This window comes from Lissotriton vulgaris, chromosome 7, assembly GCF_964263255.1.
Source record: "Lissotriton vulgaris chromosome 7, aLisVul1.2, whole genome shotgun sequence".
NCBI classification, from domain to species: Eukaryota; Metazoa; Chordata; class Amphibia; order Caudata; family Salamandridae; genus Lissotriton; species Lissotriton vulgaris.
The window spans coordinates 847,770,563-847,914,741 of record NC_141695.1 but is presented as its reverse complement, the minus strand read 5'-3'; the positions used below and the strand labels follow the sequence as shown (position 1 = coordinate 847,914,741).

At 45.6% G+C, this 144,179-nt stretch overlaps 1 protein-coding gene across 2 annotated transcripts; it reads right to left on the bottom strand.

The window, feature by feature from the left end:
• Positions 1 to 47,786: 47,786 nt before the first annotated feature.
• On the bottom strand, positions 47,787 to 120,315 carry IL12B (interleukin 12B). Of its 2 annotated transcripts, XM_086931211.1 has the most exons (9): positions 120,181 to 120,315; positions 101,104 to 101,185; positions 90,848 to 91,123; positions 87,038 to 87,146; positions 74,464 to 74,639; positions 71,010 to 71,179; positions 69,555 to 69,668; positions 48,515 to 50,532; positions 47,787 to 48,399 (listed from the first exon to the last, which is right to left on the bottom strand). In XM_086931211.1, the coding sequence occupies exons 2-7, from the start codon at positions 101,183 to 101,185 to the stop codon at positions 69,555 to 69,557; spliced, it is 927 nt and encodes a 308-aa protein (XP_086787337.1). In that variant the 5' UTR covers positions 120,181 to 120,315; the 3' UTR covers positions 47,787 to 48,399; positions 48,515 to 50,532. The 2 variants fall into 2 exon arrangements, with proteins under 2 accessions (XP_086787337.1, XP_086787336.1); XM_086931210.1 differs by having other exon boundaries at positions 47,787 to 50,532; positions 69,559 to 69,668; positions 120,181 to 120,313.
• Positions 120,316 to 144,179: the final 23,864 nt, after the last annotated feature.

Below are 144,179 nucleotides of genomic sequence, written 5' to 3'. Positions count from 1 at the left end.
TGACTAGATGCAGTAGGTGTTGGAAAAGAGAGTAAACAACGAGCATATGTTTGTGAGTTGTCCGGCCTTAAAGATATTTTTGTGCGAAGTAAGTAATATAACTTCTGACATGCTGTCAACAAAGGTGCAGGTAAGCCCTTCTCTGATTCTTTTTGGTATAGCTATGCAGCTGGGAAACTGCATCTCAGTGCTGGAACTGCAAAAATTGCAATAACGTGATTTTGGGGAATGTGCTATCACATCCCAGAACTGGACAAAGTATACCGTTACAACACACAGCTAACTGCAATTCAGAACATTTAGTGTATATGACTAAATGTCCCTGTGGACTACTTTATATAGGCAAAACAGAACGAAAGATCAAGATACGTCTTTCAGGGCATAAGAGTCGGATTCGGAATAAAAACATCACTTCACCTCTGGCATCACATTGGATTGAACAGCAACATACAGTGGCTCAAATTAAGTTCCAAATGATTGAATTGGTTCCCAAAAGAGACGGTATGGACAACGCAAAGATCCTCCTCCAGAGGGAAGTCTTCTGGATTAAAAAACTTCAAACACTGACGCCTTTCGGGCTCAATGATAAATTAGAAATGAGCTGTTTTTTTATAAATTTACGTAAACTTAATGGCTGGCCAGCGACACACGTGGCAATCTAGTACACCGATATTGCCAAAACCACCACACATCATTATTTTTAACACTCAAAACATTTTAAAAACACACAGTGTAGATGGGTTATATTAGTAATCTCCTTGAATTTATGAAATATGACCTTAAGAATGTACCATCTGTGTGATGCTCACATATGTAAATTGTCACTTTCAAAAAGTTTGCTTCGTAAAGTTTTTTGTATTGTATGTATTATGCTATTGCCTGATTTTGCTACGTTTATGTGTTTATTCTCAAATAATTTAGTGCAGAGAATTATCATTCGAGTTATTAAAGTGATTGAGCTTTGAGGTTCTTTTTGGTTGCGCCGAAAAACTGGATAAAGGTATTGTTGAGGTTAGAGTTTCGGTGGCGGAGTAAACAGTCCTTTTCAGTGTTTAGCGCTTGGGTCCCGGATACACGTATTTAACAGGTCGGGCGATGACACGGAAGGGCATCTGTTCCCGACTGGCGGCAAAGGCAAAGAGAGTGTACGATCAGGCGGTGATATCGGTAAGCTTTTTAAAATAAGCATGGTTATTCAACCGATGCGCTCTACCGGGGCGATTTCTTAAATCGTTTTTTGGCGTTTTTTCATTTTTCCTTCTTAGAAGACGTTCGTAAGATCCCGACCTTGGTATTTGACAGAATTTACATCACCTTGACAGGTGAGAGGTTTCATTTGACTAATTCAAGTGAGTTCTATTCAGTAATTCCGGACGTCATGCTAAATCTTTTATTCATCTCTTTGTTTTTAGAGTACACGGCTTATACACAAAAAAGAGGTGAGATTCATAGTTCACCAAGGGATATCTATATGGTACTCTAGATGGTGAATATAGATAGATTGACCAAAGCTTTGTGTATTTTTTGGCAGGACGCCATAGAGTGTGAATACCACAGTTAGATTTTGGTAAGCGTTTTTTAGTCGTCATTTTTTGATCAGTTTGTTTGTTTATGTTTGTTTTATCATTGGACATTGAATTTAACCCCTTCGCTGCGGCGGCTATTCCGCTGCAGTGCTAAAGGGGCGGGGCGGCCGCGCGGCGGCCGCATGCTGGTGACGGAGCCGCTCCGTCACCAGCCGCGGTTGAGCTATGCTGGTGATGGAGCGGTTCCGTCATGACCCGCCCCGCTCATTAGAACGCCCGCGCAGGCGCGAAATCAGCGCGGCGCAGGCGCGGCGGCTGGGCCATGACGGAACCGCTCCGTCATCAGCACAGCTCAACTGTAGCTGATGACGGAGCGGTTCCGTCATCAGCAGGGGAGGAGTTAAGATTGTTTATGTTTTAGAATCGTCAGTGAGGGCTTGCAAGGCTCCACGATATAGTGTTATTACGATTTACTACGGTGAGAATCACTCGATATATTTGAACAACTGGGTGTTGAGAATATTGGGTAATGTAATATCGTGTTGGTGTACATTGAAGCTATCAAGCTTTGTAGTTTGTAGTTTGATCTCTTAAGATTTTAGAATGATGACTAATGGAATCAGGGTCATGTGATGCATAAATTAAAAAAGAAAAAAGTGTGCTTGGCATCGTATACAATTGTTTCCTTTGTTCTTCTTTATTTTTTCTTTTCGCACAGGAACCCCTGACGAAGGGACAAGAGTGTCCCGAAATGCATTGGGTGCTCAAGAAATGTGGTTACTGTGTAAAATTAATGTATAACAGTGATTGATATGTATATTCATCACCAATGAACAATGAAAATGAAAATATACAGTTAAAAATATGTTCATGGCTAAAACATATTAAATGAGATAATGAAAATAATTCAAAAATTGTGTATGATTGTTTAAAAATATTATTTGAGTAGTTGCATGCTGTAGTCCTAGCTGCCAGTTGATGGGGTCAGGCCACTTCCATTGTTTACATAATGCTCAGCAGGCATTAATACAGCATAGCACACATAGCGTTCCAAACAAATTAAGCTGATTAACTGAGTGCTACCTCCACCCACATACATTGTATCCAGCCTTTGTCTTGACAAAGCTCACCAAGCCTTCCGGGTACATTAACCAATCTCTCACAAAAAACAAAAAGACCTGGAATGTGATTAACCCAAACAACTTGCAAGTGCTGCTGTGCACGCAGAAAAGCTGAAGCCAAGCAGAGTCAGAAGAAAGGATGACATGAGGCCATGTCAAAGCCAATAGTAAGAACTTCATAATTCTCATCAATGTACAACACAATGCACAATTGTGCACAACTGCTTATAGATGTCCTATAGCATCACATACTTCATCTCTCAATGTACAACACTGAGCACATGTGTGCATCACTGCCCACAACACTGCACTTCGAGACCAAAAAGTACATTCCACAACGCTCTCGCCTTCTCATGCTTTTAAATGCACATCCCACACCTTCTGTTCTTGGCAAGGCTGTCCTACTCTGTGACCGCTCCCACTGAAGGACTGCAAGATTACAAGAAAGAAACTTTTAAGAGAAACAGGCATATGCATGACATTGTACATTCAGGCTAGGATAAAATTTCACACCAAAGTCAGTTAAAATAATGGTAGTCAAAGGTCATCACAGGGTGTCAGACCACAAGAGTGCCTCTAGCACTACAATGAGCCCTTTAGACCAATGACATTTTTGTAACCTTAGAATCGATATGGAAAATAGATCTTGGGTTTTACCATGCCTACCATATGTGCCAGAGAGAAGATACAATTGTTTCCTTTATAATGCCTAATAAATTAATAATCGTAAAGGGCTGTATATCACTTAAAAAATAGGGAATACATAGTTCTTGACAAGTAGTCCGTGAACCCAAGGGAGTCCATGACCTATTCTCAGGGGGTCTGCAGATCCGTCTCCCACAATTGAAGGTATTTGAATCCGCTGGCCACAGAAACGCCCCTCCTCACTCACATCAGAAAAAGAACTATGAATGGCAACACAGTCACGTCTCCCCATATACAGAAGAGCTGTGCCTCTTGCATGTTGTTTTGAGGCTAAAGGGCACATGCATGAGCGGCTGAGAACCTGTGCTGACAGGAAGGCACTTTTCAAATTCACCTGGTGTGCTGCAGTGGCCCTTATTCCACTCTGGCAGCCTCTCATTATGAACAAGTTAGTATTTGTGATATCTGGATAAGCAGTAAAATATAACAAGTATTTGTGATATCTTTATAGTAGTAAAATATAACAAGCATTGGCAAAGCCAATAGGTCTCAGCGATGCAAGAGCTATTGAATTTGTCAATGTTAATGTTTTTTAGACATGTATCTGTATTTACCACTACTTTTTACCTGGAGAAAAGAATAAGCCAATGTTTTTTAATCATGCAAACTGAAGCAAATGGGGAGGATAAGACAATGATATTCTTTATGCTGGAGTATCACACATTCTCGTATTTGGTCATGAGATGGCACTATGGGTTCTACTGCATCCAGAATAAGCATAAAGAAAATATCTTCTGATTAAGTTAAACACAGAAGTTGAATTTCACATGTAATCGTTGGAAAGGAGCACTACAAGTAAATGCAATACATTATTTACTATAACAATAAAAACAACTGACTCTATAATAATAATAAATGCAGTGTTTTAAAAAAAGTGAGAAGAAAATGTATCTTATGTCTCCTACTGTTTTCCTGCGCAGTTCAATCTGCGTTCAGATGTGACGACGATCTGGCTGGGGTTGAGATGGGGCAGATAGGAAGGGAAAAGAGGCCTCAGGATACGGAGGACGGAGAGAGTGAAAACACAAGCACTCGTGTGGAGTGCTCCAATACAAAAATAAAGTAGTTCCTAAAACGGGAGCAGTCGATAGACACAATGCTCTGGGGGAAGGCTAAACACCAAGAGAGGCATGATGAATGCATGCCATGGACAAATGGGGATAATTGATAAACGATATGAGAGTGCTGATGCAGTGAGCAAATGGTAAACCTATGGGCGGGCCGAAGCCCACAGATTGAAAACGGCATGGCTGTTTGAGACAGCGCATGATCTTTCTAGCAGAGACCTAAAAATGATGAAAACATTCTCTATAAATTAAATCAGTATTGTACTGCTATGTACAGTAGCTGCTAAAGTATATAGCACCAAAGAACTGTTTGTGCTTCAGAACGCAAACACTTAACTATTAGGTGTTTATGTACTATAACCACATTTCCAGCCTTTCCCCCTAAATGGAAATTTCTCCTAGCAGCACAAAGCCTTTGGCAGGACGGCAGTGCCCCTGCTTAATAATGTGCCTTTTTCGTAAACACCAGACAGAGATCATGAACTCGAGAAATACCTTCAGCCAGTTAGCAGGCCCTCCTTGTTCTCCTCAGCATGATTTTGAGAAAGCATTCGGTCTAAGCCAGGAATGTTTGCATTATGCTCATGATTGTGCATGTGCAGAGTGTCTGCAGGTTCCACGTTAGTGATGGTGACCAGTTCACAGGTATGAGCGCGGATGTCTTTCTCCTTCATTTATGTTTCTACTGAATTAGGCATTACTTATATTCACTCTACAAATGCTGCAATACAGTCTGTTAATAAATGGGTTAAGTGTTAGCACTGAATTGCTTTTAGATTTACATGGTAACATAAGCAGCAGCACAATGTTGTGAAGTTGTGCGCTTCACAGTAAGCCTCTTGAATGAAAGCGAGGCATGCTATCAGGTGCAAGGAGTAGTAGGCATTAAGGGGCAGGGGCAATGGTATTGCCAATTAACCAAGATGGTATATTTTTTCATTTGAGAAGTTATAAAATATTTCATAATTTGAGTATGTTTGGTGTGTACTTGTTTGCAACATTTGTATGTGTATTTCTGTTTTAAGTTTCAAGTTGTACAAATGGCTTGGTGCTCCCCATCTTCCAGTAGGAAGAAGAAAATGTCTTTATTTGGTTAAATTAATAACCATAAAATATATGAAACATAATAAAAACACAGTAAAACCAATACAATTTATACATGACCCACAATACAAAAATATGTATAAAAAGCAAGGCAACCGATTCGCAGCTACCAGATAATTTTAAATAGTGCAAATTCCAATAAACACAAAATACATTCTTTAAAAACACCAGAAGCATTATGGCAAAGCACCTCAAATTTTTGCCACACTGCTTAAATAGTACCCCATAGATACACATGTACGAACATTCCCCAGAATGGAAAAGAAAAGCATGGCTGGTCCCGCTTGAGTAAATGTAGCCTCCTTCAGTACTGGAATCCGATATTTTTTCCATGGCAAAGTGTAAGTACTGCAAAACATGACAACATGCAGCAAAAACTGCCCTGAGGAACCCTCCCACCCACAGGGGCCTAAATGGCCATCTGCCACCCGTCCTTTAGGTAAACTAACCAGTGGAAGGAACACATTCAACCTAAACCTGGATTAAAGATGTTGATGATAAATAGTTTTCACCGAGGTTCACAAGGCTCCAGAGAGCTGGCTGTCTGGATCAGAAAATAAGTCTGAACTGCGGTTTATGAAACTCAGTATCCTCGCGGTTAGCTGAAAATTTTGTTTGACCCACTGGTAGTCTTCTTTAGTAATCCCTTCTAGCTGTGTAAAAAGATTGGGACGACCCCGGGCTAGGAAGGCAGATTTTATATAATTCAACCAAATAGCCTTATGGTTTTCCAAGGATAGGCAGTCCTGAATGATCATTCTATTCAATATGGGTTATACCAGATAGACATCCAACTTAATAAAGGCCGGAGTTTGAGAAGGTCTGAGATATAACTAATACCAAGGGCTCATTAGGATGGTGGCAGGGGCGTAACACAGGCCCCCACATCCCCCGCAGTGCGGGGGTGCCCGAGCTGCAGGGGGTCCCCTCAGGACTGTACTCACGCCAGAGAGCCAGTCTCTTATCCCCACCCTTGGCCAATCGCAAACACCAGCCAATGTACCAGAGTGTGAGAAAACTTTGCTCATACCAAATTGGGATGCAGGAAATGTTTATTAACAAAAAAAAATGGTCTTCAAATCACAGAGCTGGGCGGCAAGGAATCTGTTAGCACCCTGTGAGGTAAAGCAAACAAGCGCAGAAGGCAGATTTATATGTTTCCATTTGCAGGGATTCAAAGGAGATCATGCAACAATAATAAAAACAAAAGAACTGTGTAGGTGCAGAAAATGACATTGAAAAAGTAACCTTCAACCCGGTAGAAAAATGTAAACCTTCAGACCTGAGCAAATTATTCTCAACATTTTGCGTCTACAATGGCAGGAGTGAGTGTGAGACTTTACATGTCAGAGAAGGGCAGTATTGGCTAGCACTGAACAAAATGAGGGCTGCGCCTTTTACAGTTCCGCTAAGACATGGGTGCTTCTTAGGTCTCGCCTGGCGAATGCAGCGCATGCGCTACATCGCCTTGGCAAGACTCTGTTGTCGTCGGTTTGGTGCGGAAGGGAGACAACCCATGTGGGCGCACGGACAGGCGATGTGCACGCGCATGGCGTCTCCTCACTGCCTCACACGCTCCCACCACGCGCTCCCACGCTCCCACCGCGCGCTTGTTAATAATCTGATTGCAAATCAGTGTCTGTCTGTTTGTTTCTCTTTGTCTCCACGCAGAGGTGAGTCTTGAAAGTCAAGCCTGGCGCGGGGTTTAAGGGTTAGGACTGCTTTTATGTATTTATAATAAAGAAGACAGAAGATAAGATCCCGGATCCTCAGCTGTTTATCATTTACGAGCCATTGGCGACGAAGGGGGGCATGGTTCAGGGATGCAGGCAGGAGCGCCTTCGCATGGGGGCTATGGTGGCTGGTGCCAGAGACGGAGCTGTCAAAGCAGCTATCATCTATAGGGCTCAGGACTCATTGCAATGTATTTATGACTTCATAAAATGCCATATAAATCGGCGAAAGGCCTCGTCTGCGCGCTGGGACCTCTTTCTTCATACAGTGGATGCAGCTGGGGGCGGCTCCTGGCTGGGCAAGGGGGCAGGAGTCAGGCACAAGGGTGCCCGGTGCTCAGTGGTGGACGTTCCCACACTGGAGGGTGGCACTGCTGGTTTATTATGAAAGCATCGTCTCTTGAATTTCTCAATTATTGTCCTACCCCTTATTTTGCCATTTTCTGCTTTTCCTACACACACGAGAAGTTTTTTTTTTAGGAGTATAAATTGGCACCAGTAACTTGTGTGCATTTTGTACATAAGTATAGATCTTTTCTTGCACGTACTCAGCATACAAGTTGTGCTTGTAACTCGGAATGTGCATACATTTCTTGGGGTTTTCTCATGAATACTCCGAAACCGGGTAGCATCTTTAACCTGGGAGGATTTTCTGCATAAGGACATACTTTGCTTAACTTTTCCTGCGAACATTTTTCCTGATGAAAGAGGAATCTAGAAACACATGTCTGGGGATACACTTGAAAAGAATACTGGTACTGGCACTGGCCAACAAACTGTGAGAACTGTGTGTGAAGCGAGCAACATTGAACCACATCGACCATGATGCATGAGGTAATTCAGCTGTGACATGTCAGCAGGGTGCTCCAAATCCCTTTGACTGTTTAAGATGGCTCCCGTGGGCCGTGAGCTGACGAGCTCTGTGAGCACCTGCGTGCTGAGAGTGGCACTAACCCTGAGGAAACTGCGGCAGCACGTCCAGCGACCTACGAACATTTTTCCCCACTGATGAAAGAGGAATCTAGAAACACGTGTCTGGGGATACACTTGAAAAGAATACTGGTACTGGCACTGGCCAACAAACTGTGAGAACTGTGTGTGAAGCGAGCAACATTGAACCACTTCGACAATGATGCATGAGGTAATTCAGCTGTGACGTGTCAGCAGGGTGCTCCAAATCCCTTTGATTGCTTAACTTTTCTTCACTTGTGACTTATACTACACTCCCATAAAAAAATGTTTGCAAAAGTTCGAATTTTCACTCAAAAACCCGACTTCTCTACCGTCAAGTATTTTGATGATTTTTTTTGTGAAAAATATTTGAAGTTAGGAAGACATAAATCTGTTTACACTTATAGTGAGCACTTAAACAATCTCAGTTGGCATACCAACGTGCCCTAGTGCACATCCACCAACACTGTGGTGAAAAGGCTGGCTAATTACTAGTAACATTTACAGAGTATTGGGTTTATGAACGAAGGCCATGACATTTACTACCGTAGTGCAATCATGAAACTAAAATCAGCCCACCTTGTTCTAATCAGGTCTCTGGTGGACTGAGTATTATATTCAGAAAGGAGCCAGCCCTTCCCTCAATTCATTCTCGTTTTGTATTCATCCAGGTGCCTACCTTTTTCGTTTTTTCTTTCAAGTATTAGCCCTATCGTCTTGCTCAAACCTGTTTTTCAGTTCCTTGATAAAATGTTTTCTAAAGAAAGCCATGTCCCTGAAGGCGAAGTATGACACTTTATATCACAAAGGTTGTAAAATACAGGAAAAACTGCAGGGAAGCAAGATGAAGCATGTAAATAACAAGCATTTACAATGCAATGGTTTTGCCTTTATTAAAGTTAGAGCTATTGGCATTGCTCTTGACATTATTTTTATTTATGTTTTTTTAACATAAATAAATGGCATTGTCATTTACAATGCCACTAGCTTTATCTCTCGCAAATGACACACACAAACACACACAGAGCCCCCCCCCACACACACCCACACAGAGCCCCCCCCACACACAGCCACACAGAGCCCCCCACACACACAGCCACACAGAGCCCCCCACACACACAGCCACACAAAGCCCCCCACACACACAGCCACACAAAGCTTCCCACACACACAGCCACACAAAGCTTCCCACACACACAGCCACACAGAGACCTCCACACACACCCACACAGAGCCTTCCAAACACACCCACACAGCACAAGCAGGCAAAAAGGGCCACAAGCAGGCAACAGGGGCACACGGAAGCACAAGCAGACAACAGGGGCACACGAGGCACAAGCAGGCACAAGCAGGCAACAGGGGCACACGGAGGCACAAGCAGGCAACAGGGGCACACGGAGGCACAAACAGGCAACAGGGGCACAAGCAGGCAACAGGGGCACACGGAGGCACAAGCAGGCAACAGGGGCACACGGAGGCACAAGCAGGCAACAGGGGCACTTACGGAGGCACAAGCAGGCAACAGGGTCACGAAAACGGAGGCACAATCAGGCAAAAGGGGCACGAAAACTGAGGCACAAGCAGGCGACAGGGGCACGAAAACGGAGGCACAAGCAGGCAACAGGGGCACACGGAGGCACAAGCAGGCAACAGGGGCACACGGAGGCACAAGCAGGCAACAGGGGCACACAGAGGCACAAGCAGGCAACAGGGTCATAAAAACAAGCACAATCAGGCAAAAGGGTCACAAGCAGGAATTGTAATTTAGACGGGGCTGAAGTGGAGAACGGTCAGTAGGGAAGTAGTGCGGCTGGTGCAGTGGTACCAGGCCAAAAGGTGAGAGGGGCTGTCTGCACCCCAGTTTGGACAGTTTCCACTACCTAACAGGGATTGGTGGGAGGGGGGCGTACTTCTTGCTTGCTTTAGGGCTGTTACTTCGGGGACGCAGTGCACACTCCTGCCTGCTGCCTGCTGCCGCCGGGACACGACAACAGGCAGGGAGAGGACAGGCTGGGAGAGGGCAGGGAGGGGACAGGCTGGGAGAGGGTAGGCTGGGAGAGGGCAGGGAGGGGACAGGCTGGGAGAGGGCAGGTTGGGAGAGGGCAAGCTGGAAGTGGACAGGCTGGGAGAGGAAAGGCTGGGAAAGGGCATGGAGGGGACAGGCTGGGAAAGGGCAGGCTGGAAGTGGACAGGCTGGGAGAGGACAGGCTGAGAAAGGGCAGGGAGGGGACAGGCTGGGAAAGGGCAGGCTGGGATAGAACAGGCTGGGAGTGGGCAGGCCGGGAGAGGACAGGCCGGGAGAGGACAGGCCGCAAGAGGGCAAGCCGGGAGAGGACAGACCGGGAGAGGGCAGGCTGGGAGAGGGCAGGCTGGGAAAGGGCAGGCTGGGAGAGGGCAGGCTGGGAGTGGGCAGGCTGGGAGTGGGCAGGCTGGGAGTGGGCAGGCTGGGAGTGGGCAGGCTGGGAGAGGGCAGGCTGCGAGAGGACAGGCTGCGAGAGGACAGGCTGGGAAAGGGCAGGGAGAGGGCAGGCCGGGAGTGGGCAGGCCGAGAGAGGGCAGGCTGCGAGAGGGCAGGCTGCGAGAGGGCAGGCTGCGGGAGGGCAGGCTGCGAGAGGGCAGGCTGCGAGAGGACAGGCTGCGAGAGGGCGGCTGCGAGAGGGCAGGCTGCGAGAGGGCAGGCTGGGAGAGGACAGGCTGGGAGAGGGCAGGCTGGGAGAGGGCAGGCTGGGAGAGGGCAGGCTGGGAGAGGGCAGGCTGGGAGAGGGCAGGCTGCGAGAGGACAGGAAAAGGACAGGCTGGGAGAGGGCAGGCTGGGAGAGGGCAGGCTGGGAGAGGGCAGGCTGGGAGAGGGCAGGCTGCGAGAGGACAGGAAAAGGACAGGCTGGGAGAGGGAAGGCTGGGAGAGGACAGGAAAAGGACGTCTGGCTAATTCTGGCCTAATGTCCTTGGTGATGAAGTAGCCTCCGCCTTCCTGGCCCCCCAGGGACAAAGGGGGGGGGCAGAATAACAGCAGGGATACTGAAGTACCTCGACAGCCGTTAGAAGGAGCGGGGAGGAAAAAAGATAACAAGCATTGACATAGGCAAAGTCTTGCAGCCAATGCCAGACCGATTGGTTTAGCCAGTGCTGGTTTGGTCCACCGGTGGAGGTTCTGTCTTTCATAAGTCGTGCTAAGGCCTGGTCTGCTGTATTGGTATTTAGTCAGTAAGGGAAGGTTGTAAACAGTATCCCGAGCAGTCATCTGAGGACTATCTGAGCGTGCTACCGCCAAAATATCAGTCACGCATGCAAAGTTACAACCTGTCGCATAGTTATACTCGCAAAGACTCAAATCACATACATCGCCATACAGGTCTAGGCAAGCCCCCCCCGGATTTCTCCTGTGCCCTTGCCTCACTTGCTGCGCCCAGGGCTCGGTACCGCCTGTGGCCTCTGGGTGGGGACATGCGTAGGACAGAGAAGGGGAGCGGACCTGCTCCACGTCGTGCCTAGCATTCGCCCGGCTTTGTTCCTCTCTCTGCCTCTGCGTGGTGGGCAGGATGCCTCACGCTGTCAAGTGTGGGAGTGGACAGAGTGGGTGGTCCCCAGGCTGGCTCTCAGCGCACCACAAGGTGATTCATGGCGCCGGCATGTCATCCTTGGCAATAGAGAAGCGACGGGATGTGAGTGCTTCGGCTTCTGCACGCACTCTCCCAGGTGGGGGCGAATGCTCTCATCTCCTGAGCCTGAGTCAGCCTTCCCTATGTGCAGAGACCACCACGTGCAGAGCGATGGGGGTGTGCACCGCTTGTGTGGTCAACATTTTTACACCCAGGGTCCGCTAAGCCGCAGGCCCCTCCTCTCACCTAGAAAGTGTCTATCGCAGAGAAGCACGACAACCGAAGAGGCAAGTGAGGCTCGAAAACGGAACTTTGACAACTCCAAGCAAGGCAAACTCCCTGCCCCTCCCCTCCTCCCGCACCTCTTCCTCGTGGGTACCAGTGTGTGGTCCTTGGATATTTCACTTCTCTCCTCCAGCTTCCAGGATTGCAAGAACCCCCCCATGTCTGTGGGCCCTCCTACCTTGGGTCTCATGATCTCCCATTGTCTACCCTTAATAGGCCTTCTGTGCCTTCCCATCCTGACAGTCCCATGGATATTGGGCTTTCTGGGGCAGTGGGGCCCCTCACGGGGACCCGCGAACACGTGGGCGCCTTTGTTTGGAGTCCCCCCCTCTGGGGGACTCGAGATGCCTGTAGTGCCCCCTTGAAGCCCTCGTGGCTTCACAATGGCAATGAGCGCGAGCTCGCGCTACGGGGGGGTGGGGGGGGCGAACACCGACAATGTGTCCTGGCGCCCCTCCCTCTCCTTCTGCCCCCTCACCGGGTGTCTCGCGGCGGCTCTGCTCCTTCTCCCGGGGCTCTCCCTTCGCTCGGGAGCCTCAGCAGGGCACGGGAGTCTGCTTCCTGCTTCTTCGGTCCTCCCAGCAGCCAATCACCGCGCTGGTCGCACGGCGAGCCTCCCGCTGCCTAAACCAATGGCTTATGAAAAACAGGGTTAGACCCAATAAAGTCAAAGGAACCTGGGTAATTATCGTTACAAAAGAAAGGGCTCCCAGACAAAAAATAGAGTAATGCAAACTTATAACATTGGATAGATTCAAAGTACAAAGCTAGTAACTGCAAAAAGCTTTATTCAGATTTGCATGATTACCTTCTACTGGTTAGAATTCATATCATATTCAATTATACATATGACAAATTCGTGATAGATGTAGGTGCCCACATTCACAACGGGGAGGGGGGAAGTGAAGGAAGTGTCAAGGACAGGGTGGGGGTTAAAGGATAATACAATTCATTCAGTGACAAGTTTTAATCACTATTCAGATAATTAGTACATGTGGTCCCTTTAGCCAAAAGGCCACAATATAAGGCTCTAAAAGAGTCCAACAAATAATTGATGCACAGAACCAAACTCCGCTTCAGCCGATAGGGTCTTGCTTGGGGTGGGAGATGGACCTTGACACTTCCTTCACTTCCCCCCTCCCCATTGTGAATGTGGGCACGTACATCTATCACGAATTTGTCATATGTATAATTGAATATGATATGAATTCTAACCAGTAGAAGGTAATCATGCAAATCTGAATAAAGCTTTTTGCAGTTACTAGCTTTGTACTTTGAATCTATCCAATGTTATAAGTTTGCATTACTCTATTTTTTGTCTGGGACCCCTTTCTTTTGTAACGATAATTACCCAGGTCCCTTTGACTTTATTGGGTCTAACCCTGTTTTTCATAATCTATTCTGTACAGGCGCATGCCTGTGAGGTTATGCTACCTTCTTTTTGGAGGTTTTCACGTGCTATCAGATCTCTTGTGAAATTTCCTTTTTCAAACTTGTTTATGATTTATAACCATGGTAGATAAAGAAATACTCACCTATACAGAAGACTACATAGACAAACTACTACATGATCCCACCAACAATTTCCTATCTGTGGGCACACCCATTATTGATATTACCCTTAATGATAAGATCTCCCAACTAGAGAGATTAGAGAAGAAATTGATCCGTACAAAACTACACGGTCATTTCCTCGCACAGTGTCTCCAAAACAATATTATACCTACAGGCCTGCAAGTCAGAGTTGAACCTGCCATCTTTATAGACATCCCCAAATTCCGTGAGGGTTTCAGCTTTGTTGCGAATAATTGTTCCAGACACTGGATGGTGTTGGGTATAGAGACTGCAGCAGAACAAGTTGTGGCCCTGAAAAAACAAATATCAGAGTTGAAGGCTAGCATCTCAGGTGACAATACTCTCACCAATTCCAAAGAGGCACTGGCCAAGCTTGTCGCTACCCTTCAGGATTTCGAAACTACAACTATCAAGAAAAAACTTGACAAACTAGCGAGGGATCTCAAATTCTACGATAAAAAGAAAACGTATCCATACCTATCCGACGACTACTTCCGACAGGATTCACAGGGACGTTTCACAAATCGTGGATTCAGAGGTGGTAGATCGAGAGGGAGATACACCACATTTTCGGACTCCTCCTACAGTTCTGGAGAGGACTCTGAGCAGGCAGACACCAGAAACGCCTACGGCTATCAGGACTCATACCGCCCCCAATACCAGCCTAACTCTAATTCTTTTTTAGAACAGGGTACATGGAGACCGCCTCGTGGACGAGGCAACAACTGGAACCGAGGGACAGGACGGGGACAGCAAGGCCCTCCGATGCAGTGGGACAACGATGGTGGCAGAGGTCGCGGGATGAAACAGGTCCGCTTCCAACCAGAGGAACATGGGGAACGCTCAACCAGGCGCAAGAATTACAGGTGGTAAAGACATCCGATTCACCAGTCATTAACCTGTCATCTCAACAATTCAATGAAGATGAGCTAAAGGTTTTGAGCAAAGGCTTGTCATTTGTACCAACAACCCCTCCTAATTGCTTCAACACCATAATGGAACTTTCTAAATTTTTCCGGAAAATAAGACTGCAATTCTTTTTCAAGAACAGACCACCACCCAAGAATACATCAGTAACTGGATTCAGGGTACCATCTACTTTTGTACCTCCAACCAGTACAATGAGCCACCGTATACTGGCATATGAAAACATCATCACTGGAGAAGTCAAGAAGATCTTGAGTGACAAGACCTATGTGAAGTACAACATTCGCAAGACTGAAAGAAGAGCCCTGGAAACTTTGAAATCCAATCATAATGTCTTCGGTAAAACCAGCCGACAAGGGTGGGGCAATCATAATCCAGGATGTATCAAAGTATAAAGAGGAGATCTGGCGCCAACTAACGGATGGCGTTAGTTATAAAAGGCTGACATCTGATCCTACTAAAGACCTGGCAGCTGAAATCCAGAGGATAACGCAGGAAGGTGTACAACAAGGTTTCCTAACGGATCATGAATATCAATACCTGAACCAAAGCCATCCCCGTATACCAACCACCTATACCTTACCAAAGGTACATAAAGACCTGCACAATCCACCTGGACGACCCATCGTCTCTGGATGTGGATCGATTCTGGAGCCATTATGCCGTTATGTGGACTTCTTTCTCAAACCTTTAGCTGAAGCAACTCCCACTTACTTGAGAGACACTACACCTACTATTTTCTGATCTCCAATTCATCAGCAATGACACCCCAGTGTTTGTTTATTGCCTTTTTTATTGCTTGGCTCTTGGTTGAAAAGGTCGTCACACAAATCATGCGTTCTTCTGATTGGCATATACGTGAGGTAGGTTCCAAAAGGGTTTCCCGGTGGCAAAACCATGCCCTCTTCCTAGAGTGTTTAATCAGAGAGACACTACACATACTATAACGTTAGTGGATGAGAAACAATTCAATCCTGATGAAGAACTACTGGTAACCTGCGACATTGTTTCGCTACACACAAGTATCCCCCAGGAAGAGGCCCTAACGGTGGCCACTTTAGCTCTGGACAGTCGCGAAGCTCCTGTACAAGTACCTACCTCATTCATAATCCTATTACTTAAGATTGCTATGATGAGGAATTTCTTTGTGTTCCAAAATGTATTCTACCTACAGACGAAGGGCGTGGCAACGGGGGCAGCCTGGCGATTCTATTTATGTCCTTCTATGAAAATACTTTTGTCACGTGTGACCACAACCCTTTTCAGCACCAGATACTACTCTGGGTCCGCTACATTGATGATGTGCTGATGATTTGGAAGGGCAATAACATCGAACTTGAAAGCTTTCACTCTTGGCTGAACCTACAATCTCCAGATATCCAATTTACGATGCAAGCCAGCAACAATAAGATTGACTTTCTAGATATCACTATTGCGGTAGAGAATGGCACACTATTTACCACTCTATTTAGAAAGCCAGCAGAACGTAATTCACTATTGCAATATTCAAGCCATCACCCCCGCAGCCTTCCAGACAACTTACCCTATGGTCAGTTCCTTCGAGTCCGAAGGAACTGCAGTAGGAAAGAAGACTATATGCAACAGTCACTTATAATGATGGAACGCTTAATAGAGAGAGGCTACCCCAAACGTCTGATTAAACACTCTAGGAAGAGGGCATGGTTTTGCCACCGGGAAACCCTTTTGGAACCTACCTCACGTATATGCCAATCAGAAGAACGCATGATTTGTGTGATGACCTTTTCAATCAATTTATTATAATAATGATGGTGGAAAAGGAGGACATGCATTTTATTACTAATTGTATTTTGTGATATAATTGCGAATAACCACTTGGAACATGCCTAATACAGACAGCTTTACTCTTCCAGTCTGCAAACTTGCTTTCTTGTTGAAAAGATGAATCGTGTTTTATGCCTCCTCAATGTTGCAAAATTACTCAGGGGAAGAAATTTGTGAACTATTTTGATGAATGATCCCTTAATCCAGAGATCAACAACTTGGTATTGTTTGCCACTTCTTTCTGCACTATATATAACCGGTAGTCAGAAAGTGGTCGAAAGAGAAAGGAGATTATAAGTAAATATCAAATGAATAAACTCCACCCACTTACTTACCACTTGTGAGTGCTAGGAGAAAGAGAGCTGCAGATGCTGTTAGAAATTGGGTCGCTAGTTGGCAGAGGTAGGTACCCTCTCCAAGTAGGGACCACAATCCTAGTCAGGGAAAGCTAGATACACACTAAAAGATTGTGCTCATCCGCTGGTAGCTTGGCACAGAGCAGTCAGACACATCTAAAGAGGCAATGTGTAAACTGTTTGTGCAACACACACATAGTACCACGATAAAAAAACCACAAAAATAGTTCACACAGGTTTAGAACGAAGGATCTGGCCTTGCAGTTCATGTTGGATTGTTCCCATTTTGAGAAGCAAGGCTGGCAGTAAAAGAGACACAGTTACTGCCAGCCTTGCTTCTTGTAAGAAACAACTGTGAGTACAAAGTGCATGTTTACGCACCACTTGCTGGTTTTCAAAACAGATAAATAAAATGCATTGCAATTTAGAATGCCAATTGCTCAAACTCTCGCAAATGCTAGACCTATTGCATTGCAAATGCTTGTTACATCAGTTCCTGTGTTCCGTCCCTTTGTTAAGAATGAAAGAGTAAAACTGGAGTAGCATATTAAAATAAGTAGCGACAATTACGTTTCGGAATTATAAATTTATATATTTTGAATGTCTTCAGAACAATCCCTGGGCTTCTGAAGTTCGTGTTGCATGCGTCATGCCTCCTACGACTACACCTTTAAGTGCAAATAATATTTCGTTAGGGTGCGGCAGCTTTTACTTGTCAGAGTATATGATGAATAAACTGTTATGTGGGTTTCCAGAATGCATCTCCTTCGACCATGTGTAGGCTCAGCATGATGGAATTCCTAACTTAAACAGAAAGACCAAGACATATTTACAGAAAGAAACCTTCAAGAAGGCTGTGCATTGCTAGCTTTGAATCCAACAATAAATTGGTATACAAGCCAGTATTCATCGCCAGTTCACCTGAAGGCACATTTTCAGAAGTGGTTTTATAAGGTGATGCCAAGATGTAATGCACTCTGTGGCAAAGTGTTATTTAGGTCTCGCTTACAGATAGCTTTAGCTGTTTGTTGTCTAAGGGGTTTCTACAACGCAATTAACAAAATACATTGAGTGGACTTTCTTGTCTGTCTCACTTCCCTGACTCTTAATCTGTGGATTTTCACCCAGGTCTTTCATTTGTCCCTTCCCTGGATCATTTCATCTTTACTGTGTTTCTTACTGATTGAATGAGTTCTATCTTTCCACCGCTTACATTTTCATTTGTATTTCAGCACTCCATGGAGGTGTCTGTTTTTCTTTGCTCTCATTCTCCCATTCACTCCTTTTCCTCACATCCTTGAGCCCTCAATTTCTTTTGAGACTTCCCGTTCCCCCAACTCCTGTTACCCCACCTCGCCCCTTCCCGTGCACCTCATTTAAAAAAATAAAGAATATTGCTTTGGTGAGGGCTCGGCAGCTGCACTGTCACGGGGAGGCTTGCTTTTTTTTCTTTATGCAGCACTGTATGGATACCTTGTTTTTTATTCGCCATTTTAAATGGAAGTCAGCTGCCATGGAATAGAAAATTTAAGTTTTTAAAATGGCAAAATACCTGCCAGTGCATCACAACCACCATGGAATGCTCTTTGTTGCAAAAACCATTCCAAGATGGCCAGCCATGCATCTGCATGCTTCTAAGCAGAGTGTTGGATATATACTGTGACGCATGTGCTGCTGGGTGTTCTATAATGGGTAACCCAATGCATTGCAAGGCAAAGGTATGGAATATCCGCATTTAGCTGTAATTAGCGTGCTATTAGATCTAAGAACATTTGCAAACGTAATTAATTCTACCTGAGACATTACCCAAAACCAAGTGATCTGCAATTGTGTATGTTTTCTGCCTAACTTCTCCAGTAGTCATTCAACTGAGATGTCTTAATTTAAGACAATGAATACAACTGAAGTGAGGAAGAGGTGCTGGAAAAGCATCAGTGAGGTAACACAAGACAAAGGGTTCATGATTTACTTTTAGTTGACTTATATCAGAGAGGTGATAGAATTATAGGGTTTCACAATACACGCCACCTCACTTTCTCATCAATTCCATGAACCACTCTCTGCCTCGCTCGCTCACTCCACATCCCAGCTCCCTGTCTCGTTCACTCTCTCCACATCCAGGCTCCCTGCCTCGCTCACTCACTCCACATCCAAGCTCTCTGCTTCGCTCCCTGCCTCGCTCACTCACTCCACATCCAGGCTCTTTGCCTCGCTCACTCACTCACTCACTCACTCACTCACTCCACATCCAGACGCCCTACCTCACAGGGGCTTAACAAGAGTCCCGCAGTGCGGGGCCACCAAACTGCATGGGGCCCCCTCAGCACAGCACTCAGGCCTGAGAGCTCCGGATTAAATCCGGAGCGGGGGCTCCTCTGTGTACCTTGCAGGGGGGCCCGCTCAACTTTCATTACACCACTGGATGTTAGGCTTACCTGAGTCCGCCCGCCACCGTTGCGGTGTGTGAGACCTCCCGCCAGTCATGTGGCGGTCCCACCACTGCAATTACAATGCTCCCGCCACTATGGCAGGCGCATCCAGGGTACTTAACATTGCAGACGGTGCTGCTGGCTGCAGCACCGTACGCAATGTGAAACTGTCATGCTGTGCATCTCCCCGCACTACGTGGCAGGCACCATGCGGTGCCTGCCACGCAGTGCAGGGAAATGCAGAGGGGTACCATGGGTACCCCCAGTGCAGAAATACCTCCCCCCAACACAGAAGGGACCTGCAACGGGCCCCAAATCCAGCCTCCGCCAGCCTTTGCATGGCAGTTTCACCGCCATGGAAAGGCTGGCTGACGCCAGCATTGTAATCCGGCGGGCGGTGCCTGCTAGGCACGCCACCATTTCCCTGGCACTATCCACTCCCACAGGCAATCATAACGGTTGCCTTTGGCGGAAGCATGGCAGGTGGTCTTTGCACCCACTGCGCTTGTGGAACAATTTCCCCCGCCATCCTAATGTAGTGGGAGGAAATAGGCAATTAGATGGCGGAGGTACCGCCACCGCACGGCTGGCGGGCCTTCCGCAATCCTAATGAGTCCCTAAGTTCTTTATGGACCGCAAATGTGGAGGTACCCTGTGAAACACCCAGCAGCAGCCGGAGGAACTTGTTTTCTTCTTGTTGTATCAGTTCACAATCCTGAAACCCTCAGATATCACTACCATACCTGACTGCTGAAACGCACTTGGCCTTATACTCCTGGATCAGGGCATTCACAGGTTTCCTACCCACCCATAAGCTAAGATCCATTACTGCTTCACACAACCTGGCGAGAACAGACTTCTTGGAATATTGGAAGGTCCCCAGGAGAATTTGTCATCAAACAACCAGGTAATTAAAGAGCATACCTGGGCAATTCTGACTGTCTGACAAAAATGATTCCTATATTTGACAGGCTTAAACCCGAACCTCATTGTAAAAGATTATGCGGAATTTACGGACAAATCGAAGCCCCCCATAAAACATGCATAAGAATTTAAGAGGCGTAGGAAGCCTAATGCCATCTTTGAAATAGGGACAGCATCGTCCACATATAAGATGACTGGGATAGCTGGCACCCCCACCCTGGGAGGGTCAACCTGGGCTTCCATTAGTGCTGTTTCCAGTCCGTTAATGTAAATGGTAATCAAAATTGGGGCCAGGATACAACCTCACCATACTCCACGGGTGATAGCAAAGCTCTTCGCGCAAACACCCTCATTTGTAAATCTAACACCCCGACTTTTCCCTATGAAGGTCCACCATAAAATAAACTAATGCTGGTTCCACCCTGAATGCCAGTAAGAGGGGCCACAGCTTTGATTAGTTCACCTGTTCAAAAGCTGTCGAAAGGTCCATAAAGCCCCAAAAGACAGTCCCTTTCTTGACCACAATATATTTCTGAATCAGTATATCGAGATTCGGACATAGCCCAATGGTACGTAACCCAGGTCTAAACTTATACTGACAATTGGCCCAATCTATCAACCTTTTTAAAACAACCTGTCCCAAACCTTCACGGTGGTGTCTATAAGTGAAATTGGTCTGTAACATTTTGGATACCCCAAATCCCCTTTCTTGAATACCAGGACTATTTTCCAGTGGTGATTCAGCGGGGGTCCTCAGTTGTCAAAAGGTTCAGAACTGCTGATCTTTAAGAATTCTCTCACTGTTTAAGGCTGTCACTCTGATTACTTAACCATTTGAGTAATTATTCCTGCCATTATGGTTCTGGAATAATTGTTTCTTTAAAGCAAAATTGCATACATTGCACTTGCAGTGTTGCTACTGTGAATAAGGAAATCTAGTGGGTGCTCCACGTTCTGTGTGTACCAACCTATTCACATAACATGGGTCCCCAAAGTTTGATAGCTACGACACATGGGTGATAGCTGATTAACAACACCAGCCTTCCCATGTGATTAAACCTTTGAAGACAATTTTAAGAAATAACATTCCCAAATCACCGGCTAGCAGAGTCGATGGCTGCCTTAGCTGAGCACTAGAACGTTAACTTTGGGCTGATTCTTTGGTCATCTATCACCATCATTTTCAGCTAGTGAGAATGGCAGCTCATGTTTGGGTGGTGGTGCCTCTTATTTTTAAGTCAGATTTATTCTGTGTGACAGTTTTAGCTGAATCTAAACTGCCTGATATCAAACCCAGACATTTGTCCGCTCTTACACACATGACTACTCAGTGAATAGGGCACAGTTCAGGTGCTTCTTAGCATATTTGGTACATTCAAATATTTTATCAGGCATCTTCATTCCATTGCTTGTGGACTGTAAACAAAGACATTTCAAGATGATGGAGACTGCAGAGAACTAACCAACCTGCCCCATGTTATAACATTGTCCAAGGACACCCATCTTTTTTTAAGTGTAGTATTTTAAGACTCAAGCACTCTGCATTAGACTGTGCTAGAACCTTATCAGTTGTTCATCATTGTAGCTGATCTGCATTCCCTGGGTGTGACAAATATTTTAGGTCTAGCATTAGTCAAGGCCTTTTAATTTTAATAAAACTATATATGTATAGTTATTTGCAGAGTCTTTTAGAAAGCTCTCTTCATCCATTGGTCTGGTGTGTGACATTCACATTTTTGTGTGTGCGCACTACATCCTTCAACATGGGCGAATAGGTCATCCCTTTTCAGCCACTGGCTAACTCTGGTAATCTACTTGCTAATATAATGCATCCTCCCCACTGTTGTTCTCTGCCTTTCTGCTCAGCCAGTTGGGAGGTCTTTAGAATGTTGGAGTATTTGTGCTTGAAGAAGGTGAGTCAGTTGGAGTGTATGGGCTGAGCAGCAAGGAGGCTGCTCCTGGTGGGACATTACATGGAACTTACCATCTTCCACTAACCTGTAACTCAAGCTGTAACTTGAAGAATAAATCTATAACCTCTTTCTACATGGCCTGTCTACGTAGCATATTTATTTTTAATACTTACTTCGCTGTGAGTGATATCATGCTGCCCTTTTACAATGAACACATCCACACACAAGGTATTTTTTTCAGGGAAGTAGCTACTATTGTAATGCAATACATGACGCTTCAACGCAAACAATTAAGATGCATGCTTTTACATCTCAGTTTTTTCAACGCAACTACCATGACATCGCATGATTTTACAACGCATACCATTACAACACATTTTTTAAAACTACCATTGCAACGCATAATGCTTTCAGTCCAACGGTAGGGTAAGTGTTGGAAAGCGTAGGGGGGAAAATTACTATTCCCACTCCAGTGAGTGCAACAGTAGGGAAAATGTTGGATAGCGTAGGGGTAAAAATTATTATTCCTAGCTACCCCAAAACCTATACCCACCCCAAAACTTAAAATTCTCAATTACTAACCTTATAATGTGTTGTGATGATATGCGTTGTAATGGCATGCGTTGTATTGGCATGCGTTGTAATGACGTGTTGTAACGGCATGTGCTGTAATTGAATGTGATGTAAAGACACTTGCGTTGTAAAAGTTGCATTGTAAAGGCATTGCAAAATGTAATGCCTGCGTTGTAATGAACGTTTCCCATTGTAATATGTACTTTTTGAGAACATAAAAATATTTCTTCTTTGAGCCAAGGTGTTTCCTTCATTTTGTAAAGGTTCAGTCAGCTTCCTCAACAACAACACGTTTTGCAAAAACCATGACAAAACAAGCATTGACAAAGTCAGAAGGCTGGCAATTGCTGTAGCTCTGACAGGATATAGAAGTTTATTGTGTGTTGTTGCTCTGTAATTCTGTAATACTTTATTTGAGTTCCAAAACTTCAGCCACTTCCTGCAGTAAGCCTTAAATGTTCTACCTGGCTGCCTTTGGAGAGTCAAATGAGTTGATTATTCTCCAGTACCTGAGGCCAAGGCTATTAATGGATGAAATCCGGAGTCCGACGGGTCCTAGAGTGTGTATTCGGGGCAGTTTGATTTGTGAGTGTGTACAGTTTAAATGCTACATTGTGATTTAGGGGTAGCCTCGAGAAAGCCCCGTTTATCTCTCACTGGAATGTGTCTCATTAATCAAGTGGACACTGCGTCAGCAGAGGGCGTGTACTCTGTACTAATAATGCTGCAAGGAATGCTAAAATATAACCCAACACCTATAAAAGGTCTTGCAATCAGAAAACGGTGTTGCTAAAGTGTACATGAACTGAATTTACAGGAAGTAGAGTGAGATAAAGATCTAACATTGATGTCGTGGGAAAGGTGCAGAAGGGATGGTAAATGCTATTTTCAAAGATTTGTTACCAGCAAATATATCAACCGAGAACACTAAAGGAAAGTCCAGTTGTTGTCCGCCTGGGTGGATGTCAAGTTCTAGTGAGGCAGCCATTGGAAGCAACAGTGTGATTACTCTGAAGTACACACAGATGAGCAAAGAAACTAGCTAAGTCAACCCGAGGCAACAACATGACCACATTGGGGTTGTTCCCTTATTTTTTACACTGCTTCTGTTAGGATAGATTGTGAAATCCAGCAAATAAGTATGAAAATGTAGAAACAATGCAGCAAGATTGGCACAATGATTCAGAGTGTCGTTCCCCATTTTTTGTGCTCACCAGTTAATTAGGTGCAAAAACTGGCGTGTTTTAGCGGCTGCACTTACCATCAAACTCTAGGCAAGTTAAAATTGTTGGAAAGCAACCATAGTACGTCGTAAACTAGAGAGCCACAATTTAGTACAGCAAGATGACCAAAATACCACAGCTTTCTTCAATTGAACAGTTAATAAGGCAAAAACATGGTTGCTTTAACTGAGAACAGGAACCTTAAATTTAGCCTGGTTCATTGATCCTCTATCACTATCATTTTAGAAGATTCGCCTCTTCTTTCCCCATCCGGCCCCTGCCACAACACTTCCTTACATGAGATTTTTCAGTATCCCTAAACAGAACCTTATATATTCATCCTATTTTTTTTGCTTATTCCAACCCACCTGGAATATAAATATTAGGGGTATCTCTACCCTTTTGTTTTCAATGTATCTATATCCTCATTGAACAAACACGTCTGTTTCTAATCTCTTTATAGCGTCTGGTAGTCAAGCGCATCTGGTGGTTATGATAGGACAGTTGCACGTGGATTGTGCAAAGCCTGTTTACACTGTGCCCGCACATACAGACTAGGCGACCATGCCGGATGACTTAGCCCATGTTAGCTGGAGAAGTCAAACTGCAGTCAGCAGGAACCACGAGGCTAGCCAGCAGCTGCAGTATTTGCTGCCACAATGTAGGTCTGCAGATTCTTACTACAGTCGTGAAAGTGGATACAGAGTCTTCTTTCCAACTCCCTTTTACGAATGCCACCAGGTAAAGAAGTGGGAGACAAGCCAGACCCCCAAGCAGAAGAAGGTCTGTGTTGTATATTGATTCTTCTTGTAATATGGCTGACAGTAGTCATTAGCCCTTCCTTAGTGTTTTCACATTCTCAGCCTCCCAGAATACCTGTGAGTGTCAGCTGTGTCCTACAATAAATCTACCTGTAATCAACTAGAAGTATCTTGTCATCTATCACCATCTTATTTACTACAGTCTGCTTCACTGACCAGGCCATTAGCTGAACATATGACTCTGGAGAGTAAGAAAGAGGTTTATATTTCCTAGATCCATGGAGCATAGTGAGGTTCCTACTCTTGTCGAGAAAGACCCATTGAAGGAATACGATCCTAGAGGCAATTGTAAATTCGTTCAGAAGGAGCTCATGACAATTATTATTACTCATCTACGGGGCATTTTGGGAATAACAAAAAAAGGCTACAATGCCATTCTTAGAGGCAGACCACTATCAGTGATGGAAGCTTTCATCCAGGAAGTGAGGGAAGCTAACACACTGATAGTTCTGGTTTTTAAGGAAACCCTGCAGCGTGATATTTTCTGACTATCCTTGTAGAAAAAACAACTGTCACTACTGGGATAGGCAAAAGTTGATATAATTAAGGAAAACTAAAATAAATCATCTTAATGTTTCTTCGCAGAACTGAATGAATATAGAAACAAGTTAGGGTAAGTAAGAGGACATGGAGACAAGTACCCACAGAACTGAGCACCAACTTGAAAAAACGAGCCAGGTAAATGCAAAGAAAACATCCTATGAAACTATGAAATCTTCTTCAAATATTGTATTGTATTGTATTGTATTGTAATTGCATTTATATAACGCTTAATACCCCTGAAGAGGCGTCAAAGCACTTTTTCGGCGAGTACCACTCTACTCCGGGACCCCTAGAGGATTAGTGTTGAATTAGTATAGTGAAACATGCAAGTACATTTTAAGTAGTGGATAGGTTAGTCAGTTATTATTTGGATTTGGAATGATAGCAGAAGGATAGAAGAGGGAAAATGGTTTGTATTTATATAGCGCTTGTTACCCATGATGGGGTGTTGACGCACGCTATTCAGGAAGCCCATAAAGGATTAGTGGTGAATTAATATGGTGAAATATGAAGTAATTTCAGTGGTGGATATTAGTCAGTTATTTGGAGTGAGTGGGATAGTGGAGGCATAAAAGGGGAAGAAAGGTTTGTATTCATATAGCATGTGTTACCCCTGATGGCTGGAATTTGCCAACAATAGACAAAAGAAGGTATTAAATTCAATATGGTCCAATATATGTTAAAAGCCCCTCAAGTCCCACTGATCAACATGCAAAAAGAAGAATATAACAAATTGACAACATTCTTCTCTAACAAGACTAGAGTGGTCAGAAACAAAAATACATACCAAGCATACCAAACCAACTCTCCTACTAAAGATCACATCACATGGTTTCCTTAAGAGTTCAAGACTAATCCCATTAACCAACAATAATCACACAAAAAAAACACTAACCCTGGGTTGCGGAGAAGTGTGCTCCCTGTCATAAAATGCTACAACTCATCTTTAGACATAGTGCGATATAAATGCAATTAAAAGATGATACAATATATAACCCACGCTAATACTAGTAACATACCAGTTAGCAGTCAGGGAGTCGATTGTAGTCAGGGTCACTGTAATTGTGTGAATCTGCGTCCATGGCATTTTCCACATAATTATGGATTTGCTGCATTTTCCATTATCTGCTGCATAATTTACTCATTTAACATAAAAATGTTTTTATCTTAAACCGATCAAAAGTTACTAAAATCACACCGACACATGTTGCTGTGCAACAGAAGGCTCTCTGCATATGTTGACTGGCCACGTTTCAGTTGATTAATACTGTATATAGATGTTAAATTGGTACCAATGAAATGAAACCTTTGCTGAGACAGTGTTAATTATGAATTAATACTACCACAAAATGTGGCGCATTACATTGAATACTTTTCATAACAGACTAGCTTACCCATCGCGCATTGCTGCGATCTCAGAAGAAAGGACATTTAAGGAAACATGTTATGATAACATTCAATTTACATTGTGTCATTTTTATTGGAACTTATTCATTTTAATATGGAAAACATTTCAAAGTGTTGTTTTAATTCTGTTTATTTATTCGAGTGCTTGTGGACACACAATATTTTTTGTTTTTCCATCTGGCGCGTAGACGAATAAATCAGAAGGTTTTTCGACGCGTGAGCTGGCCACATACAGTTGTCCGTGTGAGAAGCACAGATTCTCCAAATCTAGTCCACACACTTGCAGCGATTGTCCTTGTGCTTTGTTGATGGTCATTGCAAAAGCGAGTCGCACCGGAAACTGTAAACGTTCATTATTGGAAAGATTATGAGGGCCCTGAAGGAGGGGGTGGGCGGGGACGGGGGGGAGGGAGATATTTAACAATTTTATTTTTGCCAGAAACCTTTGCGGGAGTGTACTCAACAACTTCCCAAAGTTTCATGCCGATCGGATGAATGGTGTAGTAATGCATAAAGGACAAACAGACATACTTTCGTTTATATATATATATATATATATATATATATAGAGATTATTTAGTCAACCCTGCTACATAATGTTGTCTCTGCCGCATAAACCCAGTGCCCCTGATTGTAGTTCATAAAGGCTGCATAATAATTCCCCTTTGTTGCTTGACACTCTTGCACTCACGTAAGGCAGAACTGCTAAGGGTCCTGTCCATCATCCAGCACTGTATCAGTCCACAGCAATAAGGCACCCATTACCAACTGAACATGTGTAGAATAACTGAAAAGATCGTTTCACATGCAGCTGGCCGGAGGACTTTTGTTTAGTCCACCACTGCAGTTCGCAACTGGCTACATGCTAAAAAATGCTTCTTGACATCTCACAATGACAATAAGATATGGGATGATAATAAAGTCTGCCCAGCAGATCTCTCTATTTTTCCCATTTACCTACACCTGCCCAGGACTATAAACTTTAAACAAAATATCTCAGAATAGACAACCCAGTGTAGTAACCAGTTAGGTGGACTAATGACATAAAGACATAAAGAGAGCTGCAGAGCTGCCCAAAGCTGCCAGCTTACTGAAAATCATAAACTGCACGCCTGTCTCCTACTCTTCTTCATCCATCACACTGCTAAGCGCTGCATCTCATAACACAATGGCCACACCTCAGTGGTCGTCACACACAAAATGGAAACACTTCCCAAACAGGATGAAAACAAAGATAAAATACTTCTAACTCCACACACAGTACAGTGTAGTATGCTACTCAGGTAGGCAAGTGTTTCAGCACCCCACATAGGGGTAGAAGGCAATATATAAATGTTGTAATGCAGGTCAATACAATACCAGCTCTCCAGTTCAGAACAATAATTATAAATACAACAAAAACTGAGAAAAGTCCACTTTCATATCCCCTTTATGCCTAGCCAGAACTCAAAAAGGGCTGTCCCAATCTTCCCATCCGTCCATCTTCACTAACTAAAACTATAGGACAGTACATTTCCTCACATTGGTTTCACATCATAAATAGATTCATTCCTAGTAACAGATATCTTCCCCGAGTGAGCCTGCAGCACACATTGATGATCTAAATGATTGCATAACTGTAACAGGACTACCCTTCCTGGGAATACCCATGAAAGCTTAAACTTCAATTGAGAGAACAAATAAACAAAAACTACTCACTGGACACAAATTAGTCTAGTTTCAGAGAATGTTGCCCCACACAAACAATAAACCTGACAGTGGTTGACAATGCATTTGGCCTACCAGACGAATAAGAGCATCCTAGTGTTGCTTGACCAGAGGGCAGCCTTTGATATTGTCAACCGCTTTACTCTCATCAACATCTTGCACAGTAGGATGTGACTCACCAGCATGTATTTAACTGATTTTTCTTGTCATCCTTAAAGACAGATTAAACTTGGTTAGAATAGGAGAGCACACATCTCCACTCACTCCATCGCTGCATGGTGTTCCTCAATGATTTAATATGCCCCAACTAAAAAAATATGACAGCGACCCAATATCATTAACAGGTGATTTTAATGTGAACTTATTCCACGTCCCTTATGAAGACAGCCTAGATTGTTCCACTGTTACAGGATAAGCAGTGGGACGTCCCACATCAAATCTAGCCAGTCGTCAAAAGACGGGACCCAAGTGGTGAAAGGGGGCTGAGCAAAAATAGCCAAGCAGGTGTGGGAATTACTAACGAAAGAACACAAGAGGACCAACCTTCATCTTGCACACACACTTCAACTAAATTAGGGACCATACTAGACTATACCCTGCTCAGCCTCCCTCTTTATAGATACATGAAAATATTCAAGATCGATCAACGTCCTGAAAGCGATCACCTCCCACAACACCTGCAGCTACTTAACAAAGGAGCTTTGTATGAATAGGGGGCAGACCCCGGCGATACAACCATAGTTGCCGACTGCTGATGGAAACCCTGGCCAAACACTTTGCTTGCTCAATAAGAGTATGGGAGCAGGTAGTAGAGAAGCTGGCAAATGAGTGTAATCATAAATCATACAGGCCTATGCGCTTACGTCTAAGAGAAGGTATCCTTGCTGGTTTACATGTGCAGTAAGGTCAACCAAGATGGAGTGAAATTGGCAGCTTAGAATTTTCAGACGGATCCAGAGTGATACCGGCCTCTTTCACAATATATCAAAAACAAATATTAAAAAAGTGATGTGGGGCGCAAGGCGAGATGAAGATGATACATTCCGGCCACAACTTCTCCATGCAAGTAAGTTCAGCAACCCAAAGGCATTATGGAGCAATGCAAGTAAGCACGAAAAGGGGAGCACCACAGCCAACAATGCAAATGCTGCAGAGTGAATCGGTTGTCTTTTTAACCAATCCTCTAAGAGGGCACAAAAATACCCCAAGGGATCTTATCTCAATGTAAAACAACTTGCCGGTGAATGTGGTTGGATCTCAGTGCATGGGCAGTATCGGTTACAAAACAATGGAAGCACTTGAGATCATCAAAAGGGGTCGCTGTGATGGAGCTCTAGACCAGGGAGCATGGTTGTTGGAAAAGCTGAAGCTCACATTCGCCTATTCTTACTGACCAAGGTATGTCGCTGTCCTCTCCCTCCAAATCTGTAACAGCATTCCCCAAATATCAGACTGTGCCCTCCCCTGCAGCCTTTCACAAACAGAGATAAAATGACTGCTTCTGAGCACCTCGCAATCTACCTTTGAAAATGGTACAAATCGACTTGCCCGATTGCAAACATTCCTTTTAGTCCAGGAGGATCATACGGGGCAGAAAACACACATAGACGTGAATGAACTCCCTACAAAAAATATACTGCCAATGGAAAGGATCACACCCATTATGGAAATGCCTGTCCCTGTGCATTCTCTATCAGATAACGAGGCAAGTCCAGCCAACGCCCCTGTAGATCTGTGTAATTTGTATGCACCAGGCAATAAGATGTAAGTACCGGTCTTTAATGTTTGGGGTCCATGTTACCTGAAATATACTTTATTTCAAGAATGAAAAAAATATTATTTACCCAACCACGAATAAATAAATAAGTGGGCAAATGTTTTGTTGAGTTTAGTATGGTGATCAGAGCCAATACGTGGGGTGCCTGTGTGGTGGCACCATCCATGCTGAGAGACATGGCTGCTCTGTCTTCTGCATTCGATGAGGAAGACTGCTGTTCGGAAGGTTTCACCATCACTGGACAACACGTCCATCTGGAATAGGACACTGCTCTTGATAAGTCATACTTTAATCAACAACCAAGCCTCATCACAAATCACACATAACGACCTTGTGAGAGCCAAAGATATTTTTTCTGCTTCCTCAATGAATCGAATGGAATCAAATATCTGGAGAAAAACCTCAGCATCAGCACCTGACAACCCCAGCTCGGGCCAGAACAGGACATTTTGAGGTGGAGGAGGTCTCAGGCGCTTCCTCCACATATGGCTAAACCCCTACTATAGAACCCTGGGTGCTGCTATCGTTCGCAGTTGTGCATAGTTCACATTAATTTAAGAGCCTTCGACCACTAGCTGAAGAAGCACACAAATGAACTGCATGTGTGACAACTGGGGAGAGCACGAGCAAGAGCATGGCTGCAGGTGGGAGAGGAAGCAGTGGCAGCTCTCTTTCTGGTTTCCTCCGCCTATGAAAGCAGTCACCCTCATATTCCTCATCCCTCTGGAAGCGCAGGAGTTTGAAGCACCAGTGCAGGTTGCAACAGCATTCAGAACACCGCCTTTGCTGAAATCTAGAAACCCCATATAGTGTCTATGGATGTCAGATTTAAAGATTGGGGTGTTACCCCGTGCCTTGGACAGAATACGATGATGGACGTCCTCTGAGAGACTAATTAGAGCAAACTACAGTCAGCACAAGGAATATTGAAGGCCTTCAGAGACCATTTGATAAGGGAAGCAGTGCTCCAGAGCAACAAACATGTACTGATGAAGGTGTGCGTCAATCGCTGGGAGGGCCCTATCAAGGATAGCAGAGAACACCCTGTTGTGGGTAGAAGATGCCCTACTCTTTAGCAGCAATAAAATTCACTGAAGGGGAGAACCTGGTGTAGCACACTCTCAGGGGGCCTTCCCACTCTCCAAGGACTCCTGGCCGTCATTGAGACACCTCATAGATGGCAGTCAGCAGGTTCGGAGCACCAGACTTGCATCCAGGGAAAATGCACAACTTAAAAAGGCAGCACTGAGGGACTACCAAAGCCTGTTCTTGCACCGCATGGACTGTGAAGTACATGCCTTACGGGAACAGGTGGTGCAGGTGCACAGGGGGGCACACCATGTGCCCCTCTACATATATCCCTAGGCATTGAGGCAACGGGGGGACTTTTGTTTCCTCACCACCACACGTTTCATGGCTGGCTCACTGCCATAAAAACTGTGACGGTGAGGAAAATCATAATATGCTTGTCTTTGCAGCAGCTGCACCACCAGCATATTATGGCCTTTGACCGCTGTGCCACCACCATGGGATTAAGGATCCCAACGGTATCAGCGGTCCTGTGGTGGTCTCACCGCTGTAGTCGTAATACAGAGGATGGACCACCAGTCTGCTAGTCCAGGGACTGCCACCACGGGTTCAGCGGTCCAATGGGCCGCTAAACTTGTAAACGGGCCCTTAGTCCGCAGTCTCATGGTCTCCTGGCTGTAGGTGTGCTGAGAACTACCAAGATGGTGAGCTTGTCTGCAAGATAAAGGGGGTGCTGACCGAGACAGCTTTGTAAATGATGTAGTGTGTTTTGAAGATGCTGTAACCCAGCATGGAGAGCCTAATGAGTTCCATCATGTTGGGGGTGATGTGATCGTATTTCTACAAGCCCTGGAGGAGAAGTGATGTGATGAATTCTGTCTTAGTTAAGTTGAACTTCCTAAAGGCACTGGTAACCCAGGCTTTGATGAAGTGCAAGCCGTGTGTTAAAACATATCAATCAATCTATCTATCTATCTATCTATCTATCTATCTATCTATCTATCTATCTATCTATCTATCTATCTATCTATCTATCTATCTATCTATCTATCTATCTATCTATCTATCTATCTATCTATCTATCTATCTATCTATCTATCTATCTATTTATATATGCATCCAAAGACAGCGCAGCACTCAGGGAATTGCAGTGTGAATTCTTTAATCATCATAATGTGAGAGCACCAACATGTTTAAACCTTGTGGTCTTGGTCACGGCTATTAATTCCTTTCTCAGTGCCACATTTTTATACTTGCCCAACCCTGCTTATTGTGATGCATGTTGGGAAATGTTTACATTTAAAAAAACAAAAAACAAACAATGAATTCACCATGTGGCACACTCATATGTAATTGAAAAAGGAAAACATAAACTGTGTATCTATTCAGTGCATTGCATAAGTATCGTTACTTCTTGTAGGAAAGTGTCTTTTTTTTGCATGGTTGCCCCCACTTTTTGCAAAACTGTTGATGTACTTTGACTGAGTGTGCCCTGGGTTCCTGCCGACCAGGTACCCAGGGCCTATGTTCTTTCCCTAAACTGCATTAATACAATACCCTATTGGCACTCTTTGGCCACATGTCATTCCCTTGTAAATGGCCCCATAGGTACCAGGGGCACTGTGACCAGGTAAGGCCTCGAAGGGCTGCAGCACTGATTGTGCCACCCTTAGAGGCCCTGTACTTTTACACACACAAACTGCCATTGCAGGTGGCATGTTTTGGTGCAGAACAAAGTGAAGAGTCGACATAGCACACATCCTTGTGTGCCATGCCTACAACCCGCTGCCCTGGCATAGGCCAGCCAACTCTCTAGCTGGGTGCACTATACCAGTGGTGAGGGTACAGGTACATGAGATACCCCTACAGTATCTAAACCGATTCTTAGTCATTGTAAGTGCAGTCATGCCTTTAAGAGTATGTGGTGTTTGGAGTTTGTCATTATGAACTCCACAGCACCATAATGGCTTTACTGAAAACTGGGAAGTTTACTAACATTAAACCCACACTGATGCCAGCTTGGGAGTTAATGAACAATGGACTCAGAGGGCATCTTAGAGATGCCCCCTGAAAAACGACCTAACTCTAGTGTCCTGGCTGAGTGTCTGCTCACCAGCTGCCACCACCAGACAGGTTTTTGCTGTTCTCGGGGGTCTAAAACAATACACATCCTGGGACGAGGTGCCAACCCTCCTCCCCAAGGATGGACAGGGTCAACGAAGGGGAAGCTTCAAATGCATGCCGCTTTTGTGACCTACCCCAGCTATTTGCTGCTTCCAGAAAATGGCTACCACTGGTTCTACCCCCCACTTTGGGCAAGAAAATCGGCAGGAAAACCAAGTGAGGAAGGGAGGTGTGCACACCTTTGCAAACCCCACCCTTCAGGTGGGGGAGGCGAGGTGATGCGCAAATCTCAGTATCCACCATCTTGCAGATGGGGGGACCCAGCCAACCAGAGAGAGACATTTACCCCCCTCCCAGTGGAGTTTGGCATAATAGGGGGTGCCCACCTCAAGGAAGGGACCTATTGGTCCTGACCTTTAAGAACCAACCAGAAGAAGAAGGACTGAAGAAGCTGTGCTGAACAAAGAAGAGGAGGACGCCCACTGACTTGGCCCAGGCCCTACCAGCCTGTCGGCACCTCAAATCTGCTCCAGCGAAATCCCAGTGTGTCCTGCAGCCCGCATTCCTCAAGAACCTGAAGGACCTGCCCTGCCTTCCAAAACCAAGATTTTGTCTCCGGTGAGCACTGGATTTGCTCACCCACAGACTCTGGCTCCATCCAAATCTGCGAGTCTGCACCACTCTTCACCCGAATCCCATGGCCAAAGTTCAAGGGCCCAACACCACAAGGAGGTCTCCCCGGTGATCCTGACCTGAGATCTGGTGATCTCTGACCTCCCTCAAATCTCCAATTGACGCCCGGAGCCCCTTTCTGGATGATCCCCTCGACCACGACCAGAGCTGGCAAGAAAAACTGATGTCTAAAGACACCACTGCACCCGATGTCCCTCTGCCTTGGGTGGCACAACCGTCGGTGTCCCAGCATCCCCAGGCATCCCAACTTACCTCTCCAACTGGTGGTCACCTCAAGAAGATCTTCGTCCCCTAGCCTGCAGTCTTTGTTGCAACTGGAGAATTCCATTGAAATCAATAGGGCACCCAATACCAAAACAGCAACTTGCACCCAGCCACCTCTATGCTGCCGCACTTGCACTTTGGCTGCGAACTCGGATCCCCCTTTGCCCTGAGCCTAACATCAAGAGCTTTGCTCCCACAACCTTGTGGCCTGCTCGTAAGCACCCATCAACTGGAGGCCCCCTATCCCCCCTTGGATAACATTGGGCCTTAGCACTCTGCACATGGCTGCGCTAGTGCCGCCAAGGGTGTTCGGAGAGTTCATCCTTGACCCTGGGGGAACCCTGGTTCTAACCCCAGAATACCAACTCCCACAAATAAGTACTTACCTGCAAACCGTTAACTTAATTTCCTTCCATAGGATTGCACTGACTGCTTTTCCTTGAAAATTCTTCCAAGTGTGGAGTTGGTTTGTATAAAACATTATAACACTAAATTATACCTGGGGGTCAAAAAAAGTTAGTCATTCAACATGGATCACAAAACCAATATCATGCAGATAACACCAGTGAGAGAACACCATGCAACACTAGTTTATGCTGGCCAAGTCAAGGCTCAAGAGCATATGGAGAAAAGTATTCCCATCAGAAGCCACACTATACCGCCCTCTTTTTCATCATTTGGGTTCTCCTTACCCAGGAGACAAAACGGCCGGTCTGATGTTATCGTGACCGATAGATGTGACAAGTGGGTGGTATTTGTTGTTACAAAGAATGGCTACTGAAAAAAAAAAAAAAAAAAAAGCAGTGTATAGTGATAGGAGTGAAATAGTGAAGGGTTGTACTAAAATTAGGTGAATCGGGTAGAAAAACAAATTTTATTAGTATCTCCCAATCCCTAAGGTTAAAAAACAAGTCTAAGTGCGGGTTTGAAATAATAACCGTACTTAATAATGGTCAACATGTTTCTGCAACTTTAGAAAAGAGTTTCAAGTGCATTCTTCAGGACCTTATGGTGTTAAAACTACTGCTTTATGTGAAAGAATAAAATGATATCACCTGAAAGCTCCAGGTAATGTGTTCAACCATATACTGTTACCACATCATAACACATGGCATTGGATCCAAACAGAAAGACAAACAAACAAGAAAGAAAAAGGAACATGAAAGTGTCATATTCACATGGTCTATGTCCATTAGTACCAGCGTGCCATGGTTGCGCATTCACACTTATCAGGACACTCACCCATAAGTAGTGGTTGAGAGGCTTCACCCCACCTGGCTGCGGCTCAGGTATGTTGAGCACCGCTCTAGAAAATGAGTCGTTTTTTGAAAAAAGTTAAAATTAAGAAAAGAAAACAAATGTGGCTCAAATACTCCATTAAGTATAAAGTGGATTGCTCAGAAAGTAACCTTGCTTACACCGATCCCCAACGATCGGTTGTGTGACTACGTTAACCAATCCCAAGTATATCGTGCCTCGCAAGCGTTCAAGTTAAGCCTGGAAGGATTCCCTGCAGGGATTCCCTGAGCCGCAGCCAGGTGGGGTGAAGCCTCTCAACCACTACTTATGGGTGAGTGCTTTTTTTTTTCTTTTCAGTAGCCATTCTTTGTAACAACAAATACCACCCACTTGTCACATCTATCGGTCACGGTAACATCAGACCGGCCGTTTTGTCTCCTGGGTAAGGAGAACCCAAATGATGAAAAAGAGGGCGGTATAGTGTGGCTTCTGATGGGAATACTTTTCTCCATATGCTCTTGAGCCTTGACTTGGCCAGCATAAACTAGTGTTGCATGGTGTTCTCTCATTGGTGTTATCTGCATGATATTGGTTTTGTGATCCATGTTGAATGACTAACTTTTTTTGACCCCCAGGTATAATTTAGTGTTATGATATTGTGTTTGGGGTACGTACCTGGTTGGTCGTTAAACCTGCCCTTAGACCCTCCTCTCATTGTTTGTTGTGTTTGTATAAAACATTGACAAACTGCAATTGTACTAAAGGTGAATTACTTACCTTTTGTCTAAGAAATGTCTTGGTGTGATATCTAGGCATTTCACATTGATTAGCAAAAGTAACTTAAAAAGTAGTCTAAAAAGTAACATGCACAGTAATTTGTAAAGTAACTGAAAACTAATTTCAAACGGTTAACTTACCTGTACTTCAATCCACTGCAGATGAAGCTGCATTTAACTGTAAATCACTGCATAAGATTTTGCAAAGTAATATTTCACTGACCTGAATCAGGCTTGCTTGGTTCTAGGAAATAAATATAACTAAATAATATTTTTATACAAATCAAATTGGTCTGAGTTCAGTCTTTGAGTGTGTGACATCATTTACTGATTGGTACAGGTGGCCTGTGCACACGTGATCCTAGTATGCAGCATAAATACTGCATGTCTAAAGTTCAAACATGCATATACGTAGTATTATGACAGTAATCCAATGTTGTGTTTTCTCTTTGTTTAATGCAGAACAGATGCCCAGTCAACACGTGTTTCGTCAGGTTAGGGACCGACGACTTCTACAGGGCTATTGGATAGATGGACTGTGTGATGACCAATCTGTAAATACAAGAGTGTGTAAAAACCCCAGCAAATCATTGGTCCTAATACAAACACGATAAAGAGTAGGGGTGTGTACATGGAAGTGCATAGAGGAAGACGGAGGCTCACCTCAATGCCGGTTGTACTTCCGTCCCGGCTGGGATGGGTGAGTTAGTCCGGACGATGGGCGTCAACTTGAACAATGGATAGTGCCACGAAGGGTGATCTTAGTTGGCGCAGCGAGTACGCTGACGATTTCCCGGACCCGTGGTGAGGTTTTTTTTAAGTGGTAATGTAATATTTCTCAATCATTTATCATCCTATTTTTCCCAATGAGTGATGGAGTAGTCTACTATCACTTCAACTTGTAGCCTAAGTGGCACATTGTTCAAGTCACACATTCCGCTTCTCGACAAAGAGTCCTTCAACACCTCATCAGTGGTAGCTAGCGCTATATAAATGCAAACCTATTTCTCTTCTGCCATTCACTATCCTTCTCAATCCAAAGAACAGATTAAATTATCCACTGCTCAAATTAATCTCATATTTCACAATACTAATTCACCAATAATCCTTTTTGGGTTTCGGAGTAGCGTGATACTCGCCGAAAAAGCGCTTCGCCGCCTCATCAGGGGTTGTAAGTGCTTTATAGATGCAATTACAATACAATTTGGTCCCAAATGATCTGTCATAATCAATAATTCATGGTACATAATGTATTAATAGCCGATTACGATCATCTCAACCTATCTTTCTTAGTTGTTGTACTTGGAAGCTTGGTCTAGTCCCACAGTCTGTGATCTTGTTAACGTCTTGTATTTCATTTTCAATACTATATTTTTCTTTTATAATTCCTTGTTGCCTCATTAGTGGATGCAGAGTTTCTCATCATTGCTGAGATAATATGGCTGTCTTCTCCTTAACCCTATGATATATTTTGATTCTAGTTGTTGAAGAAGTAATGTCTAATTTCCTCCTCTTTTGTTTTTAGTATCCATATCAATCCTATAGTGACTCAATGTTTGCCTAGTGTGTATTTTGTTGTAATGTTTGACAAGTGCATACGTTGGATCTTTATGTTGAACAAATCTTAGGTGTACCAATATACTCGCTTTATCAAGGAACACATGGCGTTCCCCACATATCTTAATCCACAGGGCATTCCAAAATGTGGATCACATACTGAGATCCACATTTAGTTCTTTTGTTGATCCTCAGTGTTTCACCATCTTTGTCCTTGGACCCCTTCATGTGTTTCTCAATGGTGCAAGCTTTGCTAGTCCTGCACCTTGTAAAACTTTTCTGTGAGTTTTCCAGACAGGTTTGTTCTATTTCAATGGTAAAGTGGCTTCTGATCGGTTTATCCTTTAGGGAGGGTACTCTTCTAAATGTGATATTAGTTTTGCACCTGCCAGTGGCCAATTTCAGTATATATTTTGATAATGTTCAAAAGCTTTTGAAATATTCATCGGATGTCTACAGCCTCCTTGTTGTATGTTAGTACACGTCTTATTGCTTCCTCTTTTGGTTCTATTATCTTCTTTTGATCCTATAGCCTGTGGGGTATAGCTTTGCATCTGTCAAAGGACCCTTGAGTCTAAATTTGAGCCTGGAAGTAACACATAATCAGCCAAAAATGGAAGGTACTTCTCTGGCGTCAAACAGTTTTAGGTGATTCTATTGACAACACAGTGTTTAATGGTGTTTCTACTGTAGGAAATGTCTGTGGTGGAATTTCACATTAGTACATCAGTCGCATCAAATAGATTTGGCTCATTTATATCAGACGATATTTATCCTGGCCAGAAGTTGACAATCTTTCAATAAGTTAATATTTCCAAGAAACTTCTGCCTAAAATGTAAGGAAAGCATGACTCGACATTCGAAATTCTTACATGATAGTGAGCCTGACAAGGGACACTTACAAAACATGTCATGTTTTTCCTTTCAATCTATACCATGGGCAACTCAAACATGCAATCTCCTATGTGTTCCATTTTGCAATGTCTGTGAGACATTAAACCTCAAACATTTCTGTACCTGACAAGCATGTGAAACACTGACAGTCAATTTAACATATGAAAAAGACAGCATACTGATTGTGTCAATATGTGACATCTTAGGGCAAAGCAAGGATTGCATGGCTTGCATATGGGTCCGTATTATGAAAAAAAGTGCATTTTCATTGTTTGTGCGGGCGCAACAGTGAAAATGTGCCCTATTACCATGAATGCGCCGCCCTCAGGGCAGCCGCGAACTTGCGCTGCCCTGGGGGCAGCGTATTCATGTGAAAAACGGAGCGGCTGCTTTACGGTCCCTTCTGTAATACCAAAGAGCCCCATGGGGCACGCAAAGGGGTCGCAAATACCCTTTGCACAACCAGGGCACTTTATGTAATACGACCCATGGAATCGGAAGTATTCCACTTCTGTTGTGTCGCATATACACACACACATATATGTATATGTAAGGGCCACTGGGATTGCATAAACACATTTGTTGTGTGTGACCTGTTCGTAAGCTTGTATTGAAGTTGTATCACTTGTTGCCGATAGAATACCCCAATGTAAATATATGGTTGGCTTGACAAAGACAGTGAAGGGAATTTTTTTGTTGCCACTAACACTAATGCAATTTGTGTGTATCATCACGTCTATGTCATTGTCACCCTAGTCCATTGTAAATGTTACTGCGCTTAACAAAGAGATAACACAAGCGCAAAAAAATTGTGTCTTCTATTAAGACCGGATCAATACTGGATCCGTGCCCTTTTTCAGTTCTTCCACCTGTGATGGACACACTTATACCGGCTATCACCTTAGTCTGTAACTCTATATTAGGCTCTGGAATCTTTCCTGATTCCTTAAAGAATACGATCGTGAAGCCTCTGCTGAAGAAAGCTAGCTTGGACAAGACAGATCCAAAGAACTACAGATCGATTGCGAGCCTACCATTCCTAGCCAAAGTGATTGAAAAGGCCATGAACCAACAGTTGGTTGAGTTCCTGGAGACACACCACCTACTGGACGAATCACAATTTGGCTTTCGAAGACACCATGGCACTGAAACCGCCTTAATCAAGGCTGCGGACGATATCAGGACAATTCGAGATCAAGGTGGGACAGCAGTCCTAGTTCTGCTAGACCTATCGGCGGCCTTCGACATGGTCGACCATAAGACTCTTGTTGACCGTGTCGAAAAGATGGGCATTCATCTTTCAGCGAGTAACCTGATTGCATCCTTCCTAGCCGACAGATCACAGGCAGTCACTCTTGGCCCTTATCAATCCACCAAACTGTCACTACCATGTGGGGTTCCTCAAGGCTCATCCCTAAGTCCGACACTATTCAATATCTATGTGTCGGACCTTGCTAATGTCATCAAAGCATATGGGATGAGCGTAACCTCCTACGCTGATGACACCCAACTGGTTTTCGCTATTAAAGACAATGGACCAGAGGTGGCAGACCGATTTCAACATGGAATGCTCGCAATCAGTGAGTGGATGGCATCTAACTGCCTTAAGCTAAACTCTGATAAGACGGAGGTGCTTATTTTCGGACCCCTTCGACCTGATTGGTCGTCAACCTGGTGGCCATCAGCCATGGGAGAGCCGCCTAGGCCAGCACTTAAGGTTAGGAACCTGAGAGTAACATTCGATGTGAACCTAAATTTTATGGCACACGCGAATAAGGTAGCGGCAACAGCCCATCATAAATTAAAATTGATTAGGAAAATTCTTCCATTTCTTCCTGATACTGCCGCAAAAACCCTGATCTGCTCCCTGGGTTTAACATCTCTTGATTACTGCAATGGGCTATTTCTAAATGCCCAAGCCAGGATAATAAACAAGCTTCAGTCATTGCAGAATGCAGCAGCACGGCTTCTTTCGGGAACACCCAAATTCTCTCCAATTTCTGACACCATCAAGAAATATCACTGGCTAATGATCCACAACCGAATAAAATTTAAATCTTTATGCATAGTGTACAAAGCACTGCATGATCAGGCTCCCCACTTTTTTAAGGAACAGTTGACACCTTATAAACCAACCAGACTGCTCCGATCGACCACGTTGAACCAACTAGTGGTCCCTCGATCCAAGACAGTTTCATGGTGAGATCGTCGCTTTCTGGTTGCGGCATCTAAGTTATGGAATACCTTGCCACACTGCATCAAGACGTCTCCTTCACTTCTGCAGTTCCGTAAACTACTAAAAACCTGGTTGTTTGATCCGTAATCTAAGACAGTTTCTATGAGCCACAAGGGAAATAAAGGAATCACTTAGCGCCGAGACGCCCACGGGTATTCGCCGCACTTAATAAATTATAAAAATAAATAAAAATAAATAAATAAGGCAGGGGCGGCTTTAGGCTTGGCAGGGAGCGTAGGTAGGGGGCCCCGTAAGAGAGGGTCTGGGCGGGGCGGAGCGCGGAGGCCAGTGAAGGGGGGGCGGGGAGGTCAGGGTGTTTGGAAGTGGAACAGAGCCCGAGGCCACCAAATCCCTGCCAGGGGCCGCCACGCAAATATGTATCCTTCCTCAGAGGATTATTATATCTATACTACTATTATAAAGAGAGAACTTGCACCTTTGAGCCAGGTAAACTCGAAAACTACACCACCAATCTGAACACCCAAGACATCTTAGAAAACCTCAGGGCAAGCAGAAGGACATAGGCTACATAAAAATAAAAATAAAAACGTTGTTTAAAATATTTAGAAATAAAAATAAAGTAGTCCCTTGCAAGTAGCGCCGGCCGCGACATATGCGTGAGGAGAGTAGCGTCGTTCACGAGCAACAGGAAGAGCAAGGACATGAGCGCCGGGAGGTGCGTCTGCATGAGGAGAGGAGCGGAGTTCACCAGCAATAGGAAGAGGGGAGCACATGAGCGCCGGGAGGAGATGCGGAGGGCGAGAAGCGGAGGAGCAGTGGCAGCGCGGGGAGGAGCAGCAGATGAGGTAGCTGACAAGCGGTCAAGCAGTGGAGAGGTAAACACTCCAGCGTAGGGAGGAGCGGCGGATGAGGTAAGTCGGGACCTGGGGGGGGTTACAAAGCCGGGCGGGGGGCGGGAGGCGGGAGGCGGGAGGCGGTAGGCGCTATGCCCAATGTCGGGGCGGCGGGCGGGAGGCTCAAGGCACAAGGCTCAAGGTGGGAGGCGGTAGGAGGTATAGCCAATGTCGGGGCGGGAGGCGGGAGGGATGCAGACTGGGCAATGTCGGGGGGGGTGCACAGAGGCTTAAAATGCTGCCCTCAGCCCCCTTCTGCCCCGGGCAAAGCCGGGGCGGGCTGCTAGTTAAGGATATATATTGGCATGGGGGCCTGTAGTGACCGTGTTTTTGGCTCTATTTCTGAGTGATGGTGACTTTAAGCTTGCTACAATCCTGAATCCCTATTCTTGCCTTGTGTTGGTCCTTTTCAGGCCTTTTTCGAGACCTAGAAGCATAAACTAGAGGATAGCTGCTTTATATGATGATAGATCCCTTATTCTTGACTCTAATCCATCTATTGCCTATTGGCTTTGACATAATTATGTGTCCTTTCATCATCCTTCCTATAGTAGAGGGTGGATCCTGTAGTCCTGACTTTATATTACATATTGGTATGGTTTGTGTATGTACTCTGACAGAGCTAAGTGTTATTTCCTCCTTTTCGGGCCTACAAGGCCCAGAACTAGAGAGACTCCATTTTGCTTTCTGTCCCTGCAGACTGAGATGCTTGCAGGGTAAAGGTGATGTTTTAGTTATGAGGTGTTGTTCGCTAGGGGAAAACCAGCCGAGACTGGATCTTATCGAAGAAATGTGTTTGTCTCTTGGGCCTAGACGTAACATGCAGATGGTCACTGCAGGCTGCGCAGGAGGCCTCGGAGCTGGCACAGGAATTCGGTCGGAGACAGCCCTCTGCTGGAACTTTCCATGAGGAGAGAGCATTCCATATTAGTGAAGTGCAGAAGAGGTGGAGCAGTCAGTCGATGCATGGAACAGAGAGAAGTCAGTCAGTCAGTTGGAGCCGAGGAGAGAAGAAGTCAGTTGATGCTTGGAGGGAGAGAAGTCAGTTGAAGCTGGAGAGAGAAGTGAGTTGGTGTTTGGAACAGAGAGAAGGCAGATGATGTTTGGAGCTGAAGAAAGCAGTCAGAAGCAGTTACTTATCAGAAGGAGTTGTGATCAGCTGGAGTCTTGAGTGATGCCTTTTGGAAGAGACTGAAGTTATATCGTGGATTAGTCTGTGGGAGCAGCTGGAGTGAATTGGACATTGGAGCTGGGATAATCAGACAGAGTGAAGAAGCTAGTGGAGCGAACGGTTATCAGAGCAGCAGAAACTTTATCATTAGACTGAAGCTGGAAGGTGAAGACATTTCGTGGGGGAGAGGAATCCAGTGCAGAGTGATCAGCGCAGATGCGTGTCCAAGAGTGCAGGGGAGAATCTGAGACGAGCTAAGGCACAGACGAGAGAGGAATCCAGATGACAGGTAGAGCAAGACTTCATGCTAATCAGTTGATATCTGTCCTGTTATATTAGTTTGCTTTACATTTAAACATTAACCTTGTCCCTATTGTATTGCTAATCCTTTTTCTTTCAGCGGTGTGCAGTATAATCCATTCCCTCTTTAGCTATTTACAGTCCCTGTTAGTTACATGTGGATGTGTTATAGTAATAAAGCTTTCCATTATAATACAGATCTGTGTATGTGTCTATTCCCCTTTTACTTTTCAGGCTATGTGTTATAGTGCAGTATTATATTGTTGATGTTATTAGTGAATAAAGATACCCCAGTTCTTAATGAACCAGTGTGTATATATCTTGTTCTTATACAGTAAAGTTAACCTTTCTTCTAGTCAGGTGCTATTGTATGAACGGATGCTACCCCCGATCAGGTAAATGGTAACTGAATAATGAGGGAGAGAGGAGCCCTTGGAATAGAGAATAAGTTGTACACCGTGTAATTTGGCCATTCTTGTGTGATCCATAATATTGTAGTATTGTACCTCTAGTGAATAGTGAGAGAAACTTCCCAACAGAGAGAGAGAGCTGAAGGTATTCATAGGAAAGTGATCATCGTGGTAAGGCGGCGTTAATGAGAGCACCAGGGGGGAAACTGGTGTGTATACCCACAGGATTGTGGCTTGTGCAAAAGGAACAGTCTTACTGGACTCTAAAGATAGAGAACAGTCTTACGGGACTCTAAAGATAGAGAACAGTCTTACGGGACTCTAAAGATAGAGAACAGTCTTACGTGACTTTAAAGATAGATGGGCTTGCGTGAGCACTGATTGTGATCAGTGTGTAATGGTAAGTAATCAGAACTGCCCCAGGGTAGATTAGTCTGGGCCCATGTGGTCGCGAGACTATATTGTATGAGTGTGGTGTAGGGCATGGACGTCCTTAGTAATCAGTGAGTATTCCTAGTAATCCCCATAGATTTAGTGGTGTTTTTGATGATATGAGCTTGTATATTGCTAATTCCCCATCCTCAGGTAGGTACCCAGGTGCCTGGATAGATGGGTCCTGAGGAGGGAGGTGATTACGTTTCGGCTGGGTTGGTGGTGTCTTGGTGAGCTGATCCTATCTGGTCCGAAAATCCGGTTGTTACAGGGCCCCTGGGGCTTGGTGGCCCTGTGCAGGTGCACAGCTTGCACATGCCTAAGGCAGCCCCTGCACAAGGAGAAGGGAAGGGCAGCATAGGTGCAGCCCCACGGTATATTGCAGAAATGTACAATTCATGGACAGGTCTGCAAACCCAGTCTTAAACATGTATCGCCTTGAATAGGAAGCCCACTTTAAATTAACCAAGAACCTACATGAGGCACTGTAATCAAAAGTTGAAATGAAGACCGTGACACGGCTACTTGTTTGCTCTGTCAATGTTACAAATCTGACCTACTCTGTCATTTCTGAGTATCTTGGATTGTCACGTCAGATTTCACAGGCACCATTTCCAGACATCCTCATTCAACAAGTACATGGACCTCACACGTGATGACGTCACCAGCTGCAAAATGAAGCTGCTGATTCAATGCACCCATGTAGCTCTTATTCCACAAAAAGGAACTATCACACTGGAATCAGAAGCACGACCTCAACATTAGCATGTAAGCTGCGTGTGCTGCCTACCAACATCTGCGCAACATTCCCTGCCAATTTATTTGACTTTGTTGTATTACAGCACTTATTCCAGTGAAGGAAACTTTGATGGCTCAACCAGTAAGTCCTTCCGCAATATCCTAAATGCAAGTGGGTGTGTTTATGCTTTCTGAAAGATTGTACCTCACCCTCTTTGCCTTCTCTTTTTTACATCCCACCCACTTCACCATGATGCTTCTGCAAGTTTTGGTACACCGAGGTACATGCAAAAAGGCAGGAAATGGAGACTGCTGTAATCGCTAACGTTTCCCAAGCCTTGCATGCGTAGCTCTTCCTAACCAGGGGGCATATTACCAAGCAATAGCGATAATTATCGCTATGCATGGTTAGCGGGTAAAATTATATCGCCGAGCACCAAGGATTTTTACCGCTGAGATACCTTGATATTATCAAGGTTTATCTCAAAAGCGGTAAAAATCCTTCGAAATGCATGAATATCACTGAAATTTCAGCGATATTCATGCATTATCGTGACAATGCTCTTAGCCATGTTATCAACCTTCCATTGGATAAAATGGCTAAGAACTGCTTTTGGCAGGCGTTAGCTTTTGGAGATATTCGCACTTAGCGCAAATATTTCCAAAAGTAGATAATAGGAGATAGAGATGTTAGCGACTGTTTTCAGTCGCTAACATCTTGGCACGCCCACTTTGCATGTCATAAGCGATAATTATCGCTGACATGCAAAGTGGGCCCCAAGATGAACGCTATCTCCTTAAAGCTGTCGCTAACTGGTGTTAGCGACAGCTAGGTAATAGGGCGATAAAATTATCGCCGCTTTAGCGGGAAAAATTCCCGCTAAAGTGGCGATAAGGCCCTTGGTAATATGCCCACAGGTTTGTACTTTGCATTAACATGTAACAGGTTTGCTTAGAGTTTGCTATATTGATTTACCTATAAAAACATTCAATTGAAACAATTCCCTTTGACAACGATTACAAAATAAAAGTATCCACAATACAATTCAGAAATAGAATACACAAATAAAACACGGATGAGTCTTCAATATGATACATTTCCTTTACTGGCATTCTTCACTCAACCAGAGGTTTCAAATTCTGTTCACAAAAACAATCCATAAATTGGCACATGGCATAACTTATTTTATTTCTTCAGCCTCTATTGCTAAATACATTATGGCAAGTAACAGTGCAGTATTTTATAAAGTTTTTTTACAAACGTCTGCTTATGCCTATAGAAAATACGGGAAAAGAAGATTATCAAGATTTAATATCACTAATGATTTGCTAAAAAATCTATGTTGACGTGGTGTATAGAATTCATGCATAAGCAAATTCTATCGTAAACAGAGGCAAACTGAGTATTAAAATCTTAACTAGCATAAGACAGATTTTTGGATTTATTTGTCCAACAGGTATCTTTGAGGTCTCTCGAAATCACTATACGTTATGCCTCACTGGTAAGTTAACTAGATTTTTCTAGAGACGCAGAGATTGTTTTTCTAGATCCCCTTACACTAAGGATGATTTAGAGTTTGGTGGAGAGGGTACTCCGTCGCAACGGAGTACCTTTTCTGTCAAACTGAAGGTCCGCTTGTCTGATATATAGATGGGCGGATCTGTAGTATAACTGCGATGGACACGACTCCATCTCTGTCACTGATATACTCCTCTGACCGCCCGCCCAATTTAGAGTCAGAGGTCAAATGGACCGATTTTACTCTCCCTTACCGATGTGTAAAAAGTGTTCCACGAAGGGACAGTAAAAACATGTTAATTACCTCCACACCAGCTGGAGAGCAGGATCATTAGTTTTTCTTTTTTTCAAAGACAAAATCCCTCTTTGGGGGTTTAGTTTTGAAAAACAAAAGCATGTTATAAGTTCGACTGATGGTACCATATATTTTTGATGTTACCATCTGGCAAACTTTTAATTAATTAATTGTCAGGAACCACAGTGACAGCGGTTCCTGCCGATGTTTAGAGTTGTCAGCAACTGACGGAAAATTTCTAAATTGGTGGGGGGTTGAAATATACTCGTGTATGGCGTGTTTAATGTACTCTGCCAAATCAATGACTTACCTTTGACTGCCAAAGTCTAAATCAACCTCTTAGTCAATGTGGTGCCAACCCCAATCTGAAAACTAGCTGTACTGTAACCAGTACACATTAGATGTCACATCTTCATGAGTGTATTTATGACTAGTGCATCCACTGTCAGGTAAGTCAGCACTGTTGTGCTGTTGCATGACATGTGTGTTCCTCAGTTAGTCTTTCCTATTCTTCAGATTCCATGAAGGGCACACATTTCCACTGCTTATAACGTTATAAGGTATATTACTTCCACAGCGTTACAAGAATTCAACTTCCAGAACTCGGCGATGCGGCGAGCGCAAGGTAAGTGGTTTTATTATTATTTTTCTTTCTATTCCATCATCTATTGACTTCCCTGTTAGCCCGCCCCACCGCCTCACCACTCTTACCTGTGGCAGCTGCCACTGCATATATCTCTACCTAGAAAGACTCATTTGGCACAAATTCTATTGTTTACTTGTGATATTCTCTATGCCACAATGACAGGTTGAATTCCTTCTTAACTTGAGCAGAGTTGTGCCCCACCTTTTTGAATGCATATCTGAGAGTGAGATGTTCATCACATGGGGGATGTCTATTTGTAGAAATACTGTAATGGTGTGCCCGCCACCGTTGACTTAGCGACGGGCATACTGCAGCATCATGTGTTAAATACGATATTGACAAGGTGGGATCACTGATGGTCGGATGCTCACCACTGAGCAGTAGATACTTCCCTGGATTTAGCACTCCTCCCAGATGTTAAAGGCTTTCCCTTTACCACCAACCTTAAATCAAGCTTCATGTTTCAACCTCCGGCTGCCACTCCATCCACACAGCCACAGTTCTGATACTGCAACAAAATGTTTGATTCCACAAACCAAGTGTAAATGTTTGATATATACTTTATTTGGTTCTTTGGCGACATTTGTACATTAAATACTATTAAATATATATTAGAATAAATTAGAAAAAAATATTTGATACTTTAAAAATATATCTTTTATGTGAAAATGATGTCAGTTGTTCATGATCCGTCAACTAGATTTAGGCAGATGGTGGCAAGGACCATGATAGAGGCACAGTGGAAAGGAATGATGGAATCAAATTTTGGCCCTCTATGACTACAGCAACTCATGTGGGCTGTCGTTGAAAGATGGATGCTGGAATGTCTTGTTTCTGGATCAAGATCGTTTGGTAAGGCTGATCAATGGCCTCCCGTGGAGACAGATGGATTGATTAGGATTATGGCTTCTAATTAGAGGTTGATACCGCTCTTAGTCATTACCTTTATCAGTATATTATTCCTCATCTTGGCCTGTGGTTGGGCAGGGCATTTATGCTGGGGATGATAATGGTCGATTAAGGATTGATGTTGCAGAATCAGGGGTCTTCAGAAATATTTAGAAAAAGAGACTGGAGTTCTTAGAGAAAGTAGTCAAAATTTGGTTTAGGGAATTCTCCAATCATTTACTAATGCACACGATAAAGTTGGCACCTTGCCGCCTCTTCCTCGGAAAAGTCCTTGCCCTGTGAAAAAACATCTGGAAGAAAAAAAGCTTCTGTCTGCTTACTGGACAAAAAAGACTGGACGAATCCTGACTCCTGCTGGCATCCAGAGACTTGAACTACCCTGAGGAGTTGTTTTTATAGGGACACAAAAGGAAGAAGGGACATTGTGCTTTGAAGTCTGCCCAGAGGCACTGAGGGCTGTAGGAAAGACCATAAGTCACTTTCCAAACATAAGAAAACTTTTTGGGACTCTTTGTTTTAAAAGGAGGTAGGGGATTGGAGGTCTATCTCCCACTTAGAGCTGTTACTCAAATCCTCCAGAGGAGGAACCTGAAGATTTGCAAGGATCAAAGTGTACCAACGCGGAAGATTACTGTCTCTGCTCCTCGCTATTTCCCATTCAAGTGCAAGATCAGCCTTTGGTGGCTGTTTTTGGTACCTAAAGTGACTAAGGGTTATCTATTGCTCCTTTGAGTATTTTTACCACTTTGCCTCAAAACTTGAAACATTCATATATTCAGTTTGAGTTTCTCAAATTTAACACATTTTACAAGCTTTTCATACAACCTTTTTCTTGCTTTTTCTAAATCGACATTGACTTTTATAATATGTTGTGTTATTGAACATTGAACATGTATGATGCTGCTTTCTGGAAAATGACAGTGTGTGTGTGCCGGTGTTACCAGGAATTGGTCAGATATCCTCTTAACACTGTGTTATGATATATCCAGATTGTGTTTGTTAAGTTGGTATGGTGCCTGCTCTCAAAATAAATTACTCCAATTTCTGAAAATTGCTTACAACAATGCTCATAGTTGCTGAATAAACATATAATGATTTAACTGGTGTATAAGCTTGATCCTAACTCCAATCTGTTGCCCTGGGCAAAATCCCATTCTTTCCTAAAAAATATTTTTCAACATCTACACTGACCATACTGGGTGGGATTTCATATGAGGTAACTAAACAAACTAAATAAATTCACTAGGAATGAACAGATCACAACCAGGAAACCCCATTGATCTTGTGAAAAAAATCTAGGAACATTATCTGTGTGCTGTTCAAAAATACTGTTGCAATTTGATCTCACATGTAAGTTAATAAATTGCTTGTGGTCACACTTTCTCATTTGGGTTGTTACATTACTCCTACTCTGGGGAATATGCGATGTTACAATGCATGTGATACATCTCATACCATTGCAGCATGGTTGTTGCAACCACCGCATTGTTACATCGCATACCATAACAAAGCAAGTCGTTACTGCTGGAGGTTGGAATAGTATAATTTACTATTCCAACTCCAGTCTGTGCAACAGTAGGGAAGGTGTTGGATATTAAATCGAACACCTTCTGCCCTTGACAGCAAGTCGTTGAAGTGACTTGAGTTGTAATGGTTTGCAATGTAACAACGCGGTCATTGTAACGACCACGTTGTAATGGTATGCGATGTATCGCATGCGATGTGAAGGATGTCTACCTACTCTGGGCCCCTCAATGTGTGCAAATACCTAGTTCTGGGTCATGATCTCTTATTGGGGGCTTATCATTGCTCAGGGGTGACTGTTCATTGGAGATGCATGTAATGCTCTGGATTTTGGTTTCTTGTTGGGGTTGATTACGTGTTGCATGCCATGGCCTCTCTGTAGGGGATGAGGAAGTACTGAGATCCACAGGCTGTGTTAATGGTGTCAAATCCTTTGTCTTGGTCAGCATTTCTCAGAGTCTACACCTTGATCTTGGTCATTGCCTTTGGGAGTGCAGTGGCCATGGCCCGTCACTGCGTGTCAATGCATTGCTCTGTGCCATGGTCTCATGTTAGTGGTTCTTACCCTGCCCATGACCATGGCCTCTTATTGCTTGCCACCACTGCCTTTCATGCTGGGAGGTCTGCTTCTCTTTTTTGGGGTCAATGGATTGCTGGCAGTATTGGCCCCGTATTATGGGGTGAATGTCATGAGACAGATGGGGTGAGAATACTGGATGTGGTATTGGTTATCACCATCTTGCTGGGGTCGAATAGAATTGCGATGGTTCAGTTGCTTCGTCAGGCACACGTGCTTTGCTTCTGTATTTTTTTCTATCTTCTGCCTTTTTTCTGAGTCTCCTGGGTCAATGGTCTGCCAGAAACAGAAAAGAAGACATCAGAGATCAATTGCATGATACATGATGCAGGACATTATATGGCTAACACATGGCTTCATAATAGCTTCTCTGTGGGAATCTCTGCAATGGGCAGGGTCTGCTCCTGACCAGGGCCGGACTGGGAACCAAAATCGTCCCTGGCACAGTGCTCGCAACCCCACCACTCCTCCCGGGGTGTTGTGGGTGCCGCCGAGCACTTTGCCGTTTTTGCAGCATAGCTGCAAAATCAGCCCTGTAACAAAATCGGCCGAAAACCGGCCCCGGCAAAGAGCTCGGTTGCACCCCCAGAGGGCTGGCCGAGCACTTTGCCAGGGTTGGTTTTGGTTCTCAGTCCGGCCCTGGTTACTCTCCTCACTCTGTAAACTGTAGGACAGGGTCAGAATGGAGTCAGACTATGGACTGTGGCTGGCCAATACAGTGAGGCTCTAGACTCCTGCAACAACGCGCAAGAGACTACCACAAGCGCACTGCGCTAAGAAGCGGAAGAGAAGACAGTATGAGGCAGTGCCTGTGGTGTTGCTTTTCAGGATGTGAGCTGACAGTCGGCGCTTCAGGGAGGCCATCTTTACGTAATTGACGAATTGTACCCCATGTTGTACACTCCCTTCTCCTTTAAAAAAGTGTAGGTACCGCACAAGTGAACGGGAGGCCTATTGTGTCCCGCTCCCCTAAAATACAAGTACGTTTTTAGCATCAGCAACACCGGCACAAATTAAGCACTGCTCCACAATTAGTTTTGTCTTTTGTCCTAAAAGACTGTGTTGAGTTGATGCAACACATGCTGTTTACATTTATTGAACACCGTGTATTAATTTAGCTCCTGAAACAATTTAAGACAAAAGATTGTCCGTTTGTTGTAAACGAGAGAAAGAAAGAGATATCAGTAGAGTCTCTGATTCCCACAATCGACGACCAGAAAATGTGGACTCAAATGCTAGCTTCCCCAATCTACTACATTTTGTGATCTCCTGCAATCTTTATACTTCACTGTGTCTTAAATCCCCAGGTCGTCAAATCTTAGAGTACCTTGAAAGAGCCTAGCTCCAGGGGGGTGTTTGGGGTGTTACACCCCCCCCCCCCCCACACACACAAAAATTTCTTCTTTATAAAATAGTTGGGTAGAAGGGCTTTCAGTCAGTCAATGTGAGGTGTCTGGTGGATTCTACCTGGGATTTTTACATGGCCACACTGACAACACACACACACACTCTCTTTCGTCTATGGTTTGAAGGCCTCAAACGATGTTGATTCGTTTTGAAAATATTGCGTTTTAAGTACTCCAAATTATTCATACTCCTCCCCCTCCCACTGCCCTTTAAGCCCCCCCCCGTACCCTGCTTCTCGTGTAATGTGTTTTAAAAAGATGTCCCAGCCTGATTTTTTTGAAATCTAAACATTACTCCGCACTAAGTCATACTGACCAAGCCACGCCCCCTGAAGTTATCCAGTTGACTCCATGCGCTTCACAAACGCTTTACTCGTATAAGTTTAAAGCTCTACAATGTCGCTCCTTAAAATATAACTACCTGGCCTTCTATACAGTTCACTTGACAACCCCCCTTGGATATAGGTCAATTAAAGTGTTTGACATCATATTCGGAAACATTAACCAGTAAAATAAACATCACTCGATGAGGATATATATATATATATATATATATATATATATATATATATATATATATATATATATATATATATTGCTAGATTAAAAGATACACATTAAAGAAATAAGCGTGCAGTAAAGACCTTATTATGCGTTTCTATGTCATTTATTGCATGATTTACATGCTAAATGTGTCAATGACTCGGATCGAGCTTTGGCTATTAAATACCAGATCGGTCTTGTAGCTTGGCTCTGCCTCTCCCTATTAGTTTTCTGCTTTGCCCATCTCTCCAAAAAGCCTGTGTATTATTCCCCCGCATGACTGGAGGCCAGAAGAGCCTATAAACCTCGGCCTACGAAAGTGCAACAATTTCAGGCGCCGGTGGATATCTGAGGTAAATCCATTAGCCTTAGCGGCGTCTTTAGGCTGCTTGAGAAAAATATATGCAAATACTACACTGAAATGTCATCCTCATGTAGTACCGCTAAGTGGAGCTACAGGACAGCAGTGAATATTTATGGGGCTCTCTGGACTTGAGGCTTGACCAAGGTAATGTAATTGGTATTTATAGAGCGACCCAAGCTAGAAAGCATCAGAGCGCTGTACAATACATTGTAACTGTTACTTAATTTCCTAGAGCACATTTTGTATTTGTGTTTCTTAAACTGCACTGGTAACCGGAAGGGGCATTTCAGGTCCCCATTTACAATGCTTAACACGAAATCCAGACATACTGTGAGCAAGAACGAATACACTTCCGGTCGGTTGCATTTTTGTGTAGATTATTTGTCTCTTGTTGCGCATTTTGTTCCCTTTTCTTTTATAACGTCTTTGTTTTTTCATTCTGCCCCAAGAGTCCAGTGTCCAAATGCTGCAACTCGATGCACCCGAACCCTTTCACAACTGGTCTTCTGTCAATTCCACGATCAGTAGGAATAGTAGTACCCAGTCGGGGGTCTGCATCACTGTACAACCCTTCCAGAGGTGATGATACAGGGATAAAGTGGCATCTGCCATATATTATAATAACATAGCAAGTCACCGAGGAGTTCAGTGACAAGGAAAGAGTTCCGAAACCAAATGCCTCCACACGGTCACGGAACTACGAGGTCAATCAATCAATCAATCAATCATAACACTTGTATAGCGCACTACTCACCCGGAAGGGTCTCAAGGTGCTTGGGGGAAGGGGGAAGGGGTCCGCTACTGCTCGAACAGCCAGGTCTTGAGTTGTCTCCTGAAGGCGAGATGGTCCTGGGTCAGCCGAAGGTGGATGGGGAGGGAGTTCCATGTCTTGGCCGCCAGGTAGGAGAGGGATCTGCCTCCGGCGGTGGCTCTTCGGATGCGTGGTACGGAGGCGAGGCTAGTAGATCGTAGCTGGCGGGTGGGCGTGTAGAAGGTCAGGCGGTTGTTGAGGTACATGGGGCCCAGGTCGTGGAGAGACTTGTGTGCGTGGGTGAGGAGCCTGAACGTGATCCTCTTGTTGACGGGGAGCCAGTGCAGGTCCCTCAGGTGGCCGGATATGTGGCTGCGTCCGGGGATGTCCAGGATGAGTCGGGCGGAGGCGTTCTGGATGCGTTGGAGTCTTTTCTGTAGCTTGGCTGTGGTTCCGGCGTAGAGGGTGTTTCCGTAGTCCAGTCAGCTGGTGACGAGGGCCTGGGTGACCGTCTTCCTGGTTTCGGTCGGGATCCATCGGAAGATCTTGCGAAGCATGCAAAGGGTGTGAAAGCATGATGAGGAGACGGCGTTGACTTGTCTGGTCATCGAGAGGGAGGAGTCCAGGATGAAGCCCAGGTTGTGTGCGTGGTCTGTTGGCTTGGGAGCGGTGCCCAGGGCTGGGGGCCACCAGGAGTCGTCCCAGGCGGAGGGAGATGGTCTGAGGATGAGGACTTCCGTCTTGTCGGAGTTCAGTTTCAGACGGCTGATTTTCATCCATTCTGCGACGTCTTTCATCCCTTCGAGGTGACCTGCAATATCCTTTTAACGTACCGCAGAGTGTATTTTGTTCCTTATAGTACATGGTCACAGTAGTACCCTTCCCCCAAAAAGCTTACATCTTAAGCTCTTGCTTCAAATGAACAGAGACGATTGCAAGTATGTGGAGTAAAAACAAAAAGATGGAACATAATACCTACCCCCCCTAGTGAAGGAGGAGGGTCTGCTAGCAATGTTGGGGGAGTTGCCACTACCTTGACACTCAAACAAGCTATGTCTAAAAACCAAACTATAATTATACATTTTGTAATATAAAAGCACACATTGCCCTAATAAATATTTGAATTGAAAGGGATTAGTATTCTGCAGATATGCACATTGTGAAAGAGCAGAATGCCATTACTCACAGTCAGGTACGCCAATGACTGAAGTGGGCTGACCTGTACCCAATGATACATGCTAGGGTGGAAGAAAATATGAATAAATAAATCCAGGAGTGGTAAAGCGCGGCATATCACCCGCAAGGGTCTCAAGGCGCTGAAGTGTAGGCCCAGGGAGATTAAGGGCTTTATTACGAGTATTTAACGCTGCTGCACTGCCTTCACACCGCCGGCTCCGTGGTCAACTCGTAACACGGTGGTCTTTGGACAACCAGCGCTGAGGGTTGCTGGCAGGGGCGGCTACGGTCCTACAGTTGTCATACAAAGGCCCTAAGTGATTTGCCCAGAATCACAGGATGTTGATGCCAACGCCGATACTTGAACCTGGTTACCACCAGCTCTGAAGTCAGCAGCTCCTGCTGTTATGCAACATCCTCCCTCTAATGACATTACAATACACTAAAGGATAAAGAGGGCTGACTGAAAACCTCTGTAAGTATGTATTGTGTTTATATTTTTAATAAAAACAAAAGGACCTAGCTCTTGCCAGATCTAAAAATATAAGACAGCAGTATTCCATCATTGTTTAATTGAACAAACATTGGAAAACCCAATAAGTTGGGCTTTACCTGCCAGCCTTTGGGCTTTGTTGATCTTTGTTTTGGTTTATTTGGTTTGGTCTGAAAGAGCAGAATGGGGTCACTAATCTGTGAAGTTAGCCAGTGGCTTAAGTGGCCTGAGTCACCTACGCTGGGACGGTGTTGTGAGAGGAAGCAAATATACAAGTTTTTTTTTTCTTGCAAAACATAAAGTGATTGTACATAGATCTAAGTGAAGGAGGAAATAATTTCACATTATTATAGTTAAGCAAGGAAAGGCTTGCCTGCCTAGACGAGAGTGGCAACACAAGGAAATTAAGAATAAATTGTCTGTGGATGAGCGAAAAGTTGTTTTAGGTCAACATTTTGCACTCTCAATGTGCCTGTACAGGAGATCCAAAGATAGGCGGAGGTCAAGGGAATTACAGTAGGGCAAGCAGGAAGATAACAAAGCCTGGGTCATGGTTTTATAAAAGGAAATACAGAGAAGAGTATGCTTTTCTTCAGGATATCAATAAGGAAAATGCAAGTAGAGGTGAACTTGTTGATTTTCTTTTCTTCTGATAGACAGGGATAAAAATGTATGGCTACATTGTGGACATTGGTGACAGGTCGAGGTAATGCATGGGGTTATGGTCTGTCGTTGACTCAATAACCTGAGACCAGGCGAACCTCCAACAAGCAGCACCTTAATTTTATCATAATTCAGAATACATTAATTGGAACATTGAAATGATGATACTCCATGAACAAGAGGGTAGTTGGAGAGTATTTATTGCGAGGTACAGAAACAGGTCTAATCATGAAGCCTGGGTCGTAACCGTCTTCCCTGGAATCCGGAACCCAGCAGTGTTCCTGATTCCAGGTATGACACGACAACACCACACATTCCCCTTCGTAAAGAGAAATAAAGAAACACTTTAAAGCAACTTATAAAGAACAAAAACAAATAAACAAAATACAATTTGAACTCTGAAAAGAAAAAACAGAGGCATGAATAACAAGAGAACAAATTGCATGATAAACAAATCGGATCACCTATAAAGATGATGGGGCACATGCATCATTGTAGGAATTTGCATTTCCTAAATTGCGAAAATTAAGGAATCGCAATTTAGGAATTGCAAAATCCTATACATCAAGAAATCCTACATTTTTTTAGGATTTCTTAATTTTCGGAATTTGCGATTCCTTAATTGCGAATTGCAATTAAGGAATGGCATTACATTGATTCCTATGGGCCTAGAGGCCCATAGGAATCAATGCCATTTTGCATTTCTTTGTTTTGGAATTCGCAATTTGTTGATGCATTGCAAGGGTGCAGAGGGGGGTCCAAAGGACCCCCCCTGCACCCCTGAAATGTATTTTAAAGTGCATGTTTCACACACACATGTCCTAAGGACATGTGTGTCTGTAACATGACACTTTCCAAAATGCATTTTTGTGCTTTTTAAAAGAATTTTACAAATTAACACGAGGGTCAACCTCGTGTTAATTTGCACTTCCTATTTCAAAATTCGCATTTTTTTAAAAATTGATGCATTGCATTTAAGGAATCGCACAAATGCGATTCCTTAAATGCATTCGCATTTTTAGGAAATGCAAAAAAAAGCGAATTTTGAAAAATTGTTTCATGCATCCCAAAAACGTATTTAGGAAGTGCAAACAGCCAAATTTACCGATTCGCACCGTTTGCACTTCCTAAATAGGTTGATGCATGTGCCCCGATAATCCTTATACCACACAGGAGTAAGACTTTTTCTCTGTGCTCGTTGGACAGAACAGAGTCGTCAGGAGCACAAGAAGACTTATTTTCAGGAACACTGTGAAGAGTTGTAGAACCCAGCAGTGTTCCTGATTCCAGGTATGACACGACAACACCACAAACATTCTTTGGTAATTTCGTAACTGACAAATGTACTTCATGTCATCCACATATGCAAAGAAAGCAAAACCACATGACCTAAGCAAGACGGAAAAATAAATATTAAAAAGGAAAAAGGTATGAGCCAAGCCTTGGGGAACGCCACGAGGGGACCTTGAAGGTGGATTTAAACAACAGCAGAAGGGAGACAGATTAGACAGTCTGACAAAAGGAGTAAAACCAGAAAAGTGCCCATTACCTCACCCTCTTCACGTGAAGTTGGTATCAGAAAATGTGGAGAAATACCATGTAAAAAGCCATTAAAAAGTCCAGCAGCGTGAGGGTGATAGCCCCCTCCTCAGCAGGGTAGTACTCCCAGTCCCACCCTCACCCGACAAACTAAAACTGAGACCAGGACAGATCCGGTGCCAGCGGAGGCTCCCAAGTCAGGCAGGGATTCATGTAGTGAATGTATAACTAGGAGGATTTGGTAGAGACCACACTGTATGGGGCTAAGAACCAGGCATGAGAGAGATGGGGTGATCATAAGAGAATACAAAGAACTCTTCAGTGTTCTTTCTTTCTCAAGACCAGCAACCAATCCATTTTTTCCCAGTAGGAAAGCAATGGCCACGGAGAGTGGTTGATGCGTTAGTCACCACCTCCTTTGCATGTTCTAGGACAGGGATGGCTAGGGGAACCAGGGTTGATTGATGTGATGTTTTCCTGGATAGGTTTTCCCTCAGCTGGAAGAAAAGCTGAATAGCTAGAAGTGGGCTCTGAAGACTTGATGGAAGGGCAGCTGGTTGTGCGAGGAAGTAAGCTTTAATGTTTGGTTCAGAGTGTCTCTGAGGATAAAACAAGGGTCTTTTGAGGGTCTGTAGAAGGTTTCTGATGGCACCCTGATGGCCTCTAAGAGCTGCTTTGGGGAGTTTTAGGACCAAATGCAGGGTGGACAGAAGAAAGATTAAATGTCTCTTCAGGGCAGCGTTTCTGAGAGCTGAATGAGAGCATTTAAAGGTAGTGATGGTACTGAGAATCTAAGCGTTTCTAAGATTATACTCATGGAGCTTAAGGCCCTATTGGAGGTATTTGTGAGGAAATCACAAAGATTATCTGACAGCAGGCTTAAAGTTAACTGGTCTTGCCTGAGAGCCAAATAATGGTATCTAAAGGGCAACCGGCTATGGGTTTCTGAGGGTATCTTAAGGGGAATTGTGGGGGTGATTTACTACGATTTTGCACTGGATTTGCATCATAAAAGTGACGCAAACCAGCACGAAATGTTTTTTTTTCCATTACTTATTTTACAGGGAAAAACTTGTTTTGCGCTGGAAAAAAATAAAAAGTAATGCAAAGAAACACAAAGTGCTTCTTTGCTTATTTAGCACCAAGAGGTCATTTCCCATGCAACTGCCCTCTCTTTTTGATGCAAAACCAGGTCTACCAAAAATAGAAAAGCCATGAGTGATTCTTTTTATGTAAAAAAAATGCCTTTTGTAACCAGGCATTAAAACGAGAAATGTTGTAATTCCTCCTTTCTTTTCCGACTTTGCATGTGTGCTGTAATATACAGCATATACACAAAGTACGAAACGTTTTCAATATTGTCCAGACATAGTATTTTGTACTGGAAGGGAACGGTTCCAGTGTAAAACCTATGCCAGAGTCTTGCACACACCCTTGCACTATGGGGCAACGGTGTGTGCGTGGCGCACAGCAGCAAAATTCTGCACCAGCGCTAGGGAGAGAGGAAGAGAGAGCCACATCTCTGTAGACATGGCACTCTCCTACTCCCTCCCTGTCAGGCAAAGCAGTGCAGCATTTTTGGCTGCTGAGCTCTGTTTAGTAAATCGGCCCTTAGTGCAGCAGCGGCTCCTCCGCTATGGAAGAGGAGCATCGCCTCCCAGCCACCACTTTAAAAAATTTGGAAAATAAAATGATAATAAAACGGGTTTAAAATCTATTTTATTTAGCTTGTGCCAAGGATTGGGGTGGGGTGTGGGTGGTGACAAGCTAGAGGGGGAGTGTATTGCACCGCCTTAACTGCATATGTAGGTTTGGCCGGCCTTCTCAGGCCGGCCAAACCCACATGCGCAGTGGAGCTCTCTCTAACTCAGCTGCAATGCTGGGCTGGAAAGAGCAGACACAGACTCCCAGTCTGTCCTGCAGCGCAAATCATCGGCGCTCAGGCCAATCCTCACAAGAGAGCAGCTTCAGGATTGGCCACAGGGCAGGCTTGGAGCCACTGTTTGCCTGCAGTAGAGAGGAGCAGAAGAGCGCGACGCGATGTTGGAGGGCAGCAGATACTTTTTTTTCTGTTTGTCTCCGTTGTAGGTTAGTAGGATCTGCTTACTATGGTTACCCCCACTTTTTGCGTGTGTTTCACTGTTTTTCGACTTTAGTCTGGCTGGGGCCCTGCTAACCAGGACCCCAGCCTAGTTGCATCCTCTCTAAAATGATTGCATGTACTTTAGGTACACTCCAGATTGGTTACTGAGTTACCCTTGTGAGTCCCGAGTATATGGTACCTTAGGTACTAAGGGCATAGGTACCCCAGAGGCCTACCAGGGGCTGAAGCATGTATTATGCCATCCCTGGGGAGCCTTCCAAAATGGCACCACAGGTCTGCTACTGCAGCCTGGGTAAGGTGGTGCACCCCTTACTAAGATATAGGTTACCTATATCTACCTTTAATCACTGACACATATAAACCTATAAGTCACTCCTATGGCAGGCCTTATCAATCCTGAAAGCAGAATGCTTGGTTTTGTGTGAGAGGGTGCCCATGCATGAGCAGGACCCCACTGCAGCTTTTGGAATCTATTCTCTGAAGCTGTTCTGTGATGCAGCCAGACCATATACTCTTAAGTGCATTATAATCTTGCGGTAAATGCTAACTTTGGAATGGCTGCATAGAAACATGTCGTCTTTGGTGTCAAACACTCTGGAATCCCCCCACCATTCCTGGTGGCGGGGGTAGAATTCCACAGTTCTAGAGGGAGAGACATGTGCACACTGACCTAACCGGTAATAGTTTAAAAGAGCCCTGGCATCACAAAATGGATGCTGCAGCCACAGACACAGGTCTGACCTCCTGCTGCTAGACGAAACTCCAGCAGGGGAGGCCTGGACAATAGGTTTCCTGTCACATGGAGGTGTAACCACCTCCCAGACAGGCTTTATTGTATTGGGGCTGGGTGGGTGCATTCAGAGAATGCTTTTCAGACATTGCTGGGGACACTGGGTGTCCCTGTGCATTTCCCAGTTCAAACCGGTTGTAGGGGCAATCAGCCCCTGCTCTGGCGCGAAACTGGACAAAGGGAATGGGTGTAAACGCTCCTCTTACCAAACCCTCACATAGGTTGGTCCCCAGAGTACGTCCAACCCATTTCTTAGTATAAGTATAGGACCTCAATCCTTAGGACTTCAGATTACTCCTGGAAAAAACTCTGCAACATAAATCCTGGAACTTCGACATTCTACATGACTAGAAGACGGAAGAACCTCCCTTGTGGTCAAGCAGTGACTCCCCTGTTCAAACAGGCAGCAAAGAAGCATCTTGCTTGTCTGCATTTCCAAGGCTCCCGCTGGACCCCGAAGTATTTGCGACTCAGGACACGGACTTTCATACTTCTCAGAGGCTGACACGAGATCCCAGCAAAGCTGAGACCCGAAGCCCTCACGAGTGATGTGGGACCGGAACTTCTGGACACCATGAACATTTGCTAGTGCATCCACTTCCCAAGCTTTCCCGAAGTTGTGCATTGGGCTACTTGTAGTCCAAGCCCCGCACCATCTGCATCGAAAATTCTGGGCCTACACTCCACGAGTGTTCCGTGAGCCTGCTTCTAGCATTTCTGCTCGAGGTCCATTCGCGATCCCTGGACCGTCGACTGGTGGGTCCCCACAAAGGTAACTTTTCTTTTCTTTGGGCTTCCCTGGTTGCTCCAGAGGTGCCCTGACTCCTCACCAAGGGGTGAGTCCATCAGACCTTGCTGGTCTGCACCAAAGCCAATCTCTGCTTTCTGCGTGGGTTGCTGTTGCCAAGGCTTGTTGGGTCCAATCCAGAAACCGACACCGCAGCACTCGACATCCTTTGTGGGACAGCTTGAATCCACCACCTGGTCATCATCAACACCACCTGACCCTCGTGGCTGAAGAGTCAAGCTTCACCTTCTTCACCTGAAATCACCCGACATCGGTGGGCATCCGCTCATCGCCTTCCTGGTCACTGGCAATTGACCCAGACTTTGTCCCCTCTGCTTTCAGGTTCTACACACCTCCGATCCACCCTTGGATCCACACAGACACTTTCCACTTGGTCGCCAACTACACTTTGCAGCAGCTCGCCAGTGAAATCGACGACGAAACCCAACACGAAAAGACACCTATGCACCTGGCTTCCCTTGGTGAGGTAACTCGAGTACTCCGGTGCTCCCGTGGGTGTTGGCTCTAGAACCTCCTCGTTCTATAGGGGTTTGCTCCAAGTCCTCTTCTAAGTGTTCTTAATCTTTAAATTTCCAACCCCGACTTTCCCCTGTAGAAGTTAATGGTGATTCGCGGCTGTTGTTTAGACACTGCACACGTCCCCTGCGTCACTACCTTGGGTGGTTCCTGGTGGCCCAAGGAGTTCTAAAGGCTCTAGTCCTTGTATCTATGTCAGTCGTGGTTCGTATACTAGTTTCTTAATATATGGTTAGGTATGCCCCTAGGGCTTAACGTATATTGTGTTAATTTACTGTGAGCTAATTTAGTTTACTGAATGTACTTTTGCCTCTAGCTTCATAAAGAGACTAGAGGGATGTGTTTAGAATACATATATATATTTTATATATATACCTGGTGTGGTTCTCCTTTCATTTGGTCATTCATGAGATTATAGACTGGTAAAACAAGCTGCTTTACATTCCTTCAAGACTTAGCCTGAAGGCTGCTCTCCACAGCTACCACTAGCATAGCTTTCTATATAGGTGGTCTTTAAACCTACAGTCAATAGGGGTCGTTTGAACTGGTGCAGGGTACTCACTAGAATAGTGGACAGCATATGCCAGGCCAACTTCTCACATCCGTCATCCCCCATTCACCCCCTGCCCCTCCTCCTTTCCCCAAACACGAGCAGCTCCTGTGCAAGTGTGTCTACTGGCTGGCTGAGAGTTTCTAATTGCCTGCTGGTAATGATCTTTTTCCCAGTCCGAACACCTCTGATGAACCCAGAAAGGTGATTAATTTCTAGGTCCTAAAGAGAAGAAAGAAGTTAAAAACAAATAAAACGTCTACTTCTCTGGGTCTGGATCTATGCTGGCAATGAATGTGTCATAAAAGAACAAATGCTATTTAAAATCTGTCTCTGTGCTGGACTCTACTGAAGCTTAGATGTTTTCAATTTCACTTTCTCCCAATAGTACTATGGTTAAACCTTGATGTTTGGCAGCTACACAGCTACTCGTTTGTGGTATGTTTGTACATTTCCGTCATTTACACAGTTCCCTAAAGTTGTAAGATAATATGTAATTTAATTTTTGAGAGAGGAATATTCCATTTATATCAAAGAGATTGCATCTAAAAACCTATTACTGTATTTAACAAATCTCCAGTACACCCATTTATTTCTCATTTTAAAATGTTAAAAATCTGATTATGTTGTATCGACTTTTATTAACTGTTTTGGTATTCCCTTGATATGGTTCATCATACCTGCCAACACCCTCAATTTAGATAGGAGACTCCCCATCCTTTAAGCTAAAAATGATCTTATGTTTGCTTTTTTAAGGCCAGGCATATGATTAGAAAGTTGAAATAAAAAAGTATCCGATTTAAAAGCCAGAAGTGGGTTCTTAAGTGGTATGGTTCCTGGTGAGTCTTGGGAGAATATGTGTTGCCGACTTCCTTCAGTCGTGAAGGTCTGTCATTTAGATGTTGGTAGACTATGCTATACCATGCTGGTGTGATGTTATCTGCCAGCCTCCTTGTTTATAAAGGGCCTGTGGTGTAGGTGTGCCAGTGTGTGCGAGAGACTGATTCAAACTTGAGCTTCACATTGTCCCTACCTCTAAGGTGCTGTTTTTGCGGTCTCACCACAGACAGCAGTGTGATCAATTATTTAACATATATTTAATGTGGGCGTTGGGTCTGCCCTTGCTAAAGATGTGATGTAAGATAAAACAAAGCAGCCGAGCAAAGGCTGTGGTAAAACAGACCACATCACTGAAAAGACTAGAACCTGTGCAGCAAAACACTGGCATTGCTCAAAATGAGCAGACCTAGGAGAATTCGATAATGTGCACCAAACCATGTAACCTAATAACACAATAATGACAAAAGCATTGAATTTAGACAGTCCAGGCAAGCATCAGATCATTCTTCAGACTATGAAACAAAATCCCCACAAACTGATGTAATTGAAACTGAACTACAGAATCAGTTTCTTCATTGAGCTATCACAATTGATTTTTTTAAAGTATGTATTTGCTCAAACTAATTATTTACCTGAAACATAGAAACATGACCAATTAATAACAACTCTTTGAGAGACCCTTTTTCTCTCAAGAGTTCCATAACATTTTCCGTAGCCTGTTCCCATGGGTGGTATATTCTGTGGTACATTTTCTTATAACGCTTATTAAGTAGAACTCGAGCCTCCATGTTTTTTTTATCACACTGGCCTAATTTTGTTAAGAATGAAAACCCCTCTTTATAGTAGCCATTAGATTCTACCATGCTTGAACAGCATTTGGGGCTTATTTATTTGCTGTTTGGTGCCACATTTCAACCACCGCCTCCTGTCTATGCCCACCTGATACAGAGACCATCCATGCCATGTGCTCAGCAGCAACAGGACATTTATACAATTTGCCCTCACTGAACCCCCTACTTTGGCAATAGTGGTTACAGCCCTGAGGATAAGAGGTAACCAGGAGTGAGAGGATCACAACGGAGGAGGGGAGAATTTAATGAGAGTGGGAGCAGTGAGAAAGGAGAAATTGGTCGGACAGGATGGGAGGGACAAGTTTGGAACAGTGCTTAGTTTGTAAAAAGAATAAGTGACGGTCCTTGTCAAGAGGCCAGTGCCGCTTGCTCCATCCATTGTCCCTGTCAACAATTCTGCGTATTCCAGGCCCTCAAAGCTACAAGGATGGCTTGGGAGGCTACGAGGCAGGTATTAGTCATCTTTAATGTATATTGAACTAATGGATTAAGAAATATTTGCAGCCAGAGGTCCTCCACCAAACTGACCAAACGTTATTTAGATAAAGGACACCATGATACCGACCTCTCTTGGACGGTAATTGACAACATTACCTTCAGTAATGACATACAAATAACCCTACTGGGGCGTGAACAGCAATGGATTTATAGACTTGGCACACATAAAAAGGGTTGAAATGATGATACACTCTGGAATCAGCTCAACTCCCTATGACTCTCTTTATTATTCTTTATAACATTTGAGGCCTTTGTTTTTTTATCCTCTTTCCAAGACAGTATATCATCTGTTTTCCTCCTCTCACCGCTAGTCTGTAACTATTGAATAATGCAGGCCTTTTTGGAACAACTTTCAATGTTCCTTTCTGTCAGCATCCTGTGATTACGAATAGTTGAGGTTAGAAAATTGTTCTATTGTCAATAAATTAAACAATACAGATTTTTTATTTTTCTATGACATCTTTGCTGTTGAGGCACATTTATTTTAGTTTAAAAATAAGTTGTTTTGACTCTGTCAACTTTGTCCAATACAATACACTGACATGCACAGTACACCGCTACGTCTGAAACAACCTTACAAATCCCATCCACCCAAGAGGCATGGTCCTCCTTGATGATGTAATCATGTCTAGACGTCCCACGCAGGTGCCCAAGAGGAGGCCTCATATGGCGAGGCTTCCAGGCAGTTAACTGAGCTGAAGCCAGGAGGAGTGAGGGCTGAAATAGGTATTGGGCAACATGGCGCCCATGATGATGCAAGCTAAGCAGACTAGTTCCGCCATTTTGGTTATCAGTTTGATTCATTTTGGTTAATTTCACTTAGTTATTTTGGTTATGCTGATATTTTATTTGCTACAAAGCAATGTTTATGCTGCGAGTACTCATCCATAGAGTTTGCTTATAGTGGCATGTCCCCCTCCTGATCCCACGCTGCCTTGAAGGATTCCACAATTGGGTAAGAATGGATGTCTGCTGTGTTTTCTCATCTGTGTCATATAACAGTGTGCACTATATGTCTCTATGCTACGTTTACCTACACTTTGGTCCTCAGCACATGTCTATGCACTTGTTCACAGTATGGAACCTCTGTCTACACTTGAGATTCAAATCCAGCAATTTTGGTTAATAGAGGAATGATGCGTGTGCTGCGGTTTAAGAGTGTCACATGAACCTGCAGAATCACAGTGTGAAAGCACTAGGCCTGCGCGGAGTTCGCAGAGTTTTACTCCGCGGAACTCCTTGAAGTGCTGGAAAAACTCCACTGAGCTCTGCAGAGTTCTCCCAGAGGCGGAGTCTGTGAAATCACGCTGCTCGCACTGATTTTTAGTGCCGGTAGTTTGTCCCGTGCTGTAAAATCAGCACAAACGGCACTACGTGCCGCATCAGTGGGTGCTGCTGCTTTCTGCCGCTTGAGTAGACATTCTATTCAATGTGAGCAGCAATTTCGCCGGGGGGAGGTCTAGCATGCAATTTATTCTCGCAAGCGCTCGGCAACTTAACGTTGGCGAGCAACGAGAGAGAAAAAACTCTGCTCCGCTTCACGTCGCGGAGTTTTTCAGAACTCTGCGCGGAGTGGGCAAAACTCCACCAGCTAAGGGGAATTGTTCACCCACCCCTAGAAAGCACAAGATTCACATTGGATGATGAGTTCACCTGAGCATTTGTATACTCTCTATACAATATGTTGTGCCCTTCTCTTACAGGAATCAAGTTTGAACATTTCTCATGAGCTATTATACGCAAGAAACTTTGTGTTGAATGATTATATGCCTCCCCCTAGATTAGCGTGATTAACGGTTTCCGGGGGATTAGTTTGTCCTGATGAAAGCCCTGGACCCATAGAGGCCAGTTTTTATGGGCTGAAACATGTTAAAAAGCATATTAGGGTAATAGGAGCATTACATCCCATTGCTTACCCCTTCCTATTGATTGTTAACCGTACATGAACAACAGACAATAAAGGGGATAACTAGATTGCCCTAGGGATTTTCATTCTGAGAATACAGGTGCAATTCATATCATAATTGCTCCCTGGAATATGATCGAGCCCATCCTGGTTTTTAGGCACTAGGATGAGACCCGATGGTGAAGCATAACGATTCAAAGTGGGTGATGGTCTAACAAACAAACACTTGGTTGTATAGGGCGACACTCCTAGGGTTCTAAGCTTATATGACTTTGTAATGGAGCCGGGTATCTTCAGGTGATTGTGGATTTGTTGAATTAATAAGCGACTGTTGTTGTGTTTGTTTCAAAATTAGACAAGCTGAGCCGCCGTGTGGTAGACTGTCAAAAGTGCCAGTGTTGACAATTAAGTGCCTGTGCTGAGCACCGCAAACCACTGTTTCAAATTGAGCACTGACTTGGAAAGATTTACTAATAGTGTCTAATTATTGTAAAAGAAATCTGAAAGATTACTACAGAGGGTGACTCCGGAGGGGATAGTAGTGGAGCAAGCAGGCTACGCCCTGCGTAGCCTTAATGGTGTTGAACACACTGTCTGTTGGCACATTCATTTTTTGCACGCCCAATTTATAAAGGTGGTGACCCAGTGATTAGAAAGGTCTACATCAGTAGTAGTACCTTGACCAACGTGAAGACTCTACTCCACATGGAAAGTACTCAGATTGGAATTAGTATGATGCATTAAACTCTACCCTGTGAGGGGCATTGGTCAATGTTTGTGGTTGTTTAAAAAAACGCTGTTTGTGAAAGTGTCCACTAACTCAATATCATGGGCATTGCACCGCATGCTGCAAAGACGGAAGTTGGTCCGCGGTGCCACCATGTCTGTGGTTCTTGTATCGGCCTGGGGCTCACTGCTGCACACAGCTTCCCAGTGTCTGAGGCTGCTCGCAGCCTGCAACTTCATCAACTTCCAGTTACGTGCACGTGCCCTGTGCCAGAGCTCTCCAGCTAGGGTGACCAACTATCCGTAAATTTCACGGCAGTCCGTAATTTCGGCCGTCTGTCCGTTGTCCGTGAAGCATTCTTTAACGGACGCCATTTGCCCGTAATTTTACCCTTGGGGACCGGTCGCACTACCTTTAAGCCGAAGCCGGCTCAGCTTCCAAACACCTCCCTTCTTGACACTGATGCAAAGCTCAGATACCCGGCAGCATTGGAGAGGCACAGCGGGATGACAACCCTCACACCTCCAGCCCTCGATGAGCTATTAAGAGGTGCTTGAAGGTGACTGAGAGGGAGGGGCGGCAGCTTCAGGAGCAGGGGCATCTATTCAGATGCAAACAGCCCTGAATGTGCCATGTTTCTGCGATTTAGGAGGGCTCACACATTTCATTTCTACCCAGGGCCCCAAAAATCCTAGAACCGGCCCTGATTACACTGTGCAGCACTGGTTCTCTTCACAGAGCTTAAATACTGTCACTAAATTGTAATTTCTTCTAACATGCAGTCTTAAAGTAATAAAATTAAGAAATGGCACAATCGCACCCACACTAATTAACAAAGTATGGAGGACAATCAGTTCTCTTGGAGCATCTCCTGTAAGTACTGTACATCACAGTAGGGGATGGGAAAACTAACATTTTGTAAAGAGCATGTCTTCTCGTTGTCTTGTCCAGGAGGGGGTGAGGAGCCCCTCCCCCCCCCCATCCCCCCTGGAAGAGACCAAGATTATACTACAATACTGCATGCCCACCCTGGCGGATCCTGTTCCCCCTCCTGTGATGGCTCCTGCCCCGCCCCAGTGATGGCTCCTGTCCCCCCACCTGCTCCCCGCCTGTGATGGCTCCTGTCCCCCTCCTGTGGTGGATCCTGTCTCTGCCCTGGGTGGCTTCTGTCCAGTCTTGGAATGGCTCATGCAGCGAGGGTGAATTTCTTGATAGGCCTCTTGTCAAAAAGGCTCTGCTCAAAATTAATATGAAAAGGTGGGCGAGTGAGTAAGTGAAGGGATGAGTGGATGGCTGGATGAATTAGTGAAAGGGTGAATGGATGAATGAAAGATTGAATGGATGGATAATGAGAGATGATTGATGAGTGAGTGGAAGGATGGAAGAGAGAAAAGGTAAATGGCTGGATGCATGGGTGGAAGGGTAGCTGGATGAATAAAAGGGTGGATGGATGAGTGGAAGGATAGATGAGTGAAAAGGTGGATCATGAGTGAGTGGGTGGGTGGATGGATAAGTGAAATGATGGATGGATTGATGAATTGATAAATGCAAGGTTGAATGGATGGACAAATGAGTGAAAGTGTGGATGTAAGGATGGATGAGTGAGTGAAAGGGAGGGTAGATGGACAAAAGGATGAATAGATGAGTGAAGGAGTGAAAGGATAAATGGATGAGAGAAAGGATGGATGAGTGATAGGGTCAATGGATGGATTCATGAGTGGATTAGTAGATGGATGGGTGGGTGGATGGATGGAAGGAAGGATTGCCAAGTGAAAGGGTCGATTGAGAGAGAAAGGGAGGATGGATGGATGACTGATAGAGTGGAAGGGTGGAAGGATGAGTGACTGGGTGGATGGATGAGTAAGTGAAAGGATGGCTGGATGGGTGAAAGAATAAATGGCTAGATGGATGAGTGAATGGATGGATGGGGAGAAGAGTGGATGGATGAGTGTACAGATGGATAGGGGGAAAGGGTGGATGGATGGATAATGGATGGATGAGTGAAAGGATGGATGAGGGGATGGGTGAGTGAAATGATAGATGGAAGGATACATGATGGATAGGTTTGCAATTTGTTGAATATGTTTGGATATGGCTGGGCTTACTTCTATACTATTGCGTGACCTCTGATGTGTATGTAAAACGTATCCAATTGTCCTGAAGTTTTGTCCTGAATTTTGACCTCCTGTCCTGAATTTGTGTCCTGAATTTCGACCCTTTGTCCTGAATTTTTACACTCCCCGTCCTGAATTTGCACCAATGCCAGTTGGTCACCCTATCTCCAGCAGCAGCAGCCCCCTCCCTCCCACCAGCACCTCGCAGGCACTGCAGCTTTCCTGTTCCATTGCCTGTGCAGCATCTCCAAGGGTGGAGCATGTAGTGTTGTGCTTAGTGGGCGCAACCACCCTGGCCCACGAACAGCGTTACTGTAATTGTCACCTCCCCCCCTCCCTTAGCGTATGTTGAATGGCTCCGCCCGACGTAGGGACGGAGGGCACGTTGAATAAGTAATAAAAAGCCCAGGACCCTGGGCGTGGCAGGCACTTGACTGACCACTAACAGTACACACGTGTGGTCTCCTTTCATGCCTCCCCTGACGCCTAGTCGCAACACCACAGAGCACAGAGCCACTTATACCTGCAGCTTCCTCCCTGTAACTGGTGACCTTGTGTCACTGGAGCTCCCCAATCCCTCCTCCCAGCTGGCAACTCCTGAATGCCCACAACTACAGGGTACCCGCGGTTCCTTCTGCGGAATGGCTAGTGTCTCGTACCTACACGGAGTGGCAGCTCCTCTCACTCCAGGACGAGGTGTGGAACTTATCCCGGGCCTGGATGCAGAATCGTTTCACATTTGGCATGTGCATGCTGGTGCTGTTGGCGAGGGTCTGCAAAGCAAACAGAAATCAGAAAACAGCCAGAAAACTACAATTAACGCACAAGCCGAATTGGGCCACTGTGGGGCTTATTTACAAGCCCCTTGCGCCGTCAATGCGTCACTATTAACATGGGAAAAAGTGACATACGGGCGGTGCAAGGGGTTTGTAAATAAGCCCCTGTATGCATGTGATGCCCAGAACTTTGTGTGCGTTTGTGTATGGCGCACTATGGGATATATTCACAATAAAATGTCGGAACGTGATGTTAAAAATTGTAACAACCATTGCACGTCCTTTTCACACTAAGTGAAGCATGAAAAGGGGCCTTATTTACAAAGCGGCGTTAAGCCACTTTAACCCGTTCCGTGCTCATGACGATCAGCTCGTCATGACCGTTGCGCCGTACCCACATGGGGATAATTCCGCTACTGTGCTGGGCGTTCCATTGGACTGGGCATGGTCATGACGAGCTCAGCTCATCATGAGCACAGCGCCACCGTGCTGCATGACGAGCCAAGCTCGTCATGAGCACCGGGGCGCTGCGTGCGCCCCCCCCCCCCCAGCACAGCAGTGGAATGAGCCCCGCAGGGAAGGCGTTAAGTGGCTTAATGCCGCTTTGTAAATAAGGGGATATTGCCAGGATATCGGCACCAGAATATCACTAAAAGTGACGTTCTAGTGGTGATGTCCCCTTGTAGATATGTGCTCCCATGTGTCAGGTGTTTCTCAGAGCATGGGTCCAACAGTGTCTGATGCCTATCAACGTACTTTCGTGTGGGGGAAGAGGGCACAGAAAATGTTCATGCCTATCGGTCTGTGCATGTATTTACTTATTTACGTTTAATATTCTTAGAACGGAAATGAACACCGAAGGATCCTTGGAACTAGAGTCTTAAATGAATGCATATGTTATATACGTGTGTGTTTGTGTGGATGAAGCAACCGCTCTGCATGATACCCAAAAGTTCGGTTGTGCCTCTATGAGACTCGGTTCAATGTGTGCTTGTGGTGACTAGGGGTATGCCAGTGGCAGTTTGGGCGTAGTACTGAGTAGTGTGTATTTATGCATGATGCGTATATGCCCTAGCGTGTGTCTTTGGGTGTGTACATGGCATGCATATGTATGGTGGCAAGCAGCTTGAGCAGTGTGTGGGACAGGCCACTCTGGCAATTCCCTGGTGGGCTGCAGACTTGGGAGCTGCTTTCAGGGCACAGTGGGCCTCCATTACCCAATCATGACCCCACTCTAGTCTTGAAGCGTGAGGCTTGTTTGAATTCTTTTGCCAGGGCTGGTTTTGGTTTTCACCAGGCTCTGTTTGCAGGGCTTCGCTGCCTAGCACTATGACTTACCCAGGGCAGGTTACTGTGTTTTTTCCCGTTTTGCGGCCCTTTCTCTGCTTCAAACACTGAAACATTAAACAACAGAGGGAAGAACGAGGGGCAGTTGCTCCAGGATGCAGGATAATGCCAAGTTATGAAGCCATCCTTCTTCTGCAGATTTTCGGGTGGGTCTGGTTTGACTAGAAATAAAAAAGAAAGACACCTTATGTGACAAGAATATGTGTTCGACAAATTGTGTCAATAAGGCAGCGACATCAGCTCTCATCTGGGGCTGCCCTCGCCCGGTGAGCTACAGTACTGGCTGATTTACAGCAATCTATGACTTGCACTCTACATGGTTGAGACAGACCTGCTTGCTGATGGACCAGAATTTCCTTTCTTTCAGCTTTATCCACTCTTTACCCAATGCAAGTGTAAAGAATTAACAGCCAGATTCATCAAGCGAAATGCGCTCGCAAAAGGGCCAGATTCTGAGAATCTGGCCCTTTGCGAGTGCAATTTTTGCATTTGGGATTCATCATCCCAAATGCAAAAATCGCTAATAAAGAATTCACAAATTTGCGAGGATTAGCATTTAAGGAATCTCTATTAGAGATTCCTTAAATGCTATTCATGAAACATTTTAAAATTGCGAATTCGCAATTTAGGAGCGCTATTTACCACAAAGTCAAACCTCGTGGTAAATAGCGAAAACTTAGAAAAATGCATTTAAATGAATTTTTCTAAGTTGCATGTTACACACACACATGTCCTTTGGACATGTGTGTGCACAACATCAGTGTAAATTCACATTTCAGGGGTGCTACAGGGTGTCCTTTGGACACCCCTCGCACCCTTGAAATCGCATCCTTATTTGCGATTAGCAAATTGCTAATCGCAAATAAGGAATAACTCCCCATTCATTCCTATGGGCCTTTGGCCCATAGGAATGTGTGGGGAGATATTCCTTATTTGCGATTAGCAATTTGCTAATCGCAAATAAGGAGGATGTAGGAATCACAATTTATTTTGCGATTTCTACATGAATCCCGATTTGCAAGTCCTTAATAGCGATTCCTTAATAATCGCTATTAAGGACTCGCAAATCGGGACTTTGGTGAATCTAGCTGTAAGTCTGAGACTCCCCGTCACAGCAGTACTGTCCTGCGCCATTTTCACTTTTGAATTCTCCTACTCGTAAAGCTTTTCACCTGGTGGTATCTGTGCCACACAACATCCAGGTGGCACTTCCAAAATGATGCCAGATGGAAAGTTAAATTCTGCATGGTCAAGGAGAACCCAAAGCGCTTTCCTTTCATACTCCCACGAGTACTCTCTCAGGCAGCAGTATCAGTTGGAAGTAGTTGAGATACAACTTCTTTAATGTACTTCTTGGGAGGTTTACCAACCTATACAGTACACATGTTGATTAGAGAGTGCCAAAAGCTAATAGAAAATATGAGCCAACAGATGACAGACACCTCAGTTAGAAAAAACGCAGCCCTCGCCCACAATTTGTGGTATGCTTCATCACAGGACTTTTCCCACACCCAAAACACCAAATAGTGTTTGGATGTGCTCCACATTTTATTCAGAGCCACCATCACAGGGTTAAAAGAAGACAAAAAATGAGTGATGGTTACTTTATTGCCCTACCATCCACTATATTGTTGACACGAGTCACTTTCTTCACCTCTGGCTTTCCTGCTTCTAACGCATCCACATCAAAGACAACCCAGGCGGCGCCTCAGAGGTGCCACCAGATGAAAAGAGAAACTCTGCATAGTCAAGGAGCACCAAGTGTGTCTTTGTTCCAGCCTGCTATGGTGTGACCTCCCTGGTAGCATATTAACAGCAGTATCAGTCAGAGTGCTTGAGGTGCAACCTCTTTCCTATTCCTTTGAGATGTTTATCAACATCTCTTAACACCGTCTACAATAAGCCTTAACTGCTCCACCACAGTTCCATTAGAGAGAGTCAAAAAAGAGGAATGGATTCTGGTTAGTCCTTGCAAGCAACAGTGTTCAGGGCCTGGGGACAGTGGGAAGAATTAAAACCACCAAGCATTGAGACAAACATCACTCCTGGATGACTGGGAGCTTGGTGGAAGAAATCGGTGGCAGTAGTGAGATAAATAAAGCGCATCAAGAAAATTAGAAGGAGGAGAAAGAAAAACAAAGGGCTGACAGTCATTCAGATCTAACAGACAACTCTGCCTACAGAAAACAAGCACTGTCAAAGTCAATAGGTCTGCCCTTGGCAAGACAGCAAATCATTTTTACAAACATATGCAATAGGCATTAAAAGTGTAAAACTAACAAAAGAAATCTGAAGGCTTGAAAAAAAGTCAATAATGACCCACTGCAAAAATCAATAAAAATATTAAATTAAAGCAGAAATATAAGCAGGTTTGATCTACCAGCCCTAAGACTTAAGATGACTACTTTCTCGGTGGATGTGCACACGTGCACAAGGAAAATGCCAACACTCACAGCAAAAAGGCCCAATGACTGAAGTGGGTTAACCAATTGCCCCATGATATGTACTGTGGTGGGTGGATGCTAAATGTGATTGGTGAATGAAGAGACCAATAGATGAAGAGGACCCACGAAAGGCACCTGCATGTAGCTCTGTATTCATGAATTTTATTATGTTTTTTGTGGCAAACATGAGGATGAGGCTGTATGCCTGACCCGAAAAGAAAGAGAATGAGAAACCTCAAAGGAAATGAGCTCAGGTGAAAGTAACATGTAGTTAAGAATCTTGAGATGAAAAGTTAGACTTTGAAGCTCGTAGGTTAGCCCCTACTTCAGTGCCAACTTCTAACACAGTAGTCATAGCCTTCCCGAAAGAGATAGCTTTTTCTTCTTAGACGCAACGGAATCATGATTCAAATGCAGACAGGAAATTCCCCCTGACCGGGGATCAATCTTTAGAGGCGATTACTGATCTTCCAGGTTTTTGCATGGGTGATTTTGGCCATTTAAGACCTGGTCAAAATCATGTGGTAAAAATTGTATAATTCTGTGATTTGATTTTTCATCTTTTAATGAGGAGGAAATTTGTGGTATTACCATGTTACCCCCATTCTGAAGGTACAGAACTCGGAATGATTAAATAAAATCTGTAGGGTTTTCATTTTACTGTAGGGTTGGTAGGAGATATTCTCCTGTTACTGTCACCCTAATGCAGGAGGGTCCCTTTCGTTCTGGTGGTAATTTGCTTCTCTCTCTGTTACACTTTTTTTTACTTAGTTTTACTATATCAGCACTTCCTCATCATACGTGACACTTTCTTAACTCTATGTTCCATGTAACATTACTCTCAGAATGCCATTTTCTTTCTACCGCTTGCAGATCCCTATGACACTGTCTACTATGAATTGGCCTAATGTCTCCTTCCACCTCTTCTGACTCTGTGGCATATTCGGATTCCCTTCATACCCTAATTCAATGATGTCTGCTGATTGGGTCTTGGTACTTACTGATATCTTTGATGAAGAAGGTGGTGGTGTAGTTGCTGTACTTCTTCCCTTGTGTAGCTTCCAGGAAGACCTTGATGTGTTTGTGGTCTTCTCCATAAGGGCAGGCCTCAGCGTGAAAGCATGTGACGGTGTGTATAGAACCATCCACAATTTTGTGATCCGTGCACTTTATTGTTCTGGTTGAAATGAGATACAAAGGAGGGTGTGGCATTATTCATCCAATTACATTAATTTGTTAGCAAGTAATACAACATCTAAACCAATCACACCTGAAAGAACATTCGGCTGGGCCAGTTCTGCTCTACCTTAGTGAAGATCATAGAGGTTGACCAGAAAAGCAATGTAGCAGATTCAAGTGGAGAGAAATGGAGAATATTTGGGAAAGAAAGTAGGTCAACACCAAGAAATTGGTGAGGTGTTCTTATTTACTCTATAAACCATGATTACAGTTATGTATTCGTTTATTAGTTAATAAAACCCCTAAACATCATTAAAAATTACAATTCAAAACACAAAAAAATCTAGAAATTGCAGGAAGGATAAACCATGATTTGATTGATAAGCATCTGACGGGTCCATAGACCTTTTCAACACCATAAAAGCTATCAAAGAGCTATTTCTGATGAACAGCCCATGTAAGGATGCGAACAGGTGATATATTGTGCTAGCCAAAGGTCAGCTGGCATCTCTGGCCTCACCGGTCCCAGCCAAGAAATCTGAAATAGGCATCGTCACTGATTAGAAGTTGAATCCTGCCCAGCGCCTCAGAACAAAATGAGACTGGAACCTATACCCTTCACTCCTTGATCATTTCACTTCTTTTCAGCATGGGGATATTCTTTGTCGTGATTATTATCACAATGAAAAATGGCAGTTGCCCATCAACATAGCTAAGCCTATGACCAAAGAGCTGTAGGCTCTGCTCAAGTGCCTACTGCTGGCTGGCGGAATAGCTGAAGCCCCCAGCTGTAGGAAGCCGGTAGACCAACTGCATGCCCTGTCCCAGATGGGAGCTAATACAGCCAATGAGCAAGGACAAATGGTGGAGGAACAGTGCCAAGAGTCACACGAGATGCAACAAAAACAACCATAAAGGTGATCCAGCAAAGGGTAACAAACCCTCTACCAATAAAACAAGAACCTTCTTCCTTGGAAAGGGAGCTTTGACATTTCTCCAGTAGGTCTTACAATTCCCAGCTGGAGTACAGGGCACACTATACTTATAGGGCAGTGAGAAAATATAACAATTCCAGGCTGATTTCGAGATAAGTGCCTGTCCTGTGGACCTAAAAATTGTTAGCTGCAAGTAGCCATGAATATTTCCAGGGGCCCCCATATTTAAATAACAAGACTGCATCAAGTTCAGAGGTTACTTGTTATTACTCGAAGTTCCATTGAGTAGGGACATGGGAGATCCAGAAAACGAACCAGTCCTCACATGATCAGGCTGGTATTTCCGTTTAAATGAGTGGTTTACGCCTGCTTCAATTTGTTAAAGTAGGAGAACTTTTGGGCCATATTTCGACCCTAAGTACGACATACTTTTAGTTTTTGCTGCATTCATTCTTAACAACTCTACTTTTGTTTTCTATACTAAGGGAATACCCCTGACCTTTATCATGTCTAATTAATCATATAAGACTATACATGGACCCAAACCATTGACCATCTTCCAGAGTACGCTTGGCTGCTCGAACACAATCAACAGACAGTAAAGTAAACAGATGTATTTGATTAATTTCATAAAGCTCTGACTAGATCCAGAGAGATGGTGGCAGACAACTGTACAGCATGTTATGAATAGTAATCATCTAAATGACATTCTCTTCCCAGGGAGTTCAAATGCATGAAAATGAACATCACAGAATTGCCCACAGGAAGGTGCAGACATCAAATTATGTTATGGTATGTTAAGAATTTATAAGGGTGCAAATACCATAAAGTTGTCGTGGCATTGTGCATTTTCTAATACCACTAAAGTATTTTTAAATGAAAAAAGATGTTAAGGCGCCTAGAGAGACTACAACTACTCGATCACACCTAGACCCGATAAAAGACAAACTCCCATCAAGAGAATCAGCTGATCACTTAATTCCTATTTGGAAAATAGTTATAAGCTGTACAACCACGTTTTCAAACCCTTCCTAAAAAGACAAGCATTTGCAATGCAATAGGTCTCGCATTAGGAAAGTTTGATCTATAGGTATTGTAAATGACAATTATTTTATTTATGTGTTGGTTTTGAAAATAGAGAAATTAATAGCTTTGTCATTTACAATGCCAATAGTATTAACTTTCGCAAATATGACATCTGTAGCATTTGCAATGCAATATGTGTTGTATTTACGTGACTTAGATGTATTGATATTGCAAATAACAATGTCTTTTTTTGGTGTGGAAAATGTAAATATTTTTTAATTTTTGTTTATGTTTTTCAAAATATAAAAGTATTAGTTTTGTTATTAGAAATGCCAATAGTTATAAAATTAGCAAATGTTACATCTATAGCATTAGTAAAGGTACATGTTTAGTTTTCCCCTGTCTTACATGTATTAATCTGACATCACAATGTTTTAACAAGAACAGAAGTGAAAACATTTAAAATACTTGAACCAGTTGTTGTTGAATGTTGTGGTGCCACTGAGTGATGCTGTGGTGGTGCTGAGTGATGCTATGGTGATGCAATAGATAGAGTGAGTGCGATAGATAGATAGAGGGAGGGTGATAGATAAAGGGAGGGTGATAGAGGGTGGGCGATAGAGGGTGGGCGATAGAGGGAGGGCAATAGAGGGAGGGCGATAGAGGGAGGGCGATAGAGTGAGTGAGGGCGATAGAGTGAGGGAGGGCGATAGAGTGAGGGAGGGCGATAGAGTGAGGTAGGGCGGTAGAGTGAGTGAGGGCGGTAGAGTGAGTGCGGTAGAATGAGGGAGGGCGGTAGAGTGAGTGAGGCCGGAGAGTGAGTGAGGGCGGTAGAGTGAGGGAGGGCGATAGAGTGAGGGAGGGCGATAGAGTGAGGGAGGGCGATAGAGTGAGGGAGGGCGATAGAGTGAGGTAGGGCGGTAGAGTGAGTGAGGGCGGTAGAGTGAGTGCGGTAGAATGAGGGTGGTAGAGTGAAGGTGGTAGAGTGTGGGCGGTTGAGTGTGGGCGGTTGAGTGTGGGCGGTTGAGTGTGGGCGGTAGAGTGTTAAGGTGATGGCGGTATAGTGGTAGAGTGAGGGCGGTAGAGTGAGGGCGGTAGAGTGGTAGAGTGAGGGCAGCATAGTGGTAGAGTGAGGGCAGTAGAGTGGTAGAGTGAGGATGGTAGAGTGAAGACTGTGAGGGCGGTAGAGTGAGTGCGGTAGAGTGGTAGAGTGAGGGCAGTAGAGTGAGTGTGTGAGGGTGGTAGAGTGGTATAGTGAGTGCGGTAGAGTGAGGGCATGAGGGCGGTAGAGTGGTAAAGTGAGGGCGGTAGAGTGAGGGCGGTAGAGTGATGGTGTGAGGGAGGTAGAGTGTTAGAGTGAGGGCGGTAGAGTGAGAGCGCTAGAGTGGTAAAGTTAGGGCGGTAGAGTGAGGGTGGTAGAGTGGTAGAGGAAGGGCGGTAGAGTTGTAGAGTGAGGGCGTGAGGGCAGTAGAGTGTGTGAGGTAGAGTGAGTGTGTGAGGGCACTAGAGTGGTATAGTGAGTGGGGTAGCGTGAGGGCGTGAGGGCGGTAGAGTGGTAAAGTGAGGGCAGTAGAATGAGGGCGGTAGAGTGAGGGTGGTAGAGTGAGAGCGCTAGAGTGGTAGAGTTAGGGCGGTAGAGTGGTAGAGGAAGGGCGGTAGAGTTGTAGAGTGAGGGCGGTAGAGTGAGGGCAGTAGAGTGTGTGAGGTAGAGTGAGGGCGTGAGAGCGGTAGAGTGAGTGCAGTAGAGTGGTAGATGAGGGCGGTAGAGTGAGGGTGGTAGAGTAGTAGAGTGAGGGCGGTAGAGTGACAGCAAGAGTCGCCATATACAGAAGCAGTTGCTCAAAGTGCTGTTTGCAAAAATCTATGAAGGGGATTCCTCAATTTCTCTAAACTGATTGGTAAGAGGCTGCCTCTTTCGACTGACCTCTGCACCCCTACATGTTTCTTCTCTAGCATGCTGGAGATGTCAGTAGATTTCTAGACAATCTGGTGTATCTAAAAAGCCTGCGAGTTTGGGGTTCATTGCAGGATGGTATAGACGAGAAGTAGTACTAACAAAGGTTGACACTCTGCACACCAAATGCGAATCTAGTGTTCTGCATTGTGATCAATTATTCCTATTAGTGATCTGGGTGCTGTCGCTTAACCTGACTGGCTCACGTCAGTAAAACAACTAATAACACAAACAGAGACTGTTTGAAAGCGACGCACTATGCACAGGCCCCCGTGGGGTGCTTTATAAACCACAGTTATACATGATACCACATGAGAAGTAGGTCACTGTCTCGGAAAAGCTGATAGTGCTTCACGGGGGTGAAGACAGGATAGCCGAATATGCCAGCACTTCTGAAGAGCTACTACAGATAGTACAAACAGCTTGGGTAGAAGTGATATGAAAACAAAGACAAAAGAAGAACGCGCGTTTGTCTGACTGCTGCAGCCTACACAGTACCATGTGCCTTACTGAAGCTTGCAAAACAGTTTTACTATGCAAAAGACAAAAAGACCGACTTTGTCAATGTTTGCATTTAAAAAATGAAAAAGAAAAGATTTCAAAGCCATTCAATAAAGGGATGTAAATGAATTCTGAAACCATTAAACTAGCAAGATCTACTGCCAGCGGTAACTAAAAAAAACTAGATTTCCCACATTTACAAGATGTTGATGCCATGTTGAGGCACGCTTTGAACACGTGACATGTGTGCACAGATGTTAACATTTAATTTCCGTTGGCTTTAAGGGAGCTGGGTTTGTACTTGGTGGGTCGGGAACATCCTATAGTTTATGGCACTATACTCAATTGCTTTGTTTCCCAACATCTCAAATGCAGCTTGTAGTTCCAATAAGAATCTTAACAGATGCGAATGCATTCACTCAGATAGGTAACCAGACTCTTCTATTACCAGATCCTGCAAGTTTTTTTTTTCCCAGGCAAAGTTACTCTAACCTGGCTCAGGTTTTGTGCCAAAAGGTGTGATTCTGCCACAATCTTCGACATGTATAAAGGTTGGCTAAGGCTAAAAGCAACACTATAGCTGTTAAAATTACATTGTACAATTGTTTTCATTATTTGCCAGATCTAACTGACAGGGGATTTTAAAAACTGCAAAAAGTACAACGCATTTTTGATTTAAAAGGCAGCATGTTTGTCTTTTTTATGTGTGGCAAAGGGAGTTTATTTTCTAGTATAAACTTTTTTGGGGGGCTTTCAATTTCAAAGGCACTGAACTAATTGATACATTACTTAGTTCCAACTATACCAGCCGTTTATGATTAAAATGCACTCACATTACGATTCAAGGGGAGCTATATATTCCTGTGGGACGTATTGCAGTTTTAGTTGTGTGCAGACAAACTGTATTCAACAAAACAATCATCGTGTTTGTCTGGTTATATTTGCTGATGAGGAGTTATTAACTTCAAACGTACATTTACCATTTCTCCCATCGGGCATTTTCTCACAGATGATGAACTTTTAACAATGTTGTAATTAAGCCCAGAAGAAAAATACAATTGTTTTATAGCGGTCACTGAGTGTGAGTCTATTGCTTTTTTATGCTGTGTGTCGCCATAAAAAGGGGTGTGTTGTGCAATAATACCCTTACTCTTATTTCAGCACTACACAATGCAGATCGCCTCTGGTTTTATAGCCCAAAACCATATTGCAATTTTTTACATGCACCAGTTTTACCCTCTTTCGTGATTCAAATGATTATGCATGTGCTTCTCCGTAGCATCTTTTGTATTTTACCTGATTTGCTTTGTTACATAGTGCGAACTCTAAGGTTACGTTACCGGATGAAGGAATTTAATTTAGGTATTCTTTTTGAGCTTGAGGATACAAGTAATTTGCCCGCAATCACAAGTTACCGGTCTAGGTTGCTGCACGCTTTGATGACACCGCATTTGCACACAGATGCTGGCATTTGCTTTCTTATGGTAAACACCCCGGCAAGCACTCAAGGTTGCTGTCGCGTCTGTGAGCTTTGTCCCCTACCCACATTGCCATCTTTTGCCAATATGGGTCCCGCACCCCCTCTGTGTTTTACACACAAGTTTAAACAAGCAGAACTGGATAGTCACGAAGGGTATGTTTTCTTGAGCCAATGCCCTTGAACTCTAATAAATAAATAAGTACACGGTCTAAGAATTAAACTCAACATTTAACAAGTCAAAACAAAAACGAAACCTACGAGCCGCCCAGTTTACGCTGAAAAAGCTGTGTTGCAGGCGGGGGCGAAACCAGGAAGTCAGGCATCCTTGCCCGTGACATGGGCGGGGCCTGTGACGCGGCCGGAAGAGGCCGGTGTTGCTCGTTGATGCGGGGCTCCCATCGTGGAGGGAGAGCCCCGCGGTAGCGTGAAAATCCAGAGAAGTGCCCCGCGTGTGGAGATGCGCCGGAGAAAAGTAGCGCAGCGAGGCGATGCGACAAAAGAGCACGGTGAGTGGCGGGGGGATATGTGTGTCTGTGTGTGCGCGCGTGTGTGTGCGTGTCAGCCCATGAGTGGTGGGGGAGGGGGGTGCATGCATGTGTGTGTGTGTGTGTGTGCGTGCGTGCCTTTGTGTGTGTGTGTATGCCTGGGGGGGAGGGGGGGAGTGTGTGCGCGTGGGAATGTGTGTGCGCATGCGTGAGTGTGGCTGTGTGTGATTGAGAGAGGCTGTGATTGGGAGGCAGGGGATGTGCACGGCACCGTGCGCACCCTCGAGGACGAATCTGAGACAGCAGAGGCGCGTGGCCGATCGCTGTCTCAGATTCCCCCGAAAGCGATAACACGAGGTCCTTCGCTGACGCTCGACCTAAAAAGGAGAAGAAGTTTCCCACAAAGTGATAGATAAAGTCTTCTGCTTCTACCAAAAAGCCTTCCTGCCAGGATGAGCACAAAATTATTTAGGGACTGTAAAAAGAGAGGCGCCCAGAGAGCGAAGGGACCTGTTTGGGATATAGAGCCAGATGTACAAAAGTATTTAGCGGTCGCAAACTGAGAATCCGGCCGTTTGCAACTGCTAAAACTGCTGCCAGTATGTACCAACCCTATTTTGCAATTCAATAACCTATTACAGACTCGCAAAATAGGGTTTGCAATTCGCTATTAGGAAGGAGCGTTTCAAGGGTGTCCCTTCCCAATAGCGAGTTGCAGTGGAATGTATGAATGTCTTGCGACTGGTATGTGGTTGCAAAGCATTTGTACTTTACCCACTCCATGAAGGTGGTGGTAACCTAGTCGCAAACGGGAAGGGGTCCCCAATGGACCCGTTCCCCTTTGTGAATATGGGCGCCAACACTTTTAACCTCATGCGCGCTAGCGGAATTCCGCTCCTGCGCTGAGATTTTTCAAATCGCACTTTGCGTGACGAGCTGGGCTCGTCATCAGCGTGCGAGCGGGCTACGCCATGACGAGCCCAGCTCGTCATCAGCCTCGAAGGGGTTAAAGAACAGGCAGCGCTGCCTACCTTTAAAAAATGAAAAGGACAATTTTCATTTTTCTTTTTTAACTGCATCCTGTTTTCCTTTAAGGAAACGGGCTGCATTAAAAAAAAAATGGTTTATTTAAAAAGCACTCACACAGATGGTGGTCTGCTGACCCCAGTAGGCCACCATCCCTATGAGCGCAGGCCTTTCAAAATGAGCTGCAAATTGCAACCTGCCTCATGAAGATTGATGAGGCAGGTCATTTGCGACCCCTTTGGGAATCGCTAAATGTGTCTGAGACACATTAGTACATTTCATTTTGCGAGTCTCTAATATCGAGTCGCAAAAAATCACAGTTAGCGACTCGCAAAATGAAATGTCCTACATCTGGCCCATAGATCTTAAACCTTTTCCTCAGATAGAGTGGGACAGAATTATGAATGGCATGGTATATAATCCAAAGAGATAAAAAATAATATGCCACCTGAAGCCAATGTACCGTATACAGTGCAGAAGTAGATGACACGAGCTCGCTTGGCTGCCATATTCTTAGTATGCTGGAGTTTATTCAGCACACCTTGTGGAGCGTCCAAGAAAAGAGGATTAAAATAACCAAGATGGCTGAGGATAATTGGCTGAACCACCAGCCGTCGAGTCGATGGCAATAGCAGCTGCACAATTTTCCTGAGAACCTTCCGGAGTAGGAAACAGGAAGAGGCAATATGATTTGCTTGGTTTGTCAGGTTCTCATCAAAATGAAAACCAACATTTTTCACAGAATGAACTTGGAGAGGGGAGTAGGTTCCGGTAGGAGGTTAAAACGTAAAGGGAAAAGGTCTGGCCAACAAGATGCCTACAGAACCTCGGTCTTGTCAGTATTAAACTTTGAGTCATTGGAGTAAAGCCAAAAAGTTACTACCGACATACACTGATGAAATACTTCAAGTGGGGCTGCTACTGTCTTGTCCAAGGCAATGATTCGTTGAGTGTTATCGGCGTTATTCACACAGGTAACACTAAAGGACGTGATTAAAGTAGTCAATGGAAGTATATAAATATTAAATAGGGTGGGTAAGGCCAGACCCCTGAGGGACTCCTTAGATAAAAGCGCTGAAAAATGACATGAAAGGAGGAAGAAAGACAGCTTTGTGTATCTCCTCTAAATACGATCTGAACAATTTAAGGGCTGTTCCTCCAATTCCAAGATGTAGTGGTGTAGGCTAGACGGATGCCAGACTGTACCAACTTGAGAATATGGTGTTGTTCCTGAAGACCTACAAGCAACGAGAGGATATACTTCACCAAGATTTTGGCCACAAAAGGAAGTAACAAGATTGGACGAAAATTGACAAGAACTGATTGATCTGCATTCTGCTTTTTCAAAATGGGACATTTAATGACCGTTTCTACTCTGTCGGTATCCAAGCATTGATTAAAGAATTCTTACAAACTTCCAACAGAAGCTGAGCAAGAGTCTGCCTCACTTCATTCCAAAAGTTAGGTGGAATATGATCCAGGGGAGAGTCTGACTCGATAGTTGCCACATTAGAAGTAAATTGTTCCAGAGACATGGTTTCAAAATGACCTATCCAAGGACTCACAATAGACTTCACAGCTCTCTGTACAGCAGTGATCAAAGGAATATGCATCAGGGTTGTCAGTTATGCGTATAGCACTTTTGGTGCACATGCCACCTCTTCCCCATGTTACCTTTGCTGCAGTGATCACTGCTGCTGTCAGCTCCCACCTGTGCTGCAGCAATCACTGTCACTATCTGTCAGCTCTCACCTGTGCTGCAGCAATCACTACCGCTATCTGTCTGCTCTTACATGTGCTGCAGCAATCACTGCTGCTGTCAGCTCTCACCTGTGCTGCAGAAATCACTGCCGCTATCTGTCAGCTCTCACCTGTGCTGCAGTAATCACTGCCGCTATCTGTCAGCTCTCACCTGTGCTGCAGCAATCACTGCCGCTATCTGTCTGCTCTCACATGTGCTGAAGCAATCACTGCTGCTGTCAGTTCTCACCTGTGCTGCAGAAATCACTGCTGCTGTCAGCTCTCACATGTGCTGCAGCAATCACTGCTGCTGTCAGTTCTCACCTGTGCTGCAGAAATCACTGCTGCTGTCAGCTCCCACCTGTGCTGCAGCAGAAACTGTTGCTATCTTTCAGCTCTGTACTGTGCTACAGCAATCACTCCTGGTATCTGTCAGCTCTCACCTGTGCTGCAGCAATCACTGCTGGTATCTCTCAGGTCTCACCTGTGCTGCAGCAATCACTCCTGGTATCTATCAGCTCTCACCTTTGCTGCAGTAGTCACTGCTGATATCTGTCAGCTCTCACCTGTGCTGCAGCAATCACTGCTGGTACCTGTAAGTTCTCACCTGTGCTTCAGCAATCGCTGCTAGTATCTGTCAGCTCTCACTTGCATTACAACAATCACTGCTGGTATCTCTCAGCTCTCACCTGCACTACCGCAGTCACTGCTGGTATCTCTCAGCTCTGACCTGCACTACCGCAGTCACTGCTGGTATCTATCAGCTCTCTCCTGCGCTGTAGCAATCACTGCTGGTATCTCTCAGCTCTCACCTGCACTGCAGCAATCCCTGCCGATATCTGTCAGCTCTCACCTGCGCTGCAGCAATCACTGCCGCTATCTGTCAGCCCTCACCTGCGCTGCAGCAATCACTGCCGCTATCTGTCAGCTCTCACCTGCGCTGCAGCAATCACTGCCGCTATCTGTCAGCTCTCACCTGCACTGCAGCAATCACTGCCACTATCTGTCAGCTCTCACCTGCACTGCAGCAATCACTGCCGCTATCTGTCAGCCCTCACTTGCGCTGCAGCAATCACTGCTGCTATCTGTCAACTACTCACCTGCACTACAGCAATCACTGCCGCTATCTGTCAGCCCTCACTTGCGCTGCAGCAATCACTGCCACTATCTGTCAGCTCTCACCTGCGCTGCAGCAATCACTGCCGCTATCTGTCAGCCCTCACTTGCGCTGCAGCAATCACTGCCACTATCTGTCAGCTCTCACTTGCGCTGCAGCAATCACTGCCACTATCTGTCAGCTCTCACCTGCACTGCAGCAATCACTGCCGCTATCTGTCAGCCCTCACTTGCGCTGCAGCAATCACTGCCACTATCTGTCAGCTCTCACCTGCACTGCAGCAATCACTGCCGCTATTTGGCAGCTCTCACTTGTGCTGAAGCAATCACTGCAGGTATGTCAGCTCTTGCTTGCGCTACAGCAATCACTGCCGCTACCTGTCAGCTCTCACTTGTGCTGCAGCAATCACTGCTGATATCTGTCAAGTACTCACCTGCACTACAGCAATCACTGCCGCTATCTGTCTGCTCTCACCTGTGCTGCAGCAATCACTGCTGGTACCTGTAAGTTCTCACTTGTGCTGCTACAATCGCTGTTGGTATCTGTAAGTTCTCACCTGTGCTGCAGCAATCGCTGCTGGTATCTGTCAGCTCTCACGTGCACTGCAGCAGTCAATGCTGGTATCTATCAGCTCTGAACTGCGCTGCAGCAATCACTGCTGGTATCTCTCAGGTTTCACCTGCGCTGCAGAAATTGCTGCAGCTGTCTTTCAGCTCTCACCTGCACTGCAGCAATCACTGCCGCTACATGTCAGCTCTCACCTGCGCTGCAGCAATCACTGCCGCTATCTGTCAGCCCTCACCTGCCGCTATCTGTCAGCTCTCATCTGCGCTGCAGCAATCACTGCCGCTATCTGTCAGCCCTCACCTGCGCTGCAGCAATCACTGCCGCTATCTGTCAGCCCTCACCTGCGCTGCAGCAATCACTGCCGCTATCTGTCAGCTCTCATCTGCGCTGCAGCAATCACTGCCGCTATCTGTCAGCCCTCACCTGCGCTGCAGCAATCACTGCCGCTATCTGTCAGCTCTCATCTGCGCTGCAGCAATCACTGCCGCTATCTGTCAGCCCTCACCTGCGCTGCAGCAATCACTGCCGCTATCTGTCAGCTCTCAGTTGTGCTGCAGCAATCACTGCTGCTATCTGTCAGCTCTCATCTGCGCTGCAGCAATCACTGCCGCTATCTGTCAGCTCTCACTTGTGCTGCAGCAATCACTGCTGCTATCTGTCAACTACTCACCTGCACTGCAGCAATCACTACCGCTATCTGTCAGCTCTCACTTGTGCTGCAGCAATCACTGCGGGTATGTCAGCTCTTGCCCGCGCTGCACCGATCACTACCACCACCTGTCAGCTCTCACCTGCGCTGCAGCAATCACTGCCGCTATCTGTCAGCTCTCACCTGTGCTGCAGCAATCACTGCTGGTACCTGTAAGTTCTCACTTGTGCTGCTACAATCGCTGTTGGTATCTGTAAGTTCTCACTTGTGCTGCAGCAATCACTGCTAGTACCTGTCAGCTCTCACCTGCACTGCAGCAGTCACTGCTGGTATCTATCAGCTCTGCCCTGTGCTGCAGCAATAACTGCTGGTATCTCTCAGGTCTCACCTGCGCTGCAGCAATTTCTGCCGCCGTCTTAGCTCTCACCTGTGCTGCAGCGATCATTACCGCCACCTGTCAGCTCTCACTTGTACTGCAGAAATCACTGCCGCTACATGTCAGCTATCACCTGCGCTGCAGCAATCACTGCCGCTATCTGTTATCCCTCACCTGCGCTGCAGCAATCGCTGCTGGTATCTGTCAGCTCTCACCTGCGCTGCAGCAATCACTGCCGCTATCTGTCCGCCCTCACCTGCGCTGCAGCAATCACTGCCGCTATCTGTCAGCCCTCACCTGCGCTGCAGCAATCGCTACTGGTATCTGCCAGCTCTCACCTGCGCTGCAGCAATCACTGCCGCTATCTGTCCGCCCTCACCTGCGCTGCAGCAATCGCTGCTGGTATCTGTCAGCCCTCACCTGCGCTGCAGGAACCGCTGCCGGCATCGGTTAGGTCTCACCTGTGCTGCAGCAGTGGGTAGCAGTAACTGCCAGCTCTCACCTGTGCAGCAGCAATCACTGCCAGGATCGGTCTCTTACCCATGTTGCGCCTCGAAAGAGAAGCGCGGCGCCTCTCGCCCCTTCAGCTGCCACGAGCAGGTGAACGTGCCGTTGTAATTCTTGGCCTCACAGTCAATGAAATGTCCATCTGATCCATAAGCAATAGAAAAAAACAGGGGTGTGAGCCATCGAAGCAATATACGGAGCAAAAGTCTATGTTTTCTTAAGGAGAAGTGTGAGTGGGCTCTGTTCTGCACTATTGCAACTGGGGCTGGAGCGGCGCAAGGGCTTCTGGGAGAAGGGATCTACAGACTGCGGGCCCATCTCTGCTCTACAAGGGCTAGAGAATTGGTGATTAACCTAATGGATAATTATTACATTTTATGTTTTCAATCAACATGGATGGTTCACAAACAGCTTAAATATAAGTGTTTAACATAATAAGCTTGTCTAAGGTGGCATAAATGGGTCTCAAAACGAGTTTACTTGGCATTGGCTGGTTGCATTGAAAATGTGACTTTCAAAAGTTACACTGTGTTCATGATTTCGTACATACAGGCCCAACTTGCCAAAGACTTGCATCGCCATTGCACCCCGAAATGGGGCACAAGAGCGACAGACTCTTAAATGAGATTAACGAATCCCTGCAAGGCCACCTTGCGCGTCTTAGTAACGCAATATTGCGCAAATCACTGCCTTGCGTTACTCATCCCCAGGGAGGCCTTCCATGGGTGGAGCGTGGGTGTTCCCACGCATCCACCTATGGATTTTGGCACAGTCCCAGATTAAACATTACTGGTAGACCTGGGAATGCATCAGAATGATACGCCTCCGCAGGGGAGTATTAACTGGGAAAGAAATCTCTGTATTTCTCCTCATTGCTTCCTCCTCCTGTGTTTGCTGCATCCTGCAGCGTTCATAGATAGAGGAAAGTGCCTCTCAGGATTGTGTTTTTGCAGGAAGGTGTCCCTTCTTGCACAAAAACAATCCTGCATGCAACACAGGCAGGGTGCCTGCGTTGGCGCTAGGCAGCACATTGCGCACCAGCCCAGGGTAAAGGCAGGAATGTGTCGTATAATGTTAGATACAAAACAATCCTACCCTTTCCCAACCACACAGTGCAGCAAGGGGACTTGGTGCGCTGCATAATTTCTTAATAAGTTTGCTTCACAGTGTTTTTCCTCTGCTTCATTAAATAGTCAAATATGCTTTGCTCTGTGGAGATGATTATTTTTGCCGTAAAAATGTGTGAGCTCACAGAGATTTTTCTGTCTTGCTGGAGGAACACACAATGTTTCATCACTGATTGGTGTCTTTACTAGTAGGACTGTGTCCTATTCATATTTTCAAGCAACTATTGTTTAGTAATGCAATGCCATTTTCACTGCATGTTGGTTAAAAGTTCTACTTGTCTATTACATTTGGGATGGTTTTCATAGAGAGCCTGTTCCACTAAGGACACTTCTAAATTATAATTGCTTGTATTGTTGCCCTTTTAGGAGTCCAGTCCATGGTGCTGTCTCACACCGTGGCCAGGACTTGAATCTCTGCTGCTAAAATGTTAAAAGAACCGTTGTATTTGGAGTGGGTGCCAATGCCTGTTAAATTCCTCAAAGAGACAGAATCCATGGTAGACTGTCATTTAATTTATTGCCTAAAGATTTTACATTCTTTTCCATATACCTTTGGAGGCAGAATCTTTGGCAACGTTCTCATTGATCTTATATTTAGAATATTCTTGGAGATGGTGTACCTTATGTTATTATCCTATTGATTTGAAATGATTGACTAACCATTTAACTTTGCCTTCAGTACTGATTCTTAATTTTAAGTACACCTTCACGATTTGCACTTTGGAATCTTTTCCTGTTCGAATTTGCCTCTGTTGATTTTCTGGATTTAATGGCATTTTTAGTTGTTATGCTTAGGGCTCTTGTCCTGTAGGACTAACAAATAGCCCCGATCGATCCAATCTGCCCTATTAATGGTAAAAAGTGCTGACATCGGTGACAGGTACCAGCGGGAACGCTGGGGCGTCGTTCCTGAGGGTTCATGTACCCCTCTTAGGAGACTGCCAGCAGCCTGATGAAATGGCTCTAACCTTGTCCAACACTGTACATGTCATTGATGTCTTAATAGCATTGCGTGAACTATTAGTGCAGCCGTTTTTAATCCTTTGACATTTGTGTTCCCCCATTGACTCATTAGTGAAATCCAGCCCCCCACCCCCCTCATTAAGTCATTACTGGAAGCCATGGACCCCAGGCTAAGCAATTTGTATGAGTTGAACCTCAAAATAATACACACAAAAACTGAAAAGGGATACATCAGACCAATACTCAAATTATGAAATATTTATTTAATTCACAAACAGAAACAAACTTTTAATTTTAAAGGGAAGGTTGGAGCATTTCTAAATTGGATTTTAAATTCTAAATGAGGCAGGAATATGCTAGACTCTAGGATATCTGTTTTGCTCCTAATGCATGCTCTCTTTTTGTCTGTATTGAAATTGAGGCTGATCTTCGTCCTTACTATATTCTGTTTTCTGTACTTATGCTGCTCCCATGAGGACTCCAACTTAACTTTTAGCCTTCATTTTCAAATTCCTCCACATTTGTAGAACATTTTCGATTTTCCATTTTGCTTCATTATGTATACTTTATTAAACTTCTCAAGCCTTTTAATTTTGAAATAGTCGCAGACCCCAGGAGGAGGTATCATCGACCCCCAAGGGTTCATCGACCACAGATTACGAACCACAGATCTAGTGTTTATGATGGAAGCTTGCACACTGTACAAATGGAATGGAGCCGATGCTTACTCATCCTTACTTTTCAATGATTATATCATCCTTTTTTTTCTTCAGTTTCCTCACCCTTTGAACTCATCCTGCTGGCCTTTACTGAAGGCTACCTCCCTGACAGTTGATGTACTGTGCCAGGGGTTGTCACTGCATTCCTCTTTCTTTGCTGTTGACTCCATCCTCTGTTCCAAACCTCATGTAAAGATGCACATGCTCTGTTTCAGCCTCGAGACATGAGGAGGATGTGGTAGAGGAAGACCAACATGTAAAGAGTGCCTGCGTCTGATTGGTTGATAGGGATTACACTCTATCCTGCCTGCAGCACTTTTTTGACTTCATTCCTGCTGTGGGACCAGGGTATTTCCAGCTACAAGCTTGTATTTTCCCTGGAACAAGTTGAACCTATGGAACATCAGATCCAGCTCCCTGCTGGGGCAGGGACCCCTGCTGTACTAGTGTACCATGGGTCCTGCATCATCCATAATTTTTCTGGTTTAGGGTCTATGGCAGAACTCATGTCCTCTACTTCTTCAGATTTTGTTCAGATTTCATCCACTTTCATTGGGAGTGAACTGTGGTGATGGTAGGGAAGTTTATATCACCACTAACTTCAATTTTCTGGTCTAGATTAAAACGTTCTACCCAAGAGTCCCTATGGTAAGCTACACCCAGGTTACATGCACATAACAAAGGTATACACCTGTTACAACGCATTTGTTACAACGCACTACCATTACAACGCGACTTTTACAACGCATACCATTACAACGCATTGCGCTGGGGGGCGCTCTAGGATAGGGAATAAGTATAATTTACTATCCAACACCTTCCCTAGGGTCCACGGGGACTGGAGTTAGAATAGTAAATTATACTTACCACTATCCAGCACCTCAAAGCGCTATGCGTTGTAATGGTATGCGTTGTAATGGTCGCGTTGTAATGGTAGGTAGTTGTAACGGTATGCGTTGTAACATGGTACATCCCATAACAAAGCATGTGAGCAGATGCCAGCGGTGTGTAATCACATACACATGCGGTAGTACCTCTCCACTCGTTCAAGATGCCGCTGGCTTCTCCCAGCTGGTTGAATGGTTCATTGATGTACAGAAAGGTGTAGCCGATAGCCGGTCCCTTGCCAATGTGACAGGTGTAGTTTCCGGCATGAGGGAATTCCTTAACTGTGACATGCTTCTTCTTGCCGTGCCCCACAAACTTCCGCCCGTTCCTCCATTCTACTGCTCTCGCGGTGTCTTCTGGTGCAGCGCCACAGACAAGTTCCACAATCTCGTAGTCCTGCGTAGCCAGATCTATAACATAAACTTGAATCGTGGAGGGAAAGGTCAGAAGTGTCTTGGGAAAGGCTTTGCTATATATTTACACTTGTAGAGCCCAACCCTACCTTTGCCGACACTGCAGTCCTTCATCCAAAGTATCATGATGGCCAACAATAAAGGAAATCTACACCCACCCGAACTCAAACTAATGTAAAGAACGCAACCAACGAGTAACAAAACACAGGGTGAAAGAGACAGGTTCTGCTGTGGAAACACAAAATCTAATCAATACCCAGTAGTAATGCTGCCAGAATCAACATTTTGGGGTTCAAAGGAGGCAGACGTGGCCATGGAACGTGATGATTCTTATTTAGTTATTTCTGACGTTCACTTATTTTATACATAATATACAAGATTCACAAAACAAAATATAAATCTACTCCCCAAGGTTTCCTCGTAAGTTTGGACAAGATGTATTTTTTTTACTTACTAAGGTTTCCAGGAGTAATTCTTTGAAGCTGTGACTCTCATGTTTTTCCAAGGAGTACTTCAGAAATCCTTTTATGAATTCTATGTTGACATGACTAAATGTATATGTATATATATGCCCCTGCATCGCAAGTCTGGCTCTGGTGTTCATTGGTGCGGGGCGGCTGCGGCTGCTCGTGTGATTTGTTTCCGAGGTATCGGATCGACCAGAGCCCACCTTTTCACTCTGGGGAGAAGAGAAGCGATGTTGAGGCTATCCTGCCTCACACCGGGCTTGTTGCATTGTCATAAAGCCCTCGCCTAATTTGACTCTCGGACTAAAGGTTGGTGCAGTTTGGGGACTCGAGGAGGGACTTTGGCTCAGCAGAACACAACAGGACAGTGGTCATGTCCATCTCCGTGACTCGCCTGCCCCAGCATCGCCTAGCACCGGAACAGTGTATTCTGGGACCTGCAGTCCGTTACCACATAATGGGCAGCAGTTAGGGCGGTGTTTCCACTTGGAGGGGGTGTGATATGGTGTCAACCAATCAGCGCAGTGCGGGACATACTTCCACGGTGACTGGCCATGCCTCCTGCTACACTTACCGGGCACTGAAGAAGGCGCAACAAGCCGAAATGCATCTGCCTGCCATGTGTATCTTTCTGAAATAAAGTGGCCTCCTTGATGTTCCCCTGCCGTGGCTTCCACTCTTTTCTTGCAAAGGAGGTGTTTGTATATATATATATATATATATATATATATATATATATATATATATATATATATATATATATATATATATATATATATATATATATATATATATATATATATATATATATATATATATATATAGTTTTTCTTTTTTGCCCACAGGATAAATATTTCCCCCTTGCAGGCACTCCATCCCTGCCGAAGGAAAGAAAACAAGCATTTGCAATGCAATAGGTCTCGCATTAGGAAAGTTAGAGCTATTGGTCTTGTAAATGACAATTTTTTAATTTATGTGTTGGTTTTGAAAATAGCTAAATTACTAGCTTTGTCATTTACAATGCCAATAGTTATAACTTTCGCAAATGTGACACCTATAGCATTTGTAATGCAACATGTTGTGTATTTATGTGACTTACATGTTTTGATATTTACGTCTTAATTAGAGCAGCACATAATTATATATTTTTTTCTCCTAACTTTGAATTGCCTTCAAATACATGCCGGGAAAGGGAGGGGGGGTGGAGTTATTAGCTGCCCTGCTGGTATGCTGATCCAAACAGCGGACAGCTGCCACATTTATGCAAGGACGGGGTGGGGAGATAATGAGCTCAGCATTGCAGCATGTCCAAGTCCTGAGGCGGAGCGTTCTTCTGTTAAAAACAAAATTAAGTAAAGCATGTGAAATGTAAGCATGCACAACATGGGCAGGACGGAGATAAGGGGCTGTGAACAGCAGGCAGCATTCATGTCAGTGGGACGCCCAGAAACCGGAAGGTCCTGCTGCAATTAAATATATTTGCAATTCTTTGGGATTAGTAGACTGGAATGCCATAGTTCAGGGACATAAAAAAGTATCACTAGATATGACGCGTTGAAATGGAATTCCGTACCTCGCTTATCTCATCATCTGACTGTTGTGACCTAGTTAGTGACTGCGCCAAAGTGCATGAAAGTGACTCACTGCCTTTTATTCCCTGCAATCTACAACACAGACCGCAAATCCAAAGCTAAAAGAGGCGTTTAAGAACTGTCGGTGATGACGTCGCCACAGCACGAGTCCTGGAAGGGAAGTTTACTAATGCAGTTGTTTTCAATTGTATCAGAATGAAGAGCGCTGATGAAAAAGACCAGCTTTAAAAATACTTTATTTCCGATGTTTCAATCGGATAGGACACATGTCTTTGTCATGTGAGAGATTAAAGCAGGAGCCTGTGTTATTTCCCTGACCACGGGAAGAGGATACAATAATAATATTTTAATGAAAGTAAGGGGCTTCAGAAGGCGAGGAGACATAAGGAAGCACAGACTGATAGAGGTGGAGAGGGCATATAAATGGAGAGAGAGCGTGGAGGCAATGAACTAGAGACGGACAAGGGAATGAAGCCAAGAATAAGGAGGAAAAAAACCAAACATCGCCGCCGGCCTGCGACCAGGAAGTCAGGCAGGCCGGGCGGGACAACCGGAAACCGGAAGTAGGAGGGCGGGAGCCTACCCCGCCTCCCACGGAAGAGCCGCGGCTGTTTCGAGCACCGGAGCAGGCAGGAGCCTACCCTGCGCCCCGGTGCACTCGCCCTGAGATGGAGGGAGGAAGAGTCCTGCTGCCGGCGCCTTCCACGAGGCTCCCAGGAGTGAGGGAGAGCCATAGAGGAGCCCTGCAGCTGCCGAGGAGAGCCGCCGCACCAAGGAAGCCGGTGAGTTGCTGAGCTGCGAGGGCGGGGGGCATGTGTGTGTGTGTGTGCGTGCGGCGGGGGGGGAGGCTCTGTGTGAGTGTGTGTGTATGCGTGTGTGTGTTTAAAAGAGGCTGATGACTGTGGGGAGGGGGGGTGCGCGAGCGAGTGTCTGTGTGTGTGTGTGTGTATGCCCACGCATGTGAGCGAGCGAGTGTCTGTGTATGCGCATGCATGTTGCTGCAAATGTAGACGGAGCCGACGTGAGCGTGCACGAGGTGAAATCCAGAGGAAAAGCGCGTGGCACCCTCTTGTCCAGTCATTCCCCCGAAGTCGATCACTATAGTTGTCGATCTGGACTGCATCCTACGGATGCTTACCAGCTTGACCTAAAAAGAGAAATGGCCCCGATAATGTGTGCCTTGGTACTGGTGCAATACTTATCACACCCCATAAATAACATTGACCTTGAGATGGTTATTTATGGGGTGTGATAAATAGTGACTATTGCGAGTTTTGTTTTCCAGCAATAATAGAGGACAACATGCAGATTTGTCTATGCTTATTAACCAAAATCTGGTTATCTGGCTATTTTCTGGGCGTTTTCCATAGTAAATACCGTCAAGTTGGACCTGCCAGTATTTACACGTGGGAAAACTCTGAAGAGGTGGAAAACTTCCAGCAAGTCGTAATTGTGACACCTGTGCAGCACGACCGGTGCAGCACGGTGTTTGCACAGGTGCCTCAATTGAACACTGCACTTGTAATCAAGCCTTTTATGTATGCACATTGTCAGAATGTCACATCTGTTCTGTTTCCACTAATTTCGTGTCCTGGTAAACAAATATAATTTGCATTTTCCCTGAATACCTGATTCCTCCCTAATAGTGTGCTAGCTAAGACTGTGCTAATAATCATTCTTACTCTTTTAGTCTCTAGCTCTCTCTTGCACTGCTGTGTGCTACTTAACTTTTCTGTGTTGCATTTAACTGGGCCCACTTGTACCTTGGGAAACGATTGAACAATGTGGATTCAGGGCCTTGCCACAAATCATGCAAGACCCTCACGCATATAAAACAGTAAAATATTCTGTCTGTATTTTCATCTCTTGGTGCTTTGAAGTGCCTAGCGCTTTATAAAACGTAGAATAAATAAATATTCTAACTCTGCATGTAACATGTTAGTAATATACGAAGTAATGACAAGGAACATAGGAATATGTGTACATGGTGATTTATTTAGCCTAAACCAAAACAACAACACGGTGTACAAATGTATGTTAAGTCATGCTATGCTATGTCATGGTATGTTATACTATGAAGATTTGCATGGTGCTCCTATCACCCGGGCAGGGGTATTCTGGTGCCTGAGAAGGAGGGAAGGTTCCCTCAAAGGGGCTAGTCCAAAGGCCAGGTTTTCATTTTCTTGTGAAATTATAGGAGGAAGGTGGAAGATTTAATGCATAACAGGAGGTCGTTCCAGGCTTTAGAACAGTAGTGGCTGCTACCAAACGGGGATGGTGGTGGTGTGGGGCGGGTGGGGAGTAGTGATGGACGGGGAGAATACAAAATATAAAAGCACTTACCTCAGGACAGCTGGTTGCCGCCTCTCCTGTGCCGCCAGCAGGAAGCACACAGCATCCCAGAACCGCCTAGCCAATCACGACGCAACCTTACAGCAGAGTCGTGCTTGGTCTGAGCGCTGTGGTTTGGCTCTCAGAGAATGACTGGGAGGCTGCGTATATTCTCCACCCAGGCTGTGCAATACAGCCCGGTGGAGAACATGCTAAGTGCGCATGACTGTTTGGCCGGGCAGCCAAACTGTCATGCACGCTTAGAAAGTGCCTACCACTCCTCCCCCAGCTCTGAACAGCCAAGCCCCGCCCGCCCCCAACCAACTGAGCCAGTGTAGTAAAATAAAATGATAATAAAGCTGCATTAGTATCCTTTTATTTTTCCTGTTTGAGCTGGTTAGTGAGAAGTGGGGCGATGCTCCTCTGCCTTAGCGTAGAAGCCGCTGCTGCTTTAGAAGCCATGTAAGAAGAGGCCCAACCTAGGGCCCTGGCTCTTCGGAATACAGGGCACTTTGATGATCAGGAGGTAGGCAGAGCGGTCAGGTTTGTTAGGGGAGTGGAAGTTGAGGCGGGTGTTCAGGTGTACGAGCCTTTATTTTGTAGTGTTCTGTAGATGAGGGTGTGGAGTTTGAAGAGGGGTGTGTTTCTATATCGGGGGCTAGATGAGGTCTCTGAGATGTTTGAAAATGGGAGTACTGAGTTGGAGACTGAGAGTAAGTCTTGCTGCTGCGTTTTGACTGATCTGGAGTCTTTTGGTGAGTTGAACAGTGACTCCATTGCAAAGAGCATTTCTCTAGTCCATTTGGCTGGTGATAAGTACTTGAGTTACAGACCTTCAGGTGTTTAGTGGGAGCCATCTAAAATTTTCCAAAAAAGCACCTCTTCCGCTTTGTCGAAGTTGAGTTTCAGGCAGTTGGTCCTCATCCAGTTTGGGACTATTGACATGCAGTTGGTGGACTTTTGTTGGGCATTGGAGATGTAGTCGAAGAGGGAGACAATGCAGGTGAGCGGCGTAATGTAGATGTTGAAGAGCATCAGGCTCAGCGAGGAGCCTTAATGGATTCTGCAGATTAGGCTGGAGGTAGAGGGCGAGGGCAGGGTCAGGCTTCCAGATTGGGTGCATCCAGAGAGAAATGAGCTGATCCAGAAGAAGGCGGGTCTGCTTAATTCGGCATCATGGATGTGTTTGATGAGGATGGGTGGCAGAAGGTATGGAAAACGGTCGAGAGGTCAAGTAGGGTGTGTGCTGTTGTGTCACCTGTGCCCAGGAATGGACAAATAAGTTGCCAATGTGTTGGTCTCAGTGCTATAGTTCAGTCTAAATCCTGATTGGGAGGGGCCCAGGAGGTGGCTGATATCGATATGGTTTTCCAGTTATTTGCTGATTATTTTTTCCAAGACTTTGGCCGAATTTGTGTCCACTGATGGGTTATTCAGAAGAGGTAGGATAGTGGCATGTTTCTGTGAGTTAAGGAAGGTGGCTGTGGTAGGAAAGTCACTGAAGATCACTGTGAGGGTGATGCAGATGTGGTTGAGTCCTGTGTCGAAGGTGACATGCGGGAATGGGAGCTCATTAGTGGACAGAGAGCACCATGGTCATAGGTGTTTTCTTGAGTGTCCACCTCATTGTAATGAAGGATGACAAGTGCTGAGAGGTCCGGTTGGGGTGTTGTAGATCATAGTAAATCCTTCTCAATGGTTAAGATCTCTTTTACGGTGTTGGCGGTGTTTTCAATTTGTTCAGTGATTGCTGTATGCTTAGTGGTCCTACGTTGTGGTGGTAGATCTGGCGGACTGCTTTGTACGTGTCCCTGTCAGTGTCTCTGTAAGTGCATCTCCAACAGTGTTCCAACTGTTTGCAGTGGCATTTGGAGAGTGAAAGGTATTCTGTGTACAAGTTTATCTGTGGCTTGTTAAGGAAGGTGATCCAGGTATTAAAGTTCAAAACAAATGGCCAAATTCTTTGTGGTGTTGCAGGCGTCGATATGGGAGTTCTGTGGTCCAGATTTCCTTGGGGACTTTGTTTCAGTTGCTTTGGGTGAGTATGGTTCTGTGTTGCGTGGGTAAGCTTTAACTGAAGTGGAAAAGGACGTGGTCAGTCTAGGTAGGAGTGCTTGCTTTGTCTACAGTGATGTCTGTGAAGTTGGTTAAGACATGGTCAAGGAGTTGTCTCACCATGTGAGTGGGTGTCTTTACTAGTTTTGGTGCCAACTATGAAGAAAGGGATGCTAGCACAGACAAATTATGTGTAATAACGTAATATTTGAAATTCTCTTCTTTCACCAATGCACTTAAATGATACTGATGATGTGCTGCTAAAACACTAGCTCAGCCATTGTAGAGTTTCAGTAATGGACTATAATGTTAAGAATATGATAGAGCTATCAATATTTTATTGTTTATGTTTAAATAGACTATTTTTAGGTCTGGGTATTGAGACAGCGTTAGCTGTCTCTGTAGACTTTTATTTATGTATTTCTTCAAATTCATACATTATAAACATACAGACATTGGCTTTTGGCTAGTGAGTTCCATCCATTGGTCCTTTAAATTGTCATTCACATTTTGCATCCGCCCACTTGCAGCATACAGCATGGGCTGTGGGTCAGCCCACTTTACCCATTCGCTCCCTTCACTTTGTGTGACTTCACAAAGCCTGTGCACATTGTTCACATTGGTCTAGAAATAATTCCTTTCTCTGCAACAAAGTTGGTTCAAAGTGCACTTAATTTTTTTATTTTTTATATTATATCTTTAAATACTCGCTATTTATTTTGCCTGCACTTTGGGTGCCCAGTTATTTTGCGCTTTCGTTTACACTCCTTTTAAAGCTGATGTAATAAAGTGTTTGAGCGATATTGTGACATTGCAGCGGCCTCCAATTTAAGTTTTTGATCTGGGGGGGGGGGGTAATTTGTTCTTGTCTTCTTCACAAATAATATTAATAAAATAATAATAAAATGCATGACACAACTGAAATTCTTTTAATAAAAAAATCACTAGTAAAGTGATCACCTAAGTGAATGTTTTTTTAATTTTAAACTTTTTATTGGGAGCATTTCTTGTACTTTACTTTATGACATAAGCTTGCATTAGAAAAAAACATAACCATTACACCAGTGAAGGCCAGAAGTGTTGGCTTTTCCAATGCTTGTTTATATTGTATTATGAATGGACTTATACATTAGGGATGCACTAATAATTTCGCGGTAATGTTTTACAGGGTTACAGTACTGTACTCATTTATGTTAGCCCTGTGCTGATGTATATTGATGGCCATGATTATCCTATGCATGCCTTTTGCAACACTTCTCCATTAGTACACCCGGAGGAGACGAGCAGCCGATACCAGCTGAACACAGAGATCCCCGTCCACAGCTCAGACACGGGGCACGCTCTCCTCTCCCCCCTGCCCGGCCAGGCGCAGAGCACAGCCGGCGGCAGAGCGCAACTCTCCCCGTGGGGCACTGGTCTCTCCCCCCTATCACTGATTCTAGTCAGTGCCCCCCGCTCACCATGCTGTCCTACCTGAAGTCTTTCCTGCCCAGCCTGCCCTGGGACATCTGGAGCTGCAGCCCCCTGGACTCCTTCCTGCAAGGTGAGGCGCGAGCCCTTCTGTTCTCTAGGGTATTTTATTATTATTTATTTTTGTATGTGTTTTTATATAGCGCGGACTTTACCCGAAGGTGTCAGAGCGCTTCACAACAGGAACATTAGTGAAACATGAGGAAAAATTACAAGTGAGCATGTTACAAAAGAAAACGTTACGTTACAGAAGGCAATAGTGACAATTGTGCATGTATCAAGAGCAAACAAAATACAAGAGGTAGCAAACGATACCTTACAAGAGGAAAAAAGTGACATGTGTGTATGTTAATCTGTGCGCAGACACGGCGGTGCTTTGAGGTTAACTGAGGAGGTAGCCTACCTCAGGTAGGACCTTTTTAATCGTTGAACATATAACACAACCTGGCCACCCTTTGGAGCGCAGGTAGAGCTGTCAGACAGCCCAATGCCACGAATCAGGCCGGCAGCCAATTGCACTGACTGACACTGAGCTGTTTTGGCCTACAAATCCCAGCATGCTCGATGGTTCTGTTTGCAGCAAAACATGGATTGGATGTAATTCTTTCGCTTCACAAGTAGTCAGTGGGCTGCTTAGTCCTGGCTGATCTCAGTGGCATGGAACAATAATCTCCACACCACAAACACCACCTCGCAGGACGCAATGAGGACCCATCAGTCTCCCGTGTCTCACAGATATTCATTGCTTGGCCATGGGCTGAATGACTGGAAGGGCCTGAAGGGCTGGCGGTTCCTCTGTGCTGCAGGGACACGCGTTATTCCCCTGACTGTCCTCCGGATTGTACAGTCCTGCGAGGAGAATGGGCATTGTGTCCAGGAGCAGAAGGCATGTCAGCCTCTGGGGCACGGATTATCCAGAGTCTGACATGGCTCCCGTCTGAGGTGCAGCGCACACATACACTAAGGCGTGCTGTGTGGACACAGTGGCAGTCAGTGGCCCCATGCTAGAAGGGTGACCTTCAGTCAGTTACTGTATTTCAGCCTACAGCATTAAGCATACTGCTGATTATAGGCCCAGGCCTGATGCACCTGTCTTTAATATATCTCCATTCAGTCCAAGAATGAACTACAGGATAGTAGTAACAAGAGATGTCTGTGTCCTTACCAAAATCTTCCCCACATAGATTACACTCATAACCCACACCCTTTCAACTAAACACGATCATTTATTATACCCGTGTGTTCAATCCCAAACTCAACTACCCACGTTCTCACGTCTCCTGTAATATAAGGAACAAAGTACCCCCTGCCGCACTTTATAGGAATATTGCAAGTCACAGAGGAGTTCCATAGCCATATAGAGGAACGATGGTGTGTGTGTGGCAGTGTGTGTGGCTCTGTGGCTCTGTGTGTGTGTGGCTGTGTGTGTGGCTCTGTGTGTGTGGGTGTGTGTGGCTTTCTGTGTGTGTGGCTGTCTGTGTGGCTGTCTGTGTGTGTGTGTGTGTGTGTGTGTGTGCAAATGCGATATGTCTCGCATTTGCTAGAGATTAAGCTATTGGCATTGTAAATGACAATGCCATTTATTTATCTGTTTTCAAAACCAGCACATAAATAAAAGTTTGTCATTTACAATGCCAATAGCTCTAACTTTTGCAAAGGCGAGACCGTTGAATTGTAAATGCTTGTTATAGATGGGCTGTCGGGGAGGGAAATTAACAGAAAATGTTTGTGTACACCGAGAAAGTTTTGACTTTGTGACTTTTTGGCACATTTGCACCCATTTTTTACCGGTACCTTTGTGTAGAACTGCACAAAGTACAGCCACTTGATGCAACAGCCACAATTACAGTTGACACCTGCTCCCATAAATATTGGGGAATCCTGATTGTGTGAGGCATTATATGTAATTTACTAGGCCAGATGACTCTTTTTAGGCACGTAATAATCATTTACATGCGCAAAAAGGTAATGTACACAAATTCTGTGGGCAATGTATATTTAATCTGTAGCAACTTGCCTATCAAGTTTCTGTAATGTTAACTTTTAACATATTAACATTAATGAGGTTTCTTACCGTTCTCTCTCAGCTCCCATTTTCCTTCCAGTAGAACAGCAGAAAAGCCCAAAGCGAGCACAAAACGCACAAAAAAATTCATCTGTGGGAAACGAGAAAGAGTATTTGCCAAATAACCCATCATACAGTGTCCAATTTATACATTTAAGCGAAAAACATAGCTTTAAGGTCCAACAGATTAAAAGTAATTCAAAAAAATTAACATGCAAATAATGCAGTGGTAGACACTTTGAATAACTGAATTTTCATGTTTTAGCTGTTCACAGATCCGTTTAAATACTAGGGAGATACCAATTTGCCAGATACAGTTGGCGTCCTCTGTGGGTAGATTGGGCGAAAGACATTTGCTTGCAGCAAGAAACATATCCTTAGATATGAAAATATAATTCAACCCTGCTTAAAAGAATGGGTCTTTGTGGAGAATCTTTTCCATTATTCATGCAAATTTGACTGGTACCACAACTACTATTACGTTCCAGAAGTAGCAGTAATACCATAAAAAATCAAAATATTTAAAATCTCTTTTCAGGGTATTGCAGTGCTTCGAAGATAGCTAGGCATTTGCGTCATGTGCACGTAGTGTACAACACTGTTCTGCTGCACTGTTTCTTGCTTGGAAGAGCTACTTCCAGAGGCCCAATAGTGTTAAAAGAGAATAACCGGAAACTGAAGAACAATTTAAGAAAGAATAAAATAGACGTTTCTTTTTTTCTCTTATTACAATAAGTGTGTACATTTAGATGTGTTTTCTCCTGAACACAGCATACTATGTATGCAAACTATTTCACTTTGAGGGTTGGAAAGGGCAATAATAATAATGATATGCTGTGTATTTGCTTCAATGCAAGACTCAACCAATCCTGGCACATCATTTCGCATTCCTGCTGCATGATTTGGTCCTCCACTTGTTTCACTGATGATGGTGCTCCAGGCCATCCACTGCAGCCTCTCGTCGTCTTCCCCATTATCATCTGTACTTTGCAGGACACTGAATACTGGCATTGGTGACCAGTTTGCCTATGCTATGCATAGGCTTGAAATGCCATGCATGTAAAGCCATGCATGTAAAGCGCTTCTCATTGTATGAATCGCAGTAGCCTTCCACTCTGCTGGAGGTAGTGCTAGTTGTGTACATTTTCAGTTGTTCAGCTGCCATTGGTGACAGAGGGTTCTCTCGTAAGATTCTTTGCCTACGAGCTCCTCGCCATGATGAATCCATAGAGAATCCCTCTGCCCCCATCTTTAATCAGTAGCTGCCCATCCCCTGCCAAAGTGGCAGAGAGGACTGGAGGCGGTTGGTGCGGAAAGGGTGGGTTCAGGGACAAAATAAATAAATATGTTACCCGAACACCGCCTAGCCGCGTTGCGCACTTTTAGTCGTCTTCTGGGCGCAAGCTCCCAGACTGCACTGCTGCCAATCCTGATGCTGCATGAAAGCAGCACCAGGATTTGCCTGAGCGCTGTCAACCTGCACTCCCAGGCAGACTGGGAGCCTCTGCCTGCCCCCTCCAGTCCAAGCAACGCAGCTGGGGCGAGCTTCAGTGCGCATGATGGTTTGGCCTGCCTGAGACGGCCGGCCAACCATCAGGCCAGCCACACCTCCATGCACACTGAAACAATGCCCACCACTCCCAAACCAGCAGTGTCATCCCCCTGGACACTCCCCCAAAACTCATCGGAGTCCTGGGGGCTGATCCAGGGGGATTAAAATAAAACTGTAATAAACCGGTTTAAACCTCGTTTTATTATCACTTTATTTGAGGGTGGTGGCGGGGGGAGGGGGGTGGCGCTCCTCCGCTGTAATGGAGGAGCCGCTGCTGTCTTTTGTCTTTAATTCCCTTTTGATAATTCCTAAAAATATCCCAGATACATCAACTGCTTGACCTTGCTTCAGATAAGACAATCGAATAATTAAATAGTCTAGAAGCTATTTAATGTTTGGTGGATTTTGTCGAAAACAACGTGGACAAGTCCTTTTTGCAGGTATAGATCAGGGTTGTTCCCCTGTCACCTAGTAGCTGAACGCTGACAACAAGTCATTGTTTTATGAAACCCCTCACCCACCTACCTGGTAGGTGGCATGCTTCATCATCGGGGTCCAGCTGGATTGCCTAGTGCAATCCAGCTGTGCTTCGACACCTGTATTTTTTTTCTCTCCAGAATTTCATAGAGCGCGAACTTGACCCGAAGGTATCGGGTATCAGAGCACTTTACACGAGCAGCAGTTGTGTTACACAAGAACACATTTATTTTAGTTGGGCTCGGGGAGATTAAGTGATTTGCCCAGAATCACAGGATGTTGCTTTGTTGCCGAGACTCGAACTCGGTTCACCAGATTTGAGGTCGACTGCCCTAGTCAGTGGGCCACATACTTGATTGAAACACTTTCAAATTTCAAATAAACATCCTTTTAAATTATTATAGATTTTATCATATTTTTGCGCGTCATTTATTACATAATTTACATGCTAAGTGACTTGATGGCTCAGCTCCACTTTGGCTTTCAGAGTCAAGCCAAAATCCCTCACTTGGCTCTCCCTATTAATTTGCTGGCTTGCCCACCCTATCCCAACTGCCAGTCACATTTACCCTGTCTTCCTAGCTTTCTATCCCAACTAATCAAAGTCTCATTCCTAAGCTTCCCCACTCAATATACCTAGGGTTCGAGGCCACTTCATAACAGGGTTATAGGCTTTTTGGAGTCCTGGGCAGAAAGGGGATGTTTGTGACCTCTCTAATTTGCCTGGGATTAAACTTTACAGTAAGTGACAGGATATGACCATTAATCCTGTGACATTGTTAAAGCAACTTGGTAAGTGGTTATCATTAAAAAGTTGAAAACCTAATTAATAACTCTAATAAAATAATTACATGCATTTTGAAATGCTATTAAGTGCAAAAATATTATGTTACTTACACTGAGTGAAAAACAAACTAGCCAGGGCTTTAAGTGGGCCGGGTCTCACCGGTGCTGAGCACCCGCAGTTTTTTAAAGAGAGCCTCGAAACAGGTCTCTATCGGGCTCTGTTTTGTGCCCTGGCACAGGCAGTCCGTTTTTTTCCAGACTACAGTGACAGCAGGCGCATCGATGTGCGCTGCTCACTCTGCTCACTTCTCACTAGTGAAGAAGTTACGTCATGACATCATGCCAGGTGAGCGTTTGTAGGGGAAGGGAAATCCTTCAAGTTTAGAAAGCTTTATTGAAAGATAATAAATATAGTAAAACATCTTACAGGAGCAAATGAGTTACAATAATATGTAAGATAATTTTAGAACAGAACATTTGCAAAATCAATTCCAAATAGGAGATAAAACTGTACCTAGGAGAAAAGCTTTTAAGATGTTTTTTTTTTTAAAGAAAATAAAGAGAAGGATAAAGAAAGAAAGAGAAAAGGGGAAAAGAGGGGGAGAGAAAGAGAGGGGATATTTGAAAAAGAAGAGAGTACAGTTCAATAAGAGATGCCTGTTAGAGAGTAAGCTATAAATGAATAGATAACAGTAAACTGAAAAAGTACTGTGAAGGGGAATAAGCAATTTCCTCAAGGGGCAGAAGTAGAGAGAAATGTTGTGAAAGGTGACCACAATAAATCTCTCTTAATCAATAAGGGTACAGAAATAGCAAAGGAAGCCTGTGGTGATGACACTGTGAAAAATGAATACAATCTTGGTGAACATTATCTGCGCCATCTTGCCCCCTTTTCGAGCCCATTCGTGCGCGTAAGCGGCAGCCATTTTGAGCATCATGGTCTCCCTGCCCCTCGCTAATAGCCAGCGCGTCTCTCTCTCTCTTAACCTCGCAAGCATTCCCCCGCACGCTGACAACCCCCGCTCTCTCATGCCTTGGGTCATAAACCCCTCTTCAGCGCAGCTTCACCACTGAGTCCCATCCTGTTCCCAGCGCGACACCTCCCCTCATTCCTTTCATGGCCTCAAACCCTTTTGATGCAAACCCCCTTTTTCCTGCGTCCCCGTTTGTCTTCCCTGTTCCCAGGCCGCCACCTGGCTCTGAGGATACTGTTTATTACCCCGTACAGTAGGAAGCTTCCCCTCCCCATCAAAAGATCCCCGAACCGATCAAAGCCCCCACCCCATGAGATCCGATCAAACCCCATGCATTCCGTGAATCGGCGGAATGCCCTGCTGTGCGACCACCACCACCTGTTGTGACCGGGGTGGGGAATCCAACTGTAAATGTATGTGGGAACGGGTCTGAAGGGGAGATTCCGAGGATGTTCTTTCAAATACTAAAATATTACGAGAATGTGTTATGTGCAATAAAGGTTGTAAACTCTAGTATAAGAGGCCAGGCCTCAGAGATGTGGTTAGAGCACCTCGTGACGATACTTGCTGTCTGAATTGATGTGTTCTCCTCCGGAGAGAATAAAATCCTCGTTTCCCGCCTTCCAGTCTCCAGCGCCTGCTTCTTCATTGATTAATATTGGTGGGTCATAGAGGCGATACCGCCGGGCAACATAAAAGGGTCTTTGGTTACCGGTTGTCTTTGGAACCCTTTTTAACAATTGGCGCCCAACGTTGGGCCCATCAGCGACTCGTGGATCCAGTGGGAGAGGTCCTGACGACAGAGTGAACGACTGCAACGATCGGAAGGTACCCTGTCCGATAGACCCTCGTCTGACAGCCGATCATCCGAACTTCACTGGTTCCGAACAGACCTCTCTCGAGTGATCTGCGGTCCTGACTGGGAACCATCAGGAGTGCCACGAGAAGTGCGAAGAGAAGAGGACGATCGGGCGCTGGATTCGGAAGACGAGAAACTGTCCATGCGGTCCGGGTAAGGTCGTGTAAACACGACGAATTGCGAAAGTGATAGATAATTGAAAGTAATTGATAATTGTTGAGAAAATACTAGTATTACTCTTTGTTAATTTATTGGAGATTCACTGTCTACAAACGGAGAAACAACAGGCTCTCCCTTTATAAACAGCGAAGGATAGGTACGCACCTGTCGGACCTATTTTCCCCCTCCCCATTGAACAATTGCCCCCCCCCCCCACTGATTAACTGTTATAGATTGTTTTCTGGAGATTCTCTGTCTACAAACAGGGAAGATTAGGTCCCCTCTTTGCAGATAGTGAAAGGGTAGGTGACGCGAACTTTTGCGAGCCTACTTATTCTCCCCAGTGACCATATTGATTTTTTATTTTCGACCTAACATTGATTAACTGTTATAGATTGTTTTCTGGAGATTCTCTGTCTGAAAACAGGGAAGATTAGGTCCCCTCTTTACAGATAGTGAAAGGGTAGGTGACGCAAACCTTTGCGAGCCTACTTATTCTCCCCATTGACCATATTGATTTTTTATTTTTGACCTAACGTTGATTGATTGCTCAGAATTGGTTCATGAGGTATTCACTACGTGCAAACAACGTAGAATAGAAATATTCTGTCTAGTCTTTGCGCGCAGTGATAAGATAGGTAGTGCTGACTATTATCCCATTGTGATCCGTCATGCCTGTCTTCTCCCCACTGGTCAGTAGCCTGTTTAACCCGGACCGCTTATTAGAGATGAACCATCCGGCTCCGCTGGAAGGCACCCCTAATAAGGACATGTTCATGAAGCATGGATTAATTGCTATAGCCTATAGTGAGCTGTGGCATAATTATACAAAAAAGGATCGAGAAAGACAGTGGCCACTGAGAGGATCCTTTGATCTCGACAAAATAGAAACAGTAGAAATAGCCCTTCGTAGGAATGAAACAACACCCATTATGCTCGATAGTCTCGGTATGTGGCGCAAAGAAGCCACGCAACGAAGGGAAAGCGACGAATTTAGAAAAGGTGAAGGGACACGACGGACAAACCTCCAAACGTCTAGTAGGCAAAGGGAAGGGCCAGCGATGGCACAGCCCCGAGGAGTAGACATGAAAAGCGAATGGTGTAAGGGGATGTGCCGACAAGCCAACCCCGGAACACAACGACCTGAAGGTAATCCCCCGACATTACGCACAGGACGGACAGATTTAAAACAAAACCAATGTGCTTTCTGTAAATGTCTTGGACACTGGAAAGCCCAATGCCCGACTCTGCAAAGCATAGGTAAGAATGGAAGGTTGACAGAAAGGACGGACCGACAGAAAGGAAAAAGACGTGAGATAAAAACCAAACAGACTAGTGCAGACAGAACAGACAGGACCACCCCGTTTGATTATGCTCGGTGGCACAGATTTCGTCAGGCCAATTTTAACGACATGTTAGAGTTCTGGGACTGATTGCTCTCTGTTGCTCCCCCACTCTGAAAACCAAACACAACTGCAGGTCAGTGTAAACAACCCCCCGTTAGAGAAAAGATTCAAGAAAGCCAAGCGTCTCAACCCCCCGTTAGAGAAAAGATTCAAGAAAGCCAAGCGTCTATTATATAACTTAGGATTTAATTACGGTAAAACACACAACCAACAGTAAATAGAATAACTAGTAGTACTCTCTAAAAAGCAAACTTGACTAATAGGAAAAATACAAAACGTGTTATGCCCCCTCCGGAAGTCCTCCAATGTAACAGTTCGATGGTCCCGCCCATCCGAAACACATAGCACGTGTGGGGCGGGGCCTGCCAGCAGCCATGAGCCAAAAGGAGATCGCTGGCGAGAAAGTCCTGGAGGCTCCGCCAAGCAGGCAATGAAATGGTCTTCCCATACCGCCCTTCCAGGGATGGCGTCCCCCGGGCCACAGGTAGGGAGGGGGCGACTGCAAATGACCCCCTCCCTCATATCTCCTGGTCCGGCCATCACGAATTCCTCCATCGAACGGATGCAGGATGGGCAGGGAGGAAGAGGCGACGCGGACGAGCCTCTTCCACCTCCACAGGTAGGAGGCTTCCCTGCCCTGGCCCGACGCCGACGTCCTCCAGCCGGGCGACGGCCATATACCTACGCTGCACAGGAAATATAATGTCCGGCTGGTATATTTCCGTAACACAGGACATATAATGCCCGACTGGTATACTTCCGTAGTACAGGACATTCAATGTCCGACGGGCATAATTACGGAGCACCGGATGTACAGTGGTCCCCCAAGAGTCGGAATCAGGGGTGTAGGGTGGTCATCATGTGCGCCCCTGATTCCAAGAGACGGCGTAGGATGCACCGGGAGAGGAAGACGGCACGGTGAGCCTCCCTCACCTCCCCAGATGAAGGCTCCACTGCTGCACCCTGGCGCCCCGAACCAAAATGTCCTGCTCCAACCGCATGATGCTCTGTTTTTCGCCATCACAAGAAGTTTTCCTCCGCTCCTGATGGATATGGCAAAGGTTGCTGCAGGGCCTCAAAATGGCGTCTGGGCCCTCGAAAGGCGGGCCTAGGCCGCTGGAGTAACTTTGTCCGAAATTGCAACTCGGGCGCTTGCCCACCTGGGCGTAAGCCCCCACCATCGACAAAACATCCCCTCGACTTTGAAGATTCTACCAAAGTCCCAAGAGCCCTCGGCCCCTTCAGGCTTCCGGTGAGGAACAGCTGCATTGATCTCAAATTAAATAACCACGGCACAGCAACAAGATGGCGGTGCTCTCGTGTCTGCATCAGCTTCCGTCTGAACCACCCAGGAACCTTATGGGCTAACGAACTCGAGCAAGTTCCGGTTGAACATCAACATGACCCGGTAAGAGAGACTTTACCCCCTCCCTCTCTTGATTGACGGTCCACACCACCAGCCCCTTTGTTAGCACAGTTTTCTTTTGGACTACCGAAAGGGACTCTGGTCCAACCGCCAATTGGCGGGGATATTTTGCCCCTGATGCTACTTCCGGACTAAACCGACCTCGCCCAAAATGGCGCTGGTATCAATAGGAAACCAACGGATGCCTCGTGGTGTTCCTTAGCTAATGAAACTTGATGTACTAAGATATATATGTATATATATGAACCATTGCGCACTCGATGTTAAAGGGAGGAGGGTTCACTTGGCAGACATTTAAGAAGAGGTTCTGTAAAAATGTTGATTTCAATGAACAATTTATTTTTTGATATTTGTTGTAACTGATACCTAACGTCGCTCATGATGCACGCCCGCGGTTTGCATTTAGGAAATGTGATTACGATGAGCTTGACTGTGTTTCCATCTATGAACTGAAATGCCCCTGATTCCTTCGTCACGCAATGAAATGTTTTTGGTTACTTACAAATAATTAATTAGACCTTTTTACATGTTCTTGTACTACAAAATAACCCCCTACTGTATGTGCTCCCATCGACGACATGTCAGGCCAAAATATGAATTGCGCTCTCACATTTTACGTACTGAATAATTCTACAAATAAAAGTCTTAAAAGCTATGGATAGGCCCCGCGTACTTTTGTAAATACGGGTATCGGTGGGAGGGTTTTTCTGTGCGCAACTGTTCTGCTCTCTTTTTAAGGTTATCCGAGAAATGGTTGTTCGGCCCTGGGTTGATGGTCAAAACGAAGGTATGATACGCTGCTTATGAAGAAGGACCTCGACTTCAGAGAATGGGTAAAGTAAAATGGTGTGATTGATAAATTGTTATAAGGATATGGTGGTCGAAGGTACTAAGGTACAGGGTTGAACGAAGAACTGGTATGCCTTAAGAACATCACAGCTTTGGGAATGATTTAGGGACCCCGATGACCGGATACATCTACGAAACCGGGTACCTCGCGCTAGGCACCTCTGATTCCTCTTTTTAGCGTTTTTCACTACACACGATCCTTAATGCCATCCTCGAACCTCCCCATGAACCACCTATCACATTGCCTGCCCCCATGACTTTAAGAAACCAGCACCCTAAGGGATTATATCCCAAAGAGACAAGTACGAGTATGTGGTAAGTAAAGGATTTTCGTGCCCTTACATTTGATGTGTTCGAATGTTGTCCCCCTACCTCCCCTTTTTCTCCCCCTTTTTCCTCTGCAGGTTACATTAGAATCCCGATTAGAGTATCATAAGGGATCTGGAACCACGTCACGCCCGATGCATGAAGACGGACTAGCGCTACAAAATGGCACAACAAGGACGCTCTCACGACCTTTTTACCAAATCTAACGCTTTTCTGTCCCAAAACTGCATGCTTCCCACCTCCTAACACAGACCCGAAACGTCTAACGTTGGGTAACGCACTGAATAGCCCAAACAATACACGGTCACTCTCTATGTCACACGTGTATTGTTCGGCCTATTGTCTCTCTCTCTCTCTCTCTCTCTCTCTCTCTCTCTCTCTCTCTCTCTCTCTCTCTCTCTCTCTCTCTCTCTCTTTCTCTCACTCACTCTTCCACCCCTCCACACTTTCCCTCTTCCTAGCAACTGGCACCTAATTGGCGAACCTGGTGCATCTCCTGATTGGCCCCAAATACCACAAGTATTTGCGCAAATCTGTCCTAAATAAAATTGTATTGGTACCACGTTACTACCTCTCCTTTTCTACTAAAATATGGATGAAATTTAAATTGGCCGATAGGAAAGGGACAGGTAAGACGACTAAGGTTCCCTAAATTTGACCCACTCTCAGGGAACTATTTGTCAGTGGCTCCTATGATAGAAATGTGTCTGTGGTAATGCGACCATCCCCATTGAAAATTGTCTCCGTACCCCAAGCTGTAAGAAATGATCGAGACACCCCCATCTACCCAAAATGCCCCCAGTTTGGTATCCATAAGATCCCTCCTTCCCCGAGGATAAGTTTAATAATTATTGCAAACCACCCCTCCCGAGTTTTTGTAGTAACCAGGTTGCGAGGATTTATATAGAAAGTTAGAAGGATGTGTGCAAAGTTGAAAATTAGATTGAAAAACGAAAGAACTTGTTGCAGTAAGCATGGTTGAAAATAAGATGTTTTTATGTAATGCAGACTTGTTTAGCCTATGTTCATCCCTCAGAAGGATGCTTATCAGACTATGGTGACTAGCACGTTGCACTTTTTGTAAAATACAAGGCCCGGAAGACCAGCCTAGCCTTTCAAGACTTGTACTAGGGAAATGGGCCTCGGCCAGAAGAACTGACATCTACTATAATAGACATATGACAAATGAACGTAATAATCATCAAAGCGTCAAAGAATTAGCCAACAAAAGGAAGTTGTAAGGAATCCAGCAAACCCATCATCAATTGTTTATACGTAAGCCGCAAAAATCTCAAATGTAGCGAGTGCTTACGCTAGTCGCTTGGTGTTGGGAAAGAAAATAGATTCATGTAATTACCTTTTTCTGCAAAATCTCTAATGACTGTCTTTTCAACACTCATTTAAGGATATCACTGTCGGAGGAGAAAGAGACCGGATGTGGGAGCACGCGGCCTGACTGCGGATTGTGGAACATCAGCAACGGAGGCCAAGGCGAGACCACGGCAGTAAGGAGTCGCAGGACGGGGCACTGTTTCAAACAAAACTAAGGAAAGGGCTGACCTGAGGCCCCTGCTCTATGATCAACGTATGCCAAAAAGCCCCCGCTCTCTGAACATGGTCACGGACTCGCCTGACGCCAAACTCTCCGCCTCCCCCTGATCTGTTCCCGACTTGGCCTTGCTCCATCCCCTCTTCCTCCGACCTACCATAAGGACTGTTCACACCCGCACCTTTCCACCCGAACTCCCAAGTTCCTCCAAATCCTACTGAGCTACCCAGAGAAGAGTACTCCCTACGTCAGAAGGGAGGGAGCTCCGACTAAGTAGACCACGAACTGTGTAAAATCCCAGAATGGTGACCTAGAACTCCACCAAGGGTCGCCCCCGAAGAAAAGATAAACAAAGTCTGTGGTTCTGCCCGCTACCAAGGACCTTGAAGATGATGGAAGCAACAGGAAATGCCCACCACAGAGACTCAAGAAACGAACAGATCTCACAATTCTGGAACAATCGCATTTTTTGCAAATCTATGCTCTGCGCTACAAAAGAAAGTGCATCTGTTCCAAACCGTAACGCATTGCTCCTATGGGGTCTGGCGAATCAAAGCAAAAGGTACCCCTGCCCGCAGACCTCCAACGACTCAATCCACATGAACATTTCTGTTGATAGGTAATCCAGGTGCTCGACAGCGCTGACAGAAGACGACAAAGGACAACGAGAACTTTGACATATTTACTGTATCTCCTTTCTCTCCCAATCACCATTTGACTGACTATGTACTCGCTGTATACAAAAAGGACTTACTTATATGATAACTCACCAGTTCTTATTCTATGATCTGTACCCAACGCCCTCACTGCGTAATTCTAGGCTGATATTGCATTACAATGACTTTTCCTGCAACCAACTTAACAATGAACCCGCTTACTAAATGATGAAATTTTTCAATGCGATGTTTATAAAATAATGTATATGCACAGTTCCTTTGCCTAAATCCCCTCTCCCTTACTTGTGATTGCTGCATATAGGTGTAGATAGGAAATAGGCCAGCAAGATGTCTTGGAAATGTTAAAGGGAGGACTGTGAAAAATGAATACAATCTTGGTGAACATTATCTGCGCCATCTTGCCCCCTTTTCGAGCCCATTCGTGCGCGTAAGCGGCAGCCATTTTGAGCATCATGGTCTCCCTGCCCCTCGCTAATAGCCAGCGCGTCTCTCTCTCTCTTAACCTCGCAAGCATTCCCCCGCACGCTGACAACCCCCGCTCTCTCATGCCTTGGGTCATAAACCCCTCTTCAGCGCAGCTTCACCACTGAGTCCCATCCTGTTCCCAGCGCGACACCTCCCCTCATTCCTTTCATGGCCTCAAACCCTTTTGATGCAAACCCCCTTTTTCCTGCGTCCCCGTTTGTCTTCCCTGTTCCCAGGCCGCCACCTGGCTCTGAGGATACTGTTTATTACCCCGTACAGTAGGAAGCTTCCCCTCCCCATCAAAAGATCCCCGAACCGATCAAAGCCCCCACCCCATGAGATCCGATCAAACCCCATGCATTCCGTGAATCGGCGGAATGCCCTGCTGTGCGACCACCACCACCTGTTGTGACCGGGGTGGGGAATCCAACTGTAAATGTATGTGGGAACGGGTCTGAAGGGGAGATTCCGAGGATGTTCTTTCAAATACTAAAATATTACGAGAATGTGTTATGTGCAATAAAGGTTGTAAACTCTAGTATAAGAGGCCAGGCCTCAGAGATGTGGTTAGAGCACCTCGTGACGATACTTGCTGTCTGAATTGATGTGTTCTCCTCCGGAGAGAATAAAATCCTCGTTTCCCGCCTTCCAGTCTCCAGCGCCTGCTTCTTCATTGATTAATATTGGTGGGTCATAGAGGCGATACCGCCGGGCAACATAAAAGGGTCTTTGGTTACCGGTTGTCTTTGGAACCCTTTTTAACAACACAACAAATTCCACCAGGCTAGGTGCGAGATTTTGGAAGTGTCCTTCCAGTTGGTAGTAATAGTTTGGAAAGAAATAGCAATAAACAAATCAATAAATTGATGAACATTGCACTGAACATTCCAAATTGGTGAAGAACCTCCCAAAAATATGTGTATTATCTCAAAAGGGAAATTAGTGGATAAGATAGCATTCAACTAGGACCAAATATGTGACCATAGTGACTTAACTGCTGGACAGTAAAAAAACATATGGGGAAAGTCACTATTCTCAAATGAACAGGACCAACATTTTTTTGATTCTAATAGTTTGAATTTGTGCAAGTCAGAGGGAGTGAAAAAAGTCTATCATAAAAGAAAATAAAGTCTTTGTGGTGCTGGCAGAACGGGAAGAGGTATGTATTTTGGACCAAACAGAGTCCCAAAGTTGAGCCGAGAGTTCTTGGGCTAAATCTTTCTCCCAAAGTAGCTCTATTGGTGATTTGAACCTCCTTACTGAAGGGTGAGAGAGTAATTTATAAATGGCAGAAGCTTTAAGAGGAGTAGAGAAATCAAGAGAAGAGGGAGGAATATGGGTAGGAGTAGTCGAAGGACTAACCTGAGAAAAGAGTTGAAACAGAGAAGTTTTCAATAGGGGATATTGAGAAGAATAAGTGATAGATATATTAAACGACTCGCGAAGATCTGAAAAATCTCTTGGTAAGTTATCTTGCCTCAGCTGATCAAGAGTGATAATACCTTTATCAATCCACTCCTTCCAGAAGAGTGCTCTGTTGTTGATCTTCAAGAATTTATTGTACCATATTGGGGTTTGGGAGAGAAGTGAGAGAGATAAAAATGAAACAGAGAAAGAGAGAGAGCTTTGGAATGATTAACAATGGGAGTAGAAAAACGTTTAGGAGGTTGAGGCATACGGGTGGCTGCAAGAAATGAAAAGGGTAAGAGTTGAGCGATCACGAGCGCACTCCAAGCTGTTAAGGGAGGAGTGGGGGAGTCAGTTAAGAATAGCCAGAGTTGTTTCAGAGTGAAAACGGAGTGATATCGACTGATGTTAGGGAAATTGACGCTGCCTAAGTTTTTGGGTTGCTGGAGGCGGAAGAGGGAGAGGGAAATCCTAGGTTTACGATTCTTCCACAAAAATATTTTCAATGAGCAATTAATGGTACAAAAGAAATAAAGCGGAAGAGAAACTGGGAGCATAGAGAGGTAGAAGTTAACAATGGGGAGGAGCATCATCTTGATAGTGGAGAGTCTACCCCACCAGGAGAAGGGAAATCCTTTAAAGTGAGTCATTTTCTTTCTGGATTGCCCTTCTGTTTTGAAACTCAGGAGCAGCAACATTGCCGTGGGGTCACCAGGGCTTTAAGTGGAAGCTTTTTTCAATATTGTATACAAGCCATAGTTGCTGTTTATTTATCTTATGAAACTAACAACCATTGAGAAAGCCAATAGTCCTAACTTGTTGTAGGTATGATGTTACTTTTTGTATCATATACCTGAATGCAATGACAGAAACAGCAAAATACAAGTTGGCGGCACACTATGCTAAGCACAGATTTTTTGCGTACGTGTTTTTAAGCCACGCCCTTAATTACATTGGCCACGCCCCTTTGAGAGACCCCCCATTTTTTTTTTATTAAATTAAAGCCCTGAAACTAGTCCCAGGTCTGTTCAAAACTGACATCTCTACTTAAATTTTAACTAATTGTTTGCAGATTAGTGCAAGATTAACATTCTAAGATGGAGTGTGGTAGACAGTCCTGGAATGGGAGGGTTTCCAAGATACCCACATCAAGATAAGGAAGTTGCACAGAAGATTTTTGCACCAGGACGATATGAAAGCAAAAACAAATAACAGCATAAAATTCCATGATTTCTACTAAAGGCATCACTCATGTCACTGTAAAATTAAGCAACAGGATGTAACAAGATAAATCTGAATTCTGACACATGTACCTTTTAATTTGAAGGTATTATGTATCACAGGCCAATCAACAGCACACTACAATGGTGTAGAAACAAAGTGTTATTAGGCAGGACCTTCATTAATAATTATTTCCATTCTGGGTTTTTTGTTCATACTTACGTTGTTAAATTTGAAACTACATCTCCCAGAATACAATGTTGTATTGGAAAAGGGATTCCATGTGACATCCCCTGAGCCATGGTGTCGGCCCCTATTAAACCCTCTGTGGCCTTTAAAAGTTCTAAAACTATTAGCATACGTTTCAGCGGTTCCAATGTGCATTTTCTTTTGTTAAATTAGCATAGTTCAACTTCGAAACAATGATTTTCCCCAATTTTACAGTTCACCTGAAAAGCAGGAGTGCAGTGCAATGCAATGGGACTGGAGCCTGTCTGACTAGCTGGACCCCTTCTATACGCTTAACGATGCTGGGCCATGGCTTTGAGGCACAGGAGAGGAAGCTCAGTCTCCTGGACTTTCCACCTGTCCAGTGGTTTAGAGACATGGACAGTATTTCAATATCTAAACCAGGACAAAATATGGAAGTAGCAGCAGAAGCCAATATGTTCATACATGAGGACCAAGGCTGATTTGGATATGGTTGTCCATAGTCTGTGGCACAATTAGCACCAACAAACATTGGCTGGAACGTATGGTAAAGTAAGTAAAGAACCTACCTAGGTTGCCACCTGACTACTATTTTACTGGCCTGGCTACTATTTACATACACAGATAGATAACATTTCACAAAATTCATTGAAATATAACATTTCCTCCATTTCAAATATAAAATGAGAGCAACAAATCAAGATGAAACATGACAAAGAATATGAATGCTGCTTACACTATTCCTAAATGGTATTTAAAGCAAGTCGAGGCAGGATTGCAGCCTTGCAGGGTTTACAGCAACTGCAGATCCAGTCTCAGCTCTTTGACCAACACAAACTCCAAACATGCACAAATGCCCAGTATTTTTCTCTGAGAAAGATGGCAACCTAAAGAATTACCACCGGCTGAAATTAAGTCAAGCATTCCAGCCTTCACCAGTTTCTTCTTTGTAAAACTCCTGAAATGCAATGGACATGCCCGTGCATGGGCCCTGTAGCTCACTGGGAAATGGGAAACCCTCTGCGCCTCAATGAGTAGACGCTTCTTTGCCCATTGAGAGCGGTCTGACAAATGAAGTGCCGGCTGACTGCTGAACAGGACAAAGACTACTTTGTATAAGACTTGTACCTGACAGAGGTGATACCGTGAACAAAAATATGAACTGGAATTATGGCCAAGTAATTGCCAATCTCTGAGATTAATTTAAGCATTCGTCACATTACTTTTTATTTTTCTCGGTGCAACAAAAAATCTCAAAAAAACTATAACTGTTATCTATTTTATCTCCAGATATTTATATATTGCAGTAAGAATGGGGTGCAACAGTAGCGAGAGCACAAGGGTAAAACTGAAGACCATGTAGGAAAAGGATATTAAGAAAGTTGGGAAGGGGTAGGCAGGACATTTCTGCTGTTCAATCAATGCCATCAACTCAAGTCAGATCACATGGTAGGTTCAATAAGTTATATATTGCACAATTTCAATCAATCATTTGCAGTAAAAGCATGTGGGTTGTTAAAGTATAAAACTAATTATCAGATAACCCTTCATACAAAAGGATTTTTGTTGAACAGAAATTGGCCTTGTACAATCTGAAAAGTCACTTTGCAGCCAACAGTTGGAGGGATTTTGTGCACCAGTGGATTGGAATCTAGGGCCTTCCTGCTAATTTGCCACCGGAACTTAACTGGAAGCAATTCTTTGAACTTCAGAAGTACTCAAAGGATACCCACGCGTCCCACCACTGGCTCTCGCAGTGCTTGCCCAAGGCTGCACAACCCCAGGGAGAGAACTTCCTTCCACTGGGCATTGGGGTGCTGGGCCATGGCAAAACCCCTCAATTACAGAAATCAATCCCAAGGTCTTCTGTCACTAAGCTCTAAAAGTGACTAACGGTTTCAAAACCTCAACCACCCTATTCCTAAGGCTTCCTTTCCTATGAAACAGACAATTTTCATTTATCACTTTGAAGAACACTGCATACTCATGGTTTTACCAAGAAAACATTGTATGGGGGTAAGCATAAATTATTTTTGGGGTTTTATCCCTTGTCATCTTTAAATAGCAAAATGAGGTATGGTGGGAAAGTAACAGGGCTAAAAACACGAAGTCCTGTATTGCAGTTTTGGTTCTCCTACTTGACCAAATTGTTTGAACTTGGACAAAACACGTTCTCCCAGGACTTTTGCCCCCTTATCTGCCATGAAATCAGAGGCTGAATGGCCATTATCGGAATCTGCCTAAAGTAAAGTTTTTAGGTTGGTTGCCTTCTGGTTTAGTGCTGCTTCATTCTCAGCTTTTGCGTTCCTCTTTTTTAGAACCTCTAAGGTAAACCTTTTGCTAATGTGGCCTGTTTAGGTCACCTCTGATGCTGCAAGTTCTCCCTTCTAATTACCATGTTATTACATTTCGGGCTGTTGCACCTTTGCACGTTGGTTATTCCCACTGCCAGTGTTAGAACATCCCACTTGCGGGGCAGCTCCAGACTTCCCTTCTGTCTTTTTGTTTTACATCACCTAATGATGAGCCTTTTAGCACCCATAAGTTCCGAGGTGATCAAGATGTTGGACATAAGGTGCCCCACAGTAGCTCACTGCAGAATGCACAAAAAGCATTGAGTAGCATTACTACTCTCAGCCATACTACTTCTTTGGGCCTTGCAGCACTGCCCCTGGCTGTGAAGCCCAGGGGAGGGTGGCCCTCTCACGTGCCATCAAGTTCTGGACTATGGCTACGAGGCCATTGGGTCAAGATGTCACAGGTGTAGCATGCACTGAACTGCTATTGAAATGATTTGTAGGCCATCTTTCCAGCAAGAGGCAAATTTCACACACAACAATGGAGGATAGAGGTATACAAATGCAAATATCATAACATAATATCTCAGAATGTTGCAAGCAAGTCATAGGCCACTGCTGTTATTGACCAGTTGTCAAAGTAATTACTAGATGCCAGTACAGAATATCACTTGGGGAGAACATGTAGAAAATGAGACACAGAATTAGCACCTGTATTATTCTACCTCACATTTTAGCAAGGCCTGGCTGAAGGTCTTTAAAATCATTGGCATTTGTATAACTCACAACTACAGGGACAACATTGACACTTTGACTATTTTCCTTGCTATTAGCCCATACGCTAAATGAGATCCCTTTGTGAATGTAGCCTAGAACTAAGGGCCATACAAAGGGTGTTTTGCATTGACAATCCTCTGATTTGGTAGATCAGAGGGTCTGCAAACAGTAAAACCCTTTTCCAAATGTACTAAGCCCATTACTAAGCTTTTCCGAATAGCTAAATAGGTTTAGGAAACCATACTGAATTAGTATTTGGAAGAGGTGTGTTTAGTGCAAGGGTCTCCAACCTTTTCTGTAGTAAGAGCTACTGGTGTTCAATAAAAATCCTATTGAGCTACTAATATTATTAGAGGTGTAGTAGCAACCACATCAGACTAGATGCATAAGTGGCCACTATATGCAAGACCACCTCCGTGCTCCAGGCATGGTTGCCAGCAATAATGTAAAAAATGCTTCCTCAATGTGGAATGCCTCTACATGGATAGTAGATAAAAGCCATAACTGCAATGCATTGGCACCAAGGTAAAAACATTAATAGTCATCTCCTTTTTGTGTGTGTGCATTTGATTTTTATCTCTCGCAATTCAGATTATAGTTTGGAAATTTAGCTGTTCAAATCTCAGCTTATGAATTCTCAAAATGCCCACATTTTCGTTTCAAACACACACTTTCCAGATTTGGTATACATATGTTAAATTGAAATCAGCAAATGCTTCTAATGTAGATCACAAGGATGCTCATAGGAGAGCTACTTTCAGGTAGCTGGAGAGCTACCAGTAGCTCACAAGCTACTCATTGGAGAAGCCCGGGTTAGAGTGTCCCTTCAAAATACCAATTCCATTCGGTATGTATTCATTTTTTGTGACCGATATTAGGTTGTAAACATTAATATTTTACCAACATCTCAAAGGTGATGGTTACCCATTCACCAACTGAAATAATACCCAAGGGACCTCAAAATTGCAATTCATTTAATAAAAGTTGGTGCACAAATTGCGACCATTTTTTTACCAAATACATTGCACATACATCTGGCCCTTCATGTGTCAAACACTGCCTAATTGCACCACAGCAGGCGAGATATTTGGTTTCCTTCAGACTTTTAGCCACTGCTCAGAGCGTTAACTGCTCCTATCTGCTTTTCTTTCTGCAATACACCCTGAATTAATTTACAATGTACAAACAAGCCAACATTTTAAAACTGGAAAATGGGAGATTTGGAAAAAATCGGGATATTCATTTTTCCAGGCAATTTTGGGCGGGAGACAGCAAAAGTTAGGCTATTTTTGGCTTCAAAGATCGGTAGACTCCCGCCTGAATCGGATCCATTGGTATGTGTATTAAAGTATGCAAAACGAATAGGCACGCTTTTTAACAGGATCGAGAGATCGCTAGCATTTCATACACAGTGCTCACCTATTTCTCTTGCTGTAAATAATACTTTCTTCAATGCCACTGTACCTTAATGGACGGGCTCTTTTTTAATAGAATGATTAAATAAATAACGCGGGACCATAAAATGGTACAAATACGGTATACAAATACATGTGACATAGTGAAAAGAAAAAATATGCGCAATGATGGGGTTCACGTTATGGAAAAAGTAACAATAATAACATAAATCAATGAAAAATCACAACTTATGGTAGCAACAGCATAACATACCCTGTAGGTGTGTACTGTCACGGTGTCTGCGACCTAGGACCTGACAGGCACTCAGTCCGTCCTCTGTGTCTCAGGATAGCTCGTGGTGTTACCTCATAGGCTATGGCGCTCACCTCGCCCTCCTATAACTCCTGTGACAGCTCCCGGCGGAGCTGGTTTTATACCTGGCCATGCCCCAGGCAGACTTGAACCCAGGCCCAGGCAGGGCGAGCTCTGTCGTCTTCATCTCTCAGAACCAGACAGGCGGGGGATGCCCGCGCGTGACATCACGAGGTTAAAAGTGAAAATCTCTGTTTGAGGAAGCGCAGGGTTTCAATAGTTCTCCTTCTTCCCCTTTCATCTTCTGCTTTAGGTGCCGACAACAGGACCTCGTCACCTCAGGTGATTGTGAATTGATGTCAATAACCGCGTACACGAGAGCGTGCTTTCCATTGTGAGGTTGAGTGTCGCGCACTAAAAGTAACGTAACAAAAACGCAACGTGGTAAACTCGCACTGACCTCTCACGCAAGCCTTCCAGCGCACCTCTCCTGTCACCTGCCGCGCCCCGTGCTGCTCTAGCACTGAATGAAACCTACAACACAGACCTACCAGCGCCCTGCTGACCCAGCCCCCACTCATGCAATACGAAGGTTTCATTCAGCCCTGCTAATGCATGCTCTCAGCCCTCACCTGCCTCGTCCACTGCTGGTCCAGGGATAGGGTCACAGTTAACCCTGGCGAGGCACCTCAGTCCTTACCTGCATCACCTTTCAGTCCCACTACGAACGCCATGTATCTTAGCATGATGTGCCCTGTCCTACCCTACTCTACCCTACAGTTCCCTTCTCTGCTGTTCCTTTACTATTCACAGGAGCGTAAGTAACACAGGACCCTGAGGCTGGGCTTCCATCTCTCCAGGGCCCCCTACTGAGCCCAAGACTAATGAATATCTGTGTGAGATAAGGGAGACTCAGGGGCCCTCATTACTTTCTGCAGCCTCATTTTGTGTTGCGCCACTGCCTTTCTGCCCTTCATCTACCCTTTCCTCCCTTATACTGCCCGTCCAGTATTGTTCAATACTTGATCTGCAAAACTGTGATTTGCAATTAGCAGGGCTACCCTTTCTGATTTATTCGAGCTTCTCTCCTCATTTTCTGCCCTGCTAGCCAGCGACGTCGCTTCAAGGGGGAGGGGGGGGGGGTGTTTGGGTGTTACACCTTCCTAATTAATGTATTCTCTGGTAAACAGTTGGGCATAGCTGCTTTCAGTCGGGTATGGGGAGGCGTCTGTCTGTCTGTTACATACACACAGACCAAAACACACACACTCCCTCTCTACTTTGGAAGACTTCAAAAATGTTGCTTATTGTTTTCTCTCACTTAGTACCACTACCAGGCTGCATTCGTCTCTCTTTCCACTGCCGCTTTAGCCCCAAGCAGGGCTCGCTTTTAGCGCTGGTGGCGCCCAGTGCGACAGTGTTTGTTGGCGCGCCCCAATGACCACCTCCACCATGGATTCCATCACTACCACTCTTTACCAGTGCCACTTCAGTCTCCATAACCACTCTCTCTTAGATGCGTTTAATTAGTTTTATAGAGCTGCTGCCACTCCTACCAGTGTAGGGTGTCTGAGCACTTTACATCACAGAGACAATCCATGATAAGTGTGTAAATCAGTGAATACAAAATGTTGCATAAGGCAGAGGACTACAAGTGTAGGAGTCCCATCAAATGTCATCCCTACAGGCAGTATCATTTAACAGTGCTTGGTCTGGAGAACCACAAACTCAGAGTGTAAAACTTAACACCATGATTGGGGGTTCCCTTTAATCATCAGATTTGATTTCTATCCAAATGAACCCTTTTTGCAACATTAGGATGACGAACGACAGTGGGGAAAAATCATAACACTTTTAACTATACCTTGCGGTTTGCATTCAGCTCTTTCATGGCAGGTAATAGCTCACTGTTCTATGTTAGGATTATAATGTATAAACTGCAAGTAACAAAAGGATCTCTTAGGCAAAAGCAGTTACCCACTGACCGATTTAAATTAGTTGCACTTTGTAAACTGAATGGTACATGTTCTTTGCAGCAGGCATATTAACCCTCTGCACGACCATTGGACAAGTCAAAACTTCCACTAGAAAAAAACTCATCTCGCTCCAGGAAAAACATTAATTACAGATGTCTATATAATTGCCTGAAAATGTCTGGAGGCCAGGAACACTGCAGCAGGTGATTGTCAAACAATAATATACTTGCAAATAGGGCGCCCACCCGAAGTCAGCACCCGGTGCGATGGCACCGGTCGCACGGCCCTAGAGCCGACCCTGGCCCCAATCGTGTGCCCTGCTTGTCCTATAATGTATTTCAACATTATAGAGTGATTGTTGGAAAGTCTGAATCTCAAAACGTCCCCCCTCAATCTTAGTAACCAAACGATGCCCCTGCTGGTAGCTATTAACCATGACAATGCGAGCCGTAACTGAATCAACACCCACCAACCCCGTTCTTACTCCTCTTCTGGTCTCAATGTCCAACATTCTCTGCCACAAAGGACCCCATTATGAGTTGGCTGGTAAACAAGATGATTCAATCCTGGCTTGGAATATACAGTTCTCGACAGAATTTCAGGCCGTAATTTCAGGCATTTACACGTTTTTTGAGGTTTTGTCGTGTCGGATTCGATGGACCTCGAAAATCACCAGCAACATCCAGGTGTCACAAATGTCTCACTCAGAATCGTGAGAGATTATGTTAGAGTATTTTTAAGAGTTCATATTTTTTGTGACGAATACCATGGAGTGCTAATGATTTATATGTTGAATCTAACACACTCACATAATAACTTAGTATACATGCACTTAAATTTAATATGAGGTTCATATGTGTATTTATTAGCTTGATTTAGTTTTGACACCTTTTGATAAAACCACCATGTTGAAGAACGTGGATGCTGTTTCCTTCTCTGTTTTCCACTCCTGCATTCACCCCCTCCCAATAGAGCTCCCTGCGCATTTTCTCTCCACACAGGCTCGGTGAAAGCGAAGACAGTTGATGTAATATTTATCTTGCAGTTATGAATACAAAAGCTTATTAATGAAATCTTTAGTGTACTAGATAGGTTGCAACATCCAAGGTGTATTCCACTGTGTTTCCGTATCTCAGTTCAGTTTTGCACGTTCATAATTTGCCATTGTTTAATGTTGAATATTTTGTCTCAAAACATCTCCAGATGACAGTGACACGGAAAAGTGGGATGCTTTCTTAAACAAGCATTGGCATAGCCAATAGTTCTTGCCTTTGGGCCGTGTTTAGCCAAGCAACAGCTGATGTTGTTGTACCAAGGATATTGTGCTGGATAACTAAACACTTATAATATCCCAAAGGCGTGACCTATTGGCTATTTTTATTTCTTGCTATTTTGCAGTAAAGTTTAGGAGATCCTCATGACCGGGCTTAAACCCCTACGCACATGCTAGATTAGTATGATGCAGGGCCAAAAATCAAAAGTCAGGACACTAGATACATGTAGTCAAGCATTCAGGGCTGTGCACGTCACCTATACACCGTGCATGGGACATCCACGTCTTAACACAACCTTTGACCGCGTCCAGATTTGGCAAAAGGGATCTCCGATGAACCACTTTTATTAGTAAACCAGAGGTTCCAAGACTCCTAAGATGGTGGTTGTTCTGAGTTATCATGAACGCATCTGCAAAAGCCCGGCCGAGATCAGTCGATTCGATTTCACTTTGGCATAAAGTGCAGGGACTCCAGAATTTTGGGGTCCCAAAATTTAAGGGGCGTTTCTGGCATTCCAGCCTCATTTTCCAACGCTATCCTTCTATTGAAAATGTACTATAATAAATTCAGTACATTGTTATTACCTTTGAAGCCGCTAACGCTTACAACTACCTGGACTGCGGATCGAATTTTATCATTTAAGCACTGAAGTGAAGTATTCAAGTGATCTATTACGAACCATGATGTAACACCCAAGAGTACAAGTCTCGATTGATAAGTAATACAATATAATAACTGTCATTTACAATGTAGCACAGACCTTTCCCTGAGCACCACTGCCTTAGCTAGGGCTTTTTGGTATGCATCGGAGCCTCTCCCGCTCTTGATTCAAAGGCGGAGTGGCATCTCCATGTAGTGAGACACGGGAGACTTCCCGGAAGAATGTCAGGAATGCCGTACTCTCTGACACAGAGGATTCCAGAGTCTGTCACTGAAGCCAGTGCACGTCCGCGGTCCTACCTGCTAATTGAGCCGAGTCTAATTGTCAAAACAAGCCACACGTGCGGGCCCCGGGGCCTTGCTTGTGACATTCCGAAACCGCTAGCAAGAGGCCCCGAATAGATGGGGCAGGCAGGGTTCGCCTTCTCGCTGGCACTGAAGCACACAGGGCGTGCATATGGTTTGAGACACATGCTACTGGTGAGTGATGGCGCCTGGGGCAAGGAAATCTGTCAAGATAAAGGTCGTGGTCAAAGAGCTCTCCCACTGACCCAGTAGAGAGTTGTAGAGCAAGGTCAAAGTCAAAACTGTTTATATAAGTTGATGCGCATCTTTTGAAGTAAAAATATCCTCGGTTTTTAGTGCACACAGCAAGGTAAAACTCTCCTGGTTCATAAAAGTAGTTGTTTCTTTCCGCATCCTGAGATATTCGCATTTTCACACTAGGAAGGATGAATGGCTGATAAAGCAGCCCCTGGCATGGAACCTGTGACAAAAAATTGAGACACGCATGCGCAGACGCACACTCTATCTCTTCCTTTTTTTTATCTGGTGGGAATAGTAGCTGCAGGAGAGACACAGTTCTCAGAAGACTTGTTTTGAAACGGAGTGACCACCATCTTTATATCAAAAAGCATTGGCTGCACAGCCATCGGCGCTGTGAAAGTGAAAGTAATTGCGAGTGTAAAGGTGCCCGCGAGATGGCGCCTGTGCTCTGAAGCGCACGCCCGCGCGTGTAACCACTTGCTTGTGGCCGAAGAAAGCCCTTCAAAAAGCCAGTTACTAAATGGTTCGCTGACAGCGCATGCACGCTTGATCAGCGAGACCTGAAAATGGGATAGTGTTCACGTATAATGCCACTCATGTGAATTACACTGATTTGCTAAAACATTTTTACTTGGGATTATACCATGCTGAATCTGTATTTTAGTTAATTTTCTATGCAATCATTTTGTAAAAGAAGCCCTTAATTCTGGGGTTGAGCCAGATGATATGCCTTCCCATTCTTTTATGAATGCTGTCCAACCTATTCTTGATTTTGCTGCTCATTTGAGACTTGGGGCCTGATTACGATTTTGGCTGATGGGTTACTGCATCACAGTGGTGGTGCCTGATATCCCGTCCGCCCCCAAAAAATCCCATTATATCCTACCGCTGTGATGGAGTAACCCGCCCACCAAGATCGTAATCAGGCCATTTGAGTGAATTCTGAGTTTTGAATTCTATGTATTAACTTTGCACTTTGAGCCTTCATGGCATTTATTCGGTACTGCTTGATTTTGAGATTTCTGCAATACAACCTTTTACAATTTCCCTGATCTAGAACTCAGTTACTGAGTGGTCCCAGTTACTTGTTTCAATACTCTGCTAAACTGATGTTGTGTGGGGTGCTTTGTACATATTTATTTCCTGTGGGAAAACATTATGAGGTAAAATATCAAGGTTTCTAAATTTTGGGGTGCACTAAAACATTGGTGTTTGGGTTTTTCACCCATAATCACGAACATGGGGTGTTTAAGGGACCTGCATTATTTGGGTATATTGTTGGCAGACCTGGAATGACCGCACTGCATGTTATCAGTTCATGAATAGGAAATGCATGATTTTTTTAAAGCAGGCAAAAACACGCGCTACTTCCTGGACAAACATTTTCAGCCATCTCAGTACAGTTGGTCAGGCTCTTGAACAAATCATCAGCAACAAGGCGGATATATGACATTACAACGCATGCAATGACAACGCATGACAACGCAGTCTTTACATCGCAACTACCTTTACATTGCATGATTTTACAACGCATGCCATTACAACACATTTTTAAAAACTACCATGACGACGCATTCCATTACAACACATAATACTTCTAGGGCAACAGTAGGGTAAGTGTTGGATAGTGTAGGGCTAAACATGACTATTCCCACTCCAGTGAGTGCAACAGTAGGGTAAGTGTTGGCTAGTGTAGGGGTAAAAATTACTAAGAGTTGAATAGTGTAGGGGTAAAAATTACTATTCCCACTCCAGTGAGTGCAACAGTAGGGAAAATGCTGGATAGTGTAGGGATAAAAATTATTATTCCCATATACCCCAAAACCCAAACCCACCCTAATACTAAAAAATCTCCATTACTTACCTTATGATGCGTTGTAATGGCATGCGTTGTAATGGTATGCGTTGTAATGGCATGCGTTGTAGTGACATGCGTTGCAAGTTCATGCATTGTAATGGCATGCGATGTAAAGGCAGTTGCGTTGTAACAGTTTTGCGTTATAAAGGTAGGTCGTTGTAATGACAGCGTCGTAATGGATGTTTCCCAAGAAGGCTCATGAGATCCTCCTGGGAACATTGTGGGTCATGAATATCGAGTTGGGAATATAATTATGCCTTGATAATGTAGGCATAATATGAGAGACAAAAACATTGACAGATAAGTATGCATAGATTTTATATACATATAACTCCTCACATATGTACCTTGACAATATATATATATATATATATATATATATATATATATATATATATATATATATATATATATATATATATATATATATATATATATATATATATATATATATATATATATGTTTCCACAAATGTGTCCCGCCTTGAAGAACACTCACGGAGCACACATCTGCCAACAAGTTGGAATGTGACGACACATTAGAAAGCCGATTACTCAAACCGGCAATCCCAGATACAGGACATCCTAAAGCGGTTGATGAAATGGGAGGAAAAGCGAATCGTGAGGCTCCAAAACCATCCAGTGATATGATAAACATCAAAGAGGTATGTTTCTTTTCCCAGCGAGAATTGTAAGCTTATCGCAAAGAACCAACATCGCTATCAACAAACGACAATTTGGCAAAACAATTTGGCAAAACAAACTAAAGAAACAGACACTCCAAGATGGCGGCCAAAAATCCAGGAGGAAAGGCAATTTCCATGCAGTCCCTCCTTGCTGATCATTGGGTAGGAGGAGCCCAACAAGGCTTTTAATGAACTGAAAAAATACTAACTTCTTGAACCACCAAACAGCATCTGAAGAAGTCGGAACAGACGAAACGCGTCATGCTGTGCGTAATAAAGAACATCAGAACCCCAAAGTGTGCTCCGTGAGTGTTCTTCAAGGCGGGACACATTTGTGGAAACCTATTCACGTGCATGCTGCTTGCACGAAGGAGGCACCCGTCAAGTAAAGTGTTCGGCAGAAGGAGCAGCGTTTGTGTTGGAATATATATATATACATATATTCAAAGTTCACAGTTGCCCTCAAGCGAGGCGCACTCATCCTTGGCATCATCAGGTCAAGGAAGGTTGAGGTTACACCAGCGTCATGCAGCAACCGACGCGTTTCGGGCATACGCCCTTCTTCCAAGGTTTATGCTGCTCTCCAGAGATTACCAACACAAAGAACTGCCAGTGTACACCCTTCATTTATTAGATCCAAACAGACTGAGGTGAGTAAATGTCACTAAGGATTCTGGGACTGGGAGTTCTTTCCATGATAACACCCAAGTGGGTTGCTGGCAAACTTAGAGGCAATAGTCCAAATACATCTCGTAGGTGTGCCCACACTACCTTCCTTCATGCAGCCTTTTACCGGTTTAGGCCTAAGCACTGTGATGCAAAACAGCAGCGGGACCGCCTCATGAGCGGCGGTGCGCCTCCCGACCAGACCGGCCGGAAATATTCAAAGTTCACAGTTGCCCTCAAGCGAGGCGCACTCCTCCATGGCGTCGTTAGGTCAAGGAAGGTTGAGGTAACACCAGCGTCATGCAGCAACCGACGCGTTTCGGGCATCTGCCCTTCTTCCAAGGTTTATGCTGCTCCCAAGAGATTACCAACACACAGAACTGCCAGTGTACACTCTTCATTTATTAGATCCAAACGGACTCAGGTGAGTAAATGTCACTAAGGATTCTGGAACTGGGAGTTCTTTCCATGATAACACCCAAGTGGGTTGCTGGCAAACTTAGAGGCAATAGTCCAAATACATCTCGTAGGTGTGCCCACACTACCTTCCTTCATGCAGCCTTTCACCGGTTTAGCCCGCAGCGCTGTAATACAAAACAGCGTAACAAAAAGGAGTTTGGCCCATGCGGACAGAAGTGGGGTAAGGGCCCAAATACTTTGCAACAAAGAAGGTAACCCACACTTCTATATGTATTACACCATTCTGTTTTGGGTGAAAAGATAAACAAAACTTAATATGTTTATCAAGGCGATTATTTGCGCCGTTTTTATTTTTCAAATTTTGTAGAAAAAAGTTTTTGTGTGTACAGAGAAATCACACTGCCATTTACGTAGTAACCAACCAAGTTTGAGGTATTTTTAACTACACAAATCATAAATTTACAAACATAAACAATATGAAAACAGTGAGAAAAAAGTTTTTTGTATACAACAAAGTGAACATGTATCATAAACGTGGGGAGGGAAAGATGTCAAATTGTTTTTTCAAAAACATCAACAAACGCAATTAAGCAAACATTTTTCAAACCAAAAGCAATTATTGCCCAAGGAGCAGCCTTTAAATGAATCTGCATGAAAACAAAATAACCTCTCGGAAACAATGTTTATAAGGCTATAGATTCCCAAGTATTTTTTACGTATTTCCAAACTTAGGACGTAATCCTGTTCGCCTACGCGTTTCGAGTTTGCAGGATATCTTCGCAAACTCTCTTCAGGGCCAAATGAATTCTTTCCCCTGTTTCTCAACCTCAGGGGACTTGAGGTAAGTTCGGTTTGTCCAGAGTATTAAAATAGGATTTTTCGAGTCTGTGCGTTTTCACTTTTGTAGGTAGTGGAGATACATTATATCTGCACCGTGCTCCATATCTAGGATAATGCGTCTGGCAAGAGTAACTTTTATGATTGACTCTCCATGCCCAGTGGTAGAGACGGCGCCTGCAAGATTGTCAGCATATCCTCCCGAACCTATGATTGGGCTGTCTCCGGAGCCAGCATCGATGAAACAGGGTTCATGACACAGTTGGTGCAGTTGCTATTGACCAGGAAGGTAATGTGGCCTGTGCAACCTCCACAGGTGGAATCACAAACAAGATGGTTGGACGTGTTGGAGACAGCCCAATCATAGGTTCGGGAGGATATGCTGACACCCTGAGGTTGAGAAACAGGGGAAAGAATTCATTTGGCCCTGAAGAGAGTTTGCGAAGATATCCTGCAAACTCGAAACGCGTAGGCGAACAGGATTACGTCCTAAGTTTGGAAATACGTAAAAAATACTTGGGAATCTATAGCCTTATAAACATTGTTTCCGAGAGGTTATTTTGTTTTCATGCAGATTCATTTAAAGGCTGCTCCTTGGGCAATAATTGCTTTTGGTTTGAAAAATGTTTGCTTAATTGCGTTTGTTGATGTTTTTGAAAAAACAATTTGACATCTTTCCCTCCCCACGTTTATGATACATGTTCACTTTGTTGTATACAAAAAACTTTTTTCTCACTGTTTTCATATTGTTTATGTTTGTAAATTTATGATTTGTGTAGTTAAAAATACCTCAAACTTGGTTGGTTACTACGCAAATGGCAGTGTGATTTCTCTGTACACACAAAAACTTTTTTCTACAAAATTTGAAAAATAAAAACGGCGCAAATAATCGCCTTGATAAACATATTAAGTTTTGTTTATCTTTTCACCCAAAACAGAATGGTGTAATACATATAGAAGTGTGGGTTACCTTCTTTGTTGCAAAGTAATACAAAACAGCAGCAGGACTGCCTCGTGAGCGGCGGTGCGCCTCCAGACCAGACCGTCCGTAAATATTCAAAGTTCACAGTTGCCCTCAAGCGAGGCGCACTCCTCCTTGGCGTCGCCAGGTCAAGGAAGGTTGAGGTAACACCAACGTCATGCAGCAACCGACGCGTTTCGGGCATCCACCCTTCTTCAAAGGTTTATGCTGCTCCCCAGAGATTACCAACACACAGAACTGCCAGTGTACACTGTTGGACAGGCCTCGTGAAGGGGCCGCTCCCTCCCCGCCTAACAAGACCCGAACACCGGCTCTCCCGGTGTCACCAGAAGAACCACCCCGGCAACCCACAGAAGCAACCCGCAACCCGACCCAACGGGACACCTGCCCCCCAACACCCCGACATCGGCCGGCCTGGGCCACCATCAGCAGCATTGCCCCGGCCGCCGCCATCTTGGACACTGCACCACAAGGCCGCGTGGCCTCAGCTCGACCCCAACCCTGGGCCTGGCCAGGCCCCGACATCGAGGCACCACCATCCACCCAGGAGGTGAACGGACCACTTGGCAGGTCAATGGGAGAGAGGAGTGTCGATGGCTCTCCCCCGCCAGGTGCCGATCGCCCCCAGCCTCCCCGGGCGCTGGCTCCACCCCCCTGCTGGGTGTCTGGACTCCCTCATCCCGGACCTCCCGACCTCCAAGAGCGAGGGTCCGGACATCAAAGGAGGCCAGACCTATAACTGGGGCAGCTCCAGAGCAGGAAGGCAGTTGTATCCTGGAGTCGAGAGACACCTAGAAGAACTCATCCTTGACGGACTGCTGGCGCTGCCGCAGCCCTGCCTTGAGAATCATCGATCCTGCCTGCTGGCGCTGCCGCGGCCATCTGCAACCTGCACCTTCGTCGGGACCTGCTGGCGCTGCCGCGGCCCATCCTCGTGAACCATCGTTCCTGCCTGCTGGCGCTGCCGCGGCCCTCTGCATCCTACATCCTCGTCGGGACCTGCTGGCGCTGCCGCGGCCCATCCTTGTGAACCATCGTTCCTGCCTTCTGGCGCTGCCGCGGCCCTCTGCAACCTACATCTTCGTCGGGACCTGCTGGCGCTGCCGCAGCCCATCCTTGTGTGAACCATCGCCTTTGCCTGCTGGCGCTGCCGCGGCCCTTCTCAAGTGAGACTTATCATCCTAGCCTGCTGGCGCTGCCGCCGCCTGACCTGCCAGAAATCCGAGCTCGAGGATTGTGAGCTACCCATCTTGCCACCTCAGTACCCGACCGGTACCAAGACTGTCCCGCTACCCTTTCCCCTTCAAGAGACTAGAATTGAGAGGACCCTCGTGTCCCGACCTCACTGTACCGCTGATAACCTTTCTTCAAGAATCGTATATAAAGAGTGTTGACCTTATCCTTGTGTGGTGTCCATCTGTGGGGGGGAAGTTACTTGTCTGTACGATCGCTGGAGACGGTCCTCACCGGAGGCCTCTCCCCTGTCCTCGGCCGACCCTCCAGGTCCCCGTCTAACATTGGTGGCCAGCGGCGGGATCCAAACCAACGCGTAATCGTACAGAGAGTAACTCACCCCAAGACTCAACCACAATGACAACCAAAGAGAGCGGATCCACAGAAAAATTCCAGATGGAGAAATTAGAAGAGTACAACCACCGAGAGCTAAAACAATTTTGCATAGAACTAGGCATTGCTACCACAGGACTAAGCACGAAAGAAGACTTCAAACAGGCCCTAGAGTCTTGGGCGGAGACGGGTACGTCTATACCCCAGAACCAAAACCTCGAAGCGCCAGAAACAAGCACCACTCCGACAGAAGGAAGGAGATCGGGTCTCTCCCAGGAGGAGATCCGAGAACGAGAGAAAAGCAGACTCCATGAATTAGAGCTGGCTCGACTTCGGTTGGATGGAGAACTGAAGTTGGCGGAACAAAAGATAACACTGGAACACTTGCGGCTCCGAGAGGAGCGGGAAGAGAAGCAAAAACAGAGGGAGTTAGAAGAGAAAAAACTGGCCTACGAACACGAGCGCAATCTAGCAGAAATAGAGCTTCGGAAGCAGAATAAAGAGCTCGGGGTGCCCGAGCGCCCGAACATTCCTGGCACTACAGACCCTAAAGTCCACATCCCCAAGGATGTCGTCAGAGAGTATTATCGGAACGACGATATCCAGCAATGGTTCAAAGCCTACGAGATAGCCATGACCTCCCACCGGATTTCGCGAAGGGACTGGGGAGCCGGGTTATGGGGGAGGTTCGTCAACGAAGGGCGCGACGCCCTGCTGCAACTCCCGGACCATCAGATGACCTCCTACGACCACATGAAGGCCGCCCTCCTCACTCGATACGGACTCACGCCCGAAATGTACCGCCAGCGGTTCCGCGACTGCAAACGGATCCCGGGTACAACTTGGGTGGAGTACGTGAACTTTTTCAGCAGAGCATTCGAGGGGTGGATCAAGGGCAGCCAGGTAACCACCTACGAACAACTCTTTAACCTCATTGTGTGGGAGCACCTCTCCAACAATTGCTTCGTCGAGCTCAGGCAGCACCTCCTCGACAGTAAACTGACTGAACCTCGGCAACTCGCCGCTGAAGCTGACCGATGGGAAAGCACTCGAGTTGCCCGAAGCGGACCCAGCGAGCCAAACAGAACCAACCAAGGTCCCCATCGCCCCCGAGGAGGAGGAGGCCAGGGTCTGGGCAGAGACGTCGTCCCGGCGGCTCCCGCCAGCAACACCCCGCCCCCGGCCGGCAGGGGAAACCCCCCGATGCGTCCGGGGTTCCGAGCCAACGTTACTTGCTACCGGTGCCAGCGGACCGGCCACTATGCCAACGACCCTAATTGCCTGAAGAACCAGAATCCTCTACCCCGCCAGGTCGCTGCCGCCGCCCTGGGGGAAGAGCAAGCCCCAGAGGGTTATGAAGAATACGAGCAGGAAGAACCCGAGTGGGAACCAGCCGCCATGTCCCTGGTCTGCCTAGGGGAAAGAGGCATGATTCCGCGGGCTCCCCTACCCGCCAATACGAGAAAATACAGCCAGTGGGTAAACATAAATGGGCGCAAGGCTGAAGCCCTACGCGACACCGGGGCCAGTGTGACGGCAGTCCGCTGTCATCTGGTAACCCCGGAGCAGATCTTGCCAAACGTCCTTTGCCCCGTCCGATCAGCCGACAACTCCGAAAGCCTGTGTCGGATGGCCTGCGTCCCCTTCGAGTGGGGAGGAGTGTCCGGAATGCTGAAGGTGACTGTCCGCGATGATGCCCCCGTGGACTGCCTCCCGGGAAACGACCTTGAAAGTTCCCCCTGGGCAGCCGTCGAAAGAAGAGAGCACCTGGGGATGTTAGGCCTCCCTGAATGGGCCTGCATACCGACCCGGTCTATGGCCGCCCGCGCCATCTCCAGTCCCGAAGAACCCGAATGGCCAGAACCTCCTCCCCCGATTGTCCCGGAGGGAGACGCCCTAAGTGCCAATCCCCCAGAGCAAAACGAAGAAGGGCCCGTTCAACTCCAGGACCTTCCCCAACTGGCCCAGTGGCGTCAAGAGGGTGGTCCCACCCAGGAACAATTCCGACAAGAGCAGAAGACCTGTCCCTCCCTCGAGGGACTCAGGCAGCAAGCCCTCGCCCAGAGCACAGGAGACACCGCAGGGGCCCACTGGATTTATTGGGACAATGACCTGCTCTACAGCGAGCAAAGAATTGCTGAGCTGGGGGCCAGTCGGGTGCTGGTGGTGCCCCTCCGCTTCAGAGACTTCCTTTTGAACTTAGCGCGCGATGTCCCCCTTGCTGGACACTTGGGACAAGATAAAACATACAACCGCCTGGTAACACACTTTTACTGGCCCAAAATGCAAAATGATGTTAACCACTGCCGGGCCTGCCCCACCTGCCAGGCCAGCGGGAAGAGCGGCCGAAAGATCAAAGCACCCTTGCAACCCTTTCCCGTCGTCACCACCCCGTTCGAACGGGTGGGAATAGACATTGTGGGGCCCCTAGACCCCCGAACGGCCCAGGGGCACCGGTTCATCCTAGTCCTGGTGGACCACGCCACCCGGTACCCCGAGGCCATTCCTCTTCGGACCGTGACAGCACCCGTGGTAGGCCGAGCCCTGATGGGGATCTTCTCTCGAGTGGGCTTCCCCCGGGAGGTCGTCAGCGACAGGTGCACGAACTTTATCTCAAAGTATATGAGGTCTCTCTGGCAGCAGTGCGGGGTCTCCTACCGGTTCACGACCCCTTATCACCCACAAGGAAATGGACTGGTCGAGCGGTTTAACCGTACTCTCAAGGGAATGATCATGGGCCTGGAAGAACCCCTACGTCGCCAATGGGACGTGCTGCTCCTGTGCCTCCTCTTCGCTCTATCGAGAAGTTCCCCAGAAATCCCTCGGCTTCAGCCCCTTTGAGCTCCTGTACGGCCACCCCGTCCGGGGCCCCCTCAGCCTGGTCAAGGAAGGATGGGAGATGGCCCCCCAAAAGACCCCGCCGGACGTATATAAGTATCTCCTGACCCTCCGCAACCAGACCCGGCGATTCAGGGAACTCGCCAAAGCCAACCTTGAGGCCAGTCAGGAGGACATGAAGAAATGGTACGATCAACATGCCTCCTCCATCGAGTTCGAGCCAGGCCAGCAAGTATGGGTGATGTCTCCAGTCGAACGTTGTGCCCTGCAGGACAAATGGACAGGACCCTTCAAGGTGATAGAGCGCAAGGGCCCTGTCACCTACCTAATAGACATGGAGTCCCCCCGGAACCCACTCCGAGTTCTCCACGCCAACAGACTCAAACCCCACTTCGTACGCTCGGAGCTCAGCCTACTAATGGCAACAGATAGTGGGACGGAAGAAGACTCCGAGCCCCTCCCTGACCTACTGAGGATCCGTGAAAAAGATGGCTCAGTGGAAGGGGTCAGACTCTCCGAGGCCTTGTCCCCGGAACAACGCCAAGACTGCCGGGCTTTCCTGCTACAATTTGCGAATCTGTTCTCCCTCACCCCAGGGGTCACCCCCTGGTGCCTTCACGACGTGGACACCGGGGATAGTCCACCTATTCGACACAGGGCGTACGGAGTGCCAGATCGGGTGCGCACCTGCATCCAGGACGAAGTCTCCAAAATGCTGGCTCTAGGAGTGATCGAGCCATCCGACAGCCCCTGGGCCAGCCCAGTCGTACTGGTCCCCAAGGCTGCCGCCCCGGGCGTCGCCCCCGAGCTCCGGTTCTGTGTAGACTATCGGGGCCTGAACGCTGTTACCCGAACCGACGCTCACCCCATCCCCCGGGCGGATGAGCTGGTTGACCGCATGGGGGCTGCCCGCTATCTGAGCATCTTTGATCTAACAGCAGGCTACTGGCAGATCGGCCTCACCCCCAGAGCCCAAGAACGATCCGCCTTCTCTACCCAGGATGGCCCCTACCACTTCAAAGTGATGCCATTCGGCATGAAAAACGCTCCAGCTACTTTCCAACGACTTGTGAACCAGGTATTGGCGGGCCTCTAAGAATTCAGCGCCGCCTACCTGGACGATATCGCTGTGTACAGTCGTCACTGGGCAGACCACCTACACCACCTCCGAGAAGTCCTGCACACCCTCCAGCAGTCCGGCCTCACCATCAAAGCCAGCAAATGCCAGATTGGCCAGGGGTCCGTGACCTATCTCGGACACCAAGTGGGGAGCGGCCTGGTGGCCCCCCTTCAGCTCAAGATCGCTGCCATCCAGTCCTGGCAACCTCCTGTCACCCAAACCGAGGTCCGAGCCTTCCTAGGGCTCACCGGATACTACCAGCGGGTTGTAAAGGACTATGGCAGCATTGTGGGGCCCCTCACAGAACTCACCTCCAAGAAAAACCCCAAAACCGTCAACTGGACTCCGGACTGTCAAGCGGCCTTCGAGAAGTTGAAGGCCGCCATGTGCACCGCCCCCATGCTCCAGGCCCCCGACTACAGCCGGGAATTCATCGTCCAGACGGACGCCTCAGATCATGGCATTGGGGCAGTACTCTCTCAACTCAACGCCGAGGGAGTCGATCAACCAGTGGCCTTCATCAGCCGACGCCTGCTGGCCCGAGAGCAGCGCTGGAGCACCATCGAGCGGGAGGCCTTCGCAGTAGTATAGGCCCTCAAGAAACTCCGGCCCTACCTCTTTGGTACCAATTTCAGGGTACAAACAGACCATAGACCCCTGCAATGGCTGATGCAGATGCGGGGGGAGAACCCAAAACTGTTGCGATGGTCCATCTCCTTGCAGGGGATGGACTTCACTGTGGAGCATCGCCCTAGCCAAGACCACGCCAACGCGGACGGCCTGTCACGCTTTTTCCGTCTCGGCGAGGAGAGTACCCAAGAAGATGGGTGACTCTCCCTGCCTTCAGCTGGGGGGGACGCATGTTGGACAGGCCTCGTGAAGGGGCCGCTCCCTCCCCGCCTAACAAGACCCGAACACCGGCTCTCCCGGTGTCACCAGAAGAACCACCGAAGCAACCCACAGAAGCAACCCGCAACCCGTCCCCAACGGGACACCTGCCCCCCAACACCCCGACATCGGCCGGCCTGGGCCACCATCAGCAGCATTGCCCCGGCCGCCGCCATCTTGGACACTGCACCACGAGGCCGCGTGGCCTCAGCTCGACCCCAACCCTGGGCCTGGCCAGGCCCCGACATCGAGGCACCACCATCCACCCAGGAGGTGAACGGACCACTTGGCAGGTCAATGGGAGAGAGGAGTGTCGATGGCTCTCCCCCGCCAGGTGCCGATCGCCCCCAGCCTCCCCGGGCGCTGGCTCCACCCCCCTGCTGGTTGTCTGGACTCCCTCATCCCGGACCTCCCGACCTCCAAGAGCGAGGGTCCGGACATCAAAGGAGGCCAGACCTATAACTGGGGCAGCTCCAGAGCAGGAAGGCAGTTGTATCCTGGAGTCGAGAGACACCTAGAAGAACTCATCCTTGACGGACTGCTGGCGCTGCCACAGCCCTGCCTTGAGAATCATCGATCCTGCCTGCTGGCGCTGCCGCGGCCCTCTGCAACCTGCACCTTCGTCGGGACCTGCTGGCGCTGCCGCGGCCCATCTTCGTGAACCATCGTTCCTGCCTGCTGCCGCGGCCCTCTGCATCCTACATCCTCGTCGGGACCTGCTGGCGCTGCCGCGGCCTATCCTTGTGAACCATCGTTCCTGCCTGCTGGCGCTGCCGCGGCCCTCCGCAACCTACATCTTCGTCGGGACCTGCTGGCGCTGCCGCGGCCCATCCTTGTGTGAACCATCGCCTTTGCCTGCTGGCGCTGCCGCGGCCCTTCTCAAGTGAGACTTATCATCCTAGCCTGCTGGCGCTGCCGCGGCCTGACCTGCCAGAAATCCGAGCTCGAGGATTGTGAGCTACCCATCTTGCCACCTCAGTACCCGACCGGTACCAAGACTGTCCCGCTACCCTTTCCCCTTCAAGAGACTAGAATTGAGAGGACCCTCGTGTCCCGACCTCACTGTACCGCTGATAACCTTTCTTCAAGAATCGTATATAAAGAGTGTTGACCTTATCCTTGTGTGGTGTCCATCTGTGGGGGGGAAGTTACTTGTCTGTACGATCGCTGGAGACGGTCCTCACCGGAGGCCTCTCCCCTGTCCTCGGCCGACCCTCCAGGTCCCCGTCTAACATACACCCTTCATTTATTAGATCCAAACGGACTGAGGTGAGTAAATGTCACTAAGGATTCTGGGACTGGGAGTTCTTTCCATGATAACACCCAAGTGGGTTGCTGGCAAACTTAGAGGCAATAGTCCAAATCCATCTTGTAGGTGTGCCCACACTACCTTCCTTCATGCAGCCTTTCACCAGTTTAGCCAGCAGCGCTGTGATGCAAAACAGCAGCGGGACCGCCTCATGAGCGGCGGTGCGCCTCCCGGCGGTGCGTCGGTTGCTGCATGACGCTGGTGTTACCTCAACCTTCCTTGACCTGACGACGCCAAGGAGAGTGCGCCTCGCTTGAGGGTAACTGTGAACTTTATATATGTATATATATATATATATATATATATATATATATATATATATATATATATATATATATATATATATATATATATATATATATATATATATATATATATATATATATATATATATATATATATATATATATATATATATAGTTCCACCAAATGCCCGAAAGCTGTAGGGATGCACACAATGCAGATTGAAAACCCAACGGTTTTTATTTCCAAAACAGGCAGCTTGCATCACAATCCTTATGGGTAATATTCAATGACCTGATGCGTTTCGAGGTACTGTCCTCTTTATCAAAGGTCGCTCTTCATATGGGTGTGGCGCAGAGAGTCGTGTTGATGTGCATCTCTGTGTGCTTGATTGTTTAAATACAGCCTCCAGTAGGCTACGCTCAGTGCGTGAGTGCTTCCTGCATGCTGGGATTGGTAGTTCTATGCAGGACAACTCAACTTTTTGGAAATAAAAACCGTTGGGTTTTCAATCTGCATTGTGTGCATCGCATCCCAACAGCTTTCGGGCATTTGGTGGAACCATTCAAAATCACAGCAGCCCTGCCGTGGGGGATAGCACCATCCTCGAAACAGAAGGAGGCTGCCTGGTCAGAACAAAGTCCAGGCCTGTTGAGCAGCATTGCGGAGGAGGGAAATTCAGCTTACGGACGATCCTGGGGCCCACTGAGGATATTTAAAAAAGCTATAATAATTATGACTGTGTGCACAGTACATACAAATGTTGATCGAGTTGTCCTGCATAGAACTACCAATCCCAGCATGCAGGAAGCACTCACGCACTGAGCGTAGCCTACTGGAGGCTGTATTTAAACAATCAAGCACACAGAGATGCACATCAACACGACTCTCTGCGCCACGCCCATATGAAGAGCGACCTTTGATAAAGAGGACAGTACCTTGAAACGCGTCAGGCCATTGAATATTACCCATAAGGATTGTGATGCAAGCTGCCTGTTTTGGAAATAAAAAACGTTGGGTTTTCAATCTGCATTGTGTGCATCCCTACAGCTTTCGGGCATTTGGTGGAACCATATATATATATTACCTACTGGCGGTCGCCAGTAGGTATATATAGTTAGGATTTTTTCTCTATGGAACTTTTGAAAATTCTATGTCTAATAACTTTGGCGTTTGCGGACGGAATCGGCTGAAATTTTCAGGAAAATGGCACATTTTGTTTCTGAGCAGCCCCTGAAAATTTGAGGGGGTTTCGTCAAGGGGGGGCCGAGAAAAAAGGGGCGTCCCAAAACGCGTTTTTATCATTGAGTTTTCCATAGGGCGTTTGGCCTCACTTTTAGCTCGAACGGCTGAATGGATTTGCACGAAACTTGGCAAAATTGTAGGGACTGTTAGCCCGATGTGCTTTTGCTGGGTCTCAATATATGTGCTCCAGTGAATTTTGAGAAATTAACGTTTTAAAAAACAGATATATCTGTGACAGCGTCCCGGGTAGCGCTCCGGTTCGCGAACTTTTCGCGTAACAGAGCTTTGCGAAGCGAAGCTGATTGGCTCTCCGGTGTCTGTCAACATTCTAAACAGTCCGGTGCGGCCGCCATCTTGTCTCTCGGTAGGATCGAGAGACAAGAAGAGGAGAAAAACGAATGGGGAATTTAATGAAACGGGGCAAGGTAGACCCTTCTTGACCCCCTAGGAATGATGTTGGGGTTATTAAAGGGTTCCGTGGGGCAAATAAAAAAAATTGATTTTTTTGCGGTAGGTCCGCTTTCCGGTTCGCGAACCGGGTAGCGAATCGGGACGCGAAACGGGAATTCGCCATTTTGTGTTTCGTTGTAATTAAATCACAAGATGGAGGAAAAACAATGTGAGAAATGGGTATAAGGGGGTACGGGAGACGTATCCTGACCCCCTATGTTTTCTGAGGGTGGCTGAGGATGCTCATATATGTTGATACTTGTCTTCCAGCGGCTGCGCGTGAGCGTTTTTTTTGGTTTTTTTTGCTGCGTGACGTCTGTTAACGTTCGATTCGAAGGAAATCAGGAAGTGTTGACCGCCATTTTGACACTGCGAGTAAATATATTGTTAAAAATAATTGTTATAAATTAATCCGTATTGATAAACATTGTCTGCGCCATCTTGCTTTTTATCCAACGGCACACTTTTGTCGTGCACGGCAGCCATTTTAGATGCCTTGACCAGACCCACTCTGCACGCCGCCGATCGTGACGTCTGTTAACGTTCGATTCTTAGGAAATCAGGAAGTGTTGACCGCCATTTTTACACTGCGAGTAAATATATTGTTAAAAATAATTGTTATAAATTAATCCGTATTGATAAACATTGTCTGCGCCATCTTGCTTTTTTTCCAATGCCACACTTTTGTCGTGCACGGCAGCCATTTTAGATGCCTTGAGCAGACCCACTCTCTGCACGCCGCCGATCCTCAGCATGGCTCCCCACCCTCGCAAGCATCTCCCCCACGCACTGGTCACCCCCGCTCTCTGTCTTATGCATGGGCCATAAACCTCCCCCCATCTGCGCTGCTCTTCCCTGAGAATCACACCCTGTGCCCGCCCGACACCACCATTCCACCCTATTCACTACCGCACCCTCTGACACTCCTCTTCCTCTGTGTCCGATTGTCCAGGCCGGTCTCAGGCTATCACCTAGCCCTGCGGATGTAGTTTATGGCCTCAACTGTAAAGAATCACCCCTCTTCAAAGGAGTTACAGTAGATCAAGGCCCCCACCCCATGAGATCCGTCACACCACACGCGTTCCTACTATCTGATAACGATCCTGTATTGTGATTGGGGAGGGGATTCCCACTGTGAGGGTGTGTGGGACCGAGCCTGAAAAGGAAGATTCCAGGGATGCCTTTTTGTACATCAAAGTCTTCACAATTATGTGTCACATTAAAAATATATAGCACTCCAACAAAGTAGTAGGATTATAACACTTTAATAACTTATAAATATATACAAAGTACAAAAAACAGTAAACACGTAAAAAAAAAAAATTTAACACAGCAACAATGGTCAGTAGCGGTCTGTTGTGCGAATAGTCCGAAGGCAGCACAACGCGCCGAGATCTGGACGGCACCCCCTTGCCATTCAGCGGTTTTCCGCCCGCTTTTCCTGCACTGTTTTTTGTCAGTAGCGGTCTGTTGTGCGAATAGTCCCAAGGCAGCACAACGCGCCGAGATCTGGACGGCACCCAGGTGATGTCCTTTACTTGCCCAACTGGTTTTGGCATCCTACAATGCTGTACCGAAAAACGGCGTGGGGCGCCCGGGGGGGGGGGAGGGGGAGGGGGGGGATGGGAGGCGGCGTGAACGGGCCTCCCCAGGTGGATGTTCGTCCGCTGTAGTGGGGCGCCCTTTTACCGTTTCAGTCACCAATCAGCAGTTTTTCGCCCGCTTTTGCTGCACTGTGCCTCATCCGCCATTTAGCTGCTTACCGCTTGCTCTTGCGGCTTCAGCGTCTCGCTCACCATGTAGTTGGATTGTGTCCACTCTTGCGGTGCAGCGATAGGCGGCTGCCACAGGACTCTTAAAATGGCGGCCGGCTCTTCGGATTTGGGCCTGGTCCACTAAAATGGCCCTGGGACACCTTGGAACTCGGACGCTTGTCTGCTAGGGCTTGGGCCCCATTCTCGAAAGCGTCCCCTCAGCCTTGAAGATTCTTCAAAAGTCTTGGGGGCCCCCGACTCCCGCAGGCTTCCGGTGGGGAGCGGCTGCCATGATTGCTTGCAGAATGGCCACGACGGAGCTACGAGATGGTGGTGCTCTCATGCTGACGTTTCAGTCTGAAACATCCAGAAACACTGTAGACTATCAATTCGATGACTTCCGGTGGAGCCTCAACGTGACCCGGTAGGGAAGAACTTGCCCTCCCCTCTTTTGACTGATGGTTCTTGTTGCCTGTCCCCTCTGTTGTCATCTAACGGAACCTTTTTGGATTGCCGAGTGAGAAAAAAAAGGTAGGGCTTTCATCGTTTGGGAAAAAAAAATGTTTCAAGCCAATGAAAATTGTTATTTTTTGGTCATATGATCAAGCATTTCATCATAGGAAACCAAAAGTAAAATGAACCAATGAAAAGTTTTATAAACAAGTCACATGACCTGTTATGCGGCTTTGGGCTATAAAAAGCCTACAAAATCCGTTGGCCTGTGAGGCGGCGTCAGTAGGGGACCGATTTGCGAATAGGCCGAAGGCAGCAGAACGCGTCGAGATCCGGATGGCACCGAGGTGGTGTCCAGCAAGTTGCCGCACTGGTGTGGCTATCCTACAATGCTGCGCTGAAATACAGCGTGGGGTGCCCGGGGGGGGAGGCAGCGCAAACGGCCCTCTCCCGCCTCCCCAGGTGGAGGCACCTCATGTGCAGTGCGGCGCCCTTTGCCGTTTCACTCGCCGTTCAGCAGAGTTGCGGCCGCACTTCCGGTACAGTGACTCACCCGCCATCCAGCTGTTTTCCTCCCACTCTTGCGGTACAGCGACTCACCCGCCATCCAGCTGAGTTTCGGCCACTCTTGCAGTACAGTGACTCACCCGCCATCCAGCTGAGTTCCGCCCGCTCTTGCTGTACAGCGACTCACCCCCCATCCAGCTGAGTTTCGCCCACTCTTGCGGTACAGCGACTCGAACGTGCCGAGATCCGGATGGCACAGAGGTGGTGTCCAGCAAGTTGTCGCACTGGTGTGGCTATCCTATAATGCTGCGCCGAAAGACGGCGTGGGGTGCCCGGCGGGGGGGGGGGCCGGGAGGCGGCGCAAACGGCCCTCTCCCGCCTCCCCAGGTGGAGGAACCTCATCTGCAGTGGGGACCTGCATTGCGCCCGCTCTTGCGGCACAGTGCCTCACCCCCATCCAGCTGAGATGCGTTTACTTTTGCGGTGCAGCGAAAGGCGGCTGCAACAAGACTTTCAAAATGGCGGCTGGCTCTTTGGATTTGGGCCTGGTCCACTAAAATGGCCCTGGGACACCTTGGAACTCGGACGCTTGCCTGCTAGGGCATGGGCCCCATTCACGAAAGCGTCCCCTCTTTTGACTGATTGTTCTTGTTGCTTATCTCTTCTGTTGTCATTTAACGGAACCTTTTTGGACTGCCGAAAGGGGTTCTGGTCCGACCGCTGGTTGGTGGAGACATTTTGACTATATCCTGGACCTGCCCGGCTTCGCCCAAAATGGCGCCGGTATAAATGGGACCTGTAACTCCTTGTTGTGTACTGGTTTCCCAACCTTGATATCACGAGATACATATGCAGTTTTGAAGCACATGGCGGGCGGGGACGAGTACTGATTGAACATTTGGACATCCCTATTGATATTAAGTTCAGATGTGTTATTGATTACTGTACTATTGAAAGTTCGAATTAACGTCACCCATGGTACTTGCCCGCAAACGTATATCTAGATAATTTTATTGTAACTGGCCCTGTCGTACTTTAATTATAAAATGTACGTCCATCGATTCCGCAACTGTTAGACACCTTACTTCTTGCAACCTAATGGCCCGCCCGTTACGTTCTTCTACAGTGTAAATGTCCCCTCATCATATACGATTCCAGTTTGCTCCGTGGCCGGCCCACGTGGTTATAGGCCCGTATTTGTATACTGACATTTTCACAATAAAGATTTTTAAAACAAAACATGGTAGTAGTACCTTTTTTGGTAAAGTTTTGAATAATAGCCACTGTTTTCGAATCAGTAAAAGGCAAGTGAAATAAAGCAGCCCGATTACATGACGGTTGAAAGGTATAATACGCAGGAACGCAGTAAAGATAAATGGTCAAGGGCTGTTGTGTTTTCCACTCCTGCAACATAAAGTGATCGATAAGAATCCGATATTCATGCCTATCAGCGACTAAGACAGCAGGCCGAGCCTCTTTTGCTCAACGGCTCCCTCATGGGACGAAGAAACGCCCTTTTTCTCGAAAAAGGAATATTTTACTTGCAGGACAGTTGTAAATTTCCCAGGAAAATACATTAGCCTGGAACATTGTTAGTGATAAACTGTAAATGCATCTGGGTCCTTTGCTTTACAAGTCAGAGTGAGAAAAAAAAAGGTGGGGCTTTCATCATTTGGGAAAAA

Excerpts from the sequence above, each read along its gene's own strand:
- IL12B (XM_086931210.1), bottom strand. The coding sequence starts at position 101,185 with ATGAATTTTTTTGTGCGTTTTGTGCTCGCTTTGGGCTTTTCTGCTGTT. Across the intron at positions 91,124-101,103 it reads ATGGGAGCTGAGAGAGAACG|TTTATGTTATAGATCTGGCT; the intron begins GTAAGAAACCTC and ends CCACGATTCAAG. Across the intron at positions 69,669-71,009 it reads AACACAGTAACCTGCCCTGG|ACCCTCGCCAACAGCACCAG; the intron begins GTAAGTCATAGT and ends TTTGCTTTGCAG.